The 105,916-nt window shown below is 39.3% G+C and overlaps 1 protein-coding gene across 1 annotated transcript; it reads left to right on the top strand.

The window, feature by feature from the left end:
• The first annotated feature begins 1,149 nt into the window (after positions 1-1,149).
• Positions 1,150-102,460, top strand: dpp10 (dipeptidyl peptidase like 10). The gene is made up of 26 exons (XM_066688046.1): positions 1,150-1,680; positions 23,895-24,009; positions 25,755-25,850; positions 62,378-62,472; positions 64,468-64,542; positions 81,742-81,794; positions 81,976-82,057; positions 87,788-87,908; positions 90,219-90,373; positions 91,845-91,942; positions 92,314-92,437; positions 92,856-92,894; positions 93,324-93,431; positions 94,020-94,111; positions 94,347-94,394; positions 95,105-95,226; positions 96,167-96,214; positions 96,370-96,468; positions 96,558-96,627; positions 97,484-97,678; positions 97,943-97,997; positions 98,420-98,519; positions 99,242-99,300; positions 100,663-100,735; positions 100,949-101,022; positions 101,573-102,460. Exons 1-26 carry the CDS (start codon positions 1,633-1,635, stop codon positions 101,705-101,707), a joined length of 2,379 nt encoding a protein of 792 aa, XP_066544143.1. The 5' UTR covers positions 1,150-1,632; the 3' UTR covers positions 101,708-102,460.
• The last annotated feature ends 3,456 nt before the right edge of the window (positions 102,461-105,916 follow it).

The raw sequence follows: 105,916 nt of genomic DNA, 5'->3' as shown, positions 1-105,916 counted from the left end.
ATATGTAACTGTTCCTTTTACCTTTGTCATACATACTCCTACAAATTGCAGTTTGACCTCAAATCTTTGCCGTTTTTCTCTCTGTCAACAGGGCACATTTAACACAACAGGGTCATGAATTAGAAATGCTGACATGAAACCTGAAAACATCTTCATATATAGCTTAAGTTATAATTTAATGATGGGAGGTTTTTGGAGGGTGAAAAGTCATGAGTATGTCTGTAGTAAATGAAGAAAAGTCTGGGTTTTTCTGGCAAGAATGTCAGAGGAAACTTTGAGGGGTTCTAGTAGGGATTACTGCATGCTGTCTTGGAGTACAGACCGTATCAGTCTACTGTATTTGAGCAGAATATCTCTTAGGGTGGAGGCAACTGGCTATAGCTCATATGTGCACAGCACAATCATGTTTAGACTTGTCTTTTGGGTTATTTCCCACCCCAGCACTATTAGAATAAAGATATTCAGTTTCCCCCAGTTCCTATGTCCAAGTGTGTTTCCTCCTGTACAGAAAACAAAACAAGCACATACTCTGAAGGAATAGCAATGTAGGCAAAATGTGTCTATTGCCAGAGAACAGCTGAGGGTGATGTTGACCACTCTGCGGCAGGTCCCCACAGACCCTCTGAGGAAAAGACCTCCAACGGCTCACAACCACTGACAGCTCTAAACAAAACCGTTTTTCTCCATCATTAGTTTGCAGCATTATCTTCCAGTTTATATTATGAAAGGTTTGCTTTTGAGAATGAACAGCCTCATCGTAATATTATTATTATTATTATTAACTCATCAGTATCTGAGGAAATGTATATTGAAATAAATTGTGACCTAGTATAGAGTGACAAAAAGATAGACATATCTGCAATAAATGTACAGAAACTAGATTAGTCTTATTCCAATAATAAGAATAAGAATAAGAATTTCATTCACATGCTTTGTCTCATTCATTTCAATTCATTAGAAATGTTAACACACAGGACAACGCATGCATACAGAAACAGAAACATGATCGCATCCCCACAATATGAATGCGCATCACCATCTCAAACCTCAACCCAACTGCGCTACGTTAGACTGCTCCCCCTTGCCGTCAGAATAGATGGTCTCTTCCTTCCAAGGAGGGAAACTGAATTTGACAATTGGATTTTGCCCCAGATGTGCGGATCACACGGGTCCGGATCCTCACACACAGCGGGGGGACCGGGCATTTAATCCTGCCGGCTGGGCGCTACACTCAGTTCATAGGCTTGTGCTTGAGTAGGTAGGCTGTGCTTTTGCAGCATGTGAATCACAACCTGCAGGTGTCTGCGCAGAGTCGTGCCAGAGCCATCCCTGCCTGCCTGCCTGCCTGTGAGGCTGCTGTGGAGAAGTCGGCTCGGCTGCTGCGCTTTTTGCAGCCTCTCTCTGTACTGTAGCGCATCCTTGACCAATTAAAGACAAAGTGGCTCTGGATACAGTATCTGCAATTAGGACACGCAGGCTCGGGGAGTCTGATTAAACAGACACCTCGCACTGGGATACAGTATCTGCAGATAGAGGACACGCACAGTGAACAAGTCCAATTAAAGACAAAGTGGCGTTGGGATACAGCATCTGCGGTTTCCGACTACAGAAGTTCACAATCTCCATTTCACAATGACAGCCAGCAAGGATCAACAGCGAGGAAACGCGCAGCAAGAGCAGGTAACCAGACTGTTTATCACCTGGGACATGTCATGCCAACTCGGGTTGTTAGATCCTATATGCGATCCACCACTTGGGTAAAATATAAATAAATCCCTGTTATCTATAATAGTCTTTTTTTTGTAATGCATTTAGTAAGTAGTGCAGTCTGAGTCTTATAAACAGTAGTATTGGACCGATGAACGCATAATGCATCCGGGATTTTAAGCCTCTGTACGTTTGAAGTCATTATACACAAACGATTACAGTTCAGACCTAAATGAAACGCCTGCTGTACTTACTGATGTGCGCATACTTGTCAGAAAACCGGCCTTTGCGCAGAAACAGCCATGCAGGGTTAAATTATATATGTACCTGCTTAAAAAGAGTCACTTTGTCTATGATGGTTGTGTGCAAGTTCTCATTTCAAAATAAATTAAAAAATCCATTCTTCTTAAATCAGTAGCTGAACAGTGAAACCCTTGATGCATAGAGGCAGCGTGTGGAGTGGTCTGGACTCTGGACCAGAGGGTCGTGGGCTCAATCCCACTGCTGATGTACCCTTGAGCAAGGTACTTTACCTAGATTGCTCCAGTAAATGCCCAGCTGTGTAAATGGGTAAAATGTAAAAATAATGTAACAATAATGTAACTGTAACAATTGTAAGTCACCCTGGATAAGGATGTCTGCTGAGAAATCAAGTAATAATAATAGAGGCTACCTGGTTGCTATCTTTACTGTTATCTAATAAGGGTGTATGATTTACTGCTGGTATAAACAAAGCACCACCTGACATGATTCTGTTTTGATGCACATGTCACTATTATATCAATTAGTAGCTCAAAGAAGAGCTTGTCAGCTGTCAGGTCAATGAATAATTAGAGATCTCCAGGGATGGCGACGGCTCAGACGACCAGAGATGGTGCTGTGCCTGCGTGGTGAGGAATATTGTCATTCTCTTCTTGTCATTCAGTTTATCAAGTGTTGCTAATCCTTGCAGACTGGCTTACCAGAATAATTACTTGCAGTTGCTTTATTTCTTTATTTAGTATCCCCCCTTCATCGTAGTATGCATTTTACAGGTCTTTTTTTGTGTGCAAAGGGAACAGCGAGGCGTTGTGGTAAATAATTAACCAGATTGGAAATGTTTTAATTTAGAATGCGTGCAGGACTTTTCAAATATGATGTGACTGCCTTTGCTTATTAGAGATATTGACCTATCAAGTGAGCTAAGTGTGCGGGTCTGTGGGCCCAGGCATACTAAATTAAAACGGAAAGTAGGCAAACGTAATGGAAGAAGCCGAGGGTCATCTAGAGTTGCAAAGAAAGCCCGGCCACTTGACAACACTAGCAGTTACTGTGTAATAGTGCAAACAAAACCAACTCTATTTGCTGAATTATTGATTCAAGCTTTTACATTTTTAATACTTACTACAGTTGCCAAGTGCATTGTCATTTTGGGATATGCATTATGTAAAATAAGACCTTAGTAGTTTCCATCTTTATTAGACTGTGGTTTTGCATTTGCAACCTCAAAATAACATTGTTAAATATAGTTAAGCAGAGTTGTGATCATCAGGACTTACAATCTAGAGTTTTCACTTCATGGAAAATCATTAAAACATCACAGCTTAGTTATATATGATATTATATTCCAAAATGTTACTTTGTTTGAAAGATAAACATATTGCGATGGGTATGTATCCTGTATAAAACTGCAGCCTATATTGAATATGCCACCTTTATATTCTTCATCGTTTATAGACATGCTTTTTAATTATAACAAAAACAACAATTTGATTTGAACATGTTGATTTTTAATTAGCCAAGTGAGAATGCATTGTGTTTTCTGTGGGTAATGACCTTGCCCAACACTAGTATCAATATGGAAAGGCAATTAAACCTTGTTGCAGTGTTATGTATTTATTATAATATAGAAGGGTTTATTATGATAATCATAAACATTATGCTACAGATTGCTTAAGGGAATAGATGCATGCTGTTCAGTATTAAACGTACACCACTGCCTTGGTCTGTTTGGGTCCAGGATTATCAAAACATAACCGATTTACCAGGAAACAAAACAGACGAAACGTTTGACGTATGCTTTTAAGGGAGTCACAAATCAAAGTATAAATGCATCTCCAGATTTGCCCGTTAATTCTCCGTGTTTTGATATTTGGGACTGTCCAGAGGGGAATCCCAGAATCTCAGCTCGAGATCTTCATATGCTTATAGCAAAGAATGCAACAGACGGCGACGGGAGACGGAACTGGATGGAGAACGAAGTAAACCGATGAAAGGGGACATAAATGAGATAAGAGAGTGGGTCAATGTTGTCTGATTTGTACAACAAGGCAGTTTGGATTGGCAGGGAAGATAGCATGAGTGGATAAGCAGGAATCTACCATTCACAGAATACAAGCACTTACATTATCTGTCATATGCTTACTAGGTTACTTGTTAAGTTGAGAATTAATAAAGAAAGTAATACATTTTACAAGCCTTTTTTCTTCATTGTAATGATGCAAACTGTATCATGCTTGCGCTCTTGTTTGGTGTTTTTAATTGGTGCCAACGAAGGGTGCTGGGGGACTGAAAGCTGACGTCTCCTATGTTGGCACATCAGGTACAATCCCCACACCATGCTGCCCGTACGCTTTCACTCTGCCCTGGAGAAACGGTTGACCTAACAAGCGAAGAGGATATTTCGCCGTCCGCTGTCAGTCCTTCTGGGCCTCTCATTTCGCGGCTCACCCCAGCGGTTCACATTCGAGGGGAAGAGTGCAGTTCACAGAGGTGGATTTGTGGCACCTGGGGGGCTTCACTGACACAAGCAATCTCGTCTCACCGGAGAGCTGAGATAGGGCTGAATCAATCAATCCAGCTGAGGAAACCTTGACAGGGTTTGAAGCTCTTCCTTTAATCTGAGCTGCTACAATTGTGGTCCTATTAGCGTTAACTCTTTCAAAACGGAACGTGTTGGAGTCTAATATTGGAGCATCTGTTGTGCCTCAAGAAGTGACTCACAACATGCCTTTATACTCTTGATAAATTACATCTAGCCATCGATGTGTGATTTGAATAAGTGGCAGATGGGCTGGTGAACAATGTGGTTTCAGATCCAGAAATTGCTGTTCTGAATCTTGGTTCTTTTGACTTCTCTGTGTTTTCTGCTCCTAAGGACTCTTGAGAAGTATTTGCTGTAGTGTTTATTTTCTATTCTGCAAGTAATGACCTTTTCATCTCATTTGAGCACGTATCGACTGAGCTAAATACTGTCCGATCTCGGCTGCTGTGTTTAATTGGAGGTAAGGAGGTGTGGGATAGATGGAGTGGCTGTCAGACTCCCACTGATCAGCCGGTCTCATCTATCTTCTGCTGTGCACAAGGAGTGGGAAGAAGTGAGGTCATGCTGGATGCAATCAAAACTGAAAACAAATACTTTGTATGCATTTAAAGGAAGGAATATGACCAGATACCTCTAAAGGAAAGGTTTTTGTTACAGCACTGTGGTTTTAGAAAATAATGCCCACGTTTAGCAGGAGAAATGTCTGTGCAAAGTGCAACTAGCAAAGATTATCTTGCATCATTTCTGAGGAGATGTTTCTCCAGAAACCATCTAAGTATTTTAAAGGTCCCAACTCTTCGGGCATTTATCAGCAGAGGATAAACCATGTGACAAGCAGAGCCAGGATAGTTCGCCTACACAGCTGTAGTCTTTAGATCCCCTTGTGATTCATGTTAAGCTGCCCTTTCCTGCATTTGTACAATCAATGGTTGTTGTGTGCGTTTCCTCAACGATGTTTTTTGATTGTGATGTCTTTGACTACATGTTTAGGTCCCTCCATGTTTCTTTAAACACATCAATTAATTCAATAACAATTTATACTTAGCGTGATAGTTTTTCATTTTCTAATTAGTCAAAGTGCAATTTATTGACTCTATTCAACACAATTTTGTTGAATTGTGGATTGAATTACTATAGCTGGGAAGGCTGCAGGGACATGTAGGTCGTAGGAGTTGAATTACAATTGAAAAAACGTCTTCCTCTTCGTTTTCTTCTTCCTCTTCAAGGTAATGATATTTGTCTCTCTCTCTCTCTTCCCTTTATTTACTTCTCCAGCAGCTCCGGTGATATTTATGGCCTAATCATGTCATTTAAACCCCCTCTTCAGATACCAGCACATGTTGAGAGTTGCTAATCACTGCGGTTGTGTGTTAATGGGGACAAACCTCTCATGTTAAATCCGTGCTCAGCGTTGATGCTGAGATGCCAGACGGCCTCCGCGCCAGAGACTGTAAATCACGTCCGGCTATCTGCCCACACGTGTGGCGGACTTTGCTGCCCTTTAGTGTCTGAGAGAGGTTTGCAAACACGGCTAAATTGGGCCCTGTGACTTAAATACAAGAGTGCTTCTGTAAACAGTGGGAGCAGTGGAGCGGGGGATGGCCGTGGTGCTAATGTGTAGGGATGAGGTTGATTAGACCCCCCGTGATCTCACCTATGAAATAATTAGTTGTTTATTTACTATCAAGTGTAATTTCATAGCTCAGTGGTCACATTATCCCCAAAGCGACCACTGCTTTCCTTGGGGTCCTTACTAATAATTTAAGAGTCTCACCCCTGACACTTCACCCTGAGAGAGATCCCGTTTCCCACAATTCATTTTATACTGACGTGGTATCTCCTTTGAAGTGGCAATCGCCGAATGGTGGCTTTTAAAAGCTAAATTGTAAAGGCCTGCTGCCTGCGAGAAGGTAGGCACGCATTTTGTCAGTTACGAAGGATGTCATTGTGCAGGAATATGCCATCTGCAATTTTCAGTCTCACTCAGCCTGCGTGTGACAGCTCGGGAGAAAAGATGAGACTTTAACAACTATAATCTAACACAAATATCTTTTGAACGCGATTAAAGAGGAATCAGAAAACAGATATTTGCTGGAGATAGATTGCATGCTTAGCTCCTCTGGAAGTGAGTCGGGGGGGGTGTGGAGACTACTGGCTGTGTTCATTTTCCTATAGCAAATATAATCTTACTGTATTGCAAACGTATTTGGAGAACTGGGATAATAAATCAATAACAAATCTGAATATGCACATCTACCGTATGTGTGGCTGTAATATGATGCATTGATACTCAGCCTGTGACTTAAAACCGAATACACCTGGAGGGGAATAAAATCCTCCCAGTTCCCAGTGAAATACAGCTCCTGTAAGAATTCCAATAATAGTGCACAGCTGACAAGGTCAAAAGCCCAGGAAAGATCAATGTTTTTTATCTGAACAGCTTCCCCATCCTGTCAGAAAAAGACTCAGTATCTTACACAACCTACTACTCATAACGTGTCCTTTACAACCGTGTCCTTTGAAAAGTTTAATAATGTTTCCGACACTGGCCTCGGAGAAGAATTTGTATACCCTATTTTACAGTATCGCTGTACTGAAGTCTAAAACACACCCAGTATATCTTGGATTGAAATTAATAGCAGCTTCCTTTAAGATTCAGGGTTGATATTAAGACCCGGTGCATTTAGATCCCGAAAAGAAATGCTTGGATGTGATTTTTGGGAGCTTTTAACAAGTAGCTACCAAATGTGCAACATGAGTTGAATAGTCTCCTCTTCTTTGGACAACTTTCCAGTGTATTCGTGATTTAATATCAATCAGACATTTTCCATGCCTCAGAAATGTAATTTACACAGAGAAACAAATGGTACTGATGTTTAACTCATGGCCTTTAACCCTTTCAATTTGTCCCACATGTCCTGCTTACGGATTACATTAAACCCGCGTGAAATCAATTTGTTAATTAAGGAGCTGTTTGTTACATTGTGAATAAATCGAAGGGGCGAACTGTGTCTGCGATCTACTGTACTTCGTATGGTTAAATATGCATGTTGTCAAGGAAATATAATGCACCTAAAGAGTTGTGACTAATTACTTTCATTCATCTGTTTCTGTTAATTTATATTCTGACAATTAAGAAACAGGGCCACGTTGATTTAAAAGAGATTCACATCTCTATATCAGGTTATCTTTAATTTGTTTTATCTCGTCATTTCCTTTTGGTTAACAAATGTTGTCAAAACAGTTAAATTGGCCATGTGTACAGTACGTCACAGTGCGTCGGATCATTTCGAGCTGATAAGAAACTGTACGTGCGATTCCTGATCAGTTTCCTTTTTCGAGGGCTATCCCGACAGATTAGTGTTGTTGTTCATTTTCAACCAGGTCATATCTCAGCTGGAGTGACAGTATCTGTGTCGGGTAGATTGGGTTGCCTTCCTTCAACAGGCTGGAGTAGCAGTCTTTCCAGATGAAGAAAACATGAAGCGCAATCAGCATTTCAAACACTGTGACTTATTTACATTCTTATACTTCAGTCTGAAATACTGAAGTGATACTCTTATACACCGATCAGCCATAACATTATGAGCACTGACAGGTGAAGTGAATAACACTGATAATCTCATTATCATGGCACCTGTCAGTGGGTGGATATATTAGGCAGCAAGTGAACATTTTGTCCTCAAAGTTGATGTGTTAGAAGCAGGAAAAATGGGCAAGCGTAAGGATCTGAGCGACTGTGACAAGGGCCAAATTGTGATGGATAGATGACTGGGTCAGAGCATCTCCAAAACTGCAGCTCTTGTGGGGTGTTCCCGGTCTGCAGTGGGCAGTACCTATCAAAAGTGGTCCAAGGCGGCCAAGGCTCATTGATGCACGTGGGGAGCGAAGGCTGACCCGTGTGGTCCGATCCAACAGACGAGCTACTGTAGCTCAAATTGCTGAAAAAGTGAATGCTGGTTCTGATAGAAAGGTGTCAGAACACACAATGCATCGCAGTTTGTTGCGTATGGGTCTGCGTAGCCGCAGACCAGTCAAGGTGCCCATGCTGACCCCTGTCCAGTGCTGAAAGCGCCTACAATGGGCACGTGAGCATCAGAACTGGACCACGGAGCAATGGAAAAAGGTGGCCTGGTCTGAGGAATCACGAGTTCAAGGTGTTGACTCCTCCAAATTCCCCAGATCTCAAGCCAATCGAGCATCTGTGGGATGTGCTGGACAAACAAGTCCGATCCATGGAGGCCCCACCTCGCAACTTACAGGACTTAAAGGATCTGCTGCTGATGTCTTGATGCCAGATCCCACAGCACACCTTCAGAGGTCTAATGGAGTCCATGCCTCGACGGGTCAGGGCTGTTTTGGTGGCAAAAGGGAGACTTACACAATTTTAGGCAGGTGGTCGTAATGTTATGGCTGATCAGTGTACGCCTTTTTTAGGCAGCTTTATCCTTCCCCTCCAACTCCTGATTGTGAGAATCATCAGTGTCTATTATTTAATAGTCAATCAAGCTCTTTGCATTAATGCTATGTCATGCTACCACGTCACTCAGTGGTCCAGTCAGATGGGCAGCTAGACACTGTATTTGCCCACATCTTTGTGTTTTTGTTTTCCTTGTTAGGAAAAGCAGGGAGAAATAGGCAATAGTTTGGTGAATAAAGCCCAGTGTGCTTTAGTTTTGAAGTGTCTTTGTATGCAGGTGAAATATTGATCTCTGACGTATGAAGCCCTGTTGCAACAAAAGCTGGAAAAAGTATTTATTTGCTTGTATCTAGATGTGTCTTCAGAAGAGGGCTCATTTATATTGGATGAAAATGTTTGATATCTGGAATAATTGGTCAAATGTGTGAACAATTACTTGAGAACTTAAAAGTTTGGCAATGAACACTGAATAGTCAGATACATGATCGGCATACTGTACCGCTAATGTGAGGCTAACGTCTCTTGAGGGAGAAGCCCATTGATTTATGATATGACATACAGAGCTGAACATGGAGAGGAATATGAATGCAGGCAAATCGAGTATTTACTGAGGTATTCGTTAATGGATGTTCTGGGTCACTTGATAGATAATATGACACATGACACTCACACTTATCTGGAAGACAAGTGTTACTATATTGCATAGGTGTGTGAACTTGTCATTTTGTACACGTTGGACGTATAGTACATTTGCTATCTTTACTTTTGACCTGTTTTGATCGTGACAACAACAATCTCCACAATGATCGTATGTACATTTTGTATTTTGTGAGCTAAACAGCAAACAAATACAACTAGCAAACAAACACACACAAACTATGTTGAAAAAGCTGCTGATTGTACGTTGTTACAGCCGCAAGTGTCGAGTTTTACCAAGGTCAAGCGGAGCAGCTCTGCAGAATTCAGCGCTTTATTATTAGACAGGGAGCCGTGACAGGAGACTTATTAAAACATACAATAGTCCTTCGAAGCAAAACAATTTGCATCTCTTAATGAATATGATTTGAAGTGTACTTACTGATGCTGGGGGCCATTGTAGCCGTACTAATTAGACTGGTTTGGTGTCGTTTGTTTTGTGTGCACCTTAGCTTCAGTTTGGTAGGAGGCAGTTCACTGTCACCCAGTCTTTCATCCATAGTCTTTCATTCATTTACTATTCTGAGTTTAAAACTAACTGGGATCCTCTCAGAGATGTTCGTTTGGGTAGATCTTATCCTTTTTCTGTTGTACCTTTTCTTTTCGAAAGCCCACACACTGAAATACACGCTGTAATTAATGGCCTGAAATCAAGACGTTCTCAGATTAACCTTGTAGGCTGCTGTTTATTCACGTTACATATAAAAAAATAAATCGGCTCCATCCGGTCTATTATTCAAAACCAGTTCTCATGCTAGGGACAACTAAACTATTGTTTAAGTTATTGCTAAGTATTAGTGTTGTAAGAGAATGTTCGTGCTACTTTTGTTCAAAATGCTGGAATCGTGCCCAATGTCGTACCGCTGTGGCTCGGCTGAATTAATGTCCACATTCTGGCTAAATATTAGAGCAAGCCTCCACAGAAGATGCATTAGACTTCTGTTCAAACGAAGGTTCCCCTTTGGTGGCTTTCCTGATACAGCATGGTGAGTTTCGTGGGTTTCCTCTTTTGAAAAATGTATTTATTTTGTGCCACCTTGGGGGAATTATACATCTAGTACTACTTCTACTATTACTACTAATAATAATATCCATGAGTATTTTTGCAGAGTTCAACTTAATTTGACAACAAACCTGAAAGAACCCTCCACCATCTCTATATACAGTATGCATTAGGGACTGCGCCATTCTGTTGTAAAAGATGTAATGTATAACATGAATACATTATGTTTAAAACAATTTCTTACAACAGTCATAATCCAACCTCCTTAGTAGTTTATAGTCTGTAATACGCAAATAGTGAAACACTTTATGGAGCTAAATAGCGAAGGTGTTGCGTCTTAAGTGGTCCATGGTTTGAAGGGAATGTCCTACTCGGAGACACTGAGGGACCTGAACCTTCTCACCCTGGAACAGAGGAGACTATGTTGGGACTTGATTCAAGTCTTCAAAATCATGAAAGGCATCGACCACATCAAACCAGAGGGGATCAGCAGGGACACACGCACCCGGGGACACAAATGGAAATTGCGCTTAAAGGCATTCAAGACAGAAAACAGGAGACACTTCTTCACACAGAGAGGCGTCACAATCTGAACAAACTCCCCAGCGATGCGGCTGAAGAGACAATTTGGGAACATTCAAAAACAGACTGGATAGGATCCTTGGATCACTTAGTTCTTAATGGACACCAAACGAGCACGATGGGGCAAATGGGCTCCTCTGGATTGGACACTTTCTTGTGTTCTTATGTTCTTATGGAGTGGGTGTTTGCAACACATGTTAATCAGGTCTTTCTTTTTATTCTATCTGTTTATTTTGTTGTAGTATGTTTATCACTCTGTAAAGCGCTCTGTGGCTACCCTGTAAAGGGCACTATACAAATAATAAATTATTGATATGCTATCAGATTTTTTGTTGAATAAGGAGTGTGTACTTTTACAGTTCTAATATATTATACCTGTTTTGGACTAGATAGGTCAATGTGTAAAGACTGGTAAATCATCTTTTTAAACACATAGACCTGTAGCCAGGGTTGACAGGTATTGTTTTTAATCATTTTTATATATATTAAATGTTTTATCCACTATTTATTCACAGAATAATCTTATTTAATGTGGTATGTGTGTGGATTTACATGAATGTTATTAACACTGTGCAGACAATATAAAATAATTCAAAAACACCAGGTACTGGTCTGTTTAGACACCTTTTTTATTATCTAGATTGCAGGATGTGTTTTAGTAGCTCATTCAGCACCAGGGACTTTGACTTTAGGCTCCGTGAGACAAATCAAAGGAGGGACTCTGGGGGCGCCGATTGTGGAGACCATTTCTTCCTTGTCAGATATTTTATTTATAGGCTTTTTCACTGCCTCCGTGTGCCTCCGAATCAGACCCGAAAGGAACGTAAAAGATCATTTCTGGAAGATGAATGACGGCGCCTGACAGGAAATCAAAGGAAAGACAGCGATGGAATAATGAGGTTTTTGGTTTTGATGTTATTTTGTTTTCGCTACATATTCGCTACAGTTTTCCGAAAGTGACAGAAAGAAACTACACTTTTAATTTGGATGCCTGTATACATATGATATAGGATACACACTAATGTATATGTCTTTATGTGTGATATTAATTGTAAGGGATTTGTAACTGAGGGTTTGCTGACAAGGAAGGAAAGAGCGACTGATCCAGGAAGTCTTCCTTTAAATTAGTTTCATGCCCTGCCTCTAGTCACGGTAAAGTAAGTACAATTTGCGTCTCGATATTTTGACATGAAAGCTTCTGTTTTTCGCTTAACTTAGAGGCCTTTCATCTTTGAAATACAAATAGACTGATTAACATAATTCCCATAAGGGCTTCAGACGTGGTTTACTGTGCTAAACGGGAACACAGGGGTAGATCTATTACATTCAGTTTATTTGAGCGTAGAAATACAAGGAGTCCTCCATAATGGTATCTTTAATGGAGAGAGGTAAAAAGATATACCCCACACCTTCAGCCCTGACTAGCTCATCAATATACGGCTCTAAAAGTGAAATGAAAAATCTAGCCATGAAGTGAAATGAGCAAATGTCTATCTCCACCAAATCGAGGCCATAAACCTTTCTGTTTGCTGTATTCTTTTATTCAAGGTGGAATATTTACAAGTATTCGAGCCTAAACTGTCCCCCCATCCAAAATATATGGCTACGCTATAAATTGTGTACTTATCCGTATCACAATTCTCAGGATGTGACTTAAAATCAGAGATACAGTTCTGTGTAAGCGGATTAGATAAAAAACGCACAAATGTACCGAGGCTAGTTCGGGATTAACCTTTCCTTGATTTTGGTGGCTCCACCCGTACGCTGAAGTTTACGTGGCTGAAATGACTTCTGATTTGGGAATATCCTGGAGACAGTTTGCTTCTGTACTCCAGGATTTTCACTGTTGATGAGTTGTGCCAATTATGCACGGCCTTGTGGGTATTCGCTTTAACGGCAGTTGCATAAAAGTTGGGACACTCGTCTATTTCCGAGGTCGTACTCGGGGTAATTCTTCAGTGAAACACAAATGTCTCTCCATTGTCGTGTCATGTGTTAGGCCATCTTAATGCTATTGTAATCTAGATTATACTAATAAAGAGAAGCCGTGAAGTGGAACCTTCTTGTGGGTTATATCTTCACTTATAATTGAGTTAATCAATGAAAGCTGGAAGACTAAGAAACGGCTAAGTAGGGCAAGTTAGAAAAAATATTATGCATGAAGGGATCCGCCAATTTCGCGCGGCTGTCAGCGCTCAAGGACAAAGCTTTCACGGTTTTTATCAGCCATGCGTTTCTGTTTTAGTGCAATACATCATGACTTAGCAGATTTATTATATATAGGCGGTGATGTAACGTTTGGGATTTCTTTTCAAGACCAGATCTGGCTAGATACGGCCGTTGGAAATTAAAAGGGATCTAAACACAAATGACTAACTTCGAAAGACCCAGAGTACTCGAGACATTCAAGTACACCTGCTTTCGCATAATGTACTTTATATTATGATTCTATGAGGATGTACAAGAATTGCTAAGCATTGTAATTATTTAGCTAATTTCCATAATAAAACACTAGGAGTTTTAATACAGCAATAGCCAGCCTTATTCAATGGGCTCAACACACAATCCCTTGCTAACAAACGTCTAGTATTGGTTTGCAGTTGCAGATCATTTAGGCCCAAGGGAACAGTGGTTTGAGTTAATCTTTCTTGGAGCAATTCTAGGGTATCTCAGATGATGATGTTCCAATGAATGGGAAACAATATGAGTAGGAAATGTAAAAGATTTCCAGTCTGGTGACATCAAATTGTGTGTCTGCATTCTCCTTTCACAATTAACTGTGTGCTCCTTTATTGAGTTTCCCATGATAACACAAGATAATATAATGACAACACAATATGATAATATAATGATTCTTAATTTACCTCTTGGTGACTATGCTCAGCAAAAAGCATGTATATATCTTCTTCTATGCATGGTGTAGCTTAGCAATTTCAGCTTGCTTGTGACAGTCAGTCTACTGAGGTAATGTAATTGCTCAAACCTAAAGAATTAATAGAAGAAAATGACATTGTACAATAGTTCACAATTTAATGGTGTGTTGAGTTAGTAGTGTAATTAGTTTTGCCTTTAAGTTGCATATACCCCAAGGAGGTATTTGATCAATTTAAAAAGGTAGAAAGTGTGAGCGTTGAATATCTGCGCCATGTGACAATGAAAGTGCCACCCTGACGATTTTATAGCATCCACTGGGTTTGTCACATAATGTGTAGGCCTAAATCAAACACAAAAATGACAACAACGCGCGTCTGTTTTCATCCCACAGTTTCAAATTTTCATGTTTTATTCCGCAATCCTCTTGTCGGATCAGTTATACGGTACTGTTGTGTAAATGGTACAGCTTGGGTACTTTTAGTGTTTACAAGAGTAGTATTTCAATGGCAGCCATCAAGGAAAGAAGCCATAGAAACCAAAGAACATTATGCAGTGAGGCAACATCAGTGAGGCAACATCGAGGTCACACAATTAACGACACCTGTTGATGTAAAAGGTACAACAACGTATGCTTTACAATCTTTAACCTTGCCTAGTGTGTCTCCTTTTCATCATAAACACGAAGGGACGTGAATACTCTGGTCTGTTGTCAGCTGAGTTCTGGCCGTCTCTTCAGAGCGTAACTCGGTCTATGGGTAGTCAGAAACACATTACTTCTGACAAGGTTGTTAAGTCTTTGGCCTCCTTTTAGGGGTGCAGTTGTTACTTGTAGACCCTGATGGGAGCAAATACCTGTCCAAAGCACTGGCCTGATGAATAGCTGACTGAACATGCTGCCAAAAAAGCTAATAAAAATGTACACAGAGGAGGCCAGGGTGTAATGAATTATTCAGTGATAGGTCTTCACAGGGGAGTCGGGAGCGCATGGCTCTGTGCTTTCCAAAAAACAGGAGAAATATATTTAGACAGGTTTGACTGAAAACAATAAGGAAGGTGAAGGCAGGGAAGCAGGTGCAGAGTTATTTATTGTGTCGGCACACGACTGGATCGGTGGCTGTGAACCGGCGAGCGGTACATTTATAACGTGTGAGACAGGGACACGGGCCTGTCAGCTCCCGAGTTATGAGCCATTAGTTATGAGAACAGCCTTTAATTTTTCTTCTCTTTTTAATTTGTGGCTGTGTTTTGCGCTCGTTAAGGTGTGTGACGGAATGGCCCGGGAGATGACAGTGGAGCGCTTTCAAGGTCGTGAGAAGTGTAGGCGTTCACGGTGTGCGAGCCCTAGTTTTTCATCAGTCTGTTTCTATCCAATCTGGACATCGACCAATGGGTGGAGTTCCACAGGGATCTGTTTTAGGGCCTGTGCTTTTTCTAATCTATATTAATGTCAGCAAATTTGTCAAACTTGCAGATGATACTAAAATAGGTGGCTCAGCAGATACAATCTTGGCAGGACAGGTTATTCCGACATCTGGCAGATGAAATTCAATGTGGACAAGTGCAAGGTATTACATGCAGGTAACACAAATGTCCACTATAATTACACTATGGGAGGAATAGAACTAGAAGAAGTAACACATGAGAAAGACCTAGGAGTCTACGTGGACTCCTCACTTTCTCCATCCAAACAATGTGGGGAAGCAATAAAAAAAGGCAAACAGAGTGTTAGGGTATATTGTCAAAATTTTGTAGTGTAGAATTGAGAACAAGGGCAGTAATGTTCAGACTGTACAATGCACTAGTTAGAGCTCATCTGGATACTGTGGACAGTTCTGGGCTCCACACTTCAAGAAAGATATCGCTGCTCTAGAGGCAGTTCAGAGGAGAGCAACCAGACTTATTCCAGGTCTGAAGGGAATGTCCTACTGAGAGACTGAGGACCTGAACCTTTTCACCCTGGAACAGAGGAGACTATGTGGGGACTTGATTCAATTCTTCAAAATCATGAAAGGCATCGACCACATCAAACCAGAGGAGCTTTTCCAGATCAGCAGGGACACACACACCCGGGGACACAAATGGAAATTGGGCTGCAAGGCATTCAAGACAGAAAACTGGAGACACTTCTTCACACAGAGAGGCGTCACAATCTGAACAAACTCCCCAGCGATGTGGCTGAAGAGACAATTTGGAAACATTCAAAAACAGACTGGATAGGATCCTTGGATCACTTAGTTATTAATGGACACCAAACAAGCACGATGGGGCGAATGGGCTCCTCTCATTTGTAAACTTTCTGATGGGTGTTTGTTTAAACGATCCTATGAATATGAAGTGTAAAAGGTTTATGTCCTTGTGTTATTCAAGCTTATATAATATAATATGTCAAATTACGAACTGCAGCTGCGTTTCACTCAGATCCAACATTCATCACAGTGGCATCATCATTTTGTGCATGAAATGTCCCTGAAGCCAAATACATTTTTAAAAAGCTAATTTCTCTCTCCAGTAAGGACTTGGATGACTCATTACTACAGCGTATACATCACATGATGAACTTTCCCCAAACAATATACGTCTGGAAACAACAGTTCGGTCACATGGTCACAGAACAGATGGTTGTTGGAAGACAAACAAGAAAATGAACTTTGCTCAGTGCCATCATTTCTGGCTTCAGTAACCAGAGAGATCTGCAGCAGGAGGATAAGGACTGTGGGACGGATTCCCAGTCTTGTTCATTAAACATGTTGACTCTGAACGGGCACGTTTTCTAGATTGTAATGGCAAACTGACCAGGCAGACCTTCCTTTTCGAATTAATCACATAGCAGGTTTATCGGCCTCATCTTGAACAATAAATCAGTTGACTGGAGTGGGCTTTCCACACAATCCCACAGCAGGGCAACTGCAACAGAGATCAAACGTTACTCCGCTTTGAAAGCAGGTTAGGCCTTGTTGTTCTCCCAGTTTTTTTTGGCAAAGCACGCAACCTTCTGGCCCTGGGCAATGGCTTCACAGTTGGTCTACCTGTAGGTTTTTTTCTCTTCATCTTTGAGAAAATGCTGTGGTTCAAAAGAAAGGCTCATGAGTTCCTCCTGGGAAAGAAGCCTGTCTTTAATGTGCTGTACTGTACGCAGTGTCTGAGGTTTAATAACTATACCACCGTACAGTATCTGACTGTAGGGGAAAACCAGATCAAACTGGCAGCTGTGTTGTTGTGTGATCTGGTCTCCCCACACTGCACTCGAGGGTTTAAAGTGTGTTGGTTTTGTCTTAGCTGATTTGAGAGAGCAGGTCTCTTGCTGTTTCCAAAGGCGAGTTGTCTGTCAAAGGTGTGTCGTTTGCCGTGTGGTCGATCCATCTTTCTCTTCTCTTCCTTCAGCTACTAGTCTTTATTGCTGATTCGCTCCCCGTGCTCTTCCCCACTGGTAATTTGCATCGAATGTGGGTTGCTGGGTGTTTTTGTGTGCATGCTTAACGCAGGACAGGTGTGTCATTTCCCTGGCTTGACATATATATTAAAGAGTTTTTTGAATAAATCAGAGCTGACCCTTATCTCAGAGAGCTAAATATCCATAGTCTTTCTTAACTTACTACTGTATGATGAAATAATGAACACCAAATAAGTTTGCTATATGTAATTTAGGCTACAGAGATAAAGTGGTATATTTTGTGGATCTTGAGGGTGCCCCTGCTTCCTTATGTTCTTGTTTGAGTATCTGGACAACAACCAGAAATACATATTTTGAACATCTTTTTATCCTCGATTTTACATATTTAAAAGCTAAGGATGTGGTTTACTTTGATCGGCTGCTTTTCAAGTCATTACAATGTTTATTTAAAGACGCTGCAGGTTGAGTAGAAGTGATTTGATTTTAATATTCACCAGGTTTGTACATGTTGTTGCGCTGCTGCACAGCATAGCTTTCCCCGGGACTCAATTTGAAATATGATTATTATTGTTTTTTAAGATGGACAGGCAGTGGAGTCTGTGCATCATACTGTAACATAAAGACATGGTTAAATCGATATCGGAATATAGACCGAGATACAGTCAGAATCCCGTCCGTAGTTTCATTCCAATTAAAATTACAATTAAAAGTTAAAAAAGTTTCAAACACAGCTCCTGGTACCGATATGCGTCTGTGACCCCTGGTTCTATATTCAGACTGGTCTCCTAGCAACAACAACACAAAATACTCTTCCAAAAATATAAAGAAAGGGTTTTTGAGCAGCCCAGGGGTATGAAATGAAACAAACAAAAGAAAATAAACAACAGAGAATAACATGAAAAGCAGGTTCTCGATTGACAAACAAAATTAATACTGGGCTGCAGACTTTGAACTTGCTGTGCCGTGAACGCAAATGTGTCGTTGTTGTTGTTTGGCTATGACTTCTGATTGTATCAGGGATTAAACACATTTTGGGATGAAAAACCCGGATTGGCACAATGTCAACTGGCATTAAAGTATATTTAGAATATATATTTAGTATATTTAAAGGATCCTTTACTGTAGTGGCCAAATCATAAGTGACACGTCTTAGGGGACTTGGGGTGGGGAGGAAAAAAGATTTTAGATTACAATTAAGGGAAATCCCCAAAACCCTGAATACATACAAGGGGGATTTCAATAACTGATATGTTGTTGTGGGGAATATGCACTTGTGCACCAATATCTGAAGATGGGTCTCATTTACAGACATTAATAGATAAATACACATTTACATAGTCACTCAAAATGATTACGATTTGTTAATTGACATATCATTAAGAAGAAATAACCAATCAAGCATTAGGTTGATTATAATTCAAATCACACCAGGATTATTAATTAAAAATGTAGTTACATTCATCATTTTATGCAGCCTGACCTATAATGTTGCTGTAGTAATGTAGCATTATTAGTATTATTCTCCATCACCAAACATTAATCACATTTCCAAATGCACAGATTTACCAAACTTTTATTCACGATCTGTGGCATTTGAGTGCAGTGCGGTCACCAATAAATTATGCAAATTGGCACTTCAAAGTGACCTGAAACTTCTAGAACTTCGTTGCATCCCTAGACTTGAGACATGTTTGAGGCATTATTTTTGCTTGAAGTAAAACAGCATGGAACTATAAACAATTAAACTCGGTAAAGTGCACTCTTATTTGGATCTAATTAGCTCTTTATTCAAATTCAAGTGTAATTAAATCGGTTCATTGGTCATATTATAGATCCTTTGATGTTTGCTAAACGCAATCAGATTTGATTTGTTGAAGCTGCTTCTAATATCAGGCGAAGAATGCGGCTGTAATAGTCAATCAGGGCAAGTATCACGGGTATTATCCTGAAAGACATTTATCAACGTGTTGTAAAAATACAGAACAAATAAAGGTGTAATTGAGCTGTAATTTATCAATTATAAGCATTATGTGTGATTATTACATGTGCAATTAGTCTGGTGTATACTTTACTAGTTCATCTTGCAGTATAATACCCCTTCATCCTTATCTAACAGTGGCTTGTTTTCTGGGACACGTGTGTATATACCAAAATAATTGTTTAATTATATTACTATGAACAGATTATGCTTTGATAAAAGGCCTGTTTTTAGTTTTTGCAGTGAAATAGAACATACTTATAAGGGGTAGAGATTTAACCAAGTTTTTCTTACCCTGAAATATTTAATTGGGTTAACATCTATAATGTTTTGTGTAGCAAAATTTAGCTAGCATTTAAGTACTAAAAATAAGCCATTGTTTGCCTGGTTATGTGTAAAATGTGATTATAAAAGTATTCAAGCTATCGCTGCAGATCGAAGGGGCAGCTTTGATAGGATGCTTTATCAATTAAAACAAACTTTTTTTCTATAGACACTGTCTTAGGGGCATTATTTCTGTGGGATTGATGACTTCAGCTCAACCCCTCATCGTTTTCTGCTCTTCTGTATTTCCGGAGATACGCTGTGGCTGTGGTAGTTTCATGTCAAACTGTCAGAGCCCGGGCTTCTTGCGTGCTTGAAAAAGCTGACTCTTGTGAAAGTACTTTTGCAAAACAACACCTGTGTCCTCTCAGGCACGTCAGATTCCAAGGGTGTAGGATTATATAAAGGAGTGAAGTGTGTAGAGGAATGAGAAGAAGGAGGACATTAAGCCAGGTGGAAATTGAAGAAAGGGGAGGGAGAAAAATCCTTTACATGTTTTAAGGGATTAAAGTTAATAATAAAACAATTTGTCAAGTAAGCATGTATTATTCTCGGTAGGGAAACTCAGAACCCTACTGGTAAACAACCTTCAGACAAAGAAAGTATAAAATGAGATCATTGTCTCCAGATGATTTTATTTAATTTCACTTAAAGGCAAATATGCTAAAGATGGAGCCGGTTGAACTCTGCCCCAGTGTGATGTAATTTCACTGTAAATGGATCTGCTCTGCTTTGGCACAGTTTACCACAACACCTCGTCTTTCAGAATAGCCTGGCTTGATTTTACAGTGACTAATGTGATGTTTTTATATTTAAAACTAAAGATATTCATCTCCATTTCAGAGCAAAGTATTTAAGAGACTGAACTATTAAAAAAATATTCATTTTATAAATAATCTTGGTATTATTTTAGTTTTTTTCAGTGTATTTTTTGTGTGAGAGTCTATGCATGGGTAAATTGGTTAAAGTTTACCGCAGTATGGCCATATGTCTCAGCAGACACCTTCACACTTCAATAGAGCTGTTGAAAAGTGGAAGAAGATCAACATGTCAAAAATGATACAATGCTCTGCTTTAGTTATAAGGTTTTCTAACAGTGAAGTTGTTATTTCCCCTCCTTCTCCCACACTTCTGCAGATACGTTTCTCATCTGCAGTGCAATATTATTGTCATGGTTCGAGCTGCTTTCGTTTTCTGAATAAAAGAGAACAATCAACGAATTAAAGCAATGACCGTGTGCCTTATTCAGACTCCTCACCATTACATACTTTCCAGTGACCTTGCTGGAAGATTGACAAGACCAAGGATTAAGGATCAAATATATGAATTACCATAGTTCTAGTAGGATAGGACTTCAATATGTCTTTCAAACAGCCATTGTTTTTTAAATGGATTGAGATGTAGGTTTCCTTTGATACATACGACTTATACTTATAAATAAGTATACAACTAATCACTGATAGCGTATGCGTAGAAGTTACCTCATAATTAGAACCGAGGGATGGATGGGTTCTAAAAGACACCCGACATTCCCTCCATCAAGATGCGTAAGCTTAGTCGCAAATTGATGATCCAGCAAGTTAATGATTCGAAATCCATGACCGCATGGTTAAGCGAACATAAATCCAAACGTGAGTCGAATAGAACATTTGTGGGATCAGCCTAACCCAACCCAACCCAAGAGTCAGAGCTAGAGTCAGTCACCTATGGAGTCTTCTTCTTTTAAACTGTTGATACACAACATTAACACAAACTGAAGTACAAGCTTTGTGGTTAGCCTAATTTAAACTACATTCAGATGTAGTATGTCTTTGTTTAGGATCAGATTAAGTTTAGGATTAGATTGTTTATTAAATGTAAGTGTAGACTTATTATATTGGAGGAAGTGAGCTTCACAGGTGTCCATCACTTCCCCAGGCCCACCAGGAAGAACGTACAAGGTCCAGTTGACACATAAGACTAAGACTAATCTGTTTTGATTCGGGCGGTCCCCATCTGTTATATTTCCTCCAGATTCTGCCGGCAGTGAGAGCTCTGGAGCCGAGCGTGATTTCATCTGAGAGTACGACATTTTCACAGGCATCTGAATGCTTGTCAGTCATGCCCGGTAGTTTTGCCTCTGGTAAATCGAGACTAACTCACAGTGTTACATTTTGTTTCTTTGAAATGTATATGTGCAAAGAATGGGATGGAGGGCCTGTTGGAGTCTGTTGATACAGAACAAATAGAAGAGCGAGCGGCAAATTGCTTTTTAAAAGCTCTGTCCGCATCGCACCCTATTTCCATACTCATTGTAATATGAAATATATGTAATAAGCAGAGCAATTTAGGGGGCAGCTGTCATTCTATTTACATGACAGCTGGCAAAGGATTTTTTCTCACGTGAAATGGTTTCCTTTTGAATAAATGTAAAAGTCCATTAAGACGGCAATTTATTGATTTATTTTTTTCTATGGCCGCAATCTGACATGATAGTGCTTTATACCTTTATAGTTAAAAAACAAAAAAACAGGCGATTTTCCTCCCCCCCACAGAGCACCTTGAACATCACCTATTTAATTAATTCTTCATTAAGAATTATTAGAATTAATTAATTATTTAATTTAATTCTAATTCTAATTCTTCTTCTTCTTCTTCTTCTTCTTCTTCTTCTTCTTCTTCTTCTCAGGAAGCTTGATTGACTGATTAGCCAGCATGATAATATGACAAATTGCTTTCCCATGTATGGTTTGCCAGTCAATCACCACACACCTTGGCCAGTTAAGGAATATGTTCTCTTTGGAGAAGGGAGTTTTATAAAGAGATTCGCAAGCAGAGCCCGAGGAAATAGGATTGTGTAACGCAGGGGTTCCCTGGTCCTGGAGCAGCCCCAACTCTGCTGGTTTTTGTTCCAACCGAGCTCTCAGTTATTTAATTGATCCCTTAATTGAACTAATATTTTCCTAAATCAGAGCCTTTTAATTATTGTAGACAGTAGGGGTTTAAAGTTAAGTATAGAATTGTATTAATAATGTAAAGAACAAACTCTTTTATTACACCATTTAAAAAGTCAGATCTAAGCAGATTGTTACTTCCACTTAATTGAACCTTAATTGAACAAAAACAGCAGGGTAGGGGCTCCTCCAGGACTTGGTTGGGAACCCCTGGTCTAACCCTTATTTTAAACTGTCCGTTTAGTTTATTTGTTTGCATTTTAATCTGGTTGTTTGAGGCCCATGTGGCTGTGGTTTTGTTTGTTTATGTGATGAATATTTCAAATCGTGTTGTCATAACCAGTCTGTACAGCACTGCAAAATCCATTTCACCAGGAATAATTATTGAAACTGCAAGTCGGTCATGTTCTCAGCCCTTGAGCTGGTTCAAAAGGTGCAGTTTTTTTGTGTTTTTAACTAAACGTCTCTCATACACCAGTGCTTGTTTTGTATTTATTAGTTCAGCAACCATATAACTTTAAAAGAAGTCTGCGGCTTTCAAACCATTGTAGCAGCCACCCCCGAGTCCCTCCCGGTGATCCAGCTGAGCTTTTAAACTTCATGGATCCTTCATCAAATTGCAAGGTCTAGCCAGGGCGAACATGTGGACATTATAAGTCAAATGCATTTGGCAGCCAACCTTGAAGAACAGCATTGTAACCCTTGTTAATGGAAGTGGTGATGGCAGACACAAACCCATTGACATATTAAAAGCTACCTCAAAATGCATTTAAAACATCTTAAATGCTTCTCTCATATACCTTGCTGATGAAATTGCCCCCCGGTGCAAAACACACAGACACACACACACACAATTTAGTGTGGGATATTTAATGTTTTTGTGGACTTTATAGCGGACAAATGCCAAAATGTTCTCATTCATTAATCAGAGACAATTATGCCATCACTTTGCAGTACAGTTTTCATTATATTTAATCTTTAAATGCATCACTTGTACAGTGTTCGCTATTCCCTAATTTTAACCGGGTGTTTTTATAGTCATGCAGGTGTCGATATCTTTGGATCAGTTTCGGTGGGGTTGTGAACACATGACTATGACATAATCTCAGAACGTTCTCTATATCTGGGGGCGAAGCAGTTCCTGTTCAGGTTGACTAATTCTGTCTCGTGTTTTTTTTAATAGGACCTGGGAGGTGGCAGCCCCCCACAGAGGAACTGGAAAGGGATTGCCATTGCTCTCCTGGTCATTCTCGTGGTCTGCTCCCTTATCACAATGTCCGTCATCCTCCTCACCCCAGGTAAGAGACGTTCACAGATTCAGACGCTACAACACGACCCATCAGAGTTAAAAAATCTGAAGACTCTCAAAAGAACTATTGCACAGCTTTGAATCAGGGCAGATAGTTCTAGAATTATTGTTTGGGGGTTCTAGAACACACGGTAAGGTGTTCAGATATTAACAATATGATTTAAAATGATTGTCAGGACACTAAGGTCCAGTCATTAGCACTGTGGATTATCATAGCAACGTTTGTATATGTTTTTAAATATCAATATTCAGAGGATATCAAAGTGTATCTTTCACAAGCACTAAAGGAAGTCATATTGAACATATTTCTATTGATTGTCTCTCCTTTATAATTAATACAATATGAATATGCGTAAAATAAACCATAAAATCAATAATACAGTTAAATGTCTGATTTGCGGCCATGTTCGTTTTTTAAAAGCTGGAGTTGTGCAAACCTTCCCGGCCCTGTTATTCTGTGAAAATGATCTTGCAATCCATCTGGCTGGGGCTTGGGCACGCGAGATAAGAGTCTGGAGAAGCGAGTCGATATCCCGTAATAGATTCAGATAATAAAGCCGGACCACGGTGTCCATCAAGCTCACTATAAAATAGGCTTTGAATGCAGCCTGCTCCTTGAATTTAATAGTAACTTCTGTGAAGCATCCATTCAAAGTGATTTCCCAGAGGCAGAGTGGAGAACATTCTCCAGGTCTATCAAAGAGAGATATTGTTTTCATGTTTTCACATTACTTCTTGTTTATATTTTGGCAAAGCCACGAGCGGTTTCTCGGTGAGGGGACACTGCTGAGAGATATCTTGGATGACACCACGTGCATCTTGAGCTGTTTGAGACCTTATTGTTTTCTCCTTCAAACCTGCCATTGCGTTCAAGATGGCATCTGGCTTTCATGCCAAGGTGTTGTCGGTTGACTTCATGGGCAGCGGCCAGAGAGATGGCTCTGTCAGAAGTGCGTTGTGAAGGAAGTTATCTGCAGACATCTCTTAACAGATGTGCTGTACCCTTGAGGATGCATCCCTTGTATAAGAAAATTCACAAACGAGGGGAGCCCATTCACCCCATCGTGCTCGTTTGGTGTCCATTAATAACTAAGTGATCCAAGGATCCTATCCAGTCTGTTTTTTAACGTTCCCAAATTGTCTCTTCAGCCACATCGCTGGAGAGTTTGTTCAGATTGTGACAACTCTCAGTGTGAAGAAGTGTCTCCTGTTTTCTGTCTTGAATGCCTTGAAGCCCAATTTCCATTTGTGTCCCCGGGTGCGTGTGTCCCTGCTGATCTGGAAAAGCTCCTCTGGTTTGATGTGGTCGATGCCTTTCATGATTTTGAAGACTTGGATCAAGTCCCCATGTAGTCTCCTCTGTTCCAGGGTGAAAAGGTTCAGGTCCCTTAGTCTTTCATTAGGACATTCGCTTCAGACCTGGAATAAGTCTGGTTGCTCTCCTCTGAACTGCCTCTAGAGCAGCGATATCTTTCTTGAAGTGTGGAGCCCAGAACTGTCCACAGTATCCAGATGAGCTCTAACTAGTGCATTGTACAGTCTTAATGAATCCAAGCTGGCTTATTGAAAGTGATGGCACTGCACCGATAATTGTAGATATTTAATGAAGCTGTGGACAGTGAAAAGAAAAAATAATAAACACACTATTGTCTACTATTATGTATGTTCATCAGCTTTTCAGTGTTCCTCAAGATTACAGTGATGATGCTGATGATGATTGTTGATTTATTGCAGAGGACGTCTCAAGTGGGACTGAAACAAAACTTTCTGTGGATGATCTTTTTAAACCCGAATTTGCTGTTCATAATCCTGAGGCAAAGTGGATTGATGGTAAGTGTCTGGGTGTTTCAGTCTGTTGCCCCTGTTAATGCAGCTGTGTTTCTCATGCCCCTCTTCGAGATGATCAATTTAATATAAGTTTCTTGTTAAACATTGACATAGTTCATCGTTTAAAACAAGCAGTGATCCCTCTAAATGATCAGATTGGTTTAATTCCTTTATCTATAGCCACATTTAGAGTGAATCCTGTAGGAGAACTTAAAATGTATTGTGATTTCATCATGGTGAAGCCGATACTTTGCAGAGTATGATGGAATGACACAGCAGTGAAGAGAGTAAATAACTGCAGAAATCAAGGCTTTTGACAGGATGTTACCCTTACCTTTCCCATGAATGTGTTCTGCACATATTCTCTTCCTATTGTTGGGGTGAAAATAATGATATGATTCAAACGTTCATGTTATTGCCCTCATTTTGGCTCACACAGTCAGAGTACTTGCAATTGAACAGTATATATAATAAATGAAAGCTTTTTAAGAAGAAAAAAACTGAAAAAACAGTACTGTACTATACTGCTGAATGTCCAATGAACTTGCAAGCAAAATGGCTTCTTCTGAAGTGAGCGTAAAATCATTTCAAATTAAGATTATTCTACATCGCAAGCTGTTTTCTATCCACCAAAAGTGCAATTTGCCGTGTCTTGTGTAGCTGTGTCTGTGCCGTGCACACAAAGGCTTGGATTGGAAACAAAGAGGGGATTTTCAGCTGTCTGTATTCAGAAATTGCACAATCTTGGCAAACCCGTTGTTGAGCAGACCTCCCCGCATCGCACGGCTTAAACAAGCATACGGTGCAAACGCAGCATTGTCTTAATAAGATTGTATCGCTGTATTGATTTTCCATAAACCGGAGGTAGAAATATTTTGAAGCCAAACCCTTAAATGTTACGGTTGTAAATCAGACACGCGGTGGAGGCAAATTGATCGGTTTATTCCCGTCGCCAGTTAGAAATGACGGCTAATTACATTACTGTAATCAACTCCATTGCATACTTGATTACTATAGCTTTCTGCTCCACTTACGCGGTGTGATTTAAAGGCAGTTGTTTTAGTTGAATAATAACAGCCTGCCTCTCATTTACAATGTGCTCTGTTGTCTCTGTACCCGACATAAAAAAGAAAAGAAAAGAGAGAGAGAGCTGGCTCCTTCGGCTGATTAGGCATTGTTTCTCTATTCAACAGCTTGGTGACATTTTGCGCACTTCAATTAATGCCCTTTGTAACACTTTGAAATGAAAAGTCAGTCCAAATGAAGGCCTCAGTATTCATTCATTCATTCATTCGATCAATCATTCATTCATTCTTTTCTCTCATGTGTGGAGTTCCCGGTTCAGGAGGCTGAGACTGGTGGATTGGTGTAGGAAACACAAATGAGATCTCTTTGGTTAACTAGTATACCGACATCCAGTGGACACAATCAGAGAGCATTGTAGGAAAAAAGACAAAACGACAAGAACGGCGACCTTTGCCAGGCATTCGCCCGTCTTCCAGGCACCTGCTGTAGTCTGGCAAAGGTGAGGAGAATCGGCTCCCTCTTCCTCTCATCCCCGGCCAAAACAGACTCTGAAATCACCGCTCCACACCTGTGGGTCTCACAATGGCAAGGATGTGGCTTCCTCGCCGCGTGGCACATAATGAGCAGGTTTTGAAAGATGAGGCCCATGCTTTCTAATCACAAACGGTGGATCAGCTTGCCTGGGCTAGACGGGAACAAATGGTTCTTCTACAATTACTGTACGTTTCGGTTCGCAAACCGTGCTGCAGACACAGGAAGATGGCAGCGGTATATCGAACTATATCAAAAACCAAATGTATTGACAGCTGCTAGCGATGCTATGCCAGGTGACTTCATCTGTGCTCATGGCGTTGCTCATTAACGCGGTTTATCACTCACGGAAAGCACAACAAGACTGTAACTAATGAGCCTCGCAGGCCAGTGTGTGGAAGACAATTGTGTAGATATGATTTAAACCCCTGTTCTGGGTTGTATCTGCAAATGGTTTCAGCATTGAGCCAGGCTCGGGGTAGAGTAACAGACAACGGACAGTTAAAAGCCTCGCAGATACAGTGTGTTGAGTTCCAGCCGCCGCATCGTCCAAGGCTGGCACTGGATCTTTATTAATAATGCAAGACGCTATACTTTGAAGCCTCAAATCTCATTCGACAATCTGGTAGGCACCATGCAACTCCGCCGGGAAACAAGACAAGTGCCAGTAACCCGAAACAACACTCAATCAATGTTGTTGTGTTTGAATTATAACTCAGAATTGTACTTCTAAGATGTACAGGTCCTGTTTTATGCGATTGTGTTTACTTTAATCGTAAGTGTTTATACGTCTTGATCTCTATATTCCAGCTCGACCAAGACACTTATTTCCGCGTTTTGATTTGCAGATGTAAACCTAATAGCCTCGTTGTTGCACACAATGGTTCCCCTTGAAGTATTAATACTATAATATGTGCTATTTTAGATTCATTTAGTGCTTATCCCCGTTAGTGCCTTTAAACACAAAATGCTGCCTGGGCTCTTAACATCTCTTCACGGCGCAAGTATCTTGAATTATAGCTCGAAATGCTCCAACACTATTGATCCATTATGGACCTGAGAGGACCATTATCGCAGCCCCTCGCACACTGAATGCATGCAGTATTGTGGCCATTATCAGCTCTCGCATACCTGCGGACACCTGTGTCTCACAAAGTTACGTCTGAATTCAACTGCACTGCGAAGCGCTCGGTCTTTTTCACGCTGGAATGTGCTACGATTCAGCAAATGGACACGCGTCTCTATTCCTTCAATTAGCCCTTTTTTATTAAATGATAGTTATATCTCCAGTTAGTGCATTTCCAGACACTCTTGTCCTTTGATTTATTGTCTGAGCCTTTTAAACAACGGCAGAGTTTCCAGGTGTGCTGACCTCACAGGAGACAATAAGCTCGAGTCACAGATGAGATACTGAGACTCTGACGTTACCGAACATGTGACAACGTGTTCAGATTAAGTAGTGTACAGCTGTGGCTTGTGCCTCCAGTCTAGTGGTTTAATACTTCGTTTTACTGATCTTAACCGATTGGTTTTTCATGGCACAGATGGAGCTCCAAGCCGTGAATAGAAGTATGTTATGAAGTTAGGATTACAACATGATGTCCAGTACTTTAGCAGCTTAAAACCCTGTTTAGATTTGTACAAACTGTGTGTAAGATTGTTCTCAGTGGGGAAGAGTGTGTATATTTCAGTCTTGTGCGTTATAAGACACAATTCAGATTAATATGCAACGTGATGAACATGTGTGTCAGACTGGAGGTGCAGGTATAGGAGAAGATTAACAGCAAAACAGTCTGTGGGTTTAATTAATGTGCTTTTGAACCAACGCCTCGTATTCTGCATTTTAAACACAATGGCTTATCAGCTCGTGCAGTTCATGGTTAAGAAGTTTACATTATTTTGTACTTATTGATTTGTCTAATTCGCAGTGCTGGTTCAAAGGAAAGAAAAATGTAATATTCCATCACAAGTTAGAGGTTTGTATTAGTATTAAAACGGATCTTTGTCAGAAATAAAATGCTGTAGTGAATGAGGGACAGTTGAGTAGAAAGCAGTTAACATGTGTTTAATTTATATTCAGCTCAGGGCAAAATAAGTGAAACTGTACCATGTTCCTCAATATGGAAGCAGTTAAAATGATAATTAGATAATTAATTCACCCGTCTGTTTTTCAGGTGATTAAACTTTCTCACTATACCGACAGATTTGCATTCATGGTGTCAGAAATAGTTTCCCAAATGTAGAAGTTCATCAGCAGAGGAATACATGCTGTTTCTTATTTACCAGTGAAAAGCAATACTATTCCTTGAAAAAATATAAAACATCACCCTGTAACTTCATGAAATCATTTTAATACTTTGGGATTTCCCTTTTGCATAGTTTTTCGTTTCTTTATCTTGGTGTATTTGGATTTTTATCCTGCTTAGTCTTCTATATAACATTATTAAGCGCTGTGTTTTGCTCTCGCTTGGAATGAAACCTAGATTAGAAATAACCAGCTTCATCCTTGCATTTCATTAAAACTAAGTGATGCAAATGTGAAGAAACAAGCGGTTGTGTGTTCACCCGCTCTCCTCTGGGGGACTGAGGATTTATTTTTGTTGTTGTTGTTGATGTTGTTGTTGTTGTTGTTGTTCTGTGATTATATCGTGTCTTTCAAAAAGTAATTAGAGAAATAAAATGAGAGGATTTTTACAGGAGAGAAATTAAATGCGACCACAAATGATTAATCAACTGTCAAGCAAATTGTTTTTTTTAAGATATAAGAACATAAGACAGTGTCCAATCGAGAGGAGGCCATTCGCCCCATCGTGCTCGTTTGGTGTCCATTAATAATGATAATGATCAAGGATCCTATCCAGTCTGATTTTGAATGTTCCCAAATTGTCTCTTCAGCCACATCGCTGGGGAGTTTGTTCAGATTGTGACGCCTCTCTGTGTGAAGAAGTGTCTCCTGTTTTCTGTCTTGAATGCCTTGAAGCCCAATTTCCATTTGTGTCCCTGGGTGCGTGTGTCCCTGCTGATCTGGAAAAGCTCCAATGGTTTGATGTGGTCGATGCCTTTCATGATTTTGAAGACTTGGATCAAGTCCCCACGTAGTCTCCTCTGTTCCAGGGTGAGAAGGTTCAGTTCCCTCAGTCTCTCAGTAGGACATTCCCTTCAAACATGTTATTTTTCTTCTTTTTCTTGATTATAATATCATGTTTAATGTAAAAGTATAATAAATGATACATGATACATGATAATTTTGATCATGATGTGATGAGCAGTAGATTTCATATGATATCAGAATTGCTCCTGGTAAGGGTTAAGTACACTTATAAGAATCTGTTTGCTTTACAACCTGCAGAATGATCAATATCTCTGACTTTCATAAGACTTGAGATGTTTCTGAGATTTGAATTAACGTCTATAAGAGATTAACACGCTGTCTGGGGGGCTGTAATCTGATGAGTGAATTGTGTAGTGTAGTTTGTCGTTCTATGCCGTATTCCCGGGACGCACTGCCTCATACCGAAGCGAACCGCGCTCGCTCTCCAGAGACCCGAGGAACGATTGATCAGTGAAGTGATTCAGAGCACTTGTCCTCGGGGGCCACGGGGCCTCTCATGTTTTGCTTAACCTATACCCTACCTTGTTTTCCAGTAATTGAACCGATTAGTTACTTAATTAGAGCAATTTAACATCTTTTGTGGCACTTGGTTGTTTAAAAGATGTATAATTTCAGCACTTTTGGCCTTTTCTTCGTAATTGTAAATGTGAGAGGGAAGCAAGAACCAGACAACAGATCATTTTAGGCATTTGCAGCTGGGGGATGGGTCAGTTGTTTTATTTTGTGGTCTCGGCCTTAGCTTGTGTCATTGTGGACAGTGTTTGTTTCATGTAAAATTAAAGATGCATCTGACAGCCATGTGTATAGCAATCTAAAGTGGTATATATATATATATATATATATATATATATTTTTACCAGAGACCCAGAGTATTTTAGTTTTCAGTCAGGCAGACATAAAACTATTTATAATCAGTAACTGTGTGACTTTGAAGGTGTCTCATAAACCCTGTGGATTATGAATAAATTGGAGATGTCAACCAAAGCCGGCCTTTCGATATTACTATACATTATAGCTCTATGAAAGTAACTACTGTGAGGCCAGAGACAATCAGATGAAACAAGTGCAGCTACATACATTATCTCCAAAGATGAGAAAAAAATGCATCATAGGTCTTTTTACTTTCCACTTGTTTTAGCATCTGATTGAAGTTTTAACATAAAAGTCATAACATGGAGATTTGTAGGATTGTATTTCTTGCATTACCTTAGCATCATCAGTCAGTGAAAGGGATGCAGTGTGAATTCAGCATCATAATTATAGCTTCTGGAGTTTTAAAATGACATACAGCTCATCAGAACATTTTTTTTTTTTTGGGGGGGTCACATAAACATATATGCTGTATGCATCTCATCCGATAAAGGCAAATTTCCGTCATTGTAGTTGTTCATAACACAACCATTTAAGTAGGTAGTCGGGTTATTCAGGTGAGAAACTTGTTTATCGGTGGTTATTTCTGTGTGCGTATACACAGTAACAGAAGGAGAGAGAACTCCCAAAAGCCACGGCTTGAAGACTCGCACTGAACGAATGGAGATGGTCTCATCGAAGTGTGGAATGTGGAGATTACTTTTTTAGTGGCCTGTTGATTCTCATTACAGAAATCTGAATTGATAAGAAAATTCATACTGGGATTCATCGATGGAGAGTCCTGTCTACGGCGGACTACCCGCTGATTTCCCAATCCTGTGGTAATGCGTCGAGTGAGAAGCTGGTTGTTTATGTTCATCCCAAAGGACCCTCAGCTCTCTCCCTAATCTCTGTTTAATGTGAGATGGAATAGTATAGCATTTTCTGAGCAGCAGTGGAGAAACAAAACTCCCAGCGTCTATTTTTTTAGATTAACAATTCTTTAAATGGCTGTTTACACATTGAAATTCCCCTTGATGATCGTCGATGAAGTTGTGGAGAATTGCACTGCCTGTATTATAGTCCTTCATCATCTGAATATTGAACAGTAATTGCAAAACTAGTCAATTCACCTATACTGCATTTTTAAAACGCAAGCCTGTGTATTATTTTAATCAGTGAACTTATATTGCACAGCCCAGTACAGACAGCCTACTGTTATCTGAACCCACCTTCCACTGGCTAATGGAATACATTTTTGCACGTGCACAGAGCACCCCTTATCATCTTTATTATGACAACATGGTAGTGGTAACATGTATCGCACGCTGTACGCAATACTTACTAATACTCTAACATTTTTGAAAATCCGTCAGACTCCACAAAATATACTCCTTGTGCACTTGCTGAAGGTTATTAGAAGGCGAGAACGAGAATAAGTGGACTGCAAAGCCAATTTGATTCAAATGATTCTCTTGAAGCCTTTCTCCCATCGATATTTCGATAAGTTTCAAATCTTTCAAACTTGATGTAACAAACGTAGTTTCTGCAGCTGACCAATTGTTCGGCTTGTTTTTGGATTTAACGACATGACACAAATTTATGGACATGCGCTGAAAGAACCTGTAGTTATGATTGAGAAAATAGACGGATTAAAGCGTTTACATGCCTATTATTAGACGCTAATATTCTTTTATCGAACGGATTATCAAAAATCAACACCATTTATTTAATTTGGATCGAAATTTCATTCGGAATCGCTCCATATGATTGGACTGTTCGCATTCAGGTGTTTATATGAGGGGATTGTATTCTGATTGAGCTATTAGTCTGATTATTAGCAGATAATTAGGTTCCATGTGAACATAGCCAATATGTGTTATATAGCTTAAAGGCTATGGCATGTTTTAGTTTTTAATACATGTAATAAACATAAAATTTAAGTTAAAAGTTTCCTATGAATGCACATATGGTATTCATCTCTTATTTGGTGACAATTGTCCTCTTTCTGTTAACATTTTGTTTCCACTTGACTTATCTGGTACAACATATATACCATGTGCTCTGCGATACCTCATAGTAGAGAGCAGCCTCCATACGTACATTTGTGTTTTAGTTTTACTTCAGTGCGATCTCTGCCCAGCCCTGGTTATTAAATGCTATAGCTCGGGCTGTGGCAGATTTGTATTTAGCACAAGGTAGCTATCAGCACAAACCAATTAAGTAGAATCCTAATGATGCCGGTCTATTGATTGGTTTTCACCTGCATGACTAAAGCCCGTGGAATGAAGGCAGACAGTGATATATTGGATAAGGGCTATGGGCTGGCAGGTGTTAGCTGCTTGCCTCTAAGCTGTAATAGCAACTGCTCGGCGCTCATTTTGTGCGCCTAGGAAGGTTTTGTTTTATGATTGTTCTCGGCTCGTATGTGTGAGATGAAGACCGAAAAGCCCTCTGTGTAGCCTTAGATAATATTGCATTTGTCACCGTCTGAAGGGGGCACTTTAAAGAAAATCTGTTCCTTTTGTAGATAAATCTGCATGGGACATTTGAAAGATCCCGTACGGGCCGCGAAATGTGTCAATCTCCCGGCCTTGTTCACTTCATTAAAAAGGAACCCAGCTCATTCGATGACCACCTCTCTCTCTTTATCTGAGGATTAATTTCTGTGATGGGGTGAGGGATGGGTACCTGAGAAGTGTGAAATGTTTCTCTGCAGCGGTGTTTTTTAAATGACAATTCTGAACGGGGAGCAAAATTGTTGGCTAGAATGTTGTTTTGTGGAAGAGCAATGGCACCCGGCAGCGATCCAATGGCTGATTACATTGCATATGGCCGGTGTAGTTTGTATAATGATGATTGTGTACAGTGACATATGGGGCTCGGGCTGTAAGCTGGCAGAAGCAAATGGCTTTTTGAACCAGTCTGGATTTCCTCACTCAGATTGGTTCTCCGTGGCCTTTTGCTTCCCGTTTCTCACGATGAAAGGACAGAGGTAGTGAGACCAGAACAGATACACGAGAAGTTGTGGTTTGTTTGTTTTTTACAGAAATAAACCTATTGTGTGTGGATTTGTTTGATTGCCCTAAAGCAGAATGGCAAGCATATGAACTAATTTAACTTGCATACACCATTGTCTTTTTTTGTACTTTTACACTCAATTGTACACTTAACGAGACTGTTTCACATTTACTGAAAATTATGAATACAGTTAAGAAATTACTAAAGATCTCAAATCTGAAATGGCGACTGGATACCCTACTAACTACACAAATGGTAGCTGAGAGGGTAAAGGCAGACTAAGTTTTTTTTTTTTTCTTCTTACAAACCACTGCTCTCCTTCTGCTCCAGTTAAAATACTCTGTGGGTTTTGTCATTGTAGTTTATGTGAACAATTCCTTCAGCAGATCTGTACTTTAGCTGAAAAATACACACTATGCTTTCAGGAGATAAATAACAGAGTAGCTGGGTGTTTGTATTGTCTGATATTTTGTCACTTTTTTGTCATGCCACGAAAGATCAGATGTATTTTGAATTCTCTGAAAGTGTATTTTAACTGTTTTCAAACAAAACATACCACCTTCAGCCTACAGTAGATCCAAAACCTTTACTTATTACTATCCATCCATCCATCCATTTTCGAAACCTTGTGATTAATGAAGCTTAATTAAAGTTAAGTGATGACAAAGTAAAGGTGCAATTGTAAAACTATCAAAGTCAAACTGATACTTTTTGCAGTGTGATTTATTTACTTTTAAATGCAATCAGAAATATCTTTCTTCATATCAAAACAATCTCTCTTCCAGCTTTCTTCTTCTTTTTAAGAGTCCACCCATGTAGTCTTCTCCATCCTTTTGTTTCAGTAGTACAGATAACATCTCACTCGAAATTGTCCGTACATCATTCTGTGGATTTCCTTTCCTCCTTCTTGCAATTGTTCCGTGTTGCCATGGAGACAATATCATTTTTGGACATTGCATAAACAGCTCCTGTGTGTGTGTGTGTGTGTGTGTGTGTGTGTGTGTGTGTGTGTGTGTGTGCGTGTGCTTCTGCGTGTGTGTGTGTGTCTGCGCGTGTCTATGTGTGTGGGCATCAAACACCCATCCTCCCATTCCTTGATCAAAATAATTTCGAACTGTTGATCGGTACAGCTCTTTCTAAAAGAACAGAAACTCTCAGCGCTCAGACAACATATGTACGGTCAGGGATATCAGACGTCTCTCAGCGCCGCCAATTAACAATTTCATTTTACTCAAAGCATCGGATCACGGAGGTTGACTCCCATCAGAGCAGCGTGTTTGGAAGCTTGTGGTTTTTTTAGTTTTTTTTGGGAGAACAATACTGGCTCGCTCATTGGAAATGCACAGTGCTGCTTAGCAGAGAGACATCTAATTTTAGAGAGATGTCAATGCTGAGAGTTAATGATTATTAGTGTTGCAGCGTTTCCCTCCTGGTGGACTACACATCACACTCTGAGCTGTAACAGACCTCACTCATGTGTACTGTGACTTCCATTAACATGTGGCAGAGATCAGTGCTTTACAGTTAGTCAACCATAGGGAAATCATGAGAAAAATGGTCACCCCCCCCCCCTCACACTTCAAAAGCAGAAAAGAAGAGTGTACTGAAATCTGTGACCAATCATGAAATTATACACACTAATATTAGCTTATTTTTATTGAAATGGCAGGGTTTTCTGTATTAGCGCTATGTCTGAATGGTTATTGGTATGACTTACCAATCTGTTCTAACTGACCAAACCATGTGCAAACCAAAGACACACCCATTGCTGACAGGCATCTAAGATCAAGCACGCAGCCATGCAGTCTCCTTACACAAACATTGGCAGTGGAATAGTCCATACTGAAGAGCTCAGTGACTTTCAACATGGCACCATCATAGGATGCCACCTTTCCAACAGTCAGTTGATCAGATTTCTGCCCTGCTAGAGCTGCCCTGGTCAACTGTAAGTACTGTTATTGTGAAGTGGAAATGTCTAGGAGAAACAATATCTCAACCGCGAAGTTGTAGGCCACACAAGTTCATAGAACAGGACCGCTGAGTGCTGAAGCATGTAGCGGCACTTAAAAAGTGTATGTCTTTGGTTGCAACAATCAGTACTGAGTTCCAAACTGCCTCTGGAAGCAACGTCAGCACAAGAAACTGTTCCTCTGAGCTTCATGACATGGGTTTCCATGGCCGAGCAGCTGCACACCAGCCTAAGATCACCATGCGCAATGCCAAGCGTCGGCTGGAGTGGTGAAAAGCTCAACGCCATCGGACCCTGGAGCAGTCGAAATGCGTTCTCTGGAGTGATGAATCACGCTTCACCATCTGGCAGTCCGACGGGCAAATGTATAGCGCCAACTGTACAGTTTGGTGGAGGAGGAATAATGGTCTGGTGCTGATTTTGTTCTTCCAACTTTGTGGCAACAGTTTGGGGAAGGCCCTTTCGACAATTTCGGAATTAAATGTTCCACAAGCGGGTGTCCACATACTTTTGGCCAAGTAGTGTATATCTGTCAGTGCAATTTAGCTGGACTACTACTGTGCTGGCTTGTCTAATCAGACACATCTATCTAACCAGGCTTTACAGGGACATTGTTCTAGGACGTGATTGTCTTTGCCTCGTGATGCCTATGTTTTAATCACAGCCAGTGGTTTTAAAGCTGAATTCTGCTTGATGGCAATTTTAATCAGCAGTTCAACAATTGCTGCATGAATGGATTCATACCAAGCGCTGGCTGGAGAACTGTTCACTACAGACACTGAACAAATAACCAGTGTATCAAACAATTCATCATAAATGTTATATATAACGTACTTAGGTGATATTTCAAGGATAACTAATGACCTACTGTGGAGACTATACTGTTGTCTTGGGGTTATAGAATTAAATTAAAGTCCTTGATTGATTGATTGATTGGTTGATGTATTCATTTGTTTCATTCGCATTTAGATTTTATTTTAAATGTTGTATTTATTAGATTGCGTTAATGGATGTATTTTGCTACACCAGTTATAATTACCTTTCCCCCCCGAGATTTATAAGGGTCTATCCATGACAAGCCACCATATAGTGATTTACATACTGCCACGGGTTACCATAGTGACAAAGACAGCCTAATGGGCTTTCAGTACAGATTAGATGATACAGGAATTTAAAGTCTTTTAAGGATTCATGTTACATTAATATTTTAGAGCGCTATACGCTCAAGTTACCGATAATTTCTCATCTGAATGTCAGGGTCATGGTTTTTACCTGATAAAAGAAAGGGTTCATGCTTAATTAAAACGGGTTAGTGATGCCACTTTTATGAAAGGAGAACAAGAAAACAAAACTACCAAACAAGCAAACAAGAAAAACACCCACATATAAATGGTGTTTAATTAATTAAAATGTTTACTTTGGTTAAAAATGTCTTTAAAGAACAGATTCAAATATGTCACCCAGAGGAGGATTGAGAACTCATTGACCAAAGCCTTCAAGATAAACAATGTGAAGTACTGTCACCCTGAAGCCTCGCTTAATTTGATGTGATGATACAGGAATACAGATCAGAGAGGTTTTTGTTGAGTACAGTGAAGTGATAAAGCAGTTCAGCTGACCCCAAACACATGCGTGCATTTAAAAGAGCTGAGTCTATAAATCATCAGAAACCAATGAGCAAAGACACAGCATTCGCACAATTTACCTAAACTGCAACTGGAAACATTTAGGATTTAATATTCAACCGCTTTAAAACATTAATTTCTACAACAATTTTGTCTTTGTACTTTTAGATAAAACCTGTTTGGTTGTTAGTGATATTTTACACCACAGTTTACCACGTGGATTATATATAGATTTAGCATTCCTGTGTACTGAAGTTTGTACTGAACTGTGGATTCATTTTGGTATGTTTTAGGTACTCAAATAACAAATAAGAAATGGCCATAGGCTCAAATAAAGTCAGTTTCTCACTGGGATTTTTAGATTGAATGATGAGTGATGGGGTGAGATCCAAAGATAAACATGGGCTAGTTCTAATTAAATTAATTAGAACTAGTTTTTGAATTGCAATTGTTTTTCACAGGGAACAGGGAAGCCACACGTGAACCGTTGGCAGATCACTGTCAATAACTAGAAACGTGTCTATTTGTAAAACCACTTTCATGATTAAAACTCTTGTTAATTATCAAATATTTAAACCCTTTAGTGAAAAAAGAAAGATCTAAAATCCCAATTAACTGTATTCTGTCAAGCCTGTAATCGCCACCTGTCTGCCTTCAATGAAGGGAAAAAAATGCAAGACTTTCCCAGAGGAACTATTAAAACTGTAGCTCTTAGAGTTAAAATCAAGCCTTCGGTGAGAAGAGACCCTTCCTCACAGCACAGGACGTCCCCGGCGTAATGAAGAAGATGATGGTGGCGGCTAGCTACAGGTTATAGATATGGAAACTAATCTCTTCATTCCCCGAGTCCTAATTCAGAATAAATACATGAATGTGTGTGGCAGGTCGCAAGTCATGAATATTTATATCTATATAGACACACAAAGGAAGCTATTGAATGGATACCAAGAGATGACAAAAGACCTAGAATACAGCCACATACAATAAAGGAAGATTAAATTATAAACTTCGCAGTGACTTGGAAAAGAGAAGCTGTAGATCGAAGCGAGGGGAGACATCCAGCAGTGTCACGACAGACTGATTATGATGATGATATTTACATTTATACACGGTGGCTATAGGAAGTATAGCCTGAGGGTTTGATGCATTTAAAAGGGGTTTTCTTTCCTTTGATTCACACAACCTGCTCGACACTTTGAAGAAGCAAGAGCATTTTTATTGTGTAATTTTTCATGAACTGATATGTGTTGATTAGAGAAGTAGTCACCCCTCTTAGACAAGACATTTTCCCCACTTTGAAACTGTGGAGCAGGTTTTGTAACTCAAAGGAAAAAACTATTCAAATGCATAAACATTTCAAATATATATACAGACGGGTGACAAATTAAAGGAAAAAAAAAAACATAAAGTGTCTCAGTAAGGTGTTGGGCACCACGAGCCCCAGAACAGCTTCAACGCTCTTGGTACAGATTCTACGAGTCTCTGGACTCTACTGGAGGGATGAACACCATTCTTCCAAAAGATATTCCCTCATTTGGGGTTTTGATGATGGTGGTGGAGAGCGCTGTCTAACACGTCGATCCACAATCTCCCATAGGTGTTCAATTGGGTTGAGATCTGGTGACTGTGAAGGCCATAGCATGTGATTCACATCATTTTCATACTCATCACACCATTCAGTGACCCTCATGCCCTGTGGACAGGACATTGTCATCCTGGAAGAGACCACTCCCATCAGGAGTGAAATGTGTCACCATAGGATCATGATTTGCAGTGACCCTTCCCTCTAAGGGGATGAGTGGACCCAAACCATGCCAGGAAAATGCCCCCCACAGCATAACAGAGCCTCCAGACCCCCTCACTGTAGGGGTCCAGCAGTCAGGCCTGTGTCGTTCTCTTGGTGTCCCACACATGCACTCGCCCACTTGTCCAGAACACGAGCCAGTTGAGCATCTGTGTGACTGAAGCTCCTGGCATTCGTGCCCCAATAATGACCCCTCTTTCAAAGTCACTTAGATTCTTTCCTCTCGCCATCTTGATCCAAAACCGAGGTCAACTGCACCTGCTCAACATTTGTATACATGCCACAGAGCATGATAGGATGTTAGTTGTTAAATTGTATCATGCAGTACACCTGTTTGGAGGCATCTGCATTCGTTATGTTCCTCCACTCATTTATTCAGCTTTTTCCTTTAATTTGTCACCTGTCTGTATATAACTATTGTGTGTAACAGTGGTGTCTGGCAAAAACATTGATAGTAGTACACCTGTTTGCATTTAGATTTTCTTGACAAATGAGTGCACACCTGCGTTGTCTTGCTAAATCTACTTTTGTGAAGTTGTCGACGGTATGAATACACTGTATGTGTACACTAATGCATGAACTAAAGAGAAAGTAAGTAAATGTGGCGAAAAAAGAAAGGACTTCTGAATGAATTGGGTAATTACAAGCCCACAAGATCATGTCATGCCATCATTACCAGATGGTTCTGGGTGGCAGAGTGTGGCACCTCGTCGTGAGCCTTGAAGGTGGGATCATGATGCACAGGACTGGAGAGGCGAGAGACACACAGACAGTGATAAAGAGGCATCATTACGGTTAAGATCACAGCTCTAGATCAGGAAGGGGCTGGTGAGGTGATTTAATGCTATTAGACGTGTGCTGTCCTGTGTAATGAAGCAGAGCCCGGGTCACCATGGTGGGATGACAAGGAGAGAGCACTGCAGCGCGACTGGAGAGGGATGGCGGAAGTTCTACAGGTACAATTATACATCTGGGAGCCGCGCTCTGGTGACTTCACTCTTCCAATCGGAGTTAATGTTAGCAGAGAGAGAGAAAGAGAGAACGAGCGAAACCAAGATAAATCTGTGTCACCACGAAGAACTCTCTAAAAAGCAACTGCATGTGTTTTCGTGTCAGTATTTTTATGATGGCAAATAATTGGTTTCATTCTCTAAGCTGTAATTATTAGGCTAATTGATTAGTTTGATTAAATAATTGGATATTTTTATTTTGGGGGGAAAATAATGGCCAGAGAGGCTGCAGTGAAGTTGTAGTAAAAATATTTCAGTAAATCATTAAATCTGTTCGCTCCACTAACTTGTGAAGGTTGTTTTAAGGACGCTTGAGTGCACAGCGTCATTTATTAGTGGCTTTCCACCGCATACCATAACACACACAGAGTTTAGGATGCCATTACACGTGCGCTACATCACTCACTAATGGCTGCGCTCAACGAAATTAAATAAAATCCATCTTGATTTAAATTGCAGTGCTTCAGGTATGTTGCAGACAAATTGGATGCATAAAGGTCTGATTATTATAATCATATTAACATTTAAGGATAAATCATCTCATAATTTGATTACTGTAATTACCTCTTCGCTCTGAGAACACAGCGAGTGAATCATGCAAACTGGAAAATGCTTCTGCTGGTCTAGGAGCTGGCTAATAATTTCTGAAGACTAAGAAGGTCCCCTGAAGGATAATTGTGTTTACTGGTGTCGTCCAAATCCAGTTGACACTGTGTTGTGTGGGTACAGATATCGGACATTGAAGATGAATCAAGAAAAGGAAAATATTCCCATTTAATTCTCTTTAAACGTACAAGGCCTTTAAGTTAATCTAAAACAGAGATGTAAGAAAAGTATGTTACACCACACTTGTTATTGCTGTTTGAAGACCTACAACAACATGATAGCTAAGCTAGGATGTTTTCCCCTGCTATCATGTGAGAGAGGCCTTATTTGAGTGATTACAGACCATTGTGGCCATTACCTGGAGGACTTGATGCACTCGTGGGTGGGAAACCGGCGGCTCACATCCGGCCGCCACTCGGTGGGAAGTCCATTGAATTCTGCTGAAAACACTTTACAATGAACCATAGTTATATATTCTGCTGGAGTGGCACAAAGGGATTACAATGGCAGTTACTTAAACCCGGCAGACAGCAGACAGATACACGAACACGAACGGATCTGTGTGTTTTGCCCGCTTTTTTTCCACTGCATTCTTCAATTTGTGTACATTGTGTTGTCCTTTCATTTATTTTTTGGTTTGGTACACGCAAATAGTGTGGATAAAGTTGAATGTCAATCTATGTTTGAAAAAAAAATAACACTTTCTTTGAAGACATTGTGCATATGATCATTTTGTGTTCACACCTTTTCTGATACAAATGATTATGAAATTGCTATTTTGGTAAAGTAGATCTTCTGTTTTTTTAATGCTGACATTAAATGCATGGGGGTTGTTTCGAAGGACTGGATGCTATTCATTTTGTTTATTTAGTTTTGAAGTATGGGTTTAGAGAATATAATGTTATATGTAAAACCAAGTGTGAAAATCATGGCACTGGTAGCATTCATTTCTCTGCTGCCGTTTAGGATTAAAAGTTGAAGGAAAAAATTTACTATTTACTATTTACTTGCGTACTTGCCTTAGCATGCCTATTTTTTTTATTAAATTATGCTCGTCATCTTATCCTAACATGGCAGTTTGAATTAGAGACCAAAAAAGATGCTGTGGGTCTTAGTATCCTGTTTTGCACTGTGGTGTATGGCAAGCTAAATTGTCATTTAGAGATATCTCAAAATACAATTCAATTGGAGCTTTCAAATTCACTTCCTGTCCTATTTGAGATATCTTAAAATAGACAGGAAGTCAATTTCAGATATATTGAATGTATTTCGAGATATCTTCAAATAGAGTTAATTTGAGATATCTGCAGTTCAATTTAAGATTTCTTGAATTGTATCTTGAGATCTCTCTAAATGACAATTTGGCTTGCCATAGTGGTGAACCATCCTCTTCAAGCTCTGGTCTCAGATGGATCTCAGTTTCCGGAGGACTCAAAATACTATCTATGGAAACAAAATCAACACAACGGCAATTGTGTTTGAAGAGCGCATTTGTTAGCAATCCAAATGCATCCTATGCTATAGAACAAAATGAACTAATTCAACCTCATTTCCTGTCCTAAGACACTTCTCTGAACTTTCTGGCGTCTTAAGACTTTCATTCGTGATGAACTTTGATTAACGAGGAATTAATTCATCAGAGCCACCGTTAAATGACATCCATTCAATTAATTGTGTATCAGGCCTGACACAGGGGGGCTGATTAATAATTGAACGCAGAGGACTGATAATTCTTGTAGCTAATTTACTTTCACCGTCACAAAACATGTTTAACATATAATATGACATTTCAAAACACTGTGTTAAGCAGATAATTTGTAATGTTTAACTGTGGGTATTTTAATTTTGTCTTGCAGTGATTAAAAGATTGAAAGATTCAGATTTTACTGCTCTGCAAGCGATTATATATATATATATATATATATATATATAGTTGATTTAAATTACACTTTGATATCTTTAACAGATTTATAATGTAAGCTTAATTTTCCCACTACAGTAACAAAGTTTAAATGCTTCAGGAGCTGCCGGATTGAATTTGAGGATCTAGGCAGCGTTTCAGCATTTCCATCTGTGATATTTATTTCATGAGGGAGAGGGGACTGGCTATAACATTATATATTAGGTTTTTCTTTTCTAGACAATTAATTTATTTTACGGATACGTTTTCCCATTACAGTTCATACATCTTAACCCTAGAAGTTGTCACCGTAAATCTAGGTAGCTGAATACACTTTTAATCTGGCTGGGGTGATGGCTACAAGTTTACAAGTCTGTGCTTCTTGCAGAAACACCCACAGAACACAAATGCAGAAAAGACAATTGTGAAAATCCACGTATCTCCAATGGTATCTGCCAGGGCGAGGTTTTAAAACCTTTTTCTAGACATTGGCACCGGTATTTTTCTAACTGATTCGCATGCAGTTGTTTTCCACAGTAATTCACTTTAAAAGGTGAAGGCTGAAATATGTCCATGAGTAATGCCAACAGAAAAAAAGAAAGTTAACCTTTTTGGCATACCGGTAGTATCTTATCTTTAAGGCCGTCTCCAATCTTCTCCCCGCTGCTCCTCCGGAATATTAAAGACCAAGGGAACCAGTTACCTCAACGGCCTTTGACCATTAAAGCAAGTTGAACTAAAAACTTTATTTCCCCCTTGTCTCTTTGTTTGTTTGTTTTTTAAGTTTCTGTCTGAAACGCCACCTCTGCAAGATAATTGATAGGAGGACAGCGGAAGGGATTGATTATTCGTACAGGTCCTGGGTTTATTTATAGAAGTTCAAGGACAATGGTGGAAGGCAGTGTCTCAAGTAACCTTTCTGCTCAGAGGAGCGGAGACATAAAAAATGTAAATGCCAGACACTTCCCAAGGTTGAGTGATGTGCGGGCGTTTTAAGTGCACCAACGCCAAATACCCCAGGCGGACTTAAAGGGGGGAAGTATAAATTAATTAGATTTATACATTTTTATTATATTAAACATACTTTTCATTAGATACTGAATCTGCCAAGGATGTGTGTGTGGTCTGTGTGTTCATATTTATATGGGCTTTTGTAGTTCATCACTAGATCAAAATAATAAAAGAATCCAATTAGCATATGGTCCGGTAACGCAAACATATATTTCTAGTCAGTCGATACTGTCATAACATCTTCGTACCTAGTAAAAGAAATATAGTCATCGACCCCCCTGTCCCCAGTCAGTTCATTAAGTGTAGGCATATTTCATTGATTTGTGTATGTTTGTTTGTTGAAAGGTTGCAGCTTTAGAAATATCTCCTTGTTTTATTTGTACTCATGTATACATTCTGGTTTATGGTATTGTTTTGTGGTTTTCCCGTAGTTTAGCTCATAACCAAATACATTTCCTCAACATTTGTTTGTTTTTCTCCCATTTTTTCATCTTTACATTTGCAATAAGTTCCCTCTGAAACAAATTAAGGCACGTACAGATGTTTTTTGACTAATGGAACAAAATAACAGCTTTCTCCAGATTTTTACTCGGCAGCGGATGCGGAGAAATGGTCGTTTAAAATTGACAAGCTTTCGCGTAAGATCTCTAAAAGCCAAAGAGCTTTGCCATCGACACAGGAAATTATAATCATTATCAGGGAATATTTTACTGACAAGCTCTTCTCTGTTTGAGGGGCTGAGCTTTACAGTTTGATATACAATACTGAATGACAGGCAAAAATGGGGAGAGATATGGAGACACTGGCCCAAAGTGCCAATCAAGAGATAGGTCAATCTGCATGTACTACTGTTACCACTTAATGGTTTCTCCCAGGCACCAGGATCACCCTGGAGTCACTAGATTAATTAGAGAGATTGAGCTGAGTAGTGGAAAGTGGAAGCCGAATCTTAGCTCATTATAATTGCCTAAATAATTTAAATATGGAAGGAATTACAATGTGTGGCGCAAAATTACTTCTCTTGATCTGAAGTCATTACAGCTAATGTCACAGAGTAGTCATAAAAATCCTGGGGAAAAAAATATAATGTCTGTATAAGGCAGCGACATGCTTCTGTAGCAGGTCGTACTAAGTGAAATACTTGTCCACGTGAAACAGCCGACCTTTGCCAGTGAGATGAGGTAATAAGAAACAACATGCCGTACAGTATTAACTACTGGGGCAAATAAGTCTGCCCCTTTTGTGCTGAATAATGGTCCTGACGTACGGCCAGAATCCAACAGTGTTAATTCTGATTCTTCAATTACGAGAAGTTTGAGACATGACATATTAATATTATTAGTAGTCATGGTAGATGGACCTTTTCTGTGATTGTCAAGAGCATATGTTTGTGCTTATTGGTTTTGAATACCACAAAATACAGCTCTATTTACTTGTATAAGAAAGTGACACATTCACAAACTGTATAGGTCTTATGTACGTCAATATGTAAGATATAAATGTATATCCATGAATACGTTTATTTTTCTATTCTTCCCTGGTCAATTTGTAAAAGAAACACTTCCTATTTCTTCGGGAAATTGGATCTGTGCGGCACAAAGCTCTGTCAAGCCCCGATACAAAGACACCGCGGGGCTTTTGTGTCAGAAGGCCAGGTCTTACTTAACCGTGCTCCGTCTGCTGAAGGATTGCCGGCGAATTACACACACTCCTCCATATATCGTACAGGTTACACACCTCCTGAAAAACAGATCTTATACTTTCTTTAGAAATTGTATCCATTACTGTGTAAACCTGTAGAAAGCCATCAGGACGTTTATATTAGTGCTGATTGAGTGACACTAAACCCTTTCAGGTCTGCAGGCAGTCACAGGTACGTAGGGGGCTATTTCATCTCCCTCATTCTTACACCTGGTGGGCCCACAGTAAATTAGTTTACTCCGCATGTGGTAACTCTGAGGGATTGTCACTCCAAAATCCCTGAGCGTCGCTCCTAATGCACAGATCAGACTCTCCCCTTCTCCTGTTCACAAAATCCCTCCGTCCTTGTTGGGGTTTATATGTGAGATCAGCATACTTTTCATCAATTGTTATAGATTTGTAGCAAGGACCCACTACCTGATTCACTATTATTACTGTGTGTCAGATGCATTGTGGGTATATTCATTAATTAATTACTGCGGTAGAATGTTTATGTATCTGTTTATTTATTTTACACTTGCTGTGAGAGATGAGCAGGGACGAACGGACAAATTGATAGTGATACACTGTAAAATGTAGCTGACTCAATGCTTAGAGTGTGTGATAGCAATCAGATGTGGGTGTTTTGTTGTGTCTTACTTTCATTGTTGCATTTCAGAAAACAAACATATTAAACCCCATATTGTGACTAACAGTGTGTGGAACATGAGGGTGGACATACAGTGAGGGAAAAAAGTATTTGATCGCCTGCTGATTTTGTACGTTTGCCCACTGACAAAGAAATGATCAGTCTATAATTTTAATGGTAGGTGTATTTTAACAGTGAGAGACAGAATAACAACAAAAAAATCCAGAAAAACACATTTCAAAAAAGTTATACATTGATTTGCATGTTAATGAGGGAAATAAGTATTTGACCCCTTCGACTTAGTACTTGGTGGCAAAACTCTTGTTGGCAATCACAAAGGTCAGACGTTTCTTGTAGTTGGCCACCAGGTTTGCACACATCTCAGGAGGGATTTTGTCCCACTCCTCTTTGCAGATCCTCTACAAGTCATTAAGGTTTCGAGCCTGATGTTTGGCAACTCGAACCTTCAGCTCCCTCCACAGATTTTCTATGGGATTAAGGTCTGGAGACTGGCTAGGCCACTCCAGGACCTTAATGTGCTTCTTCTTGAGCCACTCCTTTGTTGCCTTGGCTGTGTGTTTTGGGTCATTGTCATGCTGGATTACCCATCCACGACCCATTTTCAATGCCCTGGCTGAGGGAAGGAGGTTCTCACCCAAGATTTGACGGTACATGGCCCCGTCCATTGTCCCTTTGATGCGGTGCAGTTGTCCCATCCCCTTAGCAGAAAAACACCCCCAAAGCATAATGTTTCCACCTCCATGTTTGACGGTGGGGATGGTGTTTTTGGGGTCATTCTTCCTCCTCCAAACACGGCGAGTTGAGTTGATGCCACAGAGCTCAATTTTAGTCTCATCTGACCACAACACTTTCACCCAGTTCTCCTCTGAATCATTCAGATGTTCATTGGCAAACTTCAGACGGGCCTGTACATGTGCTTTCTTGAGCAGGGGGACCTTGCGGGCGCTGCAGGATTTCAGTCCTTCACGGCGTAGTGTGTTACCAATTGTTTTCTTGGTGACTATGGTCCCAGCTGCCTTGAGATCATTAACAAGATCCTCCCATGTAGTTCTGGGCTGATTCCTCACCGTTCTCATGATCACTGAAACTCCACGAGGTGCGATCTTGCATGGAGCCCCAGACCGAGGGAGACTGACAGTTATTTTGTGTTTCTTCCATTTGCGAATAATCGCACCAACTGTTGTCACCTTCTCACCGAGCTGCTTGGCGATGGTCTTGTAGCCCATTCCAGCCTTGTGTAGGTCTACAATCTTGTCCCTGACATCCTTGGACAGCTCTTTGGTCTTGGCCATGGTGGAGAGTTTGGAATCTGATTGATTGATTGCTTCTGTGGACTCCCTTTAAGAGAGTGCTCCTAATCTCAGCTCGTTACCTGTATAAAAGACACCTGGGAGCCAGAAATCTTGTTGATTGATAGGGGGTAAAATACTTATTTCCCTCATTAACATGCAAATCAATTTATAACTTTTTTGAAATGTGTTTTTCTGGATTTTTTTGTTGTTATTCTGTCTCTCACTGTTAAAATACACCTACCATTAAACGTACAAAATCAGCAGGGGATCAAATACTTTTTTCCCTCACTGTATGTATGATATCAATTACATAGAAGCCCAACATATATTACATACATACGAACATAAGAAAGTTTACAATCGAGAGGAGACCATTCGCCCCATTGTGCTCGTTTGGTGTCCATTAATAACTAAGTGATCCAAGGATCCTAGCCAGTCTGTTTTTGAATGTTCCCAAATTGTCTCTTCAGCCACATTGCTGGGGAGTTTGTTCCGATTGTGACGCCTCTCTGTGTGAAGAAGTTTCTCCTGTTTTCTGTCTTGAATGCCTTGAAGCCCAATTTCCATTTGTGTCCCCTGGTGCATGTGTCCCTGCTGATCTGGAAAAGCTCCTCTGGTTCGATGTGGTCGATGGTTACAAAATAACATAACCAAAATAATTGTGTGTGTGTCTTTGTGGGTATTTTATTTATTTCATTTCATTGATTGAGTGTTTTGCTTTGCAGGACTAGAGATACCATTATGAGATTCAGATTAGACCTGAGTAAGATGTCTGTTGCCATTCTCAACCGCACAATATGTTGTTTTCTCAAGTGATATATATACTCTGTGCTTTACACTCGGATGATTTATACTGCTGAGAAATCCTCAGTTTCTCTTTAAGTGCTACTGCAAAGAATAAATCTCCACAATATAACTGATTAGAGATCCCCTCCTGACATCTGCACCTGCAATTTTGCATCACATGACAATTGCTGCCAGCCCGGCGCCCCTCGCTAAATCGCAGAGTGTTGACACTTTGACAAATCAAGTCCTTCCTACGCAAAGGTCCCGGTTATTGCCAGTAATATTGGCAGGAGCTGTGAGTCTGTTTGCTCTCTCGGTTTGCTTCCCTAAAGTTACACTATAACAAAATTAAAAAGCGTGTCTATGGCTTGCGGAAAGGTCAAATCTGAGTAAATGGTAAATGACACGGTAAGATCATATATATAAAATACCAAAATAAACTATATTAAAACATTGATAGATGGAAGCTGTTCCAAAGTATGTCAAAGTCTTGGACCGCTTGAGTGACAGTATTAAATGGCCAATAGGCAGCTTCGTTCACCTTAACGACATTTGCCCGTTCCCCCTTTGGGTAGCAGTCTCTCTCTCGCCAGGGTGAATTTGCAACCAAACGTTTTGTTGCTTGGCATAACTTTAATTACTTCAAAATTAATTTCAATTTCTTCCAACCTCTCCCACACACAAAATTACACAGTATTAGAAATCCTGCCACTATTTCTGTCCACATCAATTTTATTTCCAGTCCTTTAAATAGCTTGTTCTCATGAGTCGGGCACAATACACAGAATTTTTTATTTTTAAATACCCTACAAAACATATTTCTGTATATTTACCGTGGCTAATTAAATGTCTCGGTGGCAGTTGAACAAGGATATGCATTTCTCGGATGGTGGCAGCTCCATAATGCTGTCCTTTGTCTTTTTGCATAGCAGCTCATCAATAGTACATTAAGTGCTTCAAAAGTAATCAATATCTACCAGAAGCTTTCTATGACAATACAAGCCCTGCTAACCTCTAATACGACTCCACAGAAATAGCCAGCTTTACAGATTGTGTAACCAGGCAACATCTCTCTTTATTTTTTATTGTAGCATTAGTAAATCTGGTCATGATTCGTTTTTTCTTAATTCAATGGAACTTGGATTAATGGGACCATTTAGCGAAGGAACCTAGCCAAAAAAAAAAAACAAGATCTGATTCAAACACTGCAGTCTTTGTGCACACCTAATTTATGCATAACTAAATTGAAATCAATCGCACAGAAAATAAATCATTTGAAGAAAATCCTAATTTCTTGCACTGTAATTTATAGCAATTGAAGACTGACTGACAATAACTTGGCCATTGATGTTCCTGACATTTATCTGCCGTTCCCGTTTGCGGTTTATGTAATGTTTGTAGAAGTTGTGGGTTAAAGCACAGCATTTGTTACCACTCCTAGGTTTATTTCAGTTTTCTTTGGAAAAGGGGACTTGTCCAGTGTGTGTTTAATGTCATTAAATGTTTACTTTTTAAATCCCTGATATTTGCTTTCTATGGTTTTCTCAGGCTGCAGCATTTACATACACAGATGTTTATTTGACATTTATTTGTGTTTTTTCTTTGTTTGATTTAGGGACTGTGTCTAAAAATAGGAGCTGTGTGCGATTCAAGACAACATTGCTTTTCCTAGGGAATTCTGCCTACGTTAATGAATGTGGTAGCGATAATGCAACTGGGATAGAAAAGAAGTGATTTCAAAGCACTTACAGCAGGTCTTAAAATGCAGTGTAGTCCCAAAAATAAACTAAATAGTGAATAACTATAAGACATACATTTTTGTCAATTATGCCTACGTAGCAATTAGAATTGATACAAATGTTGTGTGTGAGGGTGTGGGGGGTCATAATTATTGCAGAGTTTTTTTTTTAATTATTATTGCATTTTATTCAGTTCACTCAGCGTATTTTAAATACACACTTGTAATTTACATAAATACAGGTATCCAGTTTGATAGGCTTCAGCTGAGATTGAATCTTAATACTATAATGAGTTCTCCTGAGCTTTTCAGTGCTAAGACGTGTGAAGCAATTGTTATGAAATGTATTCGAAAACGGAAATGTAATTGTATTGCTTTGTGGTACAGATTCTGTGTGTGGTAATTTCCTAAATTAAAGTGAAAAGTGAGCTGGCATTACAAATCAGATTTACTTACACATATCACATTAAAAAATATATAGGAGGAGAAAGAAGCCAGGAGTGCACTGTCGTTTAAAATGTCTTGCATAAAATGACAAAAAGATGTTTGTTGTAATCAAAGACATTTTCCAAGCATTATGGGAAATGAAATGGTGGGAAAAAAGTGCAGTGATCATCACAAAGTGGGCAGGTAGTCAGCTTCCAAGCAGAGAGTTAAACAATGTCTTAATGAATGGGTTATATCCACAAATTAAATATTCTACAATTAAATTAGTGCATTTTATATTCATATTATCTTAGACTTCAGGAAAACCACAAATATTGTATATGTTCATCATTTATTGAGCAAATAATTTAATTGCCTTAAATAACACTGGGGGGTGAAAAACGTCATACTACTTTCTTTTGAAGGCTTAAAAAAGGAGGAGGCAACATTCTGCATGAGGCGCTGCACGCTATTTTAGGCTGCTGTGCTGTGGACACTGTCATGGATGAGTGGCGACAAGAAAACCCTGACTGTCTTGTTGCACGGATTCGATATTACCATAATAAACACAGCGGTCCCTGACTGGCATGGGATCCTCTGTGTGATTAAATGCAAATCCTGGTGTTTAAGTGTGACAGCCATTTCAACGCTCGGAGACATAACAAGAAAAGGCCCTCCGCTACAAAAAGCACTCGATACAATCAGTCAAACAGAGGGGTGGTTAAAACTTAAAGATGTGAGGCTGCATGTCTTCAATGGGACAAATGACACCTGAAGTCACACTCTCAGGCTCCTGATTTGTGCACATGTAGGTGTGTGGCAATTTCAAAGCTGAGTGTCACATAGTTCTTTTCCCTTTCCTGTTAGACAGACACTTCATTAAGTTGCATCGGGGGTCGCCGCTTTGAGCATATAGATCGATAACTCCACATGCGAGTGAGAACGACCCGACTGACACCTTTATGGTGTCTGATGCCCTTGCATTTGATTTCCAAGCTGAACTGTTATTGAAAGCCTACTTCAAACACAATTTTGTGTGGCACGCCAACCTCTACCACCCACCTGTGCCACTTTCAACCTCAAAACAAAACAGACTCTGTGCTGGGCGCACACATGCAATTTGAAAATGTGTAGATTATGCGTTTCAATTGTAACCTACTGATTGGATACAGTTGACACTGCAGTGTAGCATCACAGTAAAGATTGTGAGTATCAGTTAAGTGTTAGGATAAATTATTGAGTTTTACTTTGGTTTTGGATAGGGGTATCCTTCAAAATATTGATATATTTAAGGTCTAAGCTGACCCCTAGTTATTGGAGGACTACATGACAGTCAAACAGACCACCAATAAAAGACCTGCTGGGAAAAAATACCCACAAAACAGCCCCAATTGATAAGACACACGTGGCGTACATAAATGTTATCATCAAATTGCTACTGTAAACTGTTTAATTAAACTGATATTAACTGTGACACAGCAAAGGTTTAGTGTAATGTATGGTTTATTTATTTATTTGGTTGACACAGGGTTTTGTCTCTGTATATATATTTATTTATTATTTGTTTCATCACAGGAGAGTTTTGGTGGAATCTCTTTTCAAAACGATTCCACAAGCCTGTTTTAAATTCCCTGCCTGATTCCCTGGAGGCAGCACTTTGTGATGCTTCGGTGCATTTCTGCCTATTTATTCCCTGCCTGCTTTGAATATACTATGCAAGATGCTGCTGTATGAATAAAACACCACTTTAGAAACCAGGGTGTCTCTTCAGAGAGTCATTTGAAGATGCTCTTTGAGAGATACAAATGTGCCGGGAAAGAATGACAAAGGAAGAGAAAAATCGAATGAAGGATCAGTTCTCAGTAAAAAGACCAGCCATAGCTGATGAATAGGCAGAAAGGACTGGAGTAAAATGGTGGTGCATTTGTACACATATAGAATTATCTGGACAAAGCAAATGCAGGTTGTTTTATAAATATATTGATTAATGAGACATGTTTACATCCACATAAAAAGCATCTTCACATCAACAGTAGGCCGGAGTGAGATGTAAAAATGAGTACAGGTACTGTTTTATTATAATGTTGGCTTTGAAATTAACCAGTATATGATTATCTCTTTAAATATGCCTTTTTGGCAATTAATGAAACACTGTAGAGCATATAAAATCAAAATCGGATAGGAAGAGCAGACTTTGTGCTTAGGACTCATGAATGCCATAACAAAAAACAAGAAACAAACAAACCTAACCCGCCTCTGGGTCCTCACCTATACACAGATTAACTAAACTCACCAGGGACAGCTAGGACTGTTTACCCAGAAGAAAATTAGTGTTTTTTCACATGACCACACCGTGCTTTTTGCTTTTCGCTTTTCTCTTTCCTCACATTCTCCTTTGTTATTCCTTTGTCCCCCACCCCCCACATCTGCCTTTAAGTGATTCTCACCAAGTGTCTCCAATTATCCCATTAAGCCCATCCCACAATGACCTATTACACCCTGAAGCAGCTCTACCAACATGGCCGCCTTGACTTCAGCCTCCTTACCAAAGATGGAGTGTGCCTCCCTCAATCCCCAGGGTCCCAGAGCCTCCCAGTTCACGATTGGGAATGTAGACCCCATCACAATACTTAACTAAAAACCCCTAAAATAATTAAAAGGCTCTGATTTAGGGATGTATTAAGCTTTCAGTTAAGTAATTGAGAGCTAAAAAACCAGCAGGGTAGGGGCTCCTTCAGGACCTTGTTGGGAACCCCTGTCCTACAAAGATGGAAGACACAATGTGCTGCTTTAAGATTGTGTGAGCTCGTACAAAAGACTTGGCAATATCGAATAGATGGTGTGTGACGAGGTAGACAGGCCATCAGTGGTGGGGTTTCATGTCTTGAGTTGTGTTACATTTTGAATGTCATGTTAATAGGCAGTCCCACCTCACCGATGATGTGTTTGGACTAGTTGTAGAGCTGTTCTTAGCAATGTGATCAAGTACAAGCTCATCATCCCAGACGTCAACGCAGATGGTCAGCCGCCCAAACTGAACTGACCGTTCCTGCGGGATCACAATATTCTCCTGACATGGGAGCCACTGAGCAACTCCAAGAGTGACAGGGTGCTATTCAGAGCTTTTCTACTCGAGCAAAACTTGCCAAGGGTTTTCTCAGAGTGATTGTGCACGTCAGGAACAACACTGGAACAGAAAAGTGTTATAGTTCCTAAATTGCGTCTGTTTTTTTCCAACGGCTTTTATATCATATATCTAAGCTCAGCTCCAAAACACCCACCTCAAGATACTTTATAATGGACGTGTTCTTGTTTTAACTGGTTTGCTTCATGTTAATGTACTGTAGAGTAATTGTGACTTTGAACCTGATTTCCTGGCATATAAAAGATAAAACGCTTGAGTTATTGGCTTCTTTTCAACCGTCGAAAATAAAAAAAATCAACTTTAATTTGGAAAGGTTATTTCTCAGTGTCAGGGTGACATATACAGATGGATAGGATAGCAATGTTGCCGTGATGTGTGTTTGGTTCTCTCAGTAATTTGTTGCTATATTATGACTCTAATGGCGTAACAATGATTTGAGCTAGGAGCGGTCCGTACCTCGCAGCAGGCTGTTTATGCAAATTGGAACCAAAACAAACATAACTCAAATCAATATTGTTAATGAACAGCTTTTTTCTCAATTGCATTTGGAGGCGTTTAGACAACCATATTGCACTAAATGTGTCTGGACTATATTAATATAAGTATCTGTCTTTCCAGCTGAGTGCGATTCATTTGTTTAGTTATTTATTCTCCTGAAGTAGTTCATTAATATGTAAAAAAGAAGAAGAAGAAGCTGAATAAACTAACTCAAGCTAAAGTGCAGCTTCGGTAATCATGTGAGTTGCCACAGTGTCTCTTCAAACGAAACAAATTGCTGTGGTATTTACTGGGGGGTTTCAGGTAGGAGATGAGAAGAGGTTTGAGCAGTTGGAAGTCTGTGCATCAGTGGGAGTTGCCACCTGGCCGTTTGTTTTAATATGCCTCGAGATTCTGAAACTTATTCCCGATCCACCAGTTAATTAATTTCTGTCCACAGCGTAGGAAAAGTAATATGCTAATAAACATATGTGCACATTGTTTCTTTTTTCCCAGACATTGACGTCAGCCATGTTAAATGTGTGTACTTCATTGTCATCATCTTCATCGAAATATGAATCTTTCCCGGAGGAATTGCTCGTTATGCTGGGGGGAAGTGGTTGTTAACGATAGAATGGGGATCTGACATTTTATAGACATTAAAATACAACTGCTTAGTGATTCAGTTAGCCTAAAGATGAAAGATTGAATACTTTTTCCTTTTTCAGCAAAAGCAATAACACATAAATATGTTCAAGTTCAAGGTGTTTTATATTGTTTCCATAAAACAAACGCACCTCACAGACTCGGTATAACGATATCGGCCACACAGTGATGTATTGCGGCAGCCTGATAAAATCCTGAGTGAGAAGACATCATGAAAAAGTGCTGATGTAATATTAGTTGAAATGTAGAATATCAATTTGATTAAGCTTTCGGTGAGTTCTCCAGCAGCTCAGCTTTCCCCAGAATGCAAGATTAGCCCTCCTTCCCAGATATATCACAGTCCCTCTGTATCTGAGAACCGCTTCTTTGATTTCATTACATCACAGGTTCCTCTGGTGCCTGCCTGGATATCTTACTTGTGTGTGTGTGTGCGTGTGCGTGTGTACTGTTCCTCTCCGATTATTGTTTTTCATTTCCTGTAGTTGTTCTCCCCATTATTAAAATAAGTATCCAGACATATTCTCCGTGGCTTTCGGGGGTCGCTGTGCTGGTCTTTGATTCCCAGGTCTTTGTGGCACAGATGGAATCAGCTGCATCAGACAGGAACTCAAGTACAGAGAAGGCGATGTGTGCTCTCTTTAAAGCTTCACAACATCTTCAACGACACATCAGAGCAGGGAGATGCCCGTTCCGTGTGTCGTTTTCTCGTTTCCAGCCCATCAGGTTCGCCTTGTCCGACTCATTTCTGACTCTACCTAGTGCCATCTGTTCGGTATGTGAGTCTATTCCATACACTTGTAGGTACTTAAGAGCAAAACGTCAGACCACGCCACACTCCTGTCCCCAGGCGATGGCTCTGCTGTGCGGCTCGTGGAAGTGTCGCTTGAAGTGGAAACGCAGATGTGTAGACGGTGATCCAGCTGTGGCTCCGCTATCATCTCAATGCTGCGTTTCTGTCTCTCCTTCATCTGATCAGTTTGATTAGTGTTTTCCCAAGCCGTAAATATTCCACCGGTGTTCTGTTTTCAAATGCCTTGTTTGGCCACAATAGTAAAATGGACAAATGGACACAATAAAACTTCTGAACTACCCACTCGAGGATAACAAATACTCAGCGGTTACTGAAGCATTGTTTCTCTCAGAGGGAAATTACGTAAGATGGGAGTCCAGGAATGAGATGCCACCATGTTGTCGAGTAAGAGTGGACAGTTTTAAATTTGATCTGGTGTTGAACTGATCCAATTTGGGCACATGTTGGCTACTATCTTACATCATTCAGTTTGAGAGCTAATGTGCATGGATGCATACATAAATACATTAAATAAACACCTCAGTATGTGATGTTTTGGCAGTACGATGTGTGGAAATGGCATTACTGATTTTCCCCCTCACTGTATTCCTTGCTTTATGGAGTGTCTCATTCCCATCTTTATTATTGTGCTGTAGAAATCATCGTGGAAGCCATATCTTAATTATAATAGCTGCCCAGCATGGATGCCTTTATCTACACAATCAGAACAACTCAGACTGTGTGCTCCACCGCATACATTATTTTACGACTTGAGAACAATTGATGCGAACATCAGATTTTTATTTTAGCCTTAAACTGTACTTTCTAGCAAAAGTTATATCATTTTCAATTCAGTTAGTTTCTCAGATTGAAGACACAGTTACAGTGAAAGGATTGTGTGGTGTCAGTTTAAAGAAATGTATTTTTAATTAGCCACATGCGTTCATTGTTTCTTTAAAACCTTATAAACTTACAGTACTTGAATAAGAATAAGGTTTTAGTAAAGTTCGCAGTGTTACCTTATGGAGAGAGTGTAGTAAACTCATCCTGGCATCCGTCCAGTGAAGTACTTACCATTGTTTATCTGAAATCCACCAGCCTCCCCCCGTCTCGATTTCCCCTCTCCTTGATTAAATATTAATCAAGGTAATGACAATATTGGCTTTAGTTCTTCTGGACTGAACAAACAAAAGCCATACGAGCGCGCTCTTTAGCAGCATTTCCAAAGTGTCATCGTTTCTTTCTTTCCCTTATCACCATAGGAAATTATTTATTACCACACAAGTGCAATGAAAAGATGATTATAGCCCTGCCTTTCATAAATGGAAAAACGTAATTACTTTCTTGTGTGTTTGTCTCTGTTGCCGTTGTATGACGTAACAGCCTGTTTTGCGCCCCCTTACAGAAGCAACTTTGTTTTGCACAAAAATCATACAACCGATGTATACATTTCAGTCACTGGGAATCTTCTTTTAATGTAAATGAATTCAGATAAATATCTGTCGTATCTATCTAGCTGTCAGTCTCTCTTCACCTATGTTTATCAGTATTATTTATTTATAAGCAGTCTATTGATGCACTGCTGGATGAAGCCCTCGAGATATTTCCATCTTCCCATCTTTTATGTGGTCTTCTTCTCTGTCTTTTTCATCTCTTGGGATGCATTCTCTTGCTTATTTTGTCCATCTTTGTTTTTTTTCTTCTTGAAAGGTGTCCATCCTTTTGCCATTTAGATATTTTCACTCTTTCAATGAAGTTAGACACCTGTGTTTCCTCTCAGATCCATTTATTTGTTGTGTTTTTGTCATATATATGTAATCTGTCTATAAATCTATCAGCTGAGATTGACACTTTATAAAATATCAAGGCATGGCTTGCAGAGCAGGTGCAAGGAAAACAAATCTATCGAAAGGGCAAAGCCTCTCTGAATAGTGCAACTTAACAAGTTGTCAACGACATCAGCAAACTTTTTTAATAAGTAATGTTGTTCATCAGGAACAGAACGGAAAAAAACAGCATTATATTCCGGCAGTAAATAAAAAGCTTTCAGAATCAACGACGGAAATAATATTATTTGCAATTTTCACCACCGTGAGCTCCATTTCAAAGGTCAGCTCAATTACAGAGCAAAACATCTGCAACTGTGTTTCCAGTTGGCTGCCAGGAAGCGTCTTCCAACAGAATGTATAATTGTCTGACTAAATGTTTAAATATAATATTTATTTTAGTTCTGAACAGATATTACATCCATAGCTATAATTACTGGTTCTGTTTAACACAATCCCTCACTAAACAGAGAAGTAACAAATAACAAACATACATAAAAACGGACAAACGTCAGCGTCCATCGCATTTTTATTTTGTAATGTAGTTTCCCCACTATTGCAGTTAGTGTTGGAGAGATGTTTGTACCAATGACAGGTATATCAATCTGATTCAGAGGTGGTCTGCAGGAAGTGCATCATAATGTGACTAGCTTACCAAGTGCATTGTTCATTTTTGCTCCCCATGAAGATCACTTTTACTCGAGGTCAGCCAATGTCAAGGTTTTCTGGAGATGATCTCTAAGCCTCCCGCTGCTCAAAACGACCCCTGGTCAACCGACAAGACGCATAATTGATATGCAGTAGCCTTTCCTGCAGGCAAATGTGCACGCTGTATGATTTGTTTTTCTCTTGATGGGCTAAGTGGGGAAATAAAATTAAACCAAAATAAATAATTCAGGACGATGGTATCTCTAGTGGAAATGCCCAATTTAGTTCCCCCTCTCTTTCTTTCCGCAAAGTGCCCCAGGTTCTACACCGAGGGAGTGATTTACCAAAATTTCGGTACATTGCAAATTTCCAAGGATTGCAAGGAAAACATTTTTCATTTCAAGCTGTCTTCATAACATTTCTGTTGCTACACTGTTTTTTCTCTCTCTTTTCCCTGAGCAGACACGTCTTGCATCAGCTCTTTTACTGAGTACACCGCCTCATCTAGGAGTAGAACTACGCTTTCATATTTACTCCAGTGATACAGAATTACAGTAATTTTATTAATTATGTCAAACATTACTAACAGCAATATGTGACTTTTAATTGTCTGGTAAATACCGAATACTTTATACATTTTAATTTGCCAATATATGAGGACGGATTAAACCACAATTTTGAATCAACTACTAACAGCAAACTTGTACATCGTAGTGTTTACATTTATCAGTTGAAATAAATGACAGGCTTTAAACGATACCTGCTTGTAACATTCAGGATCTCGTACAGATGTTCATGCAGAGGTTTCATATGCATAGACAGGGTGCACATGTGTTGCCGGGCCTTTACCCATCCTGTTCGGCACTTCTCGGGTGTTTATGGCAAGGTTTTGTGTCTGAGATGTTATTTCTATTGGTTTTTTTTGTCACAAAGCGTCGGAAGTGAAAATATAGGCTATGATTCCCAATTCTGAGGCATTATAGAGGAACACAAGGACACCACTAAGTCACCACGGCAGAGAGTCTGCTGAGTGGTTAAAAAAGCACCGCAGAGGTATTTATTACTTTAATTCCTTTGGGGACTTTGGGGGTGAAGGTGTGCGGCTCGACCTGCTCTTCGGGATCACCGACAGGGGCTTGGCGTAGGGCAGGCTGGGTCCACGGGCTGCGCGGGAGAGGGGTGCTAATGACATCTCACAGATTCCCCCCCGTCAGAGACAAGCTTGGCCTGCCGGTGCTGCGCCTGTGTTCGGATGCGATGCAGGGAGACGTGGCCCATTATGTTTGGTAATCAAGGGGAAGCTGTGCACAGTGTGACCTTGCCTGCTACAAATCTGGAAAGGAAAACTTGTGATTTAATAAATAAGCCTCTTCTTGTCCTTTTCTTCTCTTTCATCGTTTTTTATCTGAGCGGTTTTTGGTGTTCTTGCATGAGAGGTACCGCACCTTTGTACGGAAACCATCGTGGTGTCAGTCATGGCTAAAACACTCCCCTTGGTCATGTTGCCCTTCCCTTCCTGTGCAGTGGATAATCTTTAAACTTCAGATGTTATTGTAAAAAAAAAACTAGGTTGTTCCCTATTATAATCCCATTTGAGACCGTTCTTTTGGAAATACGTTTCTTAACAGCCATGAATATGTAAGAGCTTTTCAAGTGACTGTGCGCTGTCAAAAGCCTCAAGCGATCTGTCAAATGCCCTTACCGACCCATCACTCGACTCAAGAGACCGTGTCCCCTCTCCTAATCGAAGCCCAGGACTGACAGTGTAACCTACATCCAGTAGAAACCCAATGTGAGTACGGAGTGTTAGTGGTGAGCGAATCCACGGGTTCATTTGTTCTAATTCTGCAGCTTCTAATGGAATCAAAGTCTTTGTTGCGTCTCGGCTGTAATAAATCATTCCTCTATCTCCTTGCACACACCGGAGCCTGTGATTGATAAAACTCACAGAGATTCGGGCAAGATAATGTTTTTACAAGTCTTCGCTGCACTATATCAAATATTTTACTGTACTGAAGGCTAACAAAAAATCCTGCGGCGAAGAAACCCAGTTATTGGCACCGTAGACAGGTTTGAAGCGTGGAAAACTACACCAGTTCATTTTATTAATTGTATTTTATCAAGTTGTACCTTTATTCTCATATTCTTGACCCCCTTTCCCCCATATTTCCATCATACACTGATCAGCCATAACATTATGACCACTTACAGGTGAAGTGAATAACACTGATAATCTCGTTATCATGGCACCTGTCAGTGGGTGGGATATATTAGGCAGCAAGTGAACATTTTGTCCTCAAAGTTGATGTGTTAAAAACAGGAAAAATGGGCAAGCGTAAGGATCCGAGCGACTTTGACAAGGGCCAAATTGTGATGGCTAGAAGACTGGGTCAGAGCATCTCCAAAACTGCAGCTCTTGTGGGGTGTTCCCGGTCTGCAGTGGTCAGTACCTATCAAAAGTGGTCCAAGGAAGGAAAAACGGTGAACCGGCGACAGGGTCATGGGCGGCCAAGGCTCATTGATGCACGTGGGGAGCGAAGGCTGGCCCGTGTGTTCCGATCCAACACACGAGCTACTGTAGCTCAAATTGCTGAAAAAGTGAATGCTGGTTCTGATAGAAAGGTGTCAGAACACACAGTGCATCGCAGTTTGTTGCGTATGGGGCTGCGTAGCCGCAGACCACTCAGGGTGCCCATGCTGACCCCTGTCCACTGCCGAAATTGCCTACAATGGGCACGTGAGCATCAGAACTGGACCACAGAGCAATGGAAGAAGGTGGCCTGGTCTGATGAATCACGAGTTCATGGTGTTGACTTGGCCTCCAAATTCCCCAGATCTCAATCCAATCGAGCATCTGTGGGATGTGCTGGACAAACAAGTCCGATCCATGGAGGCCCCACCTCGTAACTTAAAGGACTTAAAGGATCTGCTGCTAACGTCTTGGTGCCAGATACCACTGCACACCTTCAGAGGTCTAGTGGAGTCCATGCCTTCACGGGTCAGGGCTGTTTTGACGACAAAATGGGGACCTACACAATATTAGGCAAGTGGTCATAATGTTATGGCTGATTGGTGTATCACTGCTTATACTCTTAAATTTGACAATAGCCACACACAATCATTATCATTAAATGCTTAGTTAATTTAAACCATCAACCCATTTCTGTCTACGATGCAATGAACCTCTTTTGTGGAATTGTCCATCTGGGACCATTGAGTTTGATCCAGCATCATAAAGGGATTGCTGTTATCTAAAGAAACGTTTTAGCTTTTAATCAACAGTAACCGATTTAAGTTCTACCTTCGATTCTCTCTGGGTTGGCTTCTCCTCCTGTATCAGATATCTGTAGTGACAGTAATAATAGTGGCTAAATGAAGACCCCCAGTTTCAGGGCTCTGTAATTAGACCCCGCGCCATCAATCAACGCAAGACCAAGCGCAGCTCACTCGGACAAAACACACAAACGAGTTGTGTCACTTTACAAAGCAAGGTCTTGGTCTTCTCTAGGCTGAGAAGTAAAGTATGAATACATTCGTTGACATGTTGGAGGCAAAGGGGAGGTGAAAAGGAATACAGTGCATTTGAAGAGGCGCTACGAAAATGTTATCATAACCCCTGCCAAGACCTATTTCTGTATAATTACACAGTGCTATTGATAATTACATTTTGCGGTAATTATGTGGTTGATATGACCTTTCACATGAAGCACTGTAGGTGGATAAACCATGTTTATTCAAAGGGAAAAAACAGAGGCGAGGATCAGTATTGTTTAAACAGCTCAATGCAAGGCAGAAGCGTTGAGCACACCTAACTCTTGAGTCTTGAGTACAAGGCGTTCAGGCTTGATATGTAATGTTTGCAATGTCCTGCAGAGTCTGAAACTTATGATGTGTTTTCTCTTATTTCTCTTCCATATTACAGATACAGTGGTCATGTACAGAAACAGAAATGGGGATGTCATTATGCTGAATGTGACAACAAATGAGACCAGGATTTTACTGGAAAATAGTGTGTTTGTAAGTATAATGCTCTCTCTCTCTCTCTCTCTCTCTCTCTCTCTCTCTCTCTCTCTCTCTCTCTTCTCTCTGCCATCTATTATGTCAGATACAATATAGGTGAGTTGCACTGTTCTACATTTCTGAAAGAACATCTATAAATTGATCTGTTAATCTATTATCTGCAATTGCTTAGGTAAATCAATCCTGAAGCTGAGTGACACAGCTAAAGGCATCCAATTTAGATCCACCAACATTATATTAATTGCCTTAACCGAGACGCACCTGCTTTTCTTTATGAAGAAATTAGTCGCTTGAGATTTTTAGCAGCTTTTCATTTATAGATATAAGCTAGGTGCAGTGGAAAATTATCTCTGTAACCTCGACTAATGAGATGAGAAGAAAATAACAGCGCTTAAAGGAGTTGGCAGGAAAACAGCCCCGCTGCTAATGCGTCCATATTTAGGGGTAGTTATTGATTTATGTGGGTAGTTTTGTAAGTTAATATAAACACCATAAATAGATCATTTCCAAAATTAGTGTTGTTGTTATTTTCAGCTTCCCAGTAGAGGTGTTTTAGGAAGCGATGGTGCATACTGAAAAATGCAAATATTCTCTCCGCTTGGCCTCGACTTCACTGACTTCCATGTTCTCTCCTCTCTCTCGAGTGTTTCTACATCACCTTAGGGTTGAGCTTTAGAGTGGATCAGACGGAGTTGGCTACCATTTCACTTAGAGGTCAGGACAGGGAAATATCAAGCAGCCAGCAGCCAACGAGTGAGTCACGGCGCTTGGAAATAACTCCGGAATTAAGACAATTTATTCGGGAGAGGGTTGTGACCAGTTTCTGAGGTACTCGACTAAAGGTCTCTCTGTTTTGACCTGAGAAATCTGCAGATATTTGTTCCCGTCTCCAGAGCTGTCACAAGCTCCCCACCATCATCCATATTTATAAATTGTTCTACTGCGCACATCATGATTTATCCTTGTCATTAACCTCTTTGATTGTGCTGGGCTCCAAATTTTGGAGAGGTGCATTAGTACAGAGGTCGTTTACATTACATGGAAAGGGACAAATATTAGAAGATAATGCATTGCTAAACTTAGTTTCCACCCCACTGAGTTCTGCACTTCATAAATATATGAGTTTCAATGCAGCAGCTGTAGTGAGTAGTTTGCACAAGACAAATCTTCAGCTCCATATGTTTCTTGTTATTCTGAAGAAAGTTTTGGAAGAGAAGAGACATCTGTTCTTCGGATTGTTACTTTTGTTTCATAGTGTTGCATTCCTGTTCTTTTAAAAAGGCTTTTACTTGTTATACATTGTGTGTTTCTTGCTGTCTTGGTTTTGTGATACTAAGGCTTTACCTTTGAATGCCACTAATGGTGTTGTGAGGTTATTTTGACAGATCCTATTCACTTTTTTCACTTGTATCAGTTGCTTGTTGGAACATTGTCCCACATTATTAGCGAAGGGATTTTTGAAAATCGTAATCATTCACCCCTAACGAGAGTTAACGTGACGGATTCTGACTGTACTCTTCAGCGTTTTCCATCTGCTTTGTGTGTTGTGGTTGTTACTGGTGTGACTTCCCTACAAAGCTATTTCTGTATGTTCCCTGACAGTGATAAACACCAACATTTCATTGCGAGTCTCCGTAGGCGTCCGTCGCTGCTCTTTTCTGCATCCTGAAGCACTTTCAGATGAAGACATATAGATGCAGATACATATAGATACAGATCGTTATTCACTCGGCTTGTTGAAATAAGTTGTGAACAAGTACTCCACCACAGAGCACCAACGGATTGCGGAAGCCCGTGTTAACTAGCAGATACAGATGTTTATGTGAAAGAATGATAGGATTTTGCTTTTGGCAGGCAAGATATTTCATACTATATGTTTACATTTGAACCCAGATCAAAGCATTCCAGTATTTATTTATTTATTTCCATTTATTTCCGTACTTAAGTCCTTCAGATGACCATTCACCCTTTCATTTGTTTCCCGTCCTTTAGGTGGATACCACAGCGACAAAATATGCAGTATCTCCAGACCTGAAATTTGCACTCCTTGCTTACCATGTGACGCAGGTAAGATATGGTACCTTATGTTACCTCAGGTTTTACCAGACTGCAGTCTCTAATGTCTAAAGAGGTTGCAATATGTCATGGGCGACACTAATCCCCGAGCAACTATCTGGCGGGCGACTTTCATAGCAGATGGTTGGAACTGATGTTCAGAGGTAATCCTGTCTCTGGTCTTCCAGTAGGTCAGGGAACAAGGAAGGTTGTGGCTGTGGGTGGATTTCTGTCGAACGAGAGCATGGGGTAGGGTCATTTTTGCTAATGGAAATAAAAATCTAGCATGGGAGAAGGTCTGCATCTCAAGGCAGTTGGTGTGAAGTGTCGTGTCAAGGGGGCATGGCTGTTGAGCGGCATCAGACGCACAGTGATTAGCAAGCTGTCTATATCCAGTATCTCGGAGACTGAATAACTGGGGCAACCTGTTACAGCGTCGGCCGTCAGTAAAGCCTGCAGTCAGAGGTGATTCACTGACTAATATTCAATTTAATTTCTTTCTTTTGAGATGCTTAGATACAGAATACATTTAAAAGTGATAATTGAGTAGCCTAGACTGTAAAATCACTTTATAATGATGTCTATGAGGAATGTGTTGGTATTTGGGACATGTATGAGACATTTATTGTCTGTAATAAGTGTAAAACGTTATAACATCATTTATGTGTTTACCTTCAACCACATTATTATTTTTCATTCAAGGCTTTCACAGACACAGGGTTCTAAACCTTCACATATTGTTGAATTGCTGTCTCATAACATTGAACACCTCAATTAATAGAACTGGAAGAAGAAATGCATGAGAAAGACCTAGGAGTCTACGTGGACTCATCACTTTCCACATCCAAACAATGTGGGGAAGCAATAAAAAAGGAAAACAAAATGCTAGGGTATATTGTCAAAAGTGTAGAGTTGAGAACAAGGGCAGTAATGTTCAGTATGTACAATGCACTAGTTAGAGCTCATCTGGATACTGTGGACAGTTCTGGGCTCCACACTTCAAGAAAGATATCGCTGCTCTAGATGCAGTTCAGAGGAGAGCAACCAGACTTATTCCAGGTCTGAAGGGAATGTCCTACTGAGAGACTGAGGAACTGAACCTTTTCACCCTGGAACAGAGGAGACAACGTGGGGACTTGATTAAAATCTTCAAAATCATGAAAGGCATCGACCACATCAAACCAGAGGAGCTTTTCCAGATCAGCAGGGACACACGCACCCAGGGACACAAATGGAAATTGGGCTTCAAGGCATTCAAGACAGAAAACAGGAGACACTTCTTCACACAGAGAGGCATCACAATCTGAACAAACTCCCCAGCGATGTGGCTGAAGAGACAATTTGGGAAAAACAGACTGGATAGGATCCTTTGATCACTTAGTTATTAATGGACAACGAAACAAGCACGATGGGGCGAATGACCTCCTCTCGACTGGACACATTCTTATGTTCTTATGTTCTTAATTCTTCTTTTGTGCTTTTAGACGCACGTCCCAAAATAAACCTCTCCTCGGTCAGTACAGGGTTTCCAGTAGAAAGTTCTCGTACGAACATGGAGAGTATAATCCACAGATCCAGATGTGCTGTTGTGCATTGATCAGCTTGAATTCATCTGAGTTCCTCTGTAGGAATGTGCCTTCATGGGCTTGTGGTTTAAGTGATTGCGCTCGCACCGCCAGCTGAGTTTGCATTCACAAACTATTTCCACAGCTGTAGATGCACCCTTTCTATCCACACATATGCAGTGAATATAGCAAGATAAAGTCGTTATCAGATCGTGTATTGATAAACATTTTGACAACACTCCGAGAAATGAAATTGAATACAGCAACAAGGAAATGGATAAACTGCTTTACTGTTGGGTAACAAAATGTCAACAATATTAAAAGCAACAGAAATCCAGTGTGTTAATATATTACATTTAAAGCAGCATTTGTCTTTTAATAAATCTTCCTCTTGTATATGAAAACAAATTGTTCCAATAAAACAGATCAGTATTTTTTATCTAATCGCTAATTTCGTTCATCTGATTTTATGCGTACAGCAGGCGTACTGTAATTAAACGTGTTGTTGTTTCAGCACAATTAACAGTGCCCGCTATGCATAATAGACCATAAATCTGCATAATAATTTGCCATACAGCTGGGTGCTGAAATAACAATTACAAAAAGAGGGAAAAAAAACTTTCTCTCTTCATGATTAATGATGCTTTTGGGACCATCATGAGTACAATGACCTTTTTTATATTAATTACATGGAGTAAGTCCTCAAGTTTGGCCCTAGATTGGCAGGTACTTCAATTAGTCATTCATATTAATTAATTCATATGGCAGTAACATTATTCCTGATGCGATTACGTGTGTTCCATCAAAAAGTGTCTGTTACTGGTTTAAACAAAATCAAATATATCAATGTAGCCTCTTCAGTTATAGCAATAAAATAGATAGATAGATCAACCGGTTTTTTATGTCTCTGTTCTGAAGTAGTACAGTTAACCAGCTGTGCTCTAATGTCAATTATGCTCCAGCTATTACTAATTAAAATAAAGAATAATCCTTCATGTAATAGCCAGGGTATATAAAGTGTTAAATTATAGGAATGCTGAACAGCCCAGGAGAATAGGCTGCTGTATTACAAGTCCAGTCTGAACAGCTGTGTCTCAAGGAATCGCCTGAAGGTGCTCAGGGACTCTGCTATCCTGACCTCAGTGAGAAGGTCGTTCCACCACGGACTCTGGAGGAAGGGAAGTGGAGAGGGGGCAAAGTGGCTCTGGCGCTGGAGGTTCAGAGAGGTCTGGAGGGGGTGTAAGGAGAGGTGAGGGTGTGAAGGCAGCTCGGTGCAGTCTGGTCGATACAACAGTAGGTAAGGGCCTGGAGGGAGACGAGGCAGTGAAGGCAGCAAAGCAGTGGAGTAGTGTGCGAATCGGCGCAGAGAGACAGCAGGGGCCGCTCGCATAAACACAGTCTAGTACATAAAGTGTTTGTCTTGGTATAATTATAAGTCATACTAACAATAGGACTGTAAAAATAATGTAAAAGAAACCATGGAAGTATATGCTAATATAAGAGGAAACATCCGCGTACTGGAGAGGACCTCCTTAAAACCTAAACGCAGCAATTATTTTTATTATTATTTATTGATTAATTGGCAGACACCATTATCCAGGGCAACTTACAGGTTATAAGAGCGAAACAAAAGTGCCAAAATACTGGACAAAATTACAAATCAGGCAGAATACAAACTAATATACAGTTGTTTATTGAACTCTTTGGGGAGGAATCTCGATGTTTTGGGGATTGCCAGTGGGCGGGACAGCATAGTGTGTGTGAGGCAATGGTAGGAGTTGGCATAAGTGACACGTGTGAGTCAGTGGGAGGAGTTGGCATCAGTGACACGTGTGAGCCAATGGTAGGAGTTGGCATAAGTGACACGTGTGAGTCAGTGGGAAGAGTCGGCATCAGTGACACATGTGAGTCAGTGGGAGGAGTCGACATCAGTGACACATGTGAGCCAATGGTAGGAGTTGTCATAAGTGACACATGTGAGCCAATGGGAGGAGTCGGCATATGTGCCAGGGGCGCTGTAATCTCAGGCAAGCAGTTTCAATGGGAAGATAGACTTATATACGTATTGGACTACACACATACACACACACAAACACACTCATGGTAAGACGCGCAGGCAGCATATGTGAGGGGTTAATAACTTGTTTGCAATCTTTCCCTTATTCAAACAGCAGAGCTTTAACACATGATACCTGCAATCCTTCTGTGAGTGATTGCAGCCCAGCCCGGCCACAGAGCTATATCAAACAAAGGGCAACACAACAAAGGATTAACCCCAGTCATATTTATCACAGACTTATGTATTTTGCCATCATGTTATATACTCCTCGTGCCATGCCTTTTATCCCCCAGACTCCCTTTAAATGGACAGCGCCACACGATTTCGGTTTTCAGTGCCAGCCCATGGAGGTATTCTCTACTTCCGGATTGCTAGAGGATTAGATCATCTTATCTTGTTATCCAGTGTTTATGAGAGATTAAGCATGATAAATTTAAGATTTCCCTATCATAATCTCCCTATAGCCAGGATATAACTCCCCAATAATAGGCTCTCTGTCAAATACAACAAACATCTTGTAATTCCATCGTAGGTATTAGTTTCTTCAGTGTCATAGTATCTGTTTGCCCCGAGTGTGTTTTTTTGAAGTGATAGATGAACCAGATTTAAATGAATTCAGGTCAAATAAAATGCAGATCGCTTAATTGAATTTTAATATGTTGCCACCGAGTTTGGTCAATGTTTCCTCCGCTCAATATGGAAATATGTTGTGTATTACATAGGTATTTAGTGTCTACTTTATTTAGATTTAGGTCAGTCATGTTTTTACATTTAGATTTTTAAATATTGAGGTAACACTTCCATTTTCAATAATTCTTCCCAGTTTTATGGATAGTTTAATTTCTTGGATATAAGTTATGCTGTAAGGACATATTTATCTGCTGTGTGTTTGAAATATAGAAAATAGTGTATTTATCTTCTCAAAATGGCATGGGATGTAAATGTAATCCTTCGAATGCCTCCCCTAAGTATTTTGACAATCAGAAAAGGATGTAGTGCATCAACTAAGTAGCCGAGGCTGGAGTTGTGATGAACCACATCATTATGGAATAAATTACCCGAATGGGAGTCTGAGATGAGAGATTTCGGAGAGGAATCAAGATCCAGAAGAAGAAGAGACAGAATTCATCAGTGTTTTTCGTGACCTTTGCTATCATGTGGATGTAGGAAACGACACAGTCCACTTTCTATAATTTGAAACTCGGCTGAACACCTGAGACTTGCGCTGGAGCGCCATTGTCCCCGACTGCATTGAGTACCTGGTAAATGCTCTGGTTTCCTGGTGACAGATATTCCCCAGACGTCGAGGAGTGTGTATTAGGGTCTTGCCAACGGTTCTCCTTATTGATTTTGTTGCTTTGTTTACAAGTGGATCAATAGAAACTGAAGCTGAGAGACAATTAAACTTATTTTGGGAGACTGTAAGACGTTAGACTGTATGACATTCTTTAAAACAACCATCGCCTCGGCCTGTTTATTTTACCTTCTCCTTGTCGTGGTACTTATGAAATAATTCCTTCGTCTGGTTTTAGTTTTGGGATGGAGAGTTTCACACAGCTGAAAATGTTAACATGGGCATCAAAATATCTAAAACAAAAACAACTGATTAGTCCCATACCACGGAAGAGCCATGCCCGGCTTTGGAAAGTTGTGTGGGGGCAGTCAGTGTTGTGGGAGAACTGGTATCTATTGGTGTTTGAACAATAATATTATTTACAGATCTATTGAAGAGTTTGGGAACATGTAAGACATAGTTATAAGATGCATCAGTAAATGTGTTGAGTCATGAGACAGTTCTGCTTCAGTGTTCACCTGTAACAACTGATGGCTGCCATTTGCATTGGAGTGTATTTTGTTCAGAAGTCGTTTGTTTGTGGTCTAGTGAAGGCTTTTTATATTTACTTTGCTGCTGGAGATCTCATTTAATCACTCTGTAAGAAAATAAACAGTGCAATCGTTTCAAAAGGTGGATGATGTTAACTGCTACAGAAAGGTTGCATAAAAAGGAAAAGAAGAGTTCCTGTCAACAAAATATATTTTTAATGCCATAATTTGCTGTGTTGTTGCTTCTTATCCCCTTTAAACTTAGTTATAACCTTAGCCTCATTGAATATAATATACAGGGAGAACTCTTAAAAGAACTGCATGCTGTGAGCATTTGACTTCTGTCTCATTACATTTCAATCGGGAGATTAGATATTTCACTTTTCACTTAACAATTATACATATGTAGTGCTTGCTAATACACACCTTGGAGGCTGTTTATTAATATAGTTTTACTGATATACATTTCAAACAATAACTGTATTATACTGTAACAATGCTGTAATAATTACAACTAAAGGTGCTTTGTCCCAGTGGGGCACGGACGGGTCACACTGATCTTTGGAAATGTGATGATATACGTAAAACCCAGAGCAAGTAAAGTGATTTTTCTGCAACTCGGATTAGCAAGAAACCAGTTAGGAAATGATTTTGTCTTTCTAAAAAAGCCAGTTAACCAAAGTCAATGTTTCTGATCATGAAGGGATTGTGTTTCAGCCAAGGATCCCCGCCACATGTTTCTCAGTTTGACTAATATTGTAGCATATATTGGATTTCAGAATGAAATAAAGATATGTCTGTTTTGACATGTTGATTGTGGATGAACTCATATTTCACTCACATCCTTTTGTTGTAGTTGTGGTTGTCGTCGTTGCTTTCCGCCTTTCTCTCCAGAGCAGACTCCCGTTTGACTTATGCTGTGGTGACTTTGCAAGAGCGCAGGCAGAGAGAGTATTCTCTGAGGTTAAATGATGTAACGGGCGCCATATGAATCGACACTGTCAGGGGCTTTCTGCAATTAGTGCATAAATCTGCAGGTTGGACTATTTATCACATTGGCACTGTTTGGAAATGGAGCAAAAGATCTAGGACAGCTGTATTCATTGCTGGGCTCCTCCAGGCGAGACCAATCCAAACAAACAGAAACCAAATCTATCATTAATGAAGGATATATTATTTTCATCAGCGTTACGATTCCCAGGTTGTGTCTCAGAATTAACTTCAGTGTTGCTCCGACAAATGACATTCTCTGATAAGGAAAAGTGAGCATCGTCTACTGTGTGATGATATCATTGAATAATATGACTAACGGATCCAGACATTTCAGTTATAACTAATATAAAGCAGTATGTCAGTCTTTCCCACGTCAGTTTCTTTTCATCGTGTGGGTGTGTGTTTGATTAGACGTAGTGCCAAGAGTACAACCCCCTTCCAGTACAGATAAAGGAAAGACAGGGTTTAGTCCAGGAAATAAGTGTGTTTTAATGACTGCTGAGGTTTGATGTCATTTGTTTCTAGATGCTGCAACTAAATCAATAATTATTAATAATAAATCAACCACTGTGTAATATTTTCATAGATAGTCTCTTGGTGTTTTCCAATCACCAATAATATTAATCTATCCAGTTGATTATATTATTTTAAGTTATTTAGGGGCTAAAAACTGATTTTGAGGGGTGTGTGTGCCAGAATAAAACAATATTCCTCTCGATGACCTGACAGAAGTGCTCGGATCCAAATAACAAGACAAAACAAACCAAAACAGACATGCAATCTTCCTCTGGGGGGTTTTGTACTAATGGTTTTCTCCCCCGAAGAAAACCATAATCTCTGATAACTGTGTGCTTTTGAAAACATACTTGTATTTCTAGGTACATCAGATTTGTTACACATAAACACGTTTAGTGCATCCAAACATAACTGAGTGCCTATAAAAATGGAGACAAAATCTGGTGGCTTAAATGTTTTACCTATAGTACTTCATGTAGTTGGGCTTACTCCCCAGGGATTTATAGACATTTTTAATTAAGTACAGTGTATCTCCATCTATCTATCTATATGTGCGTGTGCGTGTGTGTATGAACACGTATATATGTACAGTATATACGTTAGAAGAGACTTACAGTTGTATCTGTGGTCGAGACGTAATATTAAACCTTCACTAAATAATGGAAACTTTTCTGCCTAACGAACAGATATTAAACCCAGTCTTGTTTAATTACTTGAGCAATTTTTCCCTCAGCATCTGCTCATAACTATGATTTTCTTTCTTAGTCAATGTTTGGAACCAATTAATCGAGCGAGTTTTATAATTGCAACGTTTTAGACTTAAACACCATGTTCAGGGTCTCTTTGGCCGCGCTGGTCTGTGCAGCATCCATTAGACGTCGGAGTCATTTATTTCCCAAAGTGTAATTGCCCACACAACATTAATGAACGTATTTTACATAATTCTGAGCAACTGACCTACCCCGTTCCTAGGAAGATGCATTTTGTGCCTCATCGTTTGCAATAGGAACAATATGTAGCTTCGTGCCTCAAGGGTTGTAATCTCTTGGGCTCTTCCCAAAATATCAGCCACAGCTTTTGAACATGTCAAAGCATATTGTTTCATGTGCAAACAGCTTGATATTTTCATCAAATTAGATGGGTCATATCTGACAGAAATGCTGCCACCTTGTATTATAGTTATTATGTTATGGAAATCAGATTATTGTTGTGTCTTAATGCATTTATATCAGTGTGTGCATATATGTACTGTTAGTACAAAATTCAAAGCAGATCATCAAAAAGGCTGTTTTTTCAAACATGTATTCACATGTTCAATTGACTAAGCACAACACACAAAATTACACAGTAACTTTTTCACCACACCTAATCAGTGTGTCATCACAGAAATACCACAAAATGAAGTAATTGTCTTTCACAATGTAATGCTTGCAATACTTCTGATATGCTTCTCTTCTGATTTGCGTAAATACATTTGACCAACACTTCATCCAGCTGCTCTTAATGGTTAATCACTGAACCGTTTGGTAAACTTATAGATTTTAAATTGGTTTGTCAGCTATATACAGTATATGGATTTCGAGAACTACACAAATAAAATGTGTGTTTGTATGAACATCTAAATTACATGTAACCAAACATAATGAATACTCGTTATTTTTAATTAATTTCACATAGTGGTAACCAAAATTGGTCACCATATAAAAGGGGGGGTGTAAACACTGGCAATTTCCTTCAACATGGAGCAGGTTAGACCACAAGGAATAGGAAGAGCTCATGGACAAGGGCTCCGTCAGAGAAGTGGGCATGGGCATCATCAGAGAGGTGGGCATGGGCATCAACAGAGAGGTCAGAGAGGTGGGCATGGGCATCAACAGAGAGGTCAGAGAGGTGGGCATGGGGCCCGTCAAAGGGTTGGTCGTCAGAGAGAGGGAGGCAGAACTGTTGTCTCTAATGAAGGTGAACCGTGGTTCATGTGGTGAACCGAGGCTGCCAGATTAGTTGATCCAAATCTAAAAAGATCAACTGTCAATTCTATCATCTGAAGTTTTCACCAAGAAAACCAGTGAGTCTGGAAGATATATACTATGCTTTATCATTACATTTACAGTAAATTGTAATGCATGTAAATTCATAAAACATGTTACAGTATTCTTACAGTATGATCTATTGACAGTATACTCTGTTCTATGCTTAGAATTGACAGAACCACCCATAGTGGTGGCCGTGGCCGTGTGCTGACCAGCAGGAGTGGGCAGTGGTGGAAATGGTGAGGGCCAGGAATGATACACGGCTGTCGGAAATAAAGCAGGCAATTGAGGAGAACAATGACACCTTTGCCAATGTGACATCCATCAGCCTACCAACAAGATTTGATGCATCGCATACTTCATATGTGTATTGGAACTACACTGTAAGAAGAACTAACCAAATATATTTTTTTAGAGGGTGATGGTGCTTGATGCTGATGTGAACCATCACAAGTACATTTTCGTTGATGAAGTGGGCTTTAACCTGGCCAAAACTTGTCGCCGTGGACGGAACATCATCGGCCAGCGTGCCACTGTCCAAGTGCCTGGACAGCGTGTAGGAAACATCTCCATGTGCGCAGCTATCTCTGAAGATGATGTGGTAGGACATAGGCCATTACTTGGCTCCTACAACGCTGCACATCTCATTGAGTTTTTCATTGAAATTGAGCTGGCCTGTCAAGGTGAAGTGGTCACCTATGTAATTGTGTGGGACAATGTCAGGTTCCACCATGCAGAGGTGTTCAAGCATTGTTTCAGGCCCATCCCCGATTCATGACCCTCTACCTGCCCCCATACGCTCCTTTCCTAAACCCTATTGAGGATTTTTTTTCAGCATGGAGGTGGAAGGTCTATGATCGCCAACCCCTTGAGCACTCCACCCTCCTTCAGGCCATGGATGAGGCATGTGATGATCAGTGTAGACCAATGTCAAGCATGGATTCGCTATGCCAAAAGATTTTTCCCAAGGTGCATGAACAATGATGACATTCATTGTGATGTGGATGAGAATCTATGGCCAAATGCTCAAGACAGGCTTGATCCAAATTACTGTGTGCTAAATGTTATGTTTTGTTTTCATTTAGTTAATTTGTTTAATTTAACTGTGTACATTTGATTATAGAGAGTATACCTATGTTACAATTATATCTGAAAAATAAAAACCCATTTGCCCAAATGATTATAGAGGATGTTTCACTGATCACAACTTGATTACACATAGGATAGATATTATGGACATAATAGATTCTGTAAATGTTGGGTAATGTAAGTGTATTGCCTAACGTGACAACTGTGTAATCTGTCTTTTACAGTACTGTAGCATTCCAGCACTTCTAAGGACGATTTGAAACATGTATCTTGCATTGATTGTTATTGGATTCACTGGTAGTTAAAATGACTGAACTGAAAAGATGTCATGTTGTGTTTTGGTGATTAAACCATATGTTCTCGTGACATTTCACGAGAAACTGATATTTTGAATCAATGGTTGTGTGGTGAGAGATGTTTACAATCCAAATGAATGCACAATGGCAAGTTTTGAATGAAAGACTGGCTGCGTTACAAGTGTGATGAGTTTGGAGTTATGTACTAAGAGTTGTGAGGTTTTACCACATACTTGTGATAATAGTACCAAAGCGATCAACAAAAACTGTAACATGATTAATTTTAGGGGACCCATACTAAGAATGTTAATCTATCTGCTTTATGTTTTATATCAAGGTAGAATAAATGGTTTTAGTCTTCATATATTTGCACACAAATACAAACAACATGCTCTATAAAGTTTTAACTGCCATCTGTGTGTGTGCGTGCGTGCGTGTGTGCGTGCGTGTGTGCGTGTGTCATCATGCTGTCTGCGTTGTGTATCCTTGTGGTCTGTGTCAAAACTGTTGCATTACTATTAGTGGGGGGGGAAATTAAAAGAAAGAAAAGCCTCTTAAAATCCATGTATGTGAGAAATATATGTCTGTCAAGGTAAATAATACTTTTTTAAATCAATAGTCCATTGTGGGTGACCTTTTCACACAAATTGAGCCTCTGATCGATAAAACACATCATTTCCTTTTTCCTCCCCCTGCGCAGAGAGCAGGATTTTAAGGTGTGATTACTTTCAGGTGCGGTAGCAATCTATGCATCTATCTCTCTATCTGTCTGCTTATTTACTTATCTATCTGTCCATCTATCTCTCTGTAGGGGTCAAGGCAAAGGTATACTTAACTCGTAACAATCCTAGAAACTCTGTTCAGGAGGAATTTAAGCGGTGGAGCCAAAAGCCATATAACATATCGGAAATATTGTGCCAAAACAGATTTAAGATAAGTGTTTGGTCATTGAATTATTAGATATATGCGTTTTTTCTTGTGCTTTTCCCAATTATGAATCATTGCAGTCCTTATATAAACAACATATACAATTATCAAGTCTTACCTAAAGAGCAAGTAACAGAGTTATTACAAACATGGTAGTATACATACCCACATGTATTGCTACTAGCGTTAAAGTCCTTGAGATGTTTCTTTTCCCCCGTTATTAACAGTAAGAGATTCAGATGGGGATGTATATGGATGTACAGCACCATGTGTCCTCTGGGACTCCAGCGATCTTTTCTTATGGAGGATATTTTATGTCTAGAATATATTAATGAAATAAATACATTAATAAATGTAGCATTCCTCTACACAGTGTTGTTGGTTTTAAGGGTTAATTGCACGTACATGTCTTGTAATTTGTAATGTTTTCAAGTCACTGGTATTATACTTTTACAAAAAAAACATTAACTGGATTTGCATGCACTTAAAAATTGCCAATCCTAACTAATTTTAACCTCTATAAATTTAGTTTTTAGGTCATTTAAATCAGTTAGACTTTCATCATGTTAATGTCCAAAACACTAAAATTGTGTTTTGGTGTTTTAAAAAGTCAAATGTTTCTGTGTATTTATCTATTCAAGATACAGTCATATTCAAGGCATGTCATCTGAATACAAATCTGAAATTATATTTGCATTCTCAATGACCAAAGGAGATGAAACAAAGGTCACTTTGAAGTAAAAACTGAACCAATGACTGAAAAACCGAAGGCTATGTAAATCTGTAGCAAATAAGATGAGATGAGAAGGAGATAGAATAAAAAAGAAAGTAACATTTGATTTTAATTGGATTAGACACGTCTACATCTAACACACATCGCATTAAACAAAACATTTTATTATGATTAATTATCTATGAGAAAATCCTCTGACCTGCTGATTATCAGCTTGTAGACAGGAACAACGGATGTTCGTGCAGCTCCGCTTGATCGGTTTATGGAATATATTCATCACAACTGGCGAGAAATGAATCATCAGCGAGGTCAATTGAAAGAGATAATTGTCTAAAGAAATAAAACTGGAGGAAAGTTCTCCCTAAAAACATAAATGCACTTATTTAAGCAGGCGTTGGCAGCGCTGCCAAAGGTCCTGGTACTTGGCTTTGGACTCCGCCTCATAGGTGGGGAAATACCCACAATGCTCGTGCTACCGATTTTAGACTTTAGATTTTGCTGAGCTCAAATTGTACACCGTATTCAAATATTCAGAAGCTGGGTTGCTGTTGTAAATTGCATAGTATATCTCAGTCTTCATATGATACTATTTACTTTGTATCTAAAAAAGGTTAAAACGCATGCAGCCATTGAACACCATAATCAATGTAATCAGGTCACTGTAGCCGTATAACCTCTGGCGGGCAGATAAATACTGGATTAACAGTAGCCGAAGCCAGCTCTCGAATACCTTCATTATCCTTCAGTGCCACCCCATGCGGTAACGTCTGCGCCGCGGCACTTTGAGCGGCAATGTTTCAAGTGTCTTCGCCAATTTCTCTCCAGTTGATCTCTCCCTGCAGCAGCTGATTGGATCGGAAGTTCACAGGCGTTTCACTTACATCAAACATTCAGGCATAGATCCCGTTTACAAATAGAAATGAATACTGAGTCAACTTAGGCCCACCAGAAATGTAATTGCCTCCCCCACAAGCTTCATTAATCTATTTTTCGTATCTCATCACTAAATGTTTATATCACTGTGCCCAGTCAGTCAACTTCTCAGAGTATTTTAACTGTTTTTAACAGTCAGATTTCGATTAAAGTTAAATTTCAAAACGATAGTCTTGGAAACTCATGTTTTCATTTATGTATGTATATATTTTTTATATATCCAGTTGTACACGTATAGGCAAAACTCAACAACATGTTTTTCTTTAATTGTTAGTATTGGATCTAACTGAAACTGTGTCTTCACTCTCAGATCCTGTGGAGACCAGGTGATCTGCTTCTCTCTCTCCGATTTATCAGTCTTCTCATGAGCACAGATACTTAGCAGGGAAAAAAACTACAACAAAGAAACAAAATTCACCATCAATCTTCAGCTGTCGGCGTTGATTGGCATTCCGGACATCATTTTCACTGGTATTTGTAGTATTTTCAAGTGCAATACATTATTCAACAGCCTGGAAACCGAGCCGCTGCGTGGAAAAGGCAGATTTAATTTGGCTAATACATCCCTCACACTGGCACATCCTTGGGACCCTGACAGTCTTTTCCTTTATTATGCACTTCCTGTTCATTCGATTGTTGGAAACACTCAGCGCACAAAAGCAGACCTGTGTGTCATTTCCTGTCTTTCATGGGTTCTGGATGTTGTAGTGGAAAAGCAAACGTCCTTTCCACACGAAATATGAATTTCAGCGTTTTGCTGCCGTTATGCAATGAGGAGGCGAGGCTTATATCAAATGGGAAATTCTGATGAGATAAAACTTGAGGGACACCTGGCATGGGTCTGGTTTTTAGGGGCACATTAGAAATTGTCATTGCAGTAATTTAAATAGATTTTGGTCATCCGAAGAAGAAAGGTAGATTTTTAATTCAAATACATACTGCTGAATTTATGTATATGCCATAAAATTGTTTATATTCCATAATTTTTCCCTATGACACAAAAACTCTCTCTCTCTCTCTCTCTGTCTCACTCTCTCTACATATATATATATATTATTTACACAATGTATACAGGCACAAATTGTCATCAGTTATGGAAAAGTCTACATTAAATGTATTTTAAGAGATTTCATTTAGATTTTTACATGAACAACAGAGTAAACACTCACCGATTTTACATTTTTTGAAGGACAGAGAGAAAATTGCCATGTCATTTCAGGCCATCATTACCTCGAGATGTGTGGCTGCTGTGGAATTGCCATTTCTGAAAGTTCATTGTGAACAGCGTCTCTCTGTACTCGCTCCATCAACAGGGGCCCTTGTTACAGACAAACGCCCTTGGTTTTTATGAAAAGCTGTTTGAAGTGGCAGCTCGTTGTCAACATTTAGTAAATGGCTCCCGATAAACTTCATTAAATAATTAAATAATGCATAATTATTGTGATGATGTCACAGGTGGGTATACTGTTCAGTTTTGTATATATATAACTACAAGTTGCATTTCATTCTTTCTTGTAAATTATACTGTGTATTTATAGTGTACAAGATTATATTGTTGGAGCAGTTGTTTTGTCTTCTGTTATGGTATTCAATTATAAAATAGGTTAGTAATAGGGTTTTCATACTTAGGTCATATATTCGATCTAAGGCCTGTAGAAGTAAACTAGTTCACAGGTCAAAGCTCAAACTGAAGCTTGTTCAGTGAGAGTTTGGTTCAGCTTTCGAGTTCTTGTAATTGATCTCACCGGCTCATTTGCATGTGGTGTGTCTAATGAGATCATGTGTGCGATAGAGCAAATGAAAAGTAAGCAACATGTTTGTAATCAATGAATTTATAGAGCAACAAATGCTAAATGATTGCTAAATGAATGCTAAAAGTGCACAGGGTATGTAAAAAGTCTACACACCCTTAAACGTTTTTCACATTTTGTTGTGTCAGTGCCTCAGAGTTTCATGCATAGTTTCCACCAAACACCATTAAGGGGATACAAGTTTTGTTGGGTTTGCACCAAACGTAATGGTTTGCATTCAGAACTAAACTTCCTATTTTTGTCAGACCCCAAAACTGATTTCCACCTGGCTACAGAATGGTTTTTTTTCATACTTCAAACTGGATTCATGCTTTCTTGAGTGCCATACAGGTGTGCAGTGCTTGGGGCATTGTTGTCACATGCTAGTTATATAGTAGTTATATATATACACATAACTAAAATCAGACCTAGACCTACCATCGAATCACAAACTTCTTTCAAACTCGATCACTGTATAATCTAGTGCCAGAAGCCACTTTCTACTTCCTAATAATAAAGACGTGGAATTTGTGAGCTGGTCCTTTGCTCTAGACCTTATTTAGCTGCCATCACATAGGCTGGGACTCTATTGCTGTGGTTTGTATGTGGATATATATTATATAAGGACCTATATATGGTGATCCTATAAATTAAGTATCCTGCTTTACACACACACTATAGAACGAAGATTAGCCCTGAGTAAACACTGTAGATGGAAGGCTGTTTGCATTTAATGGTTGGACAGTTTTTAAAATACCATCCTAGCTCTGCAGCCAATTAGTCTGCTGTAATAATGCTTAAGCTCCATCCATTCTGCCTTTTTATCTGTGTGGAAATGTGGGATGCGGGGTGCATCTGTGCACAAATGGCCTGTGAAATTCAAAACAAAAGTGCCAGAACATTCGCAGTGAAGCTGTTAAACCCTTCCCGTTGACCCGAGCATTGCCTGCAGGAGACAGAAACACAGAGCGATGCGCCTCGAAGAAGACGAGAGAGTTTAGAGAAAGACTGTGTCTACAGCATAGATAAAATGTGTAGCTTATGAGGTATATAATAAAATTTAATAAATAGAAAACAGATGGCTTATTTTGCAACTCTTGTGCTGCTTTGGTCTTTCAACACACTCTCTCCTCAGATATATTTATAACGACATCATGGACACTATTTAATTTTAATTAAATGTTGTATAAAATATATGATATATGATATTTACAGTCCATTTATGAGTATCTGTATTGTTTAATGTCTGTGGTTTCACCTTTAGGTCAAGAATTTGGAAATCTATTTCAGTTGGAACATGAACATATTTCTAAAGTTTATATTCATATAATGTACAAGCTTTTGTGAGGAAAAAAACAATACGTTCAACCATTGTAATCAGTTCTTTTCACGACTTGATCCATTTATGTTAAAAAGATATTTAAGTATATGTATAAATGTTTGTGTGTATGTATATATGTACATATGTTACAGCTAAATTGCCCTTATTGTTTAACGTGTCCATTATTATTTACATGTAAGCTTTTAATGTGTTCATGGATACATAAACAACTATTCTATCCTGTTTTTCTATCTTCTCTTATCAGTATTTCATGTGATTCCTGATATAGTTAATTCATTCAGTATTTTCCCCATGAAGGAAAATTAAAATAGACATTAAAGGAACAAAAATCCAGTGTTTGTTCTTCCAGCCTTTGTCAATTTACTGTCAACAAAAGATGTTTACTTGGAATAAAACCATGCATTTCTAATCCGCCAGCCATGTTCCCCGTAGACAAACATGTTTAGCTACACTTAGTGTTGTCATGCATATTCCATACATCAAAATAATAAACAATAATAATACACTGCGAATTTCAATTTGCACTTCAGACGGCATAATCAAAGTAATGAAAACCAAAAATAAACCTGGAAAACAGACCTGATAGATAAGCTGAAGAACCCAATTTCACCTTCATAAACTAATGGATCTCTCAACTTAATATCTTTTCTTTCTTTTAACTAATCCAAATGCATCTTCTGTTCTATGTAATACATGGCAATTACCCACACATGTTGTCAGCTATCAGGTTTGTAGATAGTTTCATATTTAACAAACCCAACTGATGTGGGGTTTGATTTTGAAGAGAATATTATAGGAATATAATACATTTTTTGGTTATAAAGGCCTTTTCAGCATAACAAAATCCACTACCAAATGGTTAAGCCATTGCAAAATCAGTGCTCGTGATTAGACACCTCAATCTCTAGACCTCAACCTCAAAAGGAAGTGACCTAGTATGACCTGAAAAAGCAGTCCACAAGTGCAAACTGACTTTGTTAATGTAAATGCATAGGAGAATATCGTAAACATAACTGAGCCTCAGTTCCAGACGTACATGAATATATGACAGTTTGTGTTTGTTTTACTTCTTTGATTAAATGCTAGACCTTTCATTCTTTCTTTCTTGCTTTAGGTGTACCGGTATTCCTACACTGCATCCTATCTTATGTACAACATACATACAAGGTAAATTAATCTGGAAGAATGTGTTGTAATTATTAATTAATTATTAATTAACTAACGTGTTGCATGAGTTAGCCTTGTGATCATTTTAGTTAATTTAGCAACGGCACCGGTTGAGTCACAAGACTAGTTCCTTGAGAAATCTGCACATACTGCAATATAATCTGCAATATTTATTTTCTAGGGAAGTGCTGGAGCTAAACCCCCCAGAGGTGACTAACTCGGTTTTACAGCACGCGGCCTGGGGAGTAGATGGACAACAACTGGTAAGATCATTGTTGGTATCTCACAACAACAACTGACTTCTTAGAAATGGGAACTGTAAAGTAAAAGCTTATAATGAGTACAGATACACATTCCCATGCACAAACTATTGCAGTACTATACAGTATAGGGTTTTGGTCCTTGTGTTTACTGCTCATTGAATTGCTCTGCATTCTTTTGTGTAATTCTATTGAAGCTGTGTTGTATTATATTTTCTCTTGTATTATATTACATCGTGTGCATGCACCGTGTCCTGTGTAAAGTACACGATTGCATCATGGGGAAAACTGCAGTTATTATATTTCGACACTGTGTCTTAGTGAGTTTCTGCACCATTATGTGCATTTAGTATTCTAATTATTTGACACATTGTGTTTTGGTATTTGTTAGTCATCTGTTGCAATGATTATCATGATTTTCCATGATATCTTTTTTTACCAAGAATATGAATTGAGTGACACTGATAAACAATACAGTATTTTTGATAACAGTTATTTCTTCCTCGGTTTTTGACTTTGTCATGTTGGTGTAATGTATGTCCCTTAGATTTCTGTTATAACACACACACACACACACACAACAATGACAACAGTAAAATGTTCTGCTCTCTTCATGTAGTTGTCATTGACCCTTTTGCATCATTTGTTTATATTAGAGAAATAGGCCCTTTGTTGACAATAAACAGGCTATAACATTTGGGAAAACTCTTGTCTACATTAGACACGTTTACTATCATTTATTTAAACATAAATCATGCCTCTTCCATTAGTAAACCATTACCATAATGATGGGACTAAGCATGACAGATGTGGAGATTATTTGGGATGCATTGTTCTGGAACAGCACAGTCTGTACAAATGACAGAACCGAAGCGCACATACGCCACGAACATCGAATTCAAGGTGACATAAATATTTTTACAGATAATTGTGCTTTCACTTGGCAATGAATCAGTGTTTCCAACAAAACAAATAAACAGTGACACGCAAACAGACACCATTGTTGATTGTAATCACGCCGGAGGTGGGGTTAAGAACAGAGCAGTCAGTGACATTTTCTGGAATATGGGTACCGATCAACATCTTCAGATGTGCAATTAAATGTGAAGATTAAATTAAAACTATAGTGAGAAATAAACAACCAGGCGCGATAAACGGAGAGGTCGGCTTCAAAAGGGGACAAAAGCAAAATCAATATTCTTTTGCAGATGATAAACGTTTCATTTTGTTACCTGACAAAAACTAAAAAGGCATTTCATTGCACTCAGGATCTCTGCCATTAAAAAGCTTCATGATACGCATCCTGGTGCTATGTTTTCCTGTGATTTATGTATGTATGTAGGCATGCATGTATGTATGTATGTATGTATGTATGTATGTATGTATGTATGTATTATGTAATGTCTGTTCATAGTTTGATTATGCAGTGACTAATAAGGTAACATTTTAGTTTAGATATCAACTATAAACCACTATAAACAATCTATTAACAGGTTATTAACATTTTATTAAATATTATATTATAAATTATACATGATTATACATATATACATGATAAGACAATTTTATTTAATTTTGTTTTGCTATAATGCGTTATATTTAATAACATACTTTATAATAGGTATAACTTGTAATTTACATGCCGACATCAATCAATTATCTTAACCAGCCATGCCATTTATTAGGATATGAATAATTCGAATAATAAGACTATAAATAATGCAATACAGAAAGCACAAACCTCCAGATGATCTAAAAATAAATGGTTTACTCAAAGACCATTGATATGAGCCCATTAGAGATGAGTCCATTAGCAAAACCAGTGTTTGACTTTACTTAGTCATAACCATCATCTCATGATTAAATTGGACACACTTCACTGCGTCCCACAAGGGCAGAGCGCGAAGAAACGGACGAGGGCAAGAGAGGAAGACATTACAGACTCGTCTTGTAAACCAGGAACTACTTTACCAAGGGTTGGATAAATTGGTGCCTTTTCAATTCTCCAGAGGGAACAGAGAGTGCAACATTGACCTCACATCTCTATACCACAGGAAAGGGAAATTCAGCTGGTATTGATTACCATTATGACGGCTGGCGCTAAATGCAAATCTTGACCCTCCTGCCTGTCACAAGTGACATTTCCAATACTTGACGCTGCCTTCTTGTTTGAAAGAAATGTGATCCTTCTACTTGAGGCAAACCAAACGTAATCAACGGTGTTTTGTGTTTGCAATCGGTGGGTGAGGCACATTTAATTGTAACAGAACCCTGAAAGGATCAAATTGGCATGGGCTTCAAATGTGAGACGGACCCATGGGTTTGGATATTGTATCGGACACACTAATTCCCTGTACAGAAAGACCACCTCTGTACACATAATCCATGCTGAAAGGGTATTTACATTGGACTAAATCAAACAAATGTCAGCAAAGAAAGCCATCTGGCTTTGTGGGGTGTTTTTGTCCCATGCAAATTCGGCATAAGATGGAAGATTCACCACATATTTTTAGAACGTGTGAAAACCCGGCTCACATGTTAGGATATAATTAGTAACCTTCAATTGCCGGCGTTTATGAAACCTGCATCTCTTGACACCAATCCAACTGTCAACACTAATTTAGCGAGGCTGCATATGGGGATGATGCTTTACTTTCTTCAAACCGACAGCCTCTAGTGTCTCTTAAACATGCAAGTTTTATAAGCCTGTGCCTCTTCAACCTAAAACCAGCGTTATTTTGTGTCAGGATGTTTTTATTTTCATGGTGTTAATTAAAACCCTTCAGCCCTTTCCTCCTTTCGTAACAAAAAGGGAATATCTTGTCGTTTCATCCCTGTCCTATGGACCTAGAAGAACAGCTCTTTAAAGGGAAAGATTTTATTCATTCATCAAAGGTATAATATTTGAAGATTCCCCAAAGCAGATTTCATTATCAAAAACAGTAACACTTCTTGGCTGCAGCTCCAAGATTTCGTTCTTGAAGTAATTACCAAATGCTAATTTCTAAGCCTTGGTGCCGACCTGACAATTTAATAATAAAGCCCTCTCTTAAGACCGAAAAGAAAGTGCTTTAAGGATTTAATTAAAATTGTTACGGAATCTAAAATATCTGCAAATTCTTTAAGCTTTTGACGTCTTTCTTAAAAAAAACAAATGTAACAATATATATATATCGAGAAAGAAGCGTCTCTCTTGTCCATAGCTGTGCGGTTGTTATTTAAATACTTGTTGTTTACCTCAGGTCACACTAATGACAGCACCAAGAGGAATCGAAATGCATTTACAGTAACCAAGGAGTTCACAAACATGTTTTAATTTGCCAGATTTTGTATCGGTACAGTTTTATGGTAGGCCAAGAGGATCAACACAGAGACGAATGCAATAATGGTCGATAACACAAATTAATTAGGTTTTCTCACAAAAGTTACCTGTCGTTAATTGGCAGCCCTGATCTACTCTGTCCTCCTTATATTAAATAACTCTAATATCAGATAGTGTATAGTTCTAGATTTTCAACATGTACGCATTAAAGCATGCGTATTACATTTAAAATAACCCTATAAATGGCCCATAGTGGAGTTAGTTTAATTTTTTCTGTCCACAGCTAAAAAAAAAGTAGCTTAATACTCCTATAAAATTACTCAGAATGAGCATAATAACCTTTCATTTCCCAGAGTGCTCTTGTTTTTTCATATTTTTTCAGTAATTTCCCTCCATCTTATGGTTAATTAATTGTAGTTGGCGTATCTGTGGGTAACTGGCATCAGAAGATCCGATTATTAGGAGAGATAAAATGATTCTTGTTTACATAAGAAGAGCCACAGACAACTGCTGTTTGAAGTGCTCTACTGCTGGCTTAACCATGAAAGTAACGTTCTTCTCCAGCCAGCATACTGTAGTCTACGTTAACTACTGCCTATTGTCCTTGATTTACCCAGCTGTTGGTTTATCATTGAATGGAAAACAAAGACTTGAAAAACTTGAGACTTGAGTAATTTCAACACGTAGCCAGAGCATATTCTCCTGCATTCCTGCGTCCTGCGACTCCCGAGTTTCGATGTATATGTGAAGGAAAAGTTGCCATTTCTGTCACCTACAAGAAACTATACTTAGAACAAGCTTAACCAGTTCTAGCCAATCTGACCTAAACAATGTACATGAATGCTCTGTGTTTTTGTGGGTTGGTTGTTTGTTTTTCACTAGTGAGATAAATGTACATAAAGTGTGAATAAACAGACTTCCGTACGCCTTCAGAGATGTGTGTGAATCTGTACTCACAGATTGTTTGAGATCTCTGTCATTTCTCCTGCTCTGTGCTCGTGTGTGTTGAGCAGTTTGTTTTATAACAGTATTGACTGCATGAGCACTGAGTAAAATTGGTTGCATGAGTATAATAGGGTTACCATACGTCAGGTTTTTCACTGAGATTTCCTCTTTTTCGGTCCTTTAATCTCTGTCCAGACGGATGTTTTAAATATCTAAAAATGTCCGGGATTTGTCTTGCGCGTCCTTTTTCCAGCACTGAACTACAATTCCCGGTGTGCGTGTTTATCCCTTCCGCTCTGCCGGCACTAGAATTCGATCAGATAGGAACGATGATGTGTATGGTGATAGTGTTTGCTTGTGTTTAGCCTTTTTGAACAACTATTGGTCGCTAAAGACTTCAACAACCGATCAGGAAGGTTTTATTTCATTGAGGGGTTAACTAGTTCATGTAAACAATTGTTTGACAAATAATACTAATAGTTTGTCATTTCATGTTTGTATGTTATTGATTGTTATAAGTTCTGTTTTAGCACATCATTGTTAGAACAAAATAAAAAACATAGCAAGTTTTTACCTTATTTACCTATTTTATGCACTGTAAATAATGTTTCATAAGGGTCCAGGGATTAAATGTTACATGTTGTTCAGACATGAATAAATTGCATTCGTCTGCTTTTAAAAAATATATATATTATTATGTACATCTCCACCACCTTCCCTATCCACCCCCACTCGGAGCGTCCTGTTTTTTGAAAGTTCAGATATGGTTAACCTACTTAAAACTAATCCTTCTCTAAACATATTCTGGAGCCACCGCGAAACTCACTTGTTGGCACGGCACTGTCGGACCTATCCTGTGCTCCTGCCTGGCAACACGAAGACTTTGTACTGCCCTGCAATGCTGCTTTCCATTTCATTGAACATCTATTGAATGGTTACTGCCCACGTATTGTATTTCTACATTTTGTTCAGACTTTGGCACTAAACGTTTTTCTTCCTGTGTTTTCAGTTTGTGTAGTAAAGCTTTTAAGGCACTTTCATTAAAGGCATCAGACAAATAAATAAATGTGAATAATTATATAGGCAGTCATTTAGTTCCACTGGGAATTACACCTATCTAAATGTCTAACACTCTTCATGCAGTTCATAACACATCTGCTAAGCATAGAATAACATTATTCCACATTTTAATTACTTTAAACAAAAAAAAACTAAATAAAAAAAACATACAATTGGATTTGGATATTGCAGAAAGAGCGAGATATTAACAGTCTCACTAATCACAGTTCATGCTCAAGTATGTTTCTGCAAGGAGCAAAGCACACAGTGTACTTCTCCTCCGTGTCACAGAGCAATTTGAAATTCTAATGCGGCACGGCCCACATGTGTCTTAATAAGTGCCAGGGAACTGAGTATATTTAGCTTCCATTAATTATGCCTGTCTGTATTTACACTTCCTGCTACAGATCTACATTTTCGAGAACAACATCTACTACCGATCTGATGTCAAAAGCAATTCACTGAGGCTCACGTCATCGGGAAAAGAGGGAGTCATTTTCAATGGAATCGCCGACTGGCTGTACGAAGGTACGTCTGTAAACATGGGGGCCTGAAATCCTCTCCTCGTGTTCCCTCGTCGAAACCGTGTTCTGAATCTTGGGGCTTTACAGGCCTAAGGCAACTTTTAAATCAGAAGCCAGGTGGGCGGCTGCAGGTCTGTGTAACCTGGAGGTGTACCCTGCGCTGGGAGGGTATGAGTCTGATCCCTGTGTCAACAGCTTGGACTGAATGGCAGACAGCGAGACTTTCTGCAATTTAGCTTATCAGTTCGGAGGGTCAGTATCCATAGTGAAAAGGCTCAAGTGCCCAATATAGAAATGAATAACATAAATATTGTGAATAACTGCAGGGTGAATTAATGCTCTAATGAGATTCTCAAATTCCAGATGTGCGTTTCATTTGAACTGACCACTTTTTGTTTGTTTGTTTGTTTGTGTTTAGTTGCTAATGTATTATATTCTAGTAGATTCCTATCAGGTTTTGTGGCAATGTCTAAGGAATCTGATATATTCTTGTGCAAAATAGATACTGTCAGGTGTGCCTAGCTTTATTGGGTATTAGAATGAACCCTGTTGTTATTATTGTGTCTTACAGTGCCTTTAGAGATATGCAATGCTATGGTTCAATGGAAAGAGGAAAGAAAGAAAATTAGATTAAATCTGCACCATAACCCAGGTTGTTTATAAAATATTGAAAATGTTCCCAAATGCTGTTGTTATGTGTGGCATGGGGTTGCCATGTCAGAGCTTGAAAATGTCAAGAAGTTGTGCCAATGAATTATAACTGTGAACTAAATTGAAGTCATAATTTGTATTATTATTATTTTAAAATATATATGCATGTTTTAACAAAAGCAGAAAAAGTTTTACCAACAAAGAACACACACAAAGGCTCTTTCTCTGACAGTAGTGTTATTATTGCGTAGGGCTGTATCTACGATTGACCCTTTACTAAGTTCAAGTTAATATTAACAGATCCTTTTATACATTTAAAAGTGATTCTGTACAGTGGTTAATATAGTTTGCCATGCTCAATATATCGAGTATAAAAGCTTTGGCATCCTTCAGTGTGTACTTCTTTTTAACACTGTTGAATTGGAGTCCCTACATGTTTTTGAGGGAGATGTGCAATACGTTGGCTAAAAAGAAGAAAGAGAGTCGTGGCCGTGTTTATTAAGTAAGTCGGTTATGCTTTCAAAGCAACAGCCGAATAAAAATGCAAACTGAGTCTCAAGAAGCGCCAGTCTCATTATTTAATTTATCTCCAACCATGATTAAATATGAATGCATACAAACTGGCTCATTTAGAGCCGTGTAGTTAATTAAAATTTCCCGAAGTCAACTGTTTATTTTACATGGAATTCAGTTTATATGCAGATACTTTAAAAAAAACGCTTTTGAAAGTCGAAACCCAAAGCCGAGCACATTTACAGTGTTTCTAAACTTTCCCTCTGAACTTCATTGCATAAAAACAATCGTCACCGTCATAATTACAATTATAACATTGACAGTTTAAAACCATTGATTACTTTACCTTTTTTAACTTCATTTGAACCTTTTCTATTAAATAGTTAACAGTTCATTACTTAACGATCTACATATAACATTCATGCATGAATTAAAAATTGGTGGCATATATGGTGTTGAATAAGTCTAATTGTGGAAGAAGACACCTACCTACACTGTTTATTTACTGGTTCTATCAAAACAGAAATGTGTTTAATGCCTGACTTGTCGTAGGAGTATCAGCCGGAAAGTATAAAAGCACTTGAGGGAACAAACTGCGATGTTTTGCATTGAACAATTAGTCATAAATAAGAGGCCGTGTGGTGTGTTGGTGCGCACCACATGCTAGAGTTGATACGCCACCAGGGAAAGCAATCTTCTGGTGTTAAGCAATAATGGGGTCTCTTTGCCGGGACAATCAGGACTCTCCGCGTATTCCCTCCGAGTATAAATTCCTGAGATTGATATAATCTGCGACTGTAAATCCCTCTAGTGTTAAATGCAGTTCTTATCACCGTAATGGAAAGCACTCATTACATTTTTGTATTGCTTCCATGGCCTATCAGTCACTGTAAGTGCTCCGAACATTATATTAGATTTTAATATTTACCATCAGAAGGAAGAGACGCACAAAAGGAGACACTCGAGTCCTAATATCCTGATAGACAGAGGGGTGGCAGTTTTTATTTCCATTTTCACTGCATCGAACTTCAGGGGCTGCAAACTGATAAACATTCTTTGGGTTTTATTTCCCCTTCCTTGAAATATTAAAGTTCGTAATTGTCTTAGTGTTACCCCTGATTTATGGTGATTGAAACAAATGGTTTTGCAGAGGAGATCCTGCGGTCCCACGTCGCTCACTGGTGGTCCCCTGATGGAGAGAGGCTGGCGTTCCTCATGATTAATGACTCGTTGGTATCAAACATGGCCCTTCCTCATTTCACCGGCAGTCTGTATCCCAGAGGAAAGCAATACCCGTACCCTAAGGTAAGGAGCAACTTTTCTTTAATTAAAGCTATCAACGTGAGCATTTTTTCTTTCCTCAGCAAATTAAGTGCTATCTTAAGTAGGTTAAGTGTTTGGATTAATACAGTAAGGGTGGGAATATTTCTCATTGAGCTCTTGATCCTGACTTAGGTCCTTAAATCCATCATATTTACTTAGATTGAACACAAACACAGCAGGCACAATCATGTGGGTTTTCAGATTTATATCTGTAGTTTAATTTACTTAAATTAATCTTCAATTAAAGTAAGATTAAACACTTTGGATTCTGTTCGCAGATCATTAATTAACCTTATATCACATAATTACTTTTTGTTTTTACAGATGTCTTTATTTGTAGCGCTAATAACTCAGAATTAAATGTATTCACTCAAAAAGTGGTAATTTCCAGTAAATATACTTCTTTACAAATGCCTATATCTATTACCTGTAATTACACAGTAGTATCATTGTAATACCACTTTTATTAAGCAGTTCTAATCATGTTATTATGTTGTTTATTGCTGTGTTGTGCAGTGTTTTGTGCCGTTTTTCTAGTGATCGAAGAAAGTTCATATTCTGAAATATTTTTATTTTATTTTCTGCAGATTTGTATTGTGTGCTTTTAGTAGACAATATTGTACTTTTACTGTGCCAAATATTATGATTATTATGATTATTATTCGGGAAGCGGGTTATTCCAAGACATGTTTAAATCGTCTGGTTTCCTGTCAGGTTTCCTTCATGCCTGAGTATTTCTAATCTGAATTGAAAACTACAGGATATTGATTTCTGTTGGTTATAAAGAAGAGGGCAAAGCTGGGGAAGTGGTATTCATGTGTGAGTCTGGTTTTCCCAGTGCTGATAAAGGGAACAGGGTTTTAAAGTGGGAGAGTGTTATATTGACTCTATGGATCCCATCTTTTGAATTGCACACCTTGCTTTTTTCGAATGACGTAGATACACTTTATAGTACAAATCAAAAAGTAGAAGAATCAGTGAATGCTTTTTGCTATTCAAATTAGCATCCTCCTAAAAGCTATTGCAACTATGAACATTTGTCAAAACTGTAGTCTTTGAAAAAAGTACATATTAGTGGAACACCTATTAAAGACCTTTAATTAAACACTTGAATTGAGACATCGAAATGCACTTGATAATGGCACTTAATTGTGCTGAGATTAACAAAGAGTACTCCACTCTCGCTATGAAGTATTATCAATATTGTCTTTATTCACTGCAGGGCCACTACTTTACACATGATTTAAGTATTGTGCTTATGGGCTCTGTTTTGGTGAAGAGATTTTCTCAAAGGGCTGACACTTTTAAAATGAACATGATGTCACTGTGGGAAAAAGTAATTTGAAATAGACCTGTGTGTGACGTTGTCTTTTTAGCCTTGAAAACAAGTGTTAAATGTATCCGGATATGTGTGATAACTATTTGTACATGTTGTATGTGTTAATTCCAATAGGCTGGGCAGACAAACCCCACTGTAAAACTTTATGTCGTCAACTTATACGGACCGACACACACTCAGGAACTGACTCCTCCAGACAGCCTCAAAGCCAGGTATGCCTGAAGTTACGCAAAACTCGATCATAAAACAGCCTTTCAGTTGTCATCTAAACGTGTGGAGAATATTGGTATCTTTTCATTTCTGCTCGGCAGCGGTAAGATTTTGAAGTAGGTGTAAGTAAGTCATCAAGGATATGTGGCATTTAAACATTGATTAATCTCTTACAAACACAAGCATGTCATCCTTTTTACATTAGTCACCTTTGATCATCTTGGTTTCTTTAGAGAGAACAGAAGTCTGGAACGTCAGTACTCACAAGTATTTTAGCTAATAGATTGATCTGAACTAGCAGTTTCTCCTTGTACACTGAGTTAATGATCTGTATCTCAGGTAGCATGAATTTTACATATTCGTTCCTCCACAGGGAGCATTATGTTGTGATGGTGAAGTGGATCAGCAATACTAAGACTGCAGTAAGGTGGATAAACCGCCCTCAAAACATCTCCATCCTGACCGTGTGCGACACAACCATCGGGGCCTGCAGCAAGGTGGCTGAATACACTGTCTGTGATTGTGTGTTGTGTGAGCAATCAAGCAAGTTATCTTCTTAAAATGAAGCTGCTGTTTCCGGCAGTTCCCTGTTTATTAAACATGTCTCAGGCATGATATGTACGTTGCACAATTATGATTTTTTTAACGTCTTTGGTGTTGGAGCAGTTTGTGTTGACGATAACTAATATGTTTGCTGTGGGCAAAAACCTAGTTCCATCCCGAGACCATTGTTGTGATTGCCTGTGAATTTGTTGATCTGCTTTTCTGTGTGCAGTAATGTCATTTCACTCACTATGCAATTACACATAGGCTGGTCTAACTTACAGTTGTGAAGTGAATTTGTTAAGAAAAGTTGCTTCTGAGAAGGCAAAAAGTGATGAAATCGTATTCATAATTTCTAACGTTGTGTTTCAGAAACATGAGGAAACATCTGAAATCTGGCTTTCTAAGCAGGTAATATTATACATTGTGTATTATGTAGTATTTTAGTGTATTCACTGGCTACCTGGATTCACTGGCCATAGAACACAACAAATAATAAGAGAGTTGGCGACTTGTGCAACAAGTTTATGTTTCTCCAGAGCAACTCAACCTTTACATACAAACTACTATTCAGTCTCTTGCTCAAGTCCTGCCGCAGGGACCGGGGTACCCCTATATTTCCTTTGTGACCCTCTCTCCTCAATCTTGTTGTTCCTGCTTGGGGCACAATCACCACAATCCCCCTGACTCACATCCCCAAACGCACAGAACTGACGCACACAGACAGAAACAACACAGAAACACCACAGTCCCACAGGGTCCGACATCGCTACAGTGCATACAGAAAAAACTGTCTTCAATACAAAATGAAATTAACCCATGGTTTCCAACTTTCTTTAGAACGAAGAACCGGTGTTTTCAAAGGACGGCAATAAACTATTTTTAACTGTTCCGGTAAAACAAGGCGGACGAGGGGAGTTCCACCACATTGCGATGTATCACGTACAGGTAGGGGTTAGTTTGTTCACACAGACATTTGCAAGTGTAATTTGCTCCCAATGTAATACCGATAAAGGGTTTATTGACAATAACAATTGTGTAACTCAGGGGATTTCAAACCGGACCTGGAGTACCCCCTGCCCTGCTGTTTTTTGTTCCAACCTAGGTGTTAATTGCTTAATTGAATCATTAATTGACCTAACAAAGCAATATACAATTCAATTAAGCAATTAAGACCTAGGTTGTAACAAAAAACAGCAGGGCAGGGGGTACTCCAGGACCAGTTTGAAAACCCCTGGTGTAACTGAAAAGGGACACCTATTTAGGAGAACAATGTCATCAGTCCAATCTTTATACACCTCTTTGCCTTACAGTTCAGTCAATTGGTATCTTGACAGTTTTCTCTAAGTTTGTAGCAGATGTGTTTAAAGGAGTATTTGTGCATGTACTATTTCCAGCTCTCTTTTGTAACATCACAGATATACCTGGCTATAGATGTCTCTCCCTGTCATTGGAAAACAGTGTATATTAAACCAAATGTGTTGTTTTTCTTCCTGTTGTTCTGTGTTCATGTTTTTCTCTGTTTCTCTTTCACAGTCTAAAAGCGATCAAAACAATGTTCGCCATTTAACATCAGGGAACTGGGAAGTCATCAAAATCCTTGCTTACGACGATAAAAGTCAGAGCCTGTGAGTGTATTGTTCAGGCTGTGCAAAATGAATTCATAATGTTATTACTTTCTTAATTCAATCTGACATTTTTAAATGTATGTATCTTGTTTATCCACATGTTGATAGTTGTTTATTGTTGTGCTAAATAATGCTTGAGGATATGTGTAATAATTCTTCAGAGATTGATGTTCAGTTCAGTTCAGTTTTTCAAATCACCGATTTGTTTCTTTTAATTTATTTTTTCCCAAACTAGATATTTCATAAATACTGAAGGTTCACCAAGATGGAGGCATCTTTACAGGTGGGGAATATTAAAACACATTATTATTTTTTTTATTTTTATTTCTTGGCAGATGCCCTTATCCAGGGTGACTTACAACATAAGTGCAAACAAAGTGCAAAAATACAGAGAAGTACAAGGCATCAATTACAAATTCAATTAGGCTATAACAGTAATTCAAAATACATTTTACAAATTCCAATTTACAACCCACACAAGTACAGCAAGAGACTTCCTACATCCTGGACGGCGAAAGCTAAGCGCTGTCAAGATGTAGGGTTACAGATGAGGGCTACGGGAAAGGGAGCAAGGAGGAAAACAATAAAGAACAAGAGAAGCATAATAAAACTGAAACTGAAGTGCTATCTAGCAGGGATAGAGGACTAATATTACAAATAAAAGCTACTAGAAATGTTTTAATTGGTTAAAAGAATCGCACCAGAACAAAATTGTATAATTATGTGTTCGTTGAAAAGAAGTTGTAATTATCTGCATTGTGTAGATTCAAAACCTCCCTGTAATATCAACATTACAACATTAATGTTTGACACTTTTGAGTGACATGTACAGTGGCCAGTAGGCAGATTCGTTAAACAAAGTACGTTCACTGAAGTCCCCAAGCTAACAACATAGACCCCGCCCCGTTTGGGTAGTATTCTATTTTTATATTTTTGCATCTGCAACCAATCGTTTCTGAAGCAGCGCAATATAAATCTTTATTTTCCTCCCAGCGTTTCCACCGTGGGCTTATTCCCCCGCCACTGCCTGACCTGCGACTTCAACAAGACGCGATGCACGTTCTTCAGTGCTGACATCAGTCCCGACCATCGACACGTCCTCTTACACTGTAAAGGTAGGGACAGTGGCGCGAATACAGTCATACGTGTATAAGAGATGTCTATTTCACCAGCACCGACATGTCTGCCCGCTAAAATATACATTTTAAGATGTAATGCTCAAGATAAATATGCAAACATGACCATGCAGTGAAGGAAAATAGACTTGAGAGGAATCTGACTCACAGCTAGGTCGGGATGAAAATTAATTTCACTTTAACGTGTCGGATGGTACTTTGAGGTGCGGGAAAGAGTGTAAAGATAATAAACTTACTTTATGATAGCAATTATAGTGGGTCTGTTTTATCATTAAATGTTTAGTGCTATTTTCCATAGACTAAATGGTAGGTCACGGCTCTAACCATTTGTTAGCATTGCACTCAATATAATGAGCTATTAAATAGTTTAAATACAGTGCCACCACTCCAAACTGTTTATATTGTGTGCTGTGTAGCATTTTAATGATTAATGCACTAACACATGATTGACGTTATAACACACTTAGCAAATTATGTGTATTTTAAGCTTGCATTCATTATTTAAATAAAATATTGCAGCTGCTATACTGAGGAGATGAGCAGTGAAGGATATAATTTTGAAATATAATGTTATTAAAAGCTTTGTATGTTACCAGTGCTGGTAACAACTACACTGTTACTTTCAGATGTTGAAGCTTATTGTTGCTCAATAAGAAATTATAATTATAACTCACCTGGTGTGGGAACATGTTAAAAATATTGATTTGATTGCATTTATTATTTTAATTTAGTTGTTCAGTTGTGTATTTTACTGCTAGACACCAAGGTTGTTCTAGTGCACAGATTTTATATTAGTTAAGATAAATACAACATTTTTCTGTGCAACATTATGTTTTTAGATGTTGTTTTTTCTTAAATGTAAATGCCATTAAGGAAACAATCTCTTCTTAATGTTTTTTCCCCCATTACATGTGTTTAGGTCCTGGAATTCCCATGGTCGTTGTACTCAGTATGAGTAACACTAATAGTAAGTATCGTTTTGAACTTTTGATCTTTAGTGATGTTTTTCCTTTCTTACTTTCAGTTACAAGGAAAGGTTGGTCTGTAATGTAGGGCTCTTAAATGAACTCTCAACTGAAATCACATCCACATAACTCATAAACCTAACTTTCTCCCCTACAGATTATATCATGTTGGAGAATAACTCTGTGCTAGAAGGAGTAATAGCAAACAAAAAGATTCAAAAGCCAGAGTTCAAGACCATTTCCGTCGAAGACTTTGGTAACGAAACCTTCCTTTAACACAATTGAATTTTAATTCAGTTTCCAAAGTCTTTTCCTCGCGATTTACTGCTTTATTTTCATGTTTAGAGCTGCCACTGAAACTCTCCTACCCGGTAGACTTCTCCGAATCACGGCAGTACGGCCTCCTCTTGGTTGTGTAGGTATTCTCACATTGTTACTGTTGTTGGTTCATTTTGCTTTCTGGTTTGTACAAAGTGAGGTGATGAAAATACTCAGTACTATAACATGAGTAGGATCCCATGAAATAAGAACATAAGAAAGTGTCCAATCGAGAGGAGGCCATTCGCCCCATCGTGCTCGTTTGGTGTCCATTAATAACTACTTGATCAAGGATCCTATCCAGTCTGTTTTTGAACTTTCCCAAATTGTCTCTTCAGCCACATCACTGGGGAGTTTGTTCAGATTGTGACGCCTCTCTGTGTGAAGAAGTGTCTCCTGTTTTCTGTCTTGAATGCCTCGAAGCCCAATTTCCATTTGTGTCCCCGGGTGTGTGTGTCCCTGCTGATCTGGAAAAGCTCCTCTGGTTTGATGTGGTCGATGCCTTTCATGATTTTGAAGACTTGGATCAAGTCCCCACATAGTCTCCTCTGTTCCAGGGTGAAAAGGTTCAGGTCCTCAGTCTCTCAGTAGGACATTCCCTTCAGACCTGGAATAAGTCTGGTTGCTCTCCTCTGAACTGCCTCTAGAGCAGCAATATCTTTCTTGAAGTGTGGAGCCCAGAACTGTACACAGTATCCAGATGAGCTCTAACTAGTGCATTGTACAGTCAGAACATCACTGTTCTCAATTCTACAATTTTGACAATATCAAAGCATCCTGTTTGCCTTTTTCATTGCTTCCCCACATTGTTTGCTCTGGAGTGAATGCACATCGTAGCAGCACATACTAGTAAATGCCTGGAGATCAATTGGACCCTGCGATTTAAAAATACTTCTGAAGTGGGCAGGCTGTTGTAGGAATCGTTTTTTCACATCGGATGTTGCTGTTTGCAGTGACGGCGCTCCCGGCAGTCAGTCGGTGAATGACAGGTATCGCCTTGACTGGGATGCGGTGCTTGTCAGCTCTGACAGCGTCATTGTTGCTCGGTTTGATGGCAGAGGAAGTGGGTTTCAAGGACAGAAGATCTTACAGCAAGTCCATCAGCGTTTGGGCCCCGTGGAAGTAGAAGATCAGTTAGCAGCTCTGGGGTATGTCTCAATATGTTTTTTGTCATTGACTGAATGAGTGCAGTTTTACCTGACTGTCTCTTACTTTGGTATATGTTTTGCATTTTGCACATAGTAGCATTACAGACTGAACTGAAAATAACCATATTTTTAATGCAATCCTTTGTTTCTTTATGGATTTGTGTTTATTTGTTTGTTTGCTTTATAATTGGTATTGAAACCCAGACTGGCTTCTCAGAACGGTGCTCCATGTTTCATATATCGATTTATCTTTTTGTACTTCAGGTACCTGATGAAACTTCCATACATTGACCCAGCGCGGATAGGGATATTTGGAAAGGTAAAAAAGAAAAAAAGCTTTTAGTGAAAATCCAATTTTAACTATATTGATTTTCTGAATAGTTAGGCTTTGTATTGTATGACCTGGGGGTGGAGGCATATTGTGTGTTATTGTTACAAGGACTTTACTTATATTATAGTTCCTTTTTCTTCTGGATCCCATATTCGATTGTTTCCGCACTTAATGAGATTTCAAGATCATCTTCTGACTGAACATTGTGTTGTTTGTATATATTCTATAGCATCAGGAGACATTTTTGTTTTTAACCTAATAAGCTCAATACTATAAGTGAGTTTCTACCACATTTTCGTTGGCTAATGTTGCTATATTTTCCATCAGCAGGTTCTTAGCATTGTGTTGTAAAATGTGGCCGATGTGTAAAATAGTCTGACGGGCAATTTTTGTGTTTGATTGTTTTGCAGGCCTATGGCGGATTTGTTACGTTAATGATGCTGAAATCGACAGAAATACGGTTTAAATGTTCAGTTGCGATGTCTCCGGTAACAAACTGGAAATTGTATGGTGAGTATTTGTGCCACTACTGAAGAATAGCAGACACTACTGTTGTGTTATTAGCTTCATAATTAACAAAATATTAAAGATGTATAGATACACATAAGAAAGTGATTTAAAATGTTCTGATGTATGTTCAGTAAAGAAATCACTGATTACTACAACTATATACAATCTATTAATTGTAGCAAGTTTTATTTTAATCAAATGTAAATGTGATCTTATACATATATATGTGTGTTTTTATTCTTGCCTAGAGTGATTGCCATATTCAGATTTGTTACTTCCTGTATGTTAGCCAGATTTGTGAATTCCTTACATGCTTTATTATAATGTGAACAAGTTGAAATCACAGACGTTATATTTACGGAGAGCAGTCTTCCAAGAAATTATTTTATTAAATTCGCGCTGTTTGACAACATACCAATCAATCTCTTTCTGAAGACCGCAGTCGCGCTGCAAATGGAATTTTGTATTATTGTTTTTTTTTAAGTTTAATTATAGATTCAGCTTCTTATTTGTTGCAGACATGTTTTCAGTTAACAATCATTTTGAAATTTAACTGCTTATATAAATGTAGGGCTAGACCAAATCAAAACTAGATTAGGGACAATAGGATGCAGGTTTGTACATTGCGATCCGTGGGTTGGTAGCATTTTTGTTTGATCAACAGATTAGTCTGTAGATACAAATATATTGTTTTTAATGCGTATCCTTTTCAATTTGAATAGCATCAGCGTTTTCAGAGAGATACATTGGACTGCCATCAGTGGGAGAAAGTAATTACCAGGTAAATTATTTAAATTATTTATTTTATAGTTGGAAATTATACCTTAAATAGGTACATAAATAATCTTTCTTGTCTTACTTGAAAACAGTGATGACATGTATTTAAATTAAAAGCACCTTTCCAAATCAGATAACATCAGATTAAACGTCAACCACCATTCTGTTATACGCTGTACCATCTTAAATGCCATTTTTGAATGACCCACGGAGAACCAGACTGTGATGAGTAAGTGAGGACCCCTGGCCCCTTTAAATCCCATTCCTCGTGCTCTGATCTGTGAAAATAATAAAACTGCTGTCGTCCTTTCTTTTTAAAGGTCAGCGGTTGTTTCTAACCTTCAACACACCTTATTTAATCAACTCAGCCCTATGAACACACAGTCAGACTGATCCAAAACTTCGCCTTGACCCTGTTGAGAACTGGCCATACAAAAAAGCCCCAATTTAGTCCAGTACCGTCTGCGAAAGAGGCATGTATTTTAAAGTGCTTCAAAGCGTACTGGCTAATGTGTGTCAGTGTGTCTTTGCTTTAAACTAATTGTATTTGCATGGGTGTCACTTTTAACCTATCAAATACAACTGCAAAAACATTTCAAAGCACTTGTCTAGTTTTCCAGTTAGTAGACCTAAATCCAAGCAAAAGGAAAGGAGAGATTTTGAAGTTGCCTGAACTGACTATATTCTTGCTCTGTGTTTGTCCCCCTCTCCTGCCACACACACACACACACACACACACACACACATGCACACACACACGCACACACACACATGCACACACACATTTTATTTTGATGGTGCAGAGTGGGCTGATGAGAAACAAAGGCCACCGAATGTAACGAACACAGCTTTCCAACGTGCTAAATCTCTGCTCTAATGAATAGCTAATCGCATCACTTCTCCCGACTGATTTTATGTGTAACTGCAGCCCGATGCCCCAGGCAGATTCATGGCCTGTGTGGAGCTCCAATGCTTTCGATTTCCAATAAAATACAAATCTATCATGGTGTAGTCCTAGAAACTCAAGAAAACTCCTTTAAAAGTGTGTCACACAAAGTAGGTTGTTGAATCTTTTCTCATCTCCATATAATATATATATATATATATATATATATATATATATATATATATATATATATATATATATATCTCAGTCCAGTTTAAGCTATTTTTATAAAGCCGATGCAAATTTAAATTGTGGAAACACCTTACTGCATAATCTATGGAGGCCGTCTCAAATGTATCTGAGAGCTGTTAGCTACTCTGGTCTGATGCAATTGTTTCTCAGTATTGCCGATGCAAGTGAACACACGAAGCAACAACACATCTGTTACACAACAATGAACACTGCATTCGTGTTTTACAGGTTTCCAGTGTGCTACACAACCTGCAAGGATTAACAGAACACAATGTAATGTTAATACATGGGACAGCTGATGGTGAGCAACTTGTTCAACTCATTTTAAGGAAGTCATTTTTATAGCAGACTGTCTGGGATGTATAAACTCTTACAGGGGTGAAATGCACTCACAAACATTGTCATTTCAGTCACCAAATGACTCAAACAATGCAATTATGAATGCTGCGTGAATATTGTTTTGTGTTTCTGTTTACAAGGAATTGTTTGTAATTAACATCGTCCTGTCTTTCAGCCAACATCCACTTTCAACACTCAGCAGAATTGATCAAACACTTAATAAAAGCTGGAGCTAACTACACTATGCAGGTACGTATCCCTCTGTTGGCAGGGGTAGGATTGTGTGTCCGAACGCTGGCCTCGAGCCATGTGCTACTAAGGTACTTCAGACTGATGACCTGCCTCCTGCGTTGGTGTGTTGCAGGTCCTTGGGGGCTGAGTGGGATCTCCGTTTTTTTATTTCCCACCTGAGTGCCCAATTATTTCACATGACCTTTTGTTGCAAATATATCAGATTCTGCAGGTTTTGAGCAGGCAATGAGTTAAAGATAGCGACAAGGTCAATATACCTACGATCCTCCCAGACTGGGGTTACATATTGCTGGTCTGTATACTAATGGTTATACACAGTGAATTTTGCTGCAATAAGTGTGTGTGTGTGTGTGTGTGTGTATATATATATATAAAACGACTTTGGGGCACGATCTCCTTCATGTATAAATCCAACAGCGTGGAGAAATAGCTCACTAACATCCCTTTGAAGAGCCCTTTGCCTAATGAGATTTATTGTCAGTGATTACATGGGTGTATTATCTACATGGGTGGCCTTACGATGTTGTCATCATCCTTATCGTCGTAGATCTACCCAGACGAAGGGCATTTTGTGTCTCAGAGAAGCCGACAGCATCTGTACAGCTCCCTCATCACCCTCTTCAGAGAGTGTCTCAAGGAAGACACGTTGCTATTACCAGAGGAGCCGGAAGAGGACGAATAGGCAGAGAGGCAACTGGAAGGACTTTTTAATGTATTCCCGTAATGACTACTGGAGCCTCGCAGGCTCGGAAACCAAGCATTGGCTAGAGATGACTTGTTGAAGTCGAGAGGTGTCGGGGGCTTAAGGAGAGATAAAGGATTTCAATCAGTGGAACAGCACAGTAAAGTTAGTGGGCAAACAATCTGGATTTCACATATCAGTCTCATCATAATCTTCGATTTAGAAATCTCCGGCGGAAGGGGCACAGGTCTGCTTCTTCTGCCCGGGAGAATTTAGTTTCCCGTCCATAATTAAGTGCATGATTATTTTTGTTGAGCCCTCACCTGTTTTCCATGTAAATATTCGTTGTGGTAGCAATTCAACTCCAACGTGTACCAACTTCCCCTTTTGTATAAATGCACAATGAAATGCTACACCTACCTTTGATGTCAGAAATGCAAACTTCAAGGTTACTGTGAGACCTGAAAATAAGTGCAATTCCTTCACGATCCTTTCTCATGTTCACCCAATAAAGATACAGTATTTTGTACAATACTGCAGAGTGTGTACATACCTATATATTTTTGAGAGATGTCCCGTCCGATAGCTGTCTAAAACATGTACCTTTCTTTTTCTTTGGATGTGTTTTGTAATGCTTGTTAATTTTTCTCTTTTGGTGTTTTCTAGGGGAGGGATAGCTGGGTGTGGATTTGGGAGGTTATTGTTATTGTCTTCTTAGGTATTAACATGAATAAATAAACCTTACTAAAGATGTGAGAGGAATGGAAAATCAATACAACCTTGTACTCGAACACATCCTTTGTTGACTGACTTAAGGGGCAACCGCTTTAGGGCTTAACCTCTGTGCCGTAGCGTCCGCAGACGAAAGCCATTACAGAAATGAGATAGTGGATGGACCCGAGTCTCACAGTGTTGAAGGGGTTGTAGGCGCTCACCTCCTTTGATTAAAACGCAGACAAATGGGACACATTTACACATCATTGTTTCAGAAATGACTAACGGCAGGCAATTTATTATTTTTTCTTTTACTTCGGGCTGTGCTCAAGGGTAAGAACATCAAACACATCAAGACAAATGAAGGGGTTCATCTGAGTATAACGAAACACAATAAACTCTTCTGTAATATTGTTTAATAGGAAATGAAAAATGGTCACCAACACTCAATGTCAGTTGTTATTAGCTGCGCTGGTAGAAAAGTGTACCTTCAAAATAAAAAAAGTTCCCCACCTTATTCCCTACTGTACACAAAAAAAAGATCTACCACGTCTGAAGAAAATCAACATCTATCAATACAAAACCACTCTTTGATGACGATGTAAACTCTCTGTCCAGGGGTTGATACAGTGAGGGAAAAAAGTATTTGATCCCCTGCTGATTTTGTACGTTTGCCCACTGACAAAGAAATGATCAGTCTATAATTTTAATGGTAGGTGTATTTTAACAATGAGAGACAGAATAACAACAACAAAATTCAGAAAAATTCATTTCAAAAAAGTTATAAATTGATTTGCATGTTAATGAGGGAAATAAGTATTTGATCCCCTATCAATCAACAAGATTTCTGGCTCCCAGGTGTCTTTTATACAGGTAACGAGCTGAGATTAGGAGCACTCTCTTAAAGGGAGTGCTCCTAATCTCAGCTCGTTACCTGTATAAAAGAAACCTGTCCACAGAAGCAATCAATCAATCAGATTCCAAACTCTCCACCATGGCCAAGACCAAAGAGCTGTCCAAGGATGTCAGGGACAAGATTGTAGACCTACACAGAACTACACGGGAGGATGTTGTTAATGATCTCAAGGCAGCTGGGACCATAGTCACCAAGAAAACAATTGGTAACACACTACGCCGTGAAGGACTGAAATCCTGCAGCACCTGCAAGGTCCCCCTGCTCAAGAAAGCACATGTACAGGCCCGTCTGAAGTTTGCCAATGAACATCTGAATGATTCAGAGGAGAACTGGGTGAAAGTGTTGTGGTCAGATGAGACCAAAATCGAGCACTTTGGCATCAACTCAACTCGCCGTGTTTGGAGGAGGAGGAATGCTGCCTATGCTTCCAAGAACACCATCCCCACCGTCAAACATGGAGGTGGAAACATTATGCTTTGGGGGTGTTTTTCTGCTAAGGGGACAGGACAACTGCACCGCATCAAAGGGACGATGGACGGGGCCATGTACCGTCAAATCTTGGGTGAGAACCTCCTTCCCTCAGCCAGGGTATTGAAAATGGGTCGTGGATGGGTATTCCAGCATGACAATGACCCAAACACATAGCCAAGGCAACAAAGGAGTGGCTCAAGAAGAAGCACATTAAGGTCCTGGAGTGGCCTAGCTAGTCTCCAGACCTTAATCCCATAGAAAATCTGTGGAGGGAGCTGAAGGTTCGAGTTGCCAAACGTCAGCCTCGAAACCTGAATGACTTGGAGAGGATCTGCAAAGAGGAGTGGGACAAAATCCCTCCTGAGATGTGTGCAAACCTGGTGGCCAACTACAAGAAACGTCTGACCTCTGTGATTGCCAACAAGGGTTTTGCATCCAAGTACTAAGTCGAAAGGGTCAAATACTTATTTCACTCATTAACATGCAAATCAATTTATAACTTTTTTGAAATGCGTTTTTCTGGATTTTTTTGTTGTTATTCTGTCTCTCACTGTTAAAATACAGCTACCATTAAAATTATAGACTGATCATTTCTTTGTCAGTGGGAAAACGTACAAAATCAGCAGGGGATCAAATACTTTTTTCCCTCACTGTAGATCCAAACATTCCCTCCATTGCTCGGTTGGCAGTTGCCAGCGATGGGATGCGTCTGGGAGAATGGGATTCATCGCAGAAGAAAACTTTGCTTAGCTCTTGCGATGAACTGTGTAAGAAACCCATCTCTCCCACCATCTCAAATGCTGTGGCTGTAGAAGATCACAAATAGTCATCTGCCGTGGCTTTCTTGTAGATGATTCTTGAGGCGATGCGCTGAAGCCGATCCTCAGAGGCTTAACTGAAGTCCACTTTCAGATCCGCACTATGGACCATGTTGATCAACCGCTGCTCTGCTCTTTGACCATGGATCAGGTTGTCCTCAGTGATGTTTAGACATCTCCAGTGCCTCAGATTCATTCATCAAGTCTCTGGATCACAATCACCTGTTACACCGTGGATCTGAGAAAATGGCAGACATCTACCAGGCCAGTTGCTGTCCACCTAAAATATTTTCTCAGGGTGTGCACCTAAAGATCACTCTTTGATACGGGGCTCATAGGTTTTGTTAGCTCAACGGGCTTTAGTTATTGGTGAAGACTTGTGTTATAAGTAGAAAATACTCAGTTAAAGGATGCTGTCATATCAGTTGGCTTTTATTGCAAGTACAGGTCTTGAGGTCCTTCTATGTTAAAGAATTCACAAGTTTAGTTTTTCAGGATGAAGCTTTCAATTCAATCAAACATTTGTAGAGCAGCAAATATAGGGTTAAAACCTTTAGATGTACTAAAAGGTACCTTGAATCTCATTGATATGGTTTGTTTGTTTTCCCCTGAAAAAAAAAAAAGAAGCATAACACAATATACAACACGAATATACCTTTAACTTCATATTTCAAGCTCTTCAGAAAATATCAAAGACAATAAAAAAGGTCAGATATATTTTATGGATGTGAGTGTTGGTCAAAACTTGAGGGGTCAATTTAAGCAGAGACGAAAGCCAGTCTTATGACTCACCAAAATGTTGACGTACATCAGTTTCCTTATTTGTTTACATATCCTCTCCTCCTGCATTCTGACTACATTTCGAAGCAGAATTTTGAATAATTCATGATATGCAGTTGAACCAAACCAATGCATCGTTTGTCACGTCTGCCAACCCTGTGTGTTTTTGCTGGAGGTATGATGTGATGTCATGATACAAGTTCTCTCCCCCAGTCAACTACATCTTCAGAAATAAATCAAAATTGAGCTTCGGCTGACAATCCCTCTTGAAACATCTCAAAGCCACAATAAATCAAGGTGCAGGTTCTTCAAGACAATCAGTTTAAACTAATAAGCAGAATTGATTTGTCCTTGATAATTTTTGTCCTCTAATGCACCACACAACTTGACCACACACAACTTTTTTATACAATCTAACCCATATCACCAAAACATACCAGAACTCTTGATTTCAATCACGCAAAAATGCCTTTGTGATTCAAGTTGACAGAACAAGCAGAGCAACAAAAG

Source organism: Amia ocellicauda, chromosome 16 (genome assembly GCF_036373705.1).
Source record: "Amia ocellicauda isolate fAmiCal2 chromosome 16, fAmiCal2.hap1, whole genome shotgun sequence".
NCBI classification, from domain to species: domain Eukaryota; kingdom Metazoa; phylum Chordata; class Actinopteri; order Amiiformes; family Amiidae; genus Amia; species Amia ocellicauda.
This window is presented reverse-complemented; position numbering and strand designations above follow the sequence as displayed.

Coding starts and splice junctions, on each gene's coding strand:
- dpp10 (XM_066688046.1), top strand. CDS start 1,633: ATGACAGCCAGCAAGGATCAACAGCGAGGAAACGCGCAGCAAGAGCAG. Junction 87,909..90,218: donor CGCCGACTGGCTGTACGAAG/GTACGTCTGTAA, acceptor ATGGTTTTGCAG/AGGAGATCCTGCGGTCCCAC. Junction 96,469..96,557: donor CATTTCCGTCGAAGACTTTG/GTAACGAAACCT, acceptor TTTCATGTTTAG/AGCTGCCACTGAAACTCTCC.